Source organism: Ovis aries, chromosome 11 (genome assembly GCF_016772045.2).
Source record: "Ovis aries strain OAR_USU_Benz2616 breed Rambouillet chromosome 11, ARS-UI_Ramb_v3.0, whole genome shotgun sequence".
In the NCBI taxonomy this organism is placed as follows: Eukaryota; Metazoa; Chordata; class Mammalia; order Artiodactyla; family Bovidae; genus Ovis; species Ovis aries.
In genome coordinates, this window is record NC_056064.1 from 15589031 (window position 1) to 15732644 (window position 143614).

The 143614-nt window shown below is 45.1% G+C and overlaps 2 protein-coding genes, 3 long non-coding RNA genes and 1 other non-coding gene across 7 annotated transcripts; 2 read left to right on the forward strand and 4 right to left on the reverse strand.

Moving 5' to 3' along the window:
- Window positions 1-10687: 10687 nt before the first annotated feature.
- LOC101119832 (eotaxin) lies at window positions 10688-12833 on the reverse strand. The gene is made up of 3 exons (XM_004012470.6): window positions 12689-12833; window positions 11369-11480; window positions 10688-10981 (listed from the first exon to the last, which is right to left on the reverse strand). Exons 1-3 carry the CDS (start codon window positions 12762-12764, stop codon window positions 10876-10878), a joined length of 294 nt encoding a protein of 97 aa, XP_004012519.1. The 5' UTR covers window positions 12765-12833; the 3' UTR covers window positions 10688-10875.
- Window positions 12834-41824: 28991 nt separating this feature from the next.
- On the reverse strand, window positions 41825-43672 carry LOC101120093 (C-C motif chemokine 2). Its single transcript, XM_004012471.4, has 3 exons — window positions 43536-43672; window positions 42695-42809; window positions 41825-42344 (listed from the first exon to the last, which is right to left on the reverse strand). Exons 1-3 carry the CDS (start codon window positions 43609-43611, stop codon window positions 42239-42241), a joined length of 297 nt encoding a protein of 98 aa, XP_004012520.1. The 5' UTR covers window positions 43612-43672; the 3' UTR covers window positions 41825-42238.
- Window positions 43673-54151: 10479 nt separating this feature from the next.
- Window positions 54152-105256, reverse strand: LOC121820553 (uncharacterized). Of its 2 annotated transcripts, none has more exons than XR_009595319.1 (5): window positions 105034-105256; window positions 73589-73734; window positions 71567-71707; window positions 70143-70328; window positions 54152-57929 (listed from the first exon to the last, which is right to left on the reverse strand). It is a non-coding gene; the product is annotated as an uncharacterized LOC121820553 (long non-coding RNA). The 2 variants fall into 2 exon arrangements; XR_006061092.2 differs by having other exon boundaries at window positions 54152-68330.
- Window positions 56686-73938, forward strand: LOC121820554 (uncharacterized). The gene is made up of 2 exons (XR_006061093.2): window positions 56686-57211; window positions 67018-73938. It is a non-coding gene; the product is annotated as an uncharacterized LOC121820554 (long non-coding RNA).
- A 1906-nt stretch (window positions 105257-107162) lies between the features above and the next one.
- LOC114117035 (U6 spliceosomal RNA) lies at window positions 107163-107269 on the reverse strand. Its single transcript, XR_003590830.1, has one exon. It is a non-coding gene; the product is annotated as a U6 spliceosomal RNA (small nuclear RNA).
- Window positions 107270-121939: 14670 nt separating this feature from the next.
- LOC132657330 (uncharacterized) lies at window positions 121940-125725 on the forward strand. The gene is made up of 2 exons (XR_009595320.1): window positions 121940-122155; window positions 122843-125725. It is a non-coding gene; the product is annotated as an uncharacterized LOC132657330 (long non-coding RNA).
- Window positions 125726-143614: the final 17889 nt, after the last annotated feature.

Genomic DNA, 143614 nt, shown 5'->3' on the forward strand with positions numbered 1-143614 from the left:
GAACTATTTCCCTAAGCAGGCTCTGAGCCACTTCTGATGCTATTTCAGTTCGGGTGGGAAGGCCTCCACCCATCCCTAGAAAGTACATAACAAGACAAACAGATAACGAAGATGGCGATATGGTTTCAACTCAGTAAAATCCACTTTCAGATGTTCAAAAGGAAAAGTACCTTTTAATTGGATGCCTGGGGGTTTTGGTCTGCACCCTGGAGCGGCGTTAATCTGAGAGCAGGCATTGCAATTTTGGGACTCTGTTCTACATAGAGAGGAGAGGCGAGGAACCAGAAAATACCTTCGAATCAATTCCTCCAATCTGTCATGTCCTAGGTGAGTCATATGATGAGCTTGGTTCACCAGATGAGGGGCCATCTTTTCAGGCACTAGTAGCTTACCGCCTGGAAGCTCCTGCCATCTTTTCTCTGTTTTGGTGGCTCCCTCCGCTTCAGCTAGTTGGTTTCGAGCCTCAGTGTATGTCGGGGAGTCTAGGGCCAGCTCGGGTAGCTCAGCTAAGACAAATGTTCTCATGGAGATTTCCCCGGATTCCTTTCTGTCCTTGGCTGTCCATCTGGTGGTCTCATCAGCCAGCCTATTTCCTCGAGCCTGTGGGGTGTGTCCTTCTGGTGCCCACGGCAGTGCATGACTGCTACCTCCGTGGGGCTCCAGACAGCATCTAGTAGGGTCAGGATCTCCTCCTTACTCTTAATGTCCTTTCCATTGGCAGTTAGAAGGCCTCCCTCCCGGTGTAGGGCCCCATGTACGTGGAGCATAGCAACAGCATACCGGGAGTCAGAGTAGACATTCACTCTCTTACCCTTTGACAATTGCAGCGCCTGGACTAAGGCCCATAACTCAGTTCGTTGGGCTGACCAGTGCTGTGGTAAGGAGCCGGCCTTGATAACAGTCTCTCTGTGACTACAGCATAGCCTGACAGTCACTGTCCTAGAGTTACCAGGTTGGTGCCATCAGTATACAGAGTCCAGTCAGGATTTGAAATTGGCCTGTCTCGGAGATCTGGACAGCTAGCATAGACCTCCTCTAAGACTTCCTTATAATCGTGGGTAGGTCCACTTTCTCCCGTTGGGAGAAGCATTGTCGGGTTTAAACCCTTAGTTCAGTTCAGTCGCTCAGTCATGTCCGACTCTTTGTGTCCCCATGAATCGCAGCACGCCAGGCCTCCCTGTCCATCACCAAATCCCAGAGTTCACTCAGACTCACGTCCATCAAGTCAGTGATGCCATCCAGCCATCTCATCCTCTGTCATCCCCTTCTCCTCCTGCCCCCAGTCCCTCCCAGCATCAGAGTCTTTTCCAATGAGTCAACTCTTTGCATGAGGTGGCCAAAGTACTGGAGTTTCAGCTTTACCATCATTCCTTCCAAAGAAATCCCAGGGCTGATCTCCTTCAGAATGGACTGGTTGGATCTCCTTGCAGTCCAAGGGACTCTCAAGAGTCTTCTCCAACACCACAGTTCAAAAGCATCAATTCTTTGGCACTCAGGCTTCTTCACAGTCCAACTCTCACATCCATACATGACCACTGGAATAACCATAGCCTTGACTAGATGGACCTTAGTCGGCAAAGTAATGTCTCTGCTTTTCAATATGCTATCTAGGTTGGTCATAACTTTTCTTCCAAGGAGTAAGCGTCCTTTAATTTCATGGCTGCAGTCACCATCTGCAGTGAGTTTGGAGCCCCCCTAAATAAAGTCTGACACTGTTTCCACTGTTTCCCCATCTATTTCCCGTGAAGTGATGGGACCGGATGCCATGATCTTCGTTTTCTGAATGTTGAGCTTTAAGCCAACTTTTTCGCTTTCCTCTTTCACTTTCATCAAGAGGCTTTTCAGCTCCTCTTCACTTCCTGCCATAAGGGTGGTGTCATCTGCATATCTGAGGTTATTGATATTTCTCCTGGCAATCTTGATTCCAGCTTGTGTTTCTTCCAGTCCAGCGTTTCTCATGATGTAATCCGCATATAAGTGAAATAAGCAGGGTGACAATATACAGCCTTGACGTACTCCTTTTCCTATTTGGAACCAGTCTGTTGTTCCATGTCCAGTTCTAACTGTTGCTTCCTGGCCTGCATACAGATTTCTCAAGAGGCAGGTCAGGTGGTCTGGTATTCCCATCTCTCTCAGAATTTTCCACAGTTTATTGTGATCCACACAGTCAAAGGCTTTGGTATAGTCAATAAAGCAGAAATGTTTTTCTGGAACTGTCTTGCTTTTTCCATGATCCAGCAGATGTTGGCAATTTGATCTCTGGTTCCTCTGCCTTTTCGAAAACTAGCTTGAACATCAGGAAGTTCATGGTTCACGTATTGCTGAAGCATGGCTTGGAGAATTTTGAGCATTACTTTACTAGCATGTGAGATGAGTGCAATTGTGCTGTAGTTTGAGCATTCTTTGGCATTGCCTTTCTTTGGGATTGGAATGAAAACTGACCTTTTCCAGTCCTATGGCCACTGCTTAGTTTTCCAAATTTGTTGGCATATTGAGTACAGCGCTTTCACAGCATCATCTTTCAGGATTTGAAACAGCTCAATAGGAATTCCATCACCTCCACTAGCTTTGTTCATAGTGATGCTTTCTAAGGCCCAGTTGACTTCACATTCCAGGATGTCTGGCTCTAGATGAGTGATCACACCATCGTGATTATCCAGGTCATGAAGATCTTTTTGTACAGTTCTTCTGTGTATTCTTGCCATCTCTTCTTAATATCTTTTGTTTCTGTTAGGTCCATACCATTTCTGTCCTTTATCGAGCCCATCTTTGCATGCAATGTTCCCTTGGTATCTCTAATTTTCTTGAAGAGATCTCTAGTCTTTCCCATTCTGTTCTTTTCTTCTATTTCTTTGCATTGATCGCTGAAGAAGGCTTTCTTATCTCTTCTTGCTAGTCTTTGGAACTCTGCATTCAGATGCTTATATCTTTCCTTTTCTCCTTTGCTTTTCACCTCTCTTCTTTTCATAGCTATTTGTAAGGCTTCCCCAGACAGCCATTTTGCTTTTTTGCATTTTTTTTTTTCCTTGGGGATGGTCTTGATCCCTGTCTCCTGTACAATGCCACGAATCTCATTCCATGGTTCATCAGGCACTCTATCTATCAGATCTAGGCCCTTAAGTCTATTTCTCACTTCCACTGTATAGTCATAAGAGATTTGATTTATGTCATACCAGAATGGTCTAGCGGTTTCCCCTGCTTTCTTCAATTTCAGTCTGAATTTGGCAATAAGGAGTTCATGATCTGAGCCAGTCAGCTCCTGGTCTTGTTTTTGCTGACTGTATAGAGCTTCTCCATTTTTTGCTGCAGAGAATATAATCAATCTGATTTCTGTGTTGACCATCTGGTGATGTCCATGTGTAGAGTCTTCTCTTGTGTTGTTGGAAGGGGGTGTTTGCTACGACCAGTGCATTTTCTTGGCAAAACTCTCTTAGTCTTTGCCCTGCTTCATTCCGCATTCCGAGGCCAAATTTGCCTGTTGCCCCAGGTGTTTCTTGACTTCCTACTTTTGCGTTCCAGTCCCCTATAATGAAAAGGACATCTTTTTTTGGGTGTTAGTTCTAAAAAGTCTTGTAGGTCTTCATAGAACCGTTCAACTTTAGCTTCTTCAGCATTACTGGTTGGGGCATAGACTGGGATTACTGTGATATTGAATGGTTTGCCTTGGAAACGAACGGAGATCATTCTGTCATTTTTGAGATTGCATCCAAGTACTGCATTTCGGACTCTTTTGTTGACCATGATGGCTACTCCATTTCTTTTGAGGGATTCCTGCCCGCAGTAGTAGATATAATGGTCACCTGAGTTAAATTCACCCATTCCAGTCCATTTTAGTTCGCTGATTCCTAGAATGTCGACGTTCACTCTTGCCATCTCCTGTTTGACCACTTCCAATTTGCCTTGATTCATGGACCTGACATTCCAGGTTCCTATGCAATATTGCTCTTTACAGCATCGGATCTTGCTTCTATCACCAGTCACATCCACAGCTGGGTATTGTTTTTGCTTTGGCTCCATCCCTTCCGTATTTCTGGAGTTATTTCTCCACTGACCTCCAGTAGCATATTGGGCACCTACTGAACTGGGGAGTTCCTCTTTCAGTATCCTACCGTTTTGCCCTTTCATACTATTCATGGGGTTCTCAAAGCAAGAATACTGAAGTGGTTTGCTATTCCCTTCTCCAGTGGACCACATTCTGTCAGACCTCTCCACCATGACCCGCCTGTCTTGGGTTGCCCCACGGGCATGGCTTAGTTTCATTGAGTTAGACACGACTGTGGTCCTGGTGTGATTAGAATGACTAGTTTTCTGTGAGTATGGTTTCAGTGTGTCTGCCCTCTGATGCCCTCTTGCAACACCTACCATCTTACTTGGGTTCCTCTTACCTTGGGCACAAGGTATCTCTTCATGGCTGCTCCATCAAAGCACAGCCACTGCTCCTTACCTTGGATGAGGGGTATCTCCTCCTGACCTTCAGTGTGGGATGGCTCCTCTAGGCCCTTCTGCGCCTGCAGAGCCACCACTCCTTGGGTGTGGGGTTGCTCCTCCCAGTCTCCGCCCTGGCCTGGGGCGTGGGGTTGCTCCTCCCGGCCGCCATTGTCCCTGGCTTCGGCCCTGGGTTCCTCCTCTCGGCCAACGCCCCTGGCCTCGGATACGGGGTAGCTCCTCTTGGCTGCCGCCCCTGACCTCGGATACGGGGTAGCTCTCGGCTGCGCTTAGTGCGCCGGCCTGCCGCTGCCGCCTGCTGGCAAGGCTCAGCATGGAGGTTGGGGTTTTCACATAGCAGTCCCTGGTATTGAATAATCCAGGAATTTGACAGCCACTTGTGGGGGTCTCCTCGAAGGAGGGTGTTGACTTCATGTGGGACCTTTACAATCAGGTCCTGAATGAAAGTCAGCTTTGTGGCTTCACGTACCAGTAAGGCGACTGCAGCCACTGCCTGCAGATAGCTAGGACAGTGGTGGCAACGTTATCAAGTCGCTTTGAAAGGTAAACTATCTGCCTGTCCCACCTTCCTAAGGTTTGAGTCAAAACCCCCATGGCTGTTTTGTCTTTCTCGGTCACATATAAGGTGAATGGTTTGGTGAGGTCTGGCAAACCCAAGGCGGGGGCAGAGGTGATTGCTAGTCTTAGCTCCTCAAAGGCTTTCTGCTGTTTCTCAGTCCAACTTACTGGATTTTCTTCAGGCCCTGCCAGGAGCTCCTGCCAGGAGCTCCTGCCAGGAGCTCAGCTATTTAGGAATACCTTGGAATCCAAATCCTGCAGAATCCAGTGGCCCCTAGGAACTCCCTGACTTGCCGCCGAGTCTTAGGTGTGGGGAGCCTCAGAATTACTTCTTATCTAAATTGGTCTAGCAACCTTATGCCTTTCTTTAAGACAAACCCCAAATACCTTACCTCCTCCTTGCAGATTTGTGCCTTTTTCCTCGACACTCCATATCCCGCCTCTGCCAGCAATTGGAGGAGGGCTTGGGTCCCTTCCCAGCATTCCCCCCAGGTCTCAGCAGCCAGCAACAGGGCATCCACATATTGCAGGAGCCAACATCCATACCTTTCAGGCTGGAAAGCTTCCATGTCCGAGGCCATGGCTTCTCCAAAGATGGTTGGTGCGTTTTTTAATCCTTGCGGGAGGCAGGGCCAAGTGAGCTGCTGCTTATTGCCTCCGATTGGGTCCCCTGATTCAAAAGCAAAGATGGGTTGTGATACAGGTTCTAGGCATATACAGAAAAAGGCATCTTTGAGGTCCAAGCAAGTGTAGATCCTTGTTTTAGGTGGGAGGAGGCTAAGTAAGGTATAGGGGTTTGGGACAGTTGGGTGCAGAGTTACAGCAGCCTGACTGACCAATCTAGGATCCTGTATGGGCCTATAGTCCTGTCCTCCTTCCTTCTTTACCAGTAAGATTGGTGTGTTCCAGGCTGATTGGCAAAAATGCTTGCCTGTTTTAGCCTGCTGATGTGAGGCAGAATCCCGATTCGGGCTTCTGTGGTATTGACGCTTTCTCACTGGGGTGGTGCCAGGTTTGAGTTGTATTATTACAGGGGCTTGGTGTCTGGCCAGCCCAACGGGGTTATCTTCGGCCCAGACCTCAGGGAACAGCTGAGTTAGCCTTCTCTCCAACTCTGTTGCCTTGTCTTATGTATCTCCAGGGGGCTCATGTAACCTCTATTCGTCTTGAGGGGGCACAGAGAGGGAAATAAGTTGTTGTGCCCACCCAAAAAGTGGGCCTCTCTTCAGGAGAGAAAGTCACTTGTGCTCCCAGTTTGGAGAGTAAGTCTCTCCCCAGCATGGGTACTGGGCACTCAGGGATATACAGGAACTCATGAGTCACTTGGTGACCCCCTATCTGACATTTCCTGGGCTGGCAAAAAGACTTAGCCATTTCTTCTCCCCAAGCCCCAGTTACAGTGGCAGTCCTTTTAGACAGTGGCACCACGGGTTTAGTTACCACAGACAATTCTGTCCTGGTGTCCACCATAAAGTCAGTGTCTTGGTCCCCAGTTTTTAAAGTTACCATGGGCTCTCGGGGACCTGATGTCTTTGAGCCCCAGCATCCCTATTCAGTCGCTATGTTAGTGAGTTCTGCAACTGGGAGGGACTTGTTCCCCCTTCCTCCTTCTGGGCATTCATTCTTCCAATGACCGAACCCACGGTGGGTGCATTGATTTGGCTGTAATGGAGCCCGTGGCCTCTGTTGGGACCGGTTGGAGGGCTGTCCTGACCTCGAAGCTAGGGGGCGTTTCTTTGCTTTAGCGGTGGAAAAGTCTTCGGAAGACTTTCCAAATGCAGCAGCCAAAATTGTAAACCTCTGGTCTGTTCTCCTCTGCTTGTCTTTATACCTTTTTCCCGTATTTCTTTTGTACTTCCATGTCCCTATTCCAGAACACCTTATCGGCTGTTTCAATCAGCTGAGATATGGATAGAACTCCCTCGGTCTTTTGAAGGTTTCATTTTATGTCAGGACATGCTTGCGAGATAAATACCGAATTGATAACAATCTGGAAGCCCGTAGCTTCAGGATCTATGGGGGTATAGAGTCTGCAGGCCTCACAAAGTCTCTCGTAAAATTTGGAAGGTGACTCGTTTCCCTTCTGAACTGTTCTGGCCAGTTTAGATATGTCCATCGGCCTCCGGGCTCCCCTTTTAAGTCCTTGTATAATTGCCATCTGGTATCTGTCTAATTCGATTTTTCCTTCCTCTGTATTGTAGTCCCAATTAGGTCTGTCAGTGGGGAAGGCTTGCTCTATCCAGCTCTCTGGGTTAGCAGTGCTCTCAGGAAGCATCTCCTGTAACCATTTCCTTGCCTCAGTGTTGATCCTATATCTCTCTTCTGTACTAAAGAGAGATGCTAGTAATTGCATTATATCATCCCAGGTTGGTCGATGAGTGCAGAAAATAGTCTCCATTAGTCTAGTCATACCCTGGGCTTCCGCCGAGTAAGAGGAGGTGTGTTTTTGCCAGTTCAGTATATCGGTTGATGAAAAGGGCTGATAGTAACAGGTTACAGGAGCTTGGTGATAGTTACCGTCCTCCCCTATCATTGGGGGTTGCTGAGCTTCTCTGAGGGGTCTGCAAGGGTATTCTGTCCTCTGGCTCTTTGGCAGAGGAGAACCTTTGTTTAATTCCAGTGGTTCCTCCCCCTTTCCAGGAGTAGTTACTGGGAGTAGAGGGTAGAGTTTAGGGAACGTAGTGGCAGGCATCCCAGAGAAGGCAATGGCACCCCACTCCAGTCCTCTTGCCTGGAAAATCCCATGGACGGAGGACCCTGGTGGGCTGCAGTCCATGGGGTCGCTATGAGTCGGACACGACTGAGTGACTTCACTTTGACTTCTCACTTTCATGCACTGGAGAAGGAAATGGCAACACACTCCAGTGTTCTTGCCTGGAGAATCCCAGGGACGGGGGAGCCTGGTGGGCTGCCGTCTGTGGGGTCGCACAGAGTCGGACACAACTGAAGTGACTTAGCAGCAGCAGCAGCAGCCGTGGCAGCATCCAGGCTGGTAGAGTCTGGTGGGCTCATTGTCCCGCCAGCTGAGGCTGGAGCTTGCAGGGGGTGCGGCTCTACAACTTGTGGAGCTGTCCGGCCGTTGAGGAATCCGGGAGGCTTACTGGTCTCGGGCTGGTTCCTCCGGTTGGGCCTCCGGTGGCCGCAGTGTTACTAGCTGGCGGAACCATCATCCAATACAGTGGTGGTGGAAGCTTATCTCTTTTAGGGTCCTGTAAAATTTCTTCCTCATCCTTGGTTACCTTTTGGGCCAGCAAGATTTTTCTTTCCCCGCCATGAGCATAAAAACGGGCCCGTTTGGGGGGATCTTGGGCTATTCCCAGCCAAGAGTCTATGTATAGGAACTGGTCGGGGCGTCCGGGCTTTCCCGTAACTATAGCATAGACTGCCTTTATGAGATTTAAGTCCATACTGCCCTCTGGTGGCCAGCCAACTCCCATTGAAGGCCATTCGACTTCACAAAGGGTAGGGAGCCCGCCGGGCATCATTTTCCTCCCATAGTCTCCATCGAATCCTTTCTTAAAATTCTTAATCATATTCTCCAATACAGTGGCCTTAGATCCGCTTCCTCCCATTTTCTTACCTCTGGATTCCCACGTCCCAGGGCCTTCCTGAGAAGCCAGTTTACCTGTTTCCACTGGCAGGGGAGATGATGGGTGACACAGCAGATGGGTACCTCCTGGGGGAGGGCAGACTATGAGCACGCGGAAATCAATATCCTGTTTCTAAAACCCTGTGGTGCCTGCTCAGCACGTTTCCTAAGACAGCGTGGACACACCTACTGACTGGCTTTCTTAAACCCTAAGTTCCCTTTCTTTATCCCTGGCACGGCCGTCGACCTGAGTGCTGAGCAGCTATTGTTACCAACCTAAACCAGTTTCCTATGCGTCTCCCTTCTGGTCCCTCCCAGGGGGGTGATCAGGCCCCCTCTTCCACCCTGCCGGGTGGGCTCCTCCCAACCTGAGTGCTCAGTGCCCTTGCTGCCACTCACTACCAGCCAAAGTGAAGAAACCGGGCATGGAGAAGCCAAATTCTTCCAGAGGGGCGAGGTGCCTTCCCACCTCTAGCAGATTCAAGCTACAAAGCCTCAGGGTGGCCTCAAATGAGACCTGTCTCCTCAAAGCGAGGAGTTTCCCCGCCCACGCACCAAATATTATAGCCATTCCGGGAATATATAGCCAAATATACCCATTCCGGGAAACAAACTCACTCAGAAGGACAATGAAGATAGTGGAGTGCAGTTTATTACACCAGCGGGCCCAAGGCAGAGTCTCCTCTTAGCCAAGGACCCCGACCAGCATTTGTGAAAATCTCTTATACCCCATGTGTACGTGTCTGAACCCACCAACCCAATTTCCTTGAGGCTTACATAAAACAAAGGAAGGGTAAATACAATCACAATAACCCCATCATTCAAGTGTTATCGAGTGTTAGGTGTTCAAACAGTTAATAATCAATGAGCCTGCGGTTACACTCCGATAGATACAGAAAGAATTTATGATCTGTCTGGAGGCAGGGGTGATTAGAGTATGTTTTCTCTCAGGCGATGAGTAACCTGGATGTGATCTTCAAGATTCCCCTGTCCAGAGGGGGTCTTATCCTTGTATTGTAGTTTCCATAGGCACTAAGCGCAGCGGCCAGAGTCCGTTGGAGAGGTGGCCGAGCATGATCAGCATGAACAGGCCTAAGATGAGGTCCAGTCCCTATGAATTCCTTCTTCAATCAGAGGAATAAAGCAGGCATGGGGGGGATATCACAGGGTACAGTGGGTCACGGGAGAAAAATCTGGGGCAAGCATGGCACTGACCGGGAAAGAACGGTGCCGAGGGTCCTGCTAAATAAGAGACTGAAGTCCCTGGGGTCTGGGAAACCTCTCTGGGAGACTGGGAAGCAGAGGGATGGAAAGGTTTTTTCTGGTTGTCTCCATTTCACACCCCACCCCACCCCCTGCCCTGAATTGCATTCAAAACCAGCAGCACCAAAAGACCATGTCTCAGGAACACAATCCCCCCTCCATAACCACATCTCTCAGCCCTTCTCCTATCTTTCTCCCTCCCAAACCAACGTGGATTCTCCACAAGTACAACCACAGAATGTAATAAAAATGTATGTTTATAAATTCCTAAAATAACATGCATTTCTATTTCACATTATGAGTCTCATTTGGTTTGCGAGAGTGATGTCTTCTTTGTTTTAATTGTCAGAGATTATCATTGTAGAATATTGAGAAGTATAGAACAAAATGCAGTGATTGGAGGATGTTTGTTCTACGATACTGTGTTGGCCTCTGCCACACATCAACACGAATCAGCCACAGGTATGCACACGCCCCCTCTGTTCTGAACTCCCCTCCCATCTCCCACCCCATCATACCCCTCTAGGTTGTCACAGAACCCTGGGTTGAGTTTCCTGTTCTACACAGCAAATTCTCACTGGCTATCTATTTTGCATATGGTAAGGTACATGTTTCCATGCTATTCTCTCAGTTCATCCCACACTTTCCTTGAGCGACATCTTCTTAAAAATACAAAACACTGTCCTTTTGATGATCCTTGCCAGGACCCTTACAAGATTCCAGGGAAGTAAGGAGGAAAGAGACAACATCCTTTGCAGGGGATTGAATTGGGGTTCGCTGCAGGAAAGGGACCCAACCAAAGCTTTACATTTTAAAAATAGCAAAAATCCATGGTGGAGAACTTTTAAAATCTTTAATAACTTTAAATAAAACATACGTGTTTCATTATTAAATAAAAGCCATTACTTTTAGAATGAAGTTGTGATTATCTCAGAATACATCTTAGAAAGAACCGGAAAGTGAACCAAGACTTTTGAGGCTCTTTAAAAAGGTGGATACTTTTTTTAAAAGGTGAATATCTATGACTTTAAAGTTTGGAATTTTTGGTTCAGGTACTCCATGGCATTCTGGACCCACTTCTCCTGGGGATCAACACAGATTTTCTTGTTCTGTTTGGTGTTGAATCTGTGGGAGAGAAGAAAATATTAAGGATCCTCTTTGAAAAGTGTGCTTGTTTAATCCTAAACCTTCCAGCACCATCTGCCATGGGATAAAGGGCCTGCAGAGGGAGCAGGGGAGGGAAGAGAGGAAGGGTGGGATGCTGATGGGGAGTGGCTGCTCTTGATGGATCAGTGGAGCCATCCTCGCTCTTGACTCAAAGGAACTGGGATGATCTGAACAAACATCTACGTAGAGAGCTAAAGTGAAAATTTCCTGTTGTGAAAACTCATGGATTGGATTACAGAGATGAAGCTAAGTGCAGAGTTCCAGGTAGCTCTAGTGTTGCTTCAGGAACTCTCTCCCCCACAAATGAAGTTTGGGACTGGGAGAGGGTAAGCTTTGTCTACTTACATCACAGCTTTCTGAGGACATTTGCTGCCCGTGACTTTTCTGTAGCTCTGCAGTCGCTGAACGGAGATCTTCTTTCTGGACACATTAAAGCAGCAGATGGTTGGAATAGAAGCTGAATTGGGGGGAGAAGTGAACAGAAAGCATGAGCACTAATGATATGTAGATAATTTTTAAGCATGACTTTGTAAGGAAGGAAATTTAAGAGAAGGCAAAGAAATGCAAGAGATGGAGGCAGAATCTGTCTGCTCTGAGATCCTGTACCTCTCCCATTGATAAGTGTCCCCAGCTATGCAATAGAGACCCATTGTTACAGGCAAGGATTTGGAAAAAGCTTGGTCAATGCCATACATGCCAACTTTGTCCTTACAAAGAGTTATGTAGCTGTGTCAAAGTCATAATTCGATTCACGAGATAGTCTCCATTCTCTGATTTCTGGACACATAGTCGACTTGCATTTCTCTGCTACTCTTGGTTGATTAGAACCATTAACTTATTTTGACCAGAAAGTGAGGAGATAGTGACATGCCATTTCTAAGCTAGTTTCTGTAAGTACCAGTGCAAGACCTTTGAGATCTTTCTTTCCCTTCATTACACTAAGCAGTAATGTTCCCAATCCATCAATTGCCCCATCCATCCAGAATCCTGAGTATATGAAGTCAAAGCTCTAGCCAATACATTATGAATGTTCAGTATAGGTAAGAAAATTAACCTTTGTTGTGTTAAGCCACTGATAATTTCAGTTTGCTTGTTACCCCAGTGTGCATTGCCTTATTCAGACTGATGCATACAGTAAATCTAAGTCATCAGAGGGTGAAAACATGAGTTATATACAAACATATAGATATTTTTCCCAAACAGAATCAAAACACATCACCTTGAGAGATCCCCCTGGGACCTCATGCCCTTCCTCTAACCATTGATCCTAAAGGCTGTATTGGAGTCCAGTAAAAATCTGGGGTGTACAATCAAAAGATTGGTTTTTTTCTCTCCATCATGGACAAAAATCCCCTCTATGCCCCTAGTAAGAGAAGTCGTTCTCTCATGTGTCCCATCCTCAAACAAGCGAGGGCATCCAGATCATGGATGGATACAACATTGCTCTCAATATTCATGTCAGGAAGGAACAGGAAGACCAGTTCAATGGCCTGGGTTTCTAGTTCTGTCTCTTGCTCTGATTGTGAGGTTGAGGCTCTTCTTGTCTACTCACGAAACCCGTTTTCCCATCTTTAAAATGAGGGAGTTCTCAGCAAATCTCTGAAGATTCTTGATGATCTGACAGTGAAGGCAGTGGTCAGTTTTCCTGCAGAGAGAGGAGCTTACCTGGCTGAGCCAACACCTGGATGCTGCAGAGGGTGGCTGTGAACAGCAGACACAGGAGCACTGCAGAGACTTTCATGTCGAGGGGCGAGGTCGCCAGCTTCAGCCTGAGAGCTGCCGGTTCCTGAGTTTGTCTCAGCCTCTCTGCAGCTCTGGCTGCTCTGTGTGCCTTTTAAAGACAGCGCAGAGTCTGTGGGAGCATCCAGGGAAGCTTTTGCCTGGCCAAGGTCATGAATGAATCATAACGAAGGCAAGTCCTAAACTGCTGTTACAGATTCCAGCAAGTTAACAGGACAGAAGAGGTAAACTAGGGGGTGAGGACTCGACACATTTTTTTTTTTCATTTAACCCATATTTGTGGAATAACTGAGAACAGATGGTAATCTAGAGGGTCATTTTTACAAAGCTCTGCTTTCTCTGAAATGAACCTTATGCAGTGGAAAAAGAATCCAGGAGACCGAGGGCATGAAGAGACAAGGAGATTGAAGTACCTTCCCTGGTTCCTATGTTCATGTGGTGGTCTTTAGGATTTTGAAGGTTAGAAAGGGGCACTAAGATTTCTGCTAGGCTTCCATCCAAATGCAGGAGATCTCAGCAACTCTGAACATTTCCAGGTCTCTGGGAACCCATAAACTGTAGCACACGAGAATCTCACCCCCATAATTCAATCTAGCAGTCAGAGAATCTTAGTTCCCTGATAATTTAGTGTCATAGAACATCAGAACTGAATAGTTCCTATTCCTGTGCAGTCTTTACTCAGCTTTACTGAGGAATATTTGACAAATAAAGATTGTTATGTATTGAAGGTGTACAGTGTGATGGTTTGGCATTTATATGCATTCAGTTCAGTTCAGTTCAGTTCAGTCGCTCAGTCATGTCCGACTCTTTACGACCCCATGAATCGCAGCACGCCAGGCCTCCCTGTCCATCACTAACTCCCGGAGTTCACTCAGACTCACGTCCATCGAGTCAGTGATGCCATCCACCATCTCATCCTCAGTCGTCCCCTTCTCCTCCTGCCCCCAATCCCTCCCAGCATCAAAGCCTTTTCCAGTGAGTCAACTCTCCGCATGAGGTGGCCAAAGTACTGGAGTTTCAGCTTTAGCATCATTCTTTCCAAAGAAATCCCAGGGTTGATCTCCTTCAGAATGGACTGGTTGGATCTCCTTGCAGTCCGAGGGACTCTCAAGAGTCTTCTCCAACACCACAGTTCAAAAGCATCAATTCTTCGGCGCTCAGCCTTCTTTACAGTCCAACTCTCACATCTATACATGACCACTGGAAAAACCATAGCCTTGACTAGACAGACCCTAGTTGGCAAAGTAATGTCTCTGCTTTTGAATATGCTATCTAGGTTGGTCATAACTTTTCTTCCAAGGAGTAAGCATCTTTTAATTTCATGGCTGTAGTCACCATCTGCAGTGATTTTGGAGCCCCCCAAAATAAAGTCCGACACTGTTTCCCTGTTTCCCCATCTATTTCCCATGAAGTGATGGGATTGGATGCCATTAGGAAATGATTATTGCAAGCAAGCTAACTCATGCATCCATCACCTCTATCATCACACATAGTTACCTTTCTTGAGTGGTGAGAACACTTATGATCTACCCTCTTAGCAGATTTCAAGTATATTGTTGATGTTATTGCTCAGACTCTAGGTTGTGTCCAAGTCTTTGTAACCCCATGGACTGCAGCATGCCAGGCCTCTCTGTCCCTCACCATCTCCCAGAGTTTGCCCAAGTTCACGTCCATTGAATCGGTAATGCCATCCAACCATCTCATCCTCTGCTTCCCTCTTCTCCTTTTGCCTTCAGTCTTTCCCAGGATCAAGGTCTTTTCCTGTGAGTCAGCTGTTTGCATCTGGTGGCCAAAGTATTAGAGCTTCAGCTTCAGCATCAGTCCTCCCAATGCATATTCAAGGTTGATTTCTTTTAGGATTGACTGGTTTGATCTCCTTGCTGTCCAAGGGACTCTCAGGAATCTTCTTCAAAACCACATTATATTCATGCATATAATATAGTGTTATTAACTTGAGTCACCTTGCTGTGCCTTAGACCCCCAGAACTCATTCATCTTATAACTGAATGTTTGTACACTTTGACAACCACCACCCCAGAAACGCAAGTCAAAACCATAATGCGATATCACTCCATACCTGTTAGGATGGCTTTTGTTAAAAAGACAAGACACAGTAAGTGTTGTTGAGATGTGGAGAAAAGGGAGTCTCTGTGCATTCTTGGGGGGCATGGAAATTGGTGTGTACTCTATAGAAAACAGTATGGAGGTTCCTGTGCATTTCTAAACTGTTTACTTAGCTGCTAAAGCCTTTTCCAATTGAAATCAAATAGCCAAATCCTGTACCTCAAATATGCTGTCATGGATAGGTTCTGTTTGAAGCAGAATAGGCGACCCCCTCCCCTCACAGGGCTTCCCTGGTGGCTCAGTGGTAAAGAATCCACCTGCCAATGATCGGAGATGCAGGTTTGATCCCTGGATCAGGAAGATTCCCTGGAGAAGGAAATGACAACCCACTCCAGTTATTCTTGCCTGGAACATCTCATGGGCAGAGGATCCTGGCAGGCTACAGTCCATGGGTTTGCAAAAGAGTCAGACACATTTAGTGACTAAATGACAAAAATAATGTGCCATCCTACCCCAAGGATTCAAGGAACGCATTTGAAAAACCAGCCATCTAGTTCTTATTACTCCCTGAGCGCACATTGCAGACAAGGTGGCTGATGGCTAAAAACACCAAAGAGAAAAGGGAGACAAGAATCCATGTGTATCTTCTTCAGGCATAGCGTTATGCTCCCTAGTAGAAGATGGTGTAAGGAGAAGTCATCATTAGTAGGGTCTTTAATGAAGTCCTTAATTAGAGTCTTTAATGGGGTGAATACAGAATTGAATAGTGATATGGAGTCATTGCAAGGCTGTTTCCAGGCTTTTCCTTTACCCTCATGTATCAAATTTGTACAGTTACACAGAGAGGTATATTGAGAAGGACTCTGAGGACTTGCCTTGCTTTAGTAGATTGCAGTGATATGGCTGACTGGTCATGTCCATCATGGGCACAAGATTAAGAGAGTCCCCTTACTGGCCTGCATGGTCTCTAAGCTCCCATCTAAAGTAACTGGAGACCAATCATTTATAAAGAGACCAAGTAGAGACCAGGAAATTTGGATCTTCCTTGTTCTTTCCTGCTCAGCTCTGGAAGAGGTGGTCTGGTGTAGACTCTGAAATCAGGATCCTGATGGCTTTGCCACAGATGAGCTTCCCTGCTGGTTCAGCTGGAAATGAATCTGCCCAAGATGCGGGAAACCTGGGTTCCATCCCTTGGATGGGAAGATCCCCTGGAGAAGGGAAAGGCTACCTACTCCAGTATTCTGGCCTGGAGAATTCTATGGACTGTTTAGTCCATGGGGTTGCACAGTTGGACACAACTATTGCTTTCACTTTCTGCTACTAATTAGCTTTGATACCATGGACAACTTACTAGCCAATCTCTGCTATGTTAAAATGGAAATACTAACTATGCCTATCTTAGAGGATTGTTGTGTGAAATAAATGAACACACACACACAGGCTAAGTTGCTTCAGTAGTGTCTGACTCTGTGCAGCCCTATGGACTGCAATCCGCCAGGCTCCTCTGTCCTTGGGATTCTCCGGGCAAGAATATCTAAATGGGTTGCCATGCCCTCCTCCAGGGGATCTTCCCAAACCAGAGATCAAACCTGCATCTCTCATGTCTCCTTCATTGGCAGGCGAGTTCTTTATGACTAGTACCACTTGAGAAGCTATATATATATATATATGGCTTATACATATATAATGGCTATATATAATGTAATATAATAAAAATGAGGTGAAAGTCACTCAGTTATGTCCAACTCTTTGTGACCCCATGGACTGTAGCCCATGGAATTCTCCAGGCCAGAATACTGGAGTGGGTAGCCTTTCCCTTCTCCAGGGGATCTTCCCAACCCAGGGATTAAACCCAGGTCTCTCACATTGCAGGCAGATTCTCACAGCTGCAGGCAGCTGAGCCACCCCAGTGTAGTGATTACTGTGTTACTCAGTAAGTGGAAATGCGTATATTAAGAAATTGGTCAGAATTTGTTATCCAGTGGGTGCTAGAAAAGGGCCCTGAGGCTGGCCAGTTGGCTTCCTCCACGTCTTCTCCTCAATTTTCCCAACTGCTTCCACATAAAAGCATGTTACCCTAAGGGATGCCTGAGTTACACATGTGGAGGATGTGAGGTCTCCAAAGCTGTGTCAGTATAACAAACTGGGAACATTCCTGACCTCTAAGGTGTGTGGCGGATGCAGCTGAGCGATTATATGTCCTTAATAGGAATAATTTTAGAACTCTCCTGGGTGTTTCGAGGGCCCTATGAGCAAATGACTTTACATTTTTGTGTTTCCATCCAAAAGTTTGGATTGAATCTGAATCAGAAAAACCTCAGTGGAAATAAATAAACCAAAATCGCAAATCATTGGAGTTCAGCAGCTGTTCCGTCCAGCTGCCTGGCTGTCTCTTAGAAGTGGAGGCAGCTTCTTTGGCTGCTGTGTCTCTCTTCCTTGGAACTAGCACTCCTCAATGATTTGAGCTGGATCTGATTCTTGACCCTGGCCTGGAGCCTGATAGATGTGGGGCCTTGGTCAGGAATGATTCTGAGTGATGGGCAGGGCAGGGGATGCCCCCACCCCCGTCATTGGGAAATCTTAGCTTCCTGTGCGTGTGTGTTAGTTGCTCAGTCATGCCCAACTCTTTGTGATGCCATGGACTATAGCCCGCCAGGCTTCTCTGTCCATAGAATTCTCCAGGCAAGAATACAGGAGTGGATTGCCATTCTTGTCCTGAGTGTTTTCCAAAGAATGATGGATGAACAGTGGGCAAGGATCCTGGGAATCAGGGCTCCTTGTTTGTTTTGCAGTTCTGTTCCATAGTTCCTCTAATAATGCAAAGTTAGACACAGAATTGAGAGACATTGAGCATGTGTGCTAAGTCATTTCAGTCATGTCCGACTCTTTGTGAAACTATGGACTGTAGCCCACCAGGCTCCTAGAAGTTAACTTTCATTTTATTCCAATCCTCTCTTAAAAAAAAGAAAAAAAGAATATAGAGACCTAAGACTTGGAAACCAGTAACAAAATCCCTAAGGCAAGGTGCTGTGTTTTAGGCTGAACTGATTCTAGAACCTGTCTGGTGACAATTGCACCATTTCAAAGCCCTTGGACCCTGTTTTTCCCAAGTGCAAAGCAGGGTCTGCTGCCTCTCTTTCTTGGGGCTTCCCGGGTGGTACTAGTGGTAAAGATCCTGCCAGTGCAGGAGACATAAGAGACACAAACTTGATCCCTGGGTGAGGAAGCTCCCATGAAGGAAGGCATGGCAACTCACGCCAGTATTCTTTCCTAGATGATCCCATGGACAGAGGAGCCTGGTGGGCTACAGTCCATAGAGTTACAAAGAGTCAGACACAACTGAACCAACTTAGCATGCATGCACACACCTCTCTTTCTCAAGGATCACTGAGACCAAGGGTGCACTTTTGGAGGAAAATGTTAGTATAAAATGTTAGGAATATATGTTAGTATATAATGCCTAACATGTCTAAAAAATAGTAAGTTTTCAATAACAATGCACCTTCTGTAATCTATTCAAGCCGCCATATTATTTCACTTCATGTGGGTTGACTCATTGAGTCCTCCCAGCAAATATATGAGGTAGGTATTCAAATTAAGTTCATTTTAAAGAGGAGAAAACAGAGACTTATGGAATTCAAGTGACTTCCTTTACTGTGAAATTATTTATAAAAATTTTCCCTAAAAACAAAAAAGCCTTTTTTATAAAAACCTTATATATTGATTTGTATTTCTCTAATAATTAGTGATGTTGGACATCTTCTCATGTGCTTTTAAATCATGTGTATGCCTTCTTTGGAGAAATATCTATTTAGATCTTTTGCCCATGTTTTGATTGGGTCTTTTGTGTGTGTGTGCGTGTGTGTGTGTGTGTGTGTGTGTGTGTGTGTGTGTTTTAATTGAGCTGCATGAGCTCAGTATTTTGGAGATTAATCCCTTCTTGGTTACTTAATCTACAAATATTTTCTTCCATTCTAAGAGTTGTCTTTTCATTTTGCTTATGGTTTCTTTTGCTGTGCAAAAGATTTTAAGTTTAATTAGGCCCAATTTATTTATTTTTGTTTTTATTTTCATTATTCTAGGAGGTGAATTGAAAAAGATCTTGCTGTGACTTATGTCAGAGAGTGTTCTGCCCATGTTTTCTGCTAAAGGTTTTATAGTATCAGGCCTTAGAGTTACGTCTTTAATCCATTTTGAGTTTATTCTGTGTGTGATGTTAGGGTGTGCTTTAATTTCAGTCCTTTACATGTAACTGCCCAGTTTTCCCAGCACCATTTATCAAAGAGACTGTCTTTTCTCCATTGTATATTCTTGCCTACTTTATCATGGGTTAGGTGACCATAGGTGCATGGGTTTATCTCTGGACTTTCTGTCCTCTTCCATTGATCTATGTTTCCGGTTTTGTGCTGGAAGTACCATAGTGTTTTGATGACTGTGGCTTTGTAGATATAGTCGGAAGTCGGGGAGCCTAATTCTTCCAGTTCCATTTTTCTTTCTCAAGATTGCTTTAGCTCTTTGTGATCTTTTATGTTTCCATAAAAACTATAAATATTTTTTGTTGTATTTTTGTGAAAAATGCCAATGGTAATTTGATAAGGATTGCTTGAATCTGTAGATTGCTTTGGGTAGTATAGCTATTTTCACAATATTGATTTTTCTAATCCAAGAGCATGGTATATCTTTCCGTCTGTTTGTGTCATCTTTTATTTTTCTCATCAGTATCTTATAGTTTTCTTTTTCCTCTTTAGGTAGGTTTATTCCTAGGTATTTTATTCTTTTTGATGCCATGGTAAATGAGATTGTTTCCTTAGTGACCTCACACAGGTCAGAATGGCCATCATCAAAAAATCCACAAATAATAAATGCTGAGGAGGGTGTGGAGAAAAGGGAATCCTCTTCCACTGTTGGTGGGAATGTAAATGGTACAGCCACTATGGAGAACAGTATGATAGTCCTTAGAAAACTAAAAATCAAGCTATGAACCAGTGATCCCATTCCCAGACATATGATCTGGAGAAAACCATAATTTTAAATGATGCAGGCACCCCAGTATTCACTGCAGCACTATGTATAATAGCCAGGACGTGGAAGCAACTGAAATGTCCATCAATAGGGGAAGGATAAAAAGGATTGTTACAAATATACAATGGAATATTACTAAGCCATAAAAGGATGAAATAATACCATTTGCAGCAGCATAGGTAGACCTAGAGATTGTTGTACTGAGTGAAGTAAATCAGTCCAAGAAAGACAAATATCATATGATACCACTTATATGTGGAATCTAAAAAAAGGCTATAAATGAACTTATCTACAAAACAGAAATAGAGTTATTGATATAGAAAGTTAAATTATGGTTACTGAGAGGTAAGAAGGGAGAGGGATAAATTAGAAGATTGACATGTATACACTGCTATAAATAAAATAGATAACTAATAAAGTCCTACTGGACAGCACAGAGAACTAACTCTACTCAATATTCTGTAATGGCTTATACAGGAAAAGAATCTTAAAAAGAGTGGATATATGTGTGTATGTATATATGTATACGCATACACACACATAAGTATATATGTATGTGCATATACACGTGTATGTATATACAAGCTTCCCATGTGGCTCAGTGGGTAAAGAATCTACCAGCAATGCAGAAGACGCACGAGATGCAGGTTGAATTCTTGGGTTGGGAAGATCCCCTGGAGGAGGACATGGCAACGTACTTCAGTATTCTTGCCTGGAGAATCCCAAGGACAGAGGAGCCTGGTGGGCTACAGTCCATAGGGTTACAAAGAGTCAGACATGACTGAAGCCACTGAGCATGCACACAAGCAAATGCAAGTACTCCTGAAACTAACACAGTGTAAATTAACTATATCCCAATAAAATTATAATAAATAAATAAATAAAAATAAGTAAAGACCTTATATTTAAAAATTTTGCATCTGCAAGATTCATTTGCTGTGTTATCCCATATAATCTTTTTTGGAGCAATCAACTTTAATCTTTTGTGCAAAGGATAAATCTGAAGCAATAGAATGCTGAAAGTATTTCTTTGAGCCATTAGTCACAGTAAAGCTAGCCTATGTTTCAACAATAATAACCATGACAATCTCAGTAGCTTATCATGACAGATACTTATTTTCTGTTTGTGTCATAGCAATATTGGCTTGGGTCTCCTTGCCAAGAGTGCTCTTTTCTGAGGAGTGACTCTGAGATACAGCTGGTTTGAAAATTACAGCCACCATCTGGAACTGGAGCCTCCAATGTCACTGAAGCAAGGGGAGAGAGAGCAGATAGACTGTGTAGGATGTTTTAAAGAACCAGGCAAGGACACAGCTTGTATCACATCTGTATACATCATGTTGACTTTCACTTATTATATGGCTCTAGACTAAGTGCAAAGGAGGCTGAGAAATGAAGAGGAGCACATGAATTTTGGTGAGGGCTAATAGTTTCCATCATAGTTTGTCCTTTGCTTACTTTTTCTCAACATCAGTTAACACAATTAACCTACCCCTGAGGCAGACAACCCAAAGTCCTATGTAGTCACTGCATCCACCAAAATGTTCAGGACCTCTGGATTTCAGGTGGTCCTCTCTGCCAGGTGAGGATATGGAGCTATTGGGTTGACCAGATAGTTCATTTGGATTTTTCCACAACATGGCTCTAGTAGTGCTTGCTTGTCTTTAACTTCATTTGAAACAATCTTGCTAGATTATACTGTGACAGCTGTCTTATTGGCACACATTAAAAATATTTATCAAAATTGGTGAATTCTTGTGTAGCCATTTTAATATTGAAGATGGAAGGGAAAAAACATTTTTAGTATATTATGCTTTATTATTTCAAGAAAGAAAAGCACAACTAAAATGCACATAAAGATTAGTTCAATGTATGGAGAAGGCTACTTTTTAGTCACTAAATCATGTCTGACTCTTTTTTACCCCATGGACTGAAGCATGCCAGACTGCACTGCCCTTCACCATCTCCTGTGATTTGCTTAAATTCATATCCACTGAGTCAGTGATAACATCTAGCCATCTCATCCTCTGTCGCCCCCTTCTCCTCCTGGCCTCAATCTTCCCCAGAATCAGGGTATTTTCCAATGAGTCAGCTCTTCATTTCAGGTGGCCAAAATATTGGAACTTCAGCTTCAGCATCAGTCCTTCCAATGAATATTCAGAGCTGATTTTCTTTAGGATTGACTGGTTTGATTTCCTTGCTGTCCAAGGGACTCTCAAGAGTCTTCTCAACACCACAATTCAAAAGCATCAGTTCTTCCGTGCTCAACCTTCTTTATGTCCACCTCTCACATCCATACATGACTACTGGAAAAACCATAGCTTTGACTATAAGGACTCTTGTTAGCAAAGTGATGTCTCTGCTTTTTAATACACTGTCTAGGTTTATCGTAGCTTTCCTTCCAAGGAGCAAGCATCTTTTAATTTCATGGCTGCAGTCACTGTCTGTAATGATTTTGGAGCCCAAGAAAATAAAATCTGTCTCTGTTTCCACTTTTCCCCCATCTATTTGTCATGAAGTGGTGGGACCAGTTGCCATGATCTTAAGTTTTCGAATGTTGAGTTTTAAGCCAGCTTTTTCACGCTCCTCTTTCACCCTCTTCAAGAGGCTTTTTAGTTCCTCTTCACTTTTTGCCTTTAGAGTGGTATCATCTGTGTATCTGAGGTTGTTGCTATTTCTCCTGGCAATCTTGATTCCAGTTTGTGATTCACCCAGTCTGGCGTTTAGCATGATGTACTCTGAATAGAAGTTAAGCAAATAGGGTGACAGTATACAGCCTTGACGCACTTCTTTCCCAATTTTGAACCAGTCTGTTGTTCCATGTCCAGTTCTAACTGTTGCTTCTTGACCCACAAACAGGTTTTTCAGGAGACAGATAAGGTGGTCTAGTATTCCCAGCTGTGACTGATTGATTGAACATGTCAAGAGTTGTTTTTGAAGTTTCATGCTGGAGATTTCTTGCTGAACTATGCTCCATGATTGGGTATAACAGTTGAAGCTGGTAGTGTTCAAATCAAGACATTAATTGAAAACAAATGTTATACCACGTGGAAGATAGCTGACATACTCCAAATATCCAAATCAAGCACTGAAAATCATCTGCACCAGCTTAGCTATGTTCATTGCTTCGATGTTTGGGTTCCACATAAGTTCAGAAAACAACAACAACAACAACTTCTTGATTGTATTTCCAAGTGCAACTTTCTACTTAAACATTTTAAAAAAATTTCTGTTTTTAAAGCAAATTTTCATAGGCAATGAAAAGCGAATATTGTAAAATAGTGTGGAATGGAAGAGATCATGGGGCAGCTAAAATGAACCACCAATAATCACACCAAAGGCCTGACTTCACCCAAAGAAGGCGATGTTTATGTGATGGAACTGGAAGGGAGTTCTCTGTTAAGAGCTCCTTCTGGAAAACCAAACAATTAATTACAACACACCCCATTAGATCAGTGGAAAGCAGAGCTAGATGCAATGTATTTGGAATTAGTCAACACAAAATGCATAATCTTCCATCAGGATGACATGAAACCTAGTGTTTCTTTGATGATCAAGCAAAAACTGTTACGGCTTGGCTGGAAAGTTCATATGCTGCAACTTCAGGTTTTCATTATTTTCATCTTTACAAAATTCTCTTGATGGAAAAACTTTCAGTTCCCTGGAAGACTCTAAAAGGCACCTGGAACAGTTCTTTGTTCAAAAGAAATAAATAGCTTCGGGGAAAATGGCACAAAATAGTGGAACAAAATGGTGAATATGTTGTTCAATAAAATTCTTGGTGAAAATGAAAAGTGTGTCTTTTATTTTTACTTAAAAACTGGAGGAATGTTTCTGCCAACCCAGTACTTTTTTGTCTGTGGGGTCTCAAAGAGTTGGACATGAATGAGCAAGTGAACAACAACAATACTTTGTCCAGTGACCTGTGAACTAAAAAGACAAGCTCTTTGCCCCTGATGCAATGTATTGTGTTTGCAGGGGAAAGGCTGCTTGCCATCCACACCCTCTTTCATGGAGGGGAAGATGGTGGACGCCCATGGATATTGTTCTGTAGCAATTCTGCAGTCCTTCAGGCAGAGGTTAAAGGGACTCACCAAATCCCTCACTTGCTGAGGCTCCATTCTGCAATCTGGGGAGTCTCCTTTGTCTTTTTTGATTCTGGCTCCTGATTGCACTTGTAAGTACTCCCCTTGGCCACCTTTGAAGTGGGTGTTGTAGAGAGACATGATCTTCCAGGGGGCCCTGCAGCCTTTGATGACTGCTTGCTGCACTGTAGGGTTTGGAGTTTGTTTTCATTTTGATCTGCCAGTGACTTCTCTTTTTGTTTTTCCAGTCCACAATCATTCAGTCATGGTTTTTATGGTGATATAGTATAATTCTCTTGATTACTTAGTAGGCTGATACCTTCCCACTCAGTCAATTTCATATGCCAGTAACCACAGCCCAAGTTTCTTTCTAGATAAACTTATTAAATGGTTTTCTACTTTCCTCCCTCCCTGTCTCTTTCTCTCTCTTCCTCCCTCTCTCCTTGATTTTAATGGGGCTTGAAATGGCAAGGCTCCAGCTTCAATCTGATTTTTGCCCTAAGTCACTTCATCCAAATAAGAATTTTTTTTCCTGATTTTTATTACTGAAATCCTTTTACTTTCCTCTCCTAAATTCCTTCTTTTAATTTTTGGAACTCAGAACAGATGGCTTTCCCAATAATCTCAGATCTAAGATTTGGGTACTTAATTATATTGCATTTAAAATCAGTCCATTCTTTCCTGAGCTCATCCCTTTCTTGCAACATTTTAACAGGTGCAGACAAAAGCAACAAGTACATGACTAATGTATATTTTTCATACTCATTCTTAAAGCTACAGCTTCAACAGACAGAACCTCACAGTTTTGACTCTTTGTAACATGAACCTCCATCTTTTCAACACAAGATATTAGCTTCTTTGTTGTTGAATATCTAATCAGTACCACACACTTCAGGTTTCTAATGGCAAATCAGTGAGGTCGAGTGGAGAGGAGCGTCCTGCGGTTTTCAGGGTACTGATGGATGTTTCCAAGGGTCTACATTTAAAACCCATTTTATTGAAGTAATTAATGGAGTTAATGTCATGTTACATTAAACTGCAATACCAACTCTTAACGATAACCCTGTATGCAAGACAGCAAAAGAGACACAGATGTATAGAACAGTCTTTTGGACTCTGTGGGAGAGGGAGAGGGAGAGGGTGGGATGATTTGGGAGAATGGCATTGAAACATGTATAATATCATATAAGAAATGAATCGCCAGTTTAGGTTTGATGCAGGATACAGGATGCTTGGGGCTGGTGCACGGGGATGACCCAGAGGGATGGTATGGGGAGGGAGGTGGGAGGGGGGTTCAGGATTGGGAACACGTGTACACCTGTGGCGGATTCATGTTGATGTATGGCCAAACCAATACAATATTGTAAAGTAAAAAAATAAAATCTGAAAAAAAGAAAAGGTGTGATTCAAATAATTGTACAAAGCTCACATTCCTTAGAACTATAATAAAATTATCTCAGAACACATCTTGGGAAGAATCAGCTCAGTTCAGTCTCTCAGTTGTGTCTGACTCTTTGCAAACCCATGAACTGCCGCATGCCAGCTTTCCTGTCTATCATCATCTCCCAGAGCTTGTATAAACTCATGTCCATCAAGTTGGTGATACCATCAAACCATCCCATCCTCTGTCATCCCCTTCTCTTCCTGCCTTCAATCTTTCCCAAAATCAGTGTTTTTGTAATGAGTCAGCTTTTTGCATCAGGTGGCCAAAGTACTGGAGCTTCAGCTTTAGCATCAGTCCTTCCAATGAACATTCAGGACTGATTTCCTTTAGGATTGACTGGTTTGATCTCCTTGCAGTCCATGGGACTCTCAGGAGTCTTCTCCAATACAGCAGTACAAAAGCATCAATTCTTTGGTGTTCACCTTTCTTTATAGTCCAACTCTCATATCCATTCATGACTACTGGAAAAACCATAACTTTGACTAGATTAGACTATTCTTTGGGGAAGAATAGGAGCTATTAATTGTTTCTCAGATGCCAGCTTTGCTTCAGTGCAGGCATGAGTATCAAAGCTTAAGAGTTTGCATTTTCTTGTCCTGGCATCCTGGACACACTTTTGCTCGAGGTCAGCACAGGCCTCCTTGACCAATTTGGCCTTGAAGCTGTGGGGGATAGGAGGGCACAGTTAGATGGAGAACCTTGTGTGTTCAGCCTGGGAGTGTCGCTACCGTATAGGAAACATGCCTGGTCCAGTAGTCAGGGTGCTGGGGCTGCCCCAGCGATGGAAGAGGAAGAAGGGGCCTCAGGAGAAGCAGCTGCTTTTGCCAGCCCAGGGGAAGCCACCATGGCTCTGCATGAAGGAACTGAGAGCTGAGCCGATGGCTGGACAGGATCTGGGTAGAGGAAGTCCCTTTATTTTCTTGAATTCTGTTTTCCCATGGGAAAATTTCTAGGCTTGGGTTCAGATCAGATCAGAAACTCAGTCGTGTCCAACTCTTTGATACCCCATGAACTGTAGCCTGTCAGCCTCCTCTGTCCATGGAATTCTCCAGCGCAAGAATACGGGAACAGGTAGCCATCCCCATCTCAGGGGATCTTCTTGACCCTGGGTCAAACCTGGGTCTCCTGCATTGCAGGCAGATTTTTTTTACTGTCTGAGCCACTAAGGAAGGATTGGGTTAGAGATGGTTTGAAGCATCTCCAACTCAGTTTGATAAGAACCCTGTTCACTGCACAGGAGAAGAACTCAGGACCAAGGGCTGAGTGTGAGCAGTCATGGTCCACTCACATCACAGCTTCCCAGGGACACTGGCTGCTGGTAATTCTTTGGGTAGGTCTCCAGCTTCTGGATAGGGATCTTCTTATTGGTGAGTGTAGAGCAGCAGGCGGTTGAACAATTAATTCCTTCTGCAGTAAAACAACAAAAGAAAGGTGATTTAGGGTGTGATCTTTCTGCTTATAAAGTATAGAAAATCATAGAAGGAGAAGTCAAAGAAAAGGGAAATTGCTCATCCTAAATCCAGTGACTCTGCCCTTTCAGATGTTCCTAAACTTTTGGTCTCACTTGCATGGACTATAAAGTGGGAGAAAAACTGATGACAACTCTGGGCTGACATGCTTGGAGGAACAAATAGAACATTACAATTCTTCAGGGCCAGGGGCTCTCAGCTTTGGGTCGCCTATTAGACTCCAGCCAATCTCTGCTCCATCACGAGTTTTCTTGATACCCACTGCCTCTGCAGAAGCTGTATCTCTGAAGTTCAGATTCTGCTCTCCACCACTGCCCTCCAACATATCTGGAAGTATTCTGCACACTGACTGTTAGAGGTCCCCTCTTTGATATTTTGGTCCCCAAATACTGCTGAGAGGAGCCACAGTAGTATGAGCTCATGTTTCCCAAGCTGGTGTACGAATGCAGAATTACAAAGAAGAGCAAGGAGAGATGAGAAAGCCTTCCTCAGTGATCAATGCAAAGAAATAGAGGAAAACTGTACAGACTGAGAAAGACTAGAGATCTCTTCAAAAAAAATTAGAGATACCAAGGGGATATTTCATGCAAATATTCATGAGCACAATAAAGGACAGAAATGGTATGAACCTAACAGAATCAGAAGATATTAAGAAGAGGTGACAAGAATACACAGAAGAACTATACAAAAAAAGATCTTCACGACCCAGATAATCACAGTGGTGTGATCACTCACCTAGAGCCAGACATCCTGGAATGCAAAGTCAAGTGTCTTAAGAAACACCACTGTGGACAAAGCTAGAGGAGGTGATGGAATTCCAGTTGAGCTCTTTCAAATCCTAAAAGATGATGCTGTGAAAGTGCTGCACTCAAGATGCCAGCAAATTTGGAAAACTCAGCAGTGGTCACAGGACTGGAAAAGGTCAGTTTTCATTCCAATCCCAAAGAAAGGCAATGCCAAAGAATGCTCAAACTACCGCACAATTGCAGTCATCTCACATGCTAGCAAAGTAATGCTCGAAATTCTCCAAGCCAGGCTTCAATAGTACGTGAACTTACAGATGTTCAAGCTGGATTTAGAAAAGGCAGATGAACCAGAGATCAAATTGCCGACATCCGTTGGATTATAGAAAAAGCCAGAGTTCCAAAAAAACATCTATTTCTGCTTTATTGACTATACCAAAGCCTTTGACTATGTGGATCACGGCAAACTAGAAAATTCTGAAAGAGATGGGAATACCAGACCACCTGCCCTGCCTCCTGAGAAATCTGTATGCAGGTCAAGAAGCGACAGTTAGAACCAGACTTGGAACAACAGACTGGTTCCAAATTGGGAAAGGGGTAGAAAAAGGCTGCATATTTTCACCCTGCTTATTTAATTTATATGCAGAATACATCATGTGAAATGACAGGCTGGATGAAGCACAAGCTGGAATCAAGATTGCCAGGAGAAATATCATAACCTCAGATATGCAGATGACACCACCCCAATGGTGGAAAGCGAAGAAGAACTAAAGAGCCTCTTGATGAAAGTGGAAGAGGGGAGTGAAAAAGTTGGCTTAAAACTCAACATTCAGAAAACTAAGATCATGGCTTCTAGTCCCACCACTTCATGGCAAATAGATGGGGAAATGATGGAAACAGTGAGAGGCTTCATTTTGGGGGGCTCCAAAATCACTGCAGATGGTGACTGCAGCCATGAAATTAAAAGACGCTTACTCCTTGGAAGAAAAGCTATGACCAACCTAGACAGCATATTAAAAAGCAGAGACATTACTTTGCCAACAAAGGTCCGTCTAGTCAAAGCTATGGTTTTTCCAGTAGTCATGTATGGATGTGAGAGTTGGACTCTCACATAAAGAAAGCTGAGTGCTGAAGAATTGATGTTTTTGAACAGTGGTGCTGGAGAAGACTTGTGAGAGTCCCTTGGACTGCAAGGAGATCCAACCAGTCCATCCTAAAGGAAATCAGTCCTGAATATTCTTTGGAAGGACTGATGCTGGAGGTGAAACTCCAATACTTTGGCCACCTGATGCAAAGAGCTGACTCATTTGAAAAGACTCTGATGTTGGGAAAGATTGAAGGCAGGAGGAGAAGGGGATGACAGAGGATGAGATGGTTGGATGGCATCACTGACTGAGTGGATATGAAATTGAGTAAACTCTGGGAGTTGGTGATGGACAGGGAAGCCTGGCGTGCTGCAGTCCATGGGGTCGCAAAGAGTCGGACACGACTGAGTGACTGAACTGAACTGTACTGGGAGGAGCTGAATTTTATGTTCGCAGCTGGAATTCTCATCCAGGCTCTGTGTAGGAGCAGCTGTGCAATCAGGCTCACTCCTTTCCCATCTCAGACTTTTCCTGATCTTGTAAAAGCAGTTGTTAAAGTGAGACTGTGAGTACCCTTCTGCTCTGATGGCTCATCGTGCCCCAGAGAGGGGGTGGTGTGCTTCAGAAGGAAGAAGAGGGGTGTTTGCATGGCTGAGCAAGCACCTGGGTGCTGAAGGCAGCTGACCCAGAAGGGCTCTGTTGGAGGGTGAAGACTTGAGCTTCACCATGGCAGCTGCTGGTTTCTGAGTTGGTCTCAGCCTCTCTGTTCCTCTAATGGCTCTGCATGTCTTTTATAGAGAACAGATGAGAATAAGGAATCAGTTAGTAGTTGAGAGGCCCTAATCTTTGTGAATGAATCACTATATGGAGTAATAAATCTGCTGAGCCATCACCCTGTCCTGAGGAGGATGTTGAGAAATTAAAGAGAAAAGTGTGACTTGACGCTGGCCTGTTTTTATTCTCAGGTCAGGGGTGCTAGGGAAGGTGGGAGCTACGCCCAGTCAGACCACAAGATGTGACCTCTGGCTGATATTAAAGCTTCTGCTTTTTGGAAATAAAACACTTTCTGTAGAAAAAGGAAGGAAATAGGGGTACCAAGGTCAAGGAGATGCAAGGAATTTCCCCATTTTCCTTTTAGGCTCCCAGGTGCAAGGGAAGAGAACACAGGCCACATATCTAAGTGTAAGGCATGTTAAATAATTTGCAAGCATGCCTTAAGACCATTGTTTCAGCTATTAACCTTATATTGCTGAGTGTGATGTTCACTCTGGACATGTCATTTACAGTGTTTATTATGTTGAAGTATATTCCTTTAATATCCCATTTGTTGAGAGTTTTTATCATGAAAGGATTCTGTATTTCATCAAATGCTTTTTCTACATCTATTGAGAGAATTGTATGATTTTTAGCTTTCATTCTATTAACATGGTTCATCATATTTATTGATTTGTGTATGTTGAGTCACCCTTACATGGTTAAATCCCACTTGATAGTGGTATAAAATCCTTTTAACGTGCTCTTGAATTCAGCTTGGGATATTTTATTGAGAATTTTCGCATCTATATTTATCAGGAGCATGGGCTTGTTGTCTTTTTTTCTTGTAATATTTTTATCCAGCTTTGATATTAAAGTAATGCTGGCCTCATAAAATCAGTTTTAGCATGTTTCCTCCTTTTTGGTTTTTTGGAAGAGTTTACAAAACATTTTTGTAAATGCTTTAATAAACATTTTTTCCTTAAATGTTTGATCAAACATTTTTCCTTAAATGTTTGATAAAAATCATCAGGGAAACCGTCTAGCCCTGGACCTTTCTTTGTTAGAAGATTTTTGATTGCTGATTCAATCTCCTTACTTATTATTGGTCTGTTCAGATTTTCTGTTTCTTCATAATTTGTTTTTTTGTAGGTTGCATGTTTCTTGTTTACCCATTACTTTATGTTATTTAATTTGTTGGTGTAAATTGTTAATGTAGTCCCCTATAATCCTTCACATTTCTGCGGTATTGTTGTAATGTTTTCTTTTTAATTTTTGATTTTATTTATTTGAGCCTTCTGTTCCTCTTTATCTTAGTTAGTGTAGCAAACTGTCAAGTTTTGATTATCTTTAAAAAAAAACAGCTCTTAGTTTTGTTGATCTTTTCTGTTGTTTTTCTGGACTCAATTTAATTTATTTCTGTTCTGATCTTTGTTATTTCCTTCTTTCTGCTAGTTTTGGGCCGAGTTTGTTCCTCTTTTTTCTAGTTTCTTAAAGTGTACAGTTAGATTGTTTATTTGAGATCTTTTTTTTTTCTGTTGAAGACGTTAATCACTATAAACTTCCCTCTTAGAATATTTTGCTGCATCTTATAAGTTTTAGTTTCCATTTTCACTTGTTTCAAGATATCTTTTGACTTTCCTTTTGATTCTTCATTTACCCATTGTTTAGGAGGGTTTGTTTGATTTTCACATTTGTGAATTTTCCACTCTTTCCCCTGTTATTTATTTATGGCTTTATACCATTGTGTTCAGAAAAGATACTTGCCATGATTTCAATTTTCATACATTTATTGAGACTTATTTTGTTATCTATCATACGATCTATCTTGGAAGATGTTTTGTGTATGATTGAGAAGAATGTGTGTTCTTCTGTCGAGCGAAATGTTCTGTTTGCCTGTCAGGTGTATTTCACCTAAAGTATAGCTCAAGTCTAAAATTTTCTTATTGATCTTCTCTCTGGAAAACCTATCTATTGTTGAAAATGATGTATTTAAGTACCCTACTATTATTGTATTGTTGTCTATTTTTCCTTTTAGATCTATTAGTATTTGCTGAACATGAATATTTAATTGTTTCAGTGTTGGGTGCACATGAACTTATAATTGTTGCGTTCCCTTGATGAACTGACACCTTGGTCGTCATACAATGACCTTCCTTGTCTCTTCCAGTTTTTGGCTGAATGTCTATTTTGTCTTCCTTACCACCAGCGCCACCTGGGAGAGTATAGCTACTTCTATTCTTTTGATTTCCACTTGCATGAAATATCTGTTTCCATCCCTTCACTTTGAGCCTGTGTGTGACCTTAAAACTGAGGTAAATTTATTGTAGGAAGCATATAGTGAGGTCCTGTCTTTGCAATCCATTCAGTCACACTGTGCTTTTTGTGGAGAATTTAATCCATTCACATTGAGAGTAATAATTGGTAGGAAAAGACTTAAGCTGCCATCTTATTGTTTCTTGATTATTTTGTGGTTGCCTGGTTCCTTTCTCCCTCTCTCATTGCCTTTGTGAACTGGTACTTTTTCAAAGTGGTGAGTTTTGATTACCTTCTCTTTATCTTTTAGGTATCAGCTTTTATATAGTTTTTTGCTTTGTGGTTACCTTGAAGCTCACATAATACAACTCATAGATATAATAGTCTATTTGCACTGATAACAACTTTGGTTGCATACCAAAACTCTACTTACTTCAGTTCAGCCACTCAGTCATGCCCGACTCTTTGTGATCTCTCTGGACTGCAGCATGCCAGGCTTCCCTGTCTATCACCAACTTCCAGAGCTTATTCAGACTCACCTCCATTTCAGTTGGTGATGCCATCCAACCATTTCATCCTCCCTTGTCCCCTTCTCCTCCCACCTTCTTTCTTTCCCAGAATCAGAGTCTTTTCCAATCGGTCAGTTCTTTGCATCAGGTGGACAAAGTACTGGAGTTTCAGCTTCAGCATCAGTCCTTCCAATGAATATTAAGGACTGATCTCCTTTAGGATGAACTGGTTGGATCTTCTTGCAGTCCATGGGACTCTCAGGAGTCTTCTCCAACACCACAGTTCAAAAGCATCAATTCTTCAGCACTCAGCTTTCTTTACAGTCCATCTCTCATATCCATACATAACCACTGGAAAAACTGTAGCTTTGACTAGACGGACCTTTGTTGGCAAAGTAATGTCTCTGCTTTTTAATATGCTGTCTAGGTTGGTCATAGCTTTTCTTCCAAGGAGCAAGTGTCTTTTAATTTCATGGCTGTAGTCACCATCTGCAGTGATTTTGAAGCCCTCAAAAATGAAGCCTCTCACTGTTTCCATCATTTCCCCATTTATTTCCCATGAAGTGATTGGACCAGAAGCCATGATCTTAGTTTTCTGAATGTTGAGTTTTAAGCCAACTTTTTCACTCTCCTCTTTCACTTTCATCAAGAGGCTCTTTAGTTCCTCTTTGCTTTCTGCCATAAGGGTGGTATCATCTGCATATCTGAAGTTATTGATATTTCTCCCAGCAGTCTTGATTCCAGCTTGTGCTTCATCCAGCCTGTCATTTCACATGATGTGCTTTGCATATAAATTAAATAAGCAGGGTGACAATATACAGCCTTGATGCATTCCTTTCCCAATTTGGAACCAGTCTGTTGTTCCATGTCCAGTTCTAATTGTTGCTTCCTGACCTGCATACAGGTTTCTCAACAGGCAGGCCAGGTGGTCTGGTATTCCCATCTCTTGAAGAATTTTCCACAGTTTATTGTGATCCAAACAATCAAGGGCTTTGGCATAGTCAATAGAGCAGAAGTAGATGTTTTTTCTGGAATTCTCTTGCTTTTCGATGATCCAATGGATGTTGGCAATTTGATCTCTGGTTCCTCTGCCTTTTCTAAATCCAGTTTGAACATCTGGAATTTCACAGTTTACATACTGTTAAAGCTTGGTTTGGAGAATTTTGAGCATTACTTTACTAGCGTGTGAGATGAGTGCAACTGTATGGTAGTTTGAACATTCCTTGGCATTGCCTTTCTTTGGGATTGGGATGAAAACTGACCTTTTCCAGTCCTGTGGCCACTGCTGAGTTTTCCAAATTTGCTGGTATCTTGAGTGCAGCACTTTCACAGCATCATCTTTTAGGATTTGAAATAGCTCAACTGGAATTCCATCACCTCCACTAGCTTTGTTCATAGTGGTGTTTCCTAAGGCCCACTTGACTTTGCATTCCAGGATATCTGGCTCTAGATGAGTGGTCCCACCATCATGGTTATCTGGGTCATGGAGATCTTTTTTGTATATTTCTTCTGTGTATTCTTGCCACCTCTTCTTAATCTCTTCTGCTTCTGTTAGGTCCATACCATTTCTGTCCTTTATTGTACCCATGAATATTTGCATGAAATGTTCCCTTGGTATCTCTAATTTTCTTTTTTTTTTAATTTAAATTTATTTATTTTAATTGGAGGCTAATTACTTTACAAGATTGTATTGGTTTTGCCATACATCAACATGAATCCGTCATGGGTGTACACGTGTTCCCAATCCTGAACCCCCTCCCACCTCCCTCCCCGTACCATCCCTCTGGGTCATCCCAGTGCACCAGCCCCAAGCATCCTGTATCTTGCATCAAACCTGGACTGGTGATTCATTTCTTATATGATATTATACATGTTTCAATGCCATTCTTCCAAATCATCCCACCCTCTCCCTCTCCCACAGAGTCCAAAAGACTGTTCTATACACCTGTGTCTCTTTTGCTCTCTCGCATACAGGGTTATCATTACCGTCTTTCTAAATTCTATATATATGTGCATTAGTATACTGTATTGGTGTTTTTCTTTCTGGCTTACTTCACTCTGTATAATAGGCTCCAGTTTCATCCACTTCATTAGAACTGATTCAAATGTATTCTTTTTAATGGCTGAGTAATACTCCATTGTGTATATGTACCACAGCTTTCTTATCCATCCGTCTGCTAATGGACATCTACATTGCTTCCATGTCCTGGCTATTATAAACAGTGCTGTGATGAACACTGGGGTACATGTGTCTCTTTCAATTCTGGTTTCCTCAGTGTGTATGCCCAGCAGTGGAACTGCTGAGATTTCTAGTCTTTCCCATTCTATTGTTGTCCTCTATTTTTTACATTGATCACTGAGGAAGGCATTCTCATCTCTCCTTGCTATTCTTTGGAACTCTGCATTCCAATGGGTATATCTTTCCTTTTCTCCTTTGCCTTTAGTTTCTCTTTTTCTCAGCTATTTGTAAGTCCTCCTAAGACAACCATTTTGCCATTTTACATTTCTTTTTTCTTGGGGATGGTCTTGATTACTGCCTCTTGTACAATGTCATGAACCTCCATCCGTAGTTCTTCAGGTACTCTGTCTATCAGATCTAATCCCTTGAATCTATTTGTCACTTCCACTGTATAATCCTGAGGGATTTGATTTAGGTTGTACCTGAATGAGCCAGTGGTCTTCCCTACTTTCTTCAATTTAAGTCTGAATTTGGTAATAAGGAGTTCATGATCTGAGCCACAGTCAGCTCCTCATCTTGTTTTTGCTGACTTTACAGAGCTTCTCCGTCTACTCACTTAACCCCTGTCTATGTTTGTTATGCTATAATTAGCCTCTCTGTATGTAACAAATGATTGTGGGTAGATTTATTTTAATACTTTTGTTCTTTAACATTGGTATTAGAGTTAAGTCGTTAATATATAATTATACTATAGTACTAGAGTATTCTGAATTTGACTATACGATCACCTTTATGTGTTGTATATCTTCATATCACTAATTTGTGTCTTTCTGTTTCCATTTACCAGAACTCCTTTCAGCCATTCTTCTAAGGCAGTTCTGGTGGTAGTAGATTCCTTCAGTTGTTTATCCGGGGAAATCTTTCTCTTTCTTTATTTCTAAAGGACAACTTTTCCAGGGAGAGTGTTCCTGATTGGCAGTTTCGCTGTTGCTGTTGCTGTTGAGCACTTTGAGGATAACATCCCACTCTCCTGATTGTTAGTTTCGTTGTGAGAAATCTACTGACAGCTTTATGGGTGTTACTTTTTTAAATTGCAAGCTTTTTTTCTCTTGCGCCTTTAAAAATTCTCTCTTTGTCTTTGATTTTTGACAGTTTGATTAAAATATGTCTTGGAGAAGGTCTCTTTGAATTTGTTTGGGGACCTATGAACTTCATCAACTTGAATATCTAAATCTCTCTACAGATTTGGGAGGTTCGTAGCCACTATTTCTTTAAATAAGCTTTCTTTCCCACTCTCCCATCTCTTCTCCTTCTAGGACTTCAGTAACTCGCAGATTGTTTCTTTATTCTGTAGACCACAAAGTCATTCTTCAATCTGTTTCTTTTTCCTTCTCCTCTAACAATTTCAAAGGTCCTGTCTTCTATTTTACAAATTCTTCTTGGTCCTTTCTGCTGTTGATGGAACCTCTTGCATTTTTCATTTCATTCACTGTATCTCCAGCCCCAGAATTAAAAAAAAAAAAATTGTTTCTATCTCTTTGTTAAGCTTCTCATGTTGTGCATTTTTTGCATAATTTTGTTGAATTGTCTTTCTTCACATTCTTGTAGCTTATTGAGATGTCTTAAAAAGGGCATGTTAAATTCTTTTTTCAGGGAAATTCTAGATCTCCCCGTCTTTGGAGTCAGTTACTGGAAAATTATTGTGACCCTTTGACGCTGTCATGTTTCCTTGATTTTTCGTATTTCTTGAAGTCTTGTGTCACTTTCTTCAACGTTGGTTTTTTTTTTTTTCAGACTATTTATTTATCTGGCTACATTAGGTCTTAGTTGCCGCCCTTGGGACCTTCGATCTTCCCTGCAGCATTCAGGATCTTTAGTTCCCTGGCCAGGGATTGTACCTAGGCCCCCTGCTCTGCAAGCGCCGAGTCTTAGCCACTGGGCCACCAGGGAAGTCCCACTTTCTTTGAATCTGAAGAAGCAGTCACACTCTCAGGTCGTAACTGAATGACTTCAGGAGAGAAATACTTAGGGATTTTGACGCTGTCTCAGAACGTCTAAATATATGCTTGCTGCATGTTTTAAGCTCCCTCTTGTGGCAGAATCCTTCAACTTGCTTGCCTCCTCTCAAGCCTGCAACACACCAGGCCAAGTGCTGACAGCCTGGCTTGCTTTCTCAAGGGCAGAACTAAAGCCAAGGTAGGTCTCTGCCTGGCGCACAGATTCAGGCGGGTTTTCTGCGTGTGCTCACTAGGTGGCGCCCAGGCTCAGGCAGGTTTTTTGTTGAGTGTGCTCCCTAGGTGTCTGCCGAAGCTCACTCTAGTCATTTCCAGGGACCGTCATTGGGAACCAGCCACAGGTTGGGTATGGATGTGGGTAAGGCTCATGTGGTGATGTGAGCCTCTTAGAAGGATTTGCAGCTGAGATCTTTGGGGTCTGCAATGCAATCACTAGGATCTGCCTCCCTCTGATGCCGCCCCTAAATTCTTTTTTTAAAAATATTTTTTGATGTGGACCATTTTTTTAGTCTTTATTGAGTTTTTGTTACAATGTTGCTTCTGCTTTACTTTTTGCCTTTTTTCTGGCGGGAGGCATCTGAGCTCTTAGCTCCCTAACCAGGGATCGAACTTGCACCCCTTGCATTGCAAGGTCGAAGCCGTAACCACTGAACCACCAGGGAAGTCCCTCCCCCAAAGTTCTACCTGCTGCTTTCCCAATCTCTTCTTAACCCCTGGTCATGCAGTTCAGGACTCAGTACTCTGAGTGGAGCAAGAAAGAAGTGGGTCTCCATAGCAGTGTCCGCATAGCTGGGAAACTGGAGAAGTTCACTCTCACTTCCTCCCTCCCACCCCGCCAGTCACCAGCCTCCCAGGAGAAGTAATCACATCAGCCAAGAAGGTTTCTCTTGGCACTGAGTTGTGCCACTTTGGGGGAAGGGTGATGCACTTAATGTGAAACTGGTCCTCTTACTGTCTCCCATACATCCAAATTTGAATTTTTTGTTCCAACTGTGTGGTGTGCAAACCTGGACTTCTCCAGTACAAACTTGGCTTCCACAAAGGCTCTGTCATCTGTGGGTAATTGTCTAAGTCTCTGTTCTCCAAGGGCTTCAAACCACAAATGAGGTGCCAATTCACAGGCTACTGCAGATCTCAGTCAGGACCATGATCTGTATGCTTTTGACCTAGCATGGGTGAATGGGTGGGCAGGACTCCTCCCAGGTTGCTTGGCATATGGTGCTGGATCTCACAGCTCCAAAAAGGCCCTTTTATCCATGACTGGGTGCAAAACTCATTGATGGGGATATATGAGCAAGGACATCTTATTTGGCCACCTTCCTGACTTCAGTCTTCTTTCCATTACTTAAAAATTTTTGTGTGTGTGCTACACAGTTGCTAGTGTACTATTTAATTTCCTTTTTTCTTTTATTATATATTTTTGAGTTATTGTCTTAGTGGGCACAATGAAGATTACTGTTGTTACTGTCATCTGTAAGAACCTAGCTCAGGTTAACACCATCTTAATATCAATACTGGTCTTCCCTGGTGCTGCTGCTGCTGCTAAGTCGCTTCAGTCGTGTCCAACTCTGTGCGACCCCATAGATGGCAACCCACCATCTGCAGGGAGGCTCCGCTATCCCTGGGGTTCTCCAGGCAAGAACATTGGAGTGGGTTGCCATTTCCTTCTCTAATGCATGAAAGTGAAAAGTGAAAGTGAAGCCGCTCAGTCGTGTTCGACCCTTCACGACCCCATGGACTGCAGTCTATAAGGCTCCTCCATCTGTGGGATTTTCCAGGCAGGAGTGCTGGAGTGGGGTGCCATTGTCTTCTCTGCTACCCTGGTGGCTCAGTGGTAAGAACCCACCTGCCAAGGCAGTAGAATTTCATCCCTGGGTCGGGAAGATCCCCTGGGGAAGGAAATAGCAACCTGCTCCAGTGTTCTTGCCTGGGAAATTCCATGGACAGAGGAGCCCGGCGGGCTGCAATTCATGGGGTCGCAAAAAAGTTGGATGTGACTTAGCAACTAAACAACAATTTCAACAGTATATGTGAACTTTGACCTATAGAGCTCCATCCTTACCCCTGCTTAAAGTTGCTATGAATGGAGAAAGGGGGGTTGGAAGCTAAGGGATGCAGAAAACCTCTAGAAGTTAGAAAAGGTGCTGCAACTAAAGACCCCACCTGCGACAACCAAGACAGAGCTGCCTAATACGTAAATAAAAATAAATAAATAAATATTAGAAGTTGGAACAGGTACGATAGCCGATTGTCCCCTAGAGCCTCTAGAAGGAAGCCCCCTAGAAGCCCTCTGGGCCCACATTAAATGTCTGATCTCCAGCACTGTAAGATAATGCATTTGTGTTGTTTTAAGGCATTAAGTTTATGTTACTTTATTACAGCGGCAACAAAAAACAAATACAGATTTTGTTGCCTGGAAGTGGGGTGCTGCTATGCAATCGTGTGTGCTAAGTTGCTTCAGTCCTGTCCAATTCTTTGCAATCCTATGGACTATAGCCCACCAGGCTCCTCTGTCTAAGGGGATTCTCCAGGCAAGAATACTGGAGTGGGTTAATGTGTCCTCCAGGGGATCTTCCTGACTCAGGGATCAAACCCAAGTGTCTTACCCAAGTGCCTGCATTGGTAGGAAGGTTCTTTACCACTATGCCACCTGGGTAGCCAGGGGTGCTGCTAGAGCAAACACTGAAAAATGCAGCAGTGGCTTTAGAATGGGGCAATGAGAAGAGGTTGGAAGAATTTTGAGAATGATAAGAAAAGCCTAGGTTTCCTGGAACAGACCCCTTGGCTGCTACAGGATATGAATTCACTACACTTGGCATCCCCTCCTGAAACAGGGCCTCTTGCCAGAGCTTTGTGCTCAGAGATTCATCATGCAAGGAGCAAGGAATCCCATGCTTCGCTGGCACTGAAACAAATGGACCCAAGGTTTTCTGTAAGTGAACAGTTATGCCTTGAAGAGGAAATGTGAACAGATTATTTTGGGGACTTGAGCACATGCACGGCCCCTCCCTCAGCCTCCTGTTGTTTCAGACCCTTCGCTTTAAATTTGCCTGACATTAGAAGATTGGATGCTCAGTAAGCTAGATGCTGATGCCCCCTTTGTTTGCACTCACTGTGTTTTTGCCTCCTGGCATCCACTGGAAGTTGAGTGATCAAGGCTGAGGATTGGAGGAAGGAAGGAGGGGCAAGGGAGACTGTTGGACCTGGCACAAGAGTCAACGAGTGCCTTTAATAGGTCTGTTGACTGATATACTCCCAGGGCACTTGGGGAGCGTTCCTTGGAGCTTTGATGGAATCCCTCAGCCAGAATCAGGGTCTCCGGGACAGGCTCAGGAGTCTGAAAGCAGAATCCCCTCTTTCTATTCTGCTCTAGGTGGTAGAAATGAAAGCTTTCCAAAAGACATACTCCTGGATCCCGAAACCGAGGTTCTGCTGAGTTCCTACTTATAAGACATCGTTGCTGTTTTGTCGGCTAGTCACTAAGTCGTGTCTGACTCTTGCAACACCATGGACTGTGGCCCACCAGGCTCCTCTGTGCAGGGAATTGTCCAAGCAAGAGTGCTGGAGTGGGTTGCCATTTCCTTCTCCAAGGGATCTTCCCGGCCAGGGACTGAACCAGCATCTCCTGCACTGGCAGGCAGATTCTTTGCCACTGAGCCGCTGGGGAAGCAGTATATCATTATCCCCATTTTATTGATGGAGACTCAGAATATTCAACCTGCCCTAGGTGAGAGAGTCAGTGCCAGTTCTGGGGTTAAGACCCCAGTGTCCTCTGTCAGTGTTCTCCCTGCTGCCAAAGGCACCGCCTGATCTAACTTGATACACCACCCATCTCCCCACCAGAGTGGCCTGGGAATCTGCAATTTCACCATGCAGAGTTTATTCAATAGGGCAAGATATCTACTTTCTTTAGTGGAGGAGCTGTCTGTGTCTATGTGGGTCAAATGCCTCACAAGGAGATCAAATGCCATGCAAGAGAATAGACATCTTAGGTGGACACTCGGGAAGAAGAGGCTCATCCATCTAACTGGATGATTGCAGGCTCCTGGAGTTGGGACTGGGAGAGAGTGGTGGAGAGCAATGCATTCTGGTTTCAGACAAGCTGTCCCCTTAAAATGTGGGTTGAAGAAGGGACCCCCTCTTAAGCCACGATCCTTCTGCTCCATCTAAAACACCCAGCCTTTCACTCTATCCAGCTCATTCTTCCAGTGTTACCTCTTGGACTCCATATTCAGACCTTCACCATTTCTTGCCTGGACCACAGCAGAAACTTCTCTCTTGACCCTACTTGTCCAGGTCTGCGTGAAGCCCATAAGGTACATTTACTGAAACTCATCTCTGAACCTCTGAGCACAGGCATATCCTTTCTTACTGAACCAATCATTCCCAACATGTCCTTTTAACCTACGAAATTGGATGTTAACTTGCCACCTTGATATTTAAAACTGTCTTCTCAGGCTTTATTTCTCATGTTCCCCATCACCTGAAAGGCATGGACGTCAATCCCCATCTAATTGTTTTTCTTCCTCTTTGATGGACAAGCCAACATCACTTTTACCTCTAAGTATCTGCTCTCACTCTTTTCCTTTTTTTTCTATTTCTCCCCCCCCCCCTCACATAGCTTGTGGGATTTTAGTTTCCCCACCAGAGATTGAACCCAGGCCCTCAGCAGTGAGAGCATGGGCTCCTAATGACTGAACCACGAGGGAACTCCCTCTCTTTTTCTTCATGATCTGGAAATTTCTCTAGAAAAGTCTCATTCAATCATCGAAGATAAGTTCAAGTCATGCCTTCCTTTTTTTAAGATTTTTTGATGTGGACCATTTTTGAAGTCTGTATTGAATTTGTTACAACATTGCTTCTGCTTTTTATTTTTTTATTTTTATTTTTTGGCCTTGAGGTGTGTGGGCTATTAGCTCCCCAACTAAGGATTGAACTCGCAGCCCCTGGATTGGAAGACAGAGTTTGAGTCATATCTTCTTAATTAATCTTATCAACGGTCATTTCCCAATGTCTACCGTGTCTGTTTCACTCCAGGTTGGAGGATTAATAGGAGGGGGAGAAATTCAGGGAAAGTAACCGAGTTAGGGGGAAGTTGCAATAGACGGTGAGAAAGAGTGAGGGCAGGGGTCAAGGGTTGTGAGCACAACAATGGTGGTGAGCTGGCTGCTGCTAAACAGATGACCAGGGTCCCTGGGATCTGAGCAAATGGTGTTGGGAACTGGCGTGGTAATGATGAAATGCCGGACTGCGTCCTGCCTTAAAAATTCTTATGTAGGACCTCAGATGAGCCCCCCTGGTGAAAAAGACCACAGCCAGTTCACATTCGTATTCTTCCCAAACATGAGCCTCACACTTTGAAACCCTGCTCCTCCCCCGTCAACCAAGATTATACTCGGTTTTTTAAGTTTCCTTCAAGAAAATGCCAACAGTCAGGTTTTGTACAAAAATATATATATATATTTTCAACAGTTACACAATATATATTTCCACAATAGCAGTTTTAACAATGACTTAGAATGTAAAACCAAAAGTTCTTGCATTAATCATTCTTGCGAGGACACTTCCACCATTCCAGGGACAGAATTGAGATTCACAGAGGAAAGCAATTTGCCCAAATCTCCATGAAAACAAATGAACAACCAAAAACAAAAACAAAAAACACTAGTAGTCACGGAAGATAAACTGAAAGCATCAATAACTTAAATAATATTAACATTACTTGAGGCATCATGTTCACATCAATAAAGTTATACTCTTTAAAATTATAATAAGGTAATATCAGAGGGCAGTTAGGGGAAGCCAGAAGAACACAGATTGTCTTTAGACTCTTGGGTTGTGGAGTGAGGGCTCAAGGCTTCGGAGTTTGGTTTTTCTTGTTGAGATGGTTTATGGCGTCCTGGACCCATTTCAGGTTGGGGTCTGCACAAAACTCTTTGCCCAGGATGGTCTTGAAACTGCAGAGGAGAGAGAGGGGATCAGGTTAGATGGAGTTCCATTGACATCTCAGCCTACGAATGTAGCCCATTTGCCCCGAAGCTGCCATGGGAACTCAAGGAGGAAAGCAGGTGGAAGGAGGGAGCCCGTGGCAAGTTGATCATATAGATGTCCCAGCTGAAACCATCCTGACTTCAGGCTAAAGGAACTAGGATGGTCTGAATGAGCACACAGAGGGAGCGTGACGATGTGGGGCACTTTCAGATATTGGGTTAGATCATGCAACTCTCTGACGTTACGTTTGTGTGAGCCTTGCCCCTTGCACCCTGAGGAAGAACTGGACCATGCAGGGCTGGTGTGCTCAACTTACATCACAGCTTCTTTGGGACACTTGCTGGTGGTGACTCTTCTGTAGTTTGTCAGCCTCTGTATGGGGATCTTCTTATTGAATTTATAGCAGCAGGCAATTTGGGAGTTAATTGCATCTGGAAAGAGAACCACAAAGAAAAAGCACTTTAGAACGGACTAGGTTCTTTCCAATCTCAATCAAAAAAGAGAAGCAAGGAGAAGGCAAAGGGAGTCAGGTGTGCAGGGAGAACCCCTTAAATCCTAATATTTCAGCTTGTGCTTCAAAGCTACAGTATCAGATGGACTCAGTTTCCTAAGCCCTAAAATGGGCATGTAGCACTGAGGGAAGGGAGCTTTGTTAAAACTAGATAATTTGGGGAAATTCTGTTAGTAGGAGCAAATAATCCAAGCTATCAAAGTTAGCTAAGGGTCCCCTTTAGGTAAGAAGGAATGGATGCTTTGTTGTGAGTTTCCCTGATACCCACTGCCTCTGCAAAACTGAGTCTCTGGAGTCCAGATTTCAGATCTTCTCCTCTGGCCTCCATAGTATCTGGATATACCCTGCCAGAGAGCCCCTCTCCTTATGTCCCAGTCCTCAAATGCTGCTGAAATGAGCCAGGGCAGTAACTGCACTGGGCTCAGGTTTCCAGAGCCGGAATCCTGGAAGGAGCTGGATTTGAGGTCTACATCTGGAATTCTCATCCAGGCACCGTCCAAGAGCAGCTGTGTGATCAAGCTCACTCCTATGCCTCTCAGACTTTCCTGATCTTGTAGTGAGAGTGCAGGTACCCTTCTGCTCCGCTGGCCCATCATGACCCAGAGAGGGGGCGATGAGCTTCAGGGGGAAGGAGAAGGGGGCTCACCTGGCTGAGCGAGCACCTCGGTGCTGAAGGCAGCTACTGTGAGTAGCAGGCAGAGGAGAGCAGCGGAGAACTTCATGTTGCAGCGAGAGGATTCAAGCTTCAGCGTGGGAGCTGTTGGCCTCTGGATTGGCCCCTCTGCTCCTCCAGTGGCTTGGCCTGCCTTTTATTGAAATCACCCACCGAGAGGGTGGAGCCGTGGGAGTGAGACTGGCCCAGGGGCGGCATCCGGGGCGGCATCCTCCTTACTGAGTGCCGAAGCAGAATGCTAAAATGTGCTGAGCAAGTGAAGCAGCGGGACATTTCCAGGAAGTAGGAGAGGAAGGTGGGTCAGGACTGGGCAATTTTCCATTTGCAGCTGAGATCAAAAGGGTGAGGGGCAGGGTGCAGTTATATCCAGAGACCGCAGAGTAAACCAAACGGTTTATTCTTAAGATTCCCCTTTTTCTGAAGTGAAAACTCTGCAGAAAAGAAAGGAAGCCAGAGAAACAGAAGTCACAAGGATGCTGAAAGAAAGCATTCTCCCCCAAACTCCCTTCCCAGTCAGGCTGCCAAAAAACACTGAGCAGAGTTCCCTGTGCTATTGAGAAGGTCCTTGTTGGTTATCCATTTAATAAATATAGCAGTGGATCACTATATGCATAATAAGAAATGGGTTCTATTGAGCAAATGACTGGTCCACCCTCAAACAACAGCCCAGGGACCTTCAAGCCAAGGAGGAGTCCTGAAGTCTTGGCAGGCACCCAACAGCGTATTAAATCTGTTTGCTCTTTAATCTATAGGATGGAGGTACAAGGGAAGCTTAGTAGAACTATAGGGTTTTTTTTTTTAACTATAAAACTGAATTCTATTAATAGAACCATCAGATTTAACATGTGGAAGAAGCCATCTAGATCATGTTGATGTAATACTCACGCAGTACCTACCTCTGAACTGGGAATATTCAGTACTCCAACCCCATCCATTAGGTACTGTTCATTTCCATTTTATAGTCAGAAAGCCAAGGTACAGAGGAGTTAAGGAACCTGTTCAAGTTCCCCCAAACAAAGCCCAGTGTCTGTGCTGCCACGACTAGGACACACTTCGAGAAGAAGGGGCACATTCTCCAGCTGGCTGCCTGGCCATCTATCTGGATGCCCTCTGGCTTCAGTCTCTGCAGAATCAGCAGACATCTGAAAGGGAGTTGAGGACATTCCTTGCGGTTAAGTTATTACAGGAATCTGGAGCCCGTGGTTAGCACGGCAGTCAAACAAGACAAGACAAGAGGCGTGTCCTCGGCTATGGCAACTGTTATCCCAGCTTCTTTAGGATTCCCAAGGAGAAGGCGTGAGTCAAAGAACAGTCTTCCCGGAATTAGGACGGCTGCCTTCATGCTGCAGCTCCACCTTAGACTTCCTCAGAAACCCCAGAATCCATCATAACACCTAAAAGACCTTAGTGTTCATTTCATTGAACTCTTTTCTTTCACAAATATGACAGAATTCCTTGAGGCGTGCTGGTGGCTGAGCCAAGCCTCGGATTCAGGCCTCGACTCCCCCGATTCCACTGCCTCATGATTCTGAGCTTGCTTGGCTTTGCCCAGTGGGCATGGAAGGCCCTACTGATCCTTCTTTCTCAAAGAGTCTTTGAGACAATGTCTTTGCAACATATGGGACTTTGGGGAAGAACTGTCTGCCAATCACTGCATTTGTTTTTGTTTGTTTTTTATTATAAACTTTTTATTTTATTTTGGAGTATAGCTGATTAACAATGTGGTGATAGTTTCAGGTGGACAGCAAGGAGGCTCAGTCATACAGATACATAAATCCATTCTCCCCCAAACTCCCCTCCCATCCAGGTTGCCCCATAACAATGAGCAGAGTTTCCTGTGCTATTCAGAAGGTCTTTGTTGGTTATCCATTTAATAAATATAGCAGTGGATCACTGTATTCATAATAAGAAATGGGTTCTATTGAACAAATGACTGTGTCTGGTCCCTAGTTAATGGTCAGTAATGGCAAAGAGGAGTAGCTGACATCATTGAGTGTTTCCCAGGAGCCAGACCCTGTGCTGGGGTGACTCGCGACATTGTCTCATTGGTCCTCCAAAAACCCCAACTTGCTTTATGTTGAAATGGAAGTTAACTAGCTTTGTCTAGGATCTCACAGGTAGTAGCAGGTGGGGCTGAGATTCTCACCCAGGACACTTGGATACCAGAATCCATACTTCCTGGCACTGGGCTTAATGTTTCAGGATGGATATTGGTTTCCTAGAGAATCTAAGAGATGGTCTGGGAATACATGCCTGAAGTTACACATAGTCTCCCTTCCTGAAACTTGATTCGTTCAGTAAGAATGGACTGAGTCACTGGCACTGAGCCAAACAGAGATTTCAACCTAAGTTGGGGGCACCGTGGGAGGGAGTTAGAGTCAGACAGAAGGCAAATAGGGCTTCCAAGAGGAGTGGAAGCAAAGAAGTGCACAAGTTAATCTGTTTTTCTTTTTGTCCTGCCTTTTAGAATTACACCCAAGAATCTGGAATGGCCTCTCTGATTTTAATATACTCTCTAGGTTCATCATAACTTTCCTTGCAAGGAGCAAGTGTCTTCTAATTTCATGGATATAGTCACCATCCTCAGTGATTTTGGAGCCCAAGAAAATGAAATCTGTCACTGCTTCCGTATTTTCCCCTTCTATTTTCCATGAAGTGATGGGACTGGATGTCAGGATCTTCATTTTTGAATGTTGAGCTTCAAGCCAGCTTTTTTACTCTTCTTTTTCAGCCTCATCAAGAGGTTCTTTAGTTCCTCTTCACTTTCTGCCGTTAGAGTGTATAGTTAGCGTATCTGATATTGATATTGACTGATATTTCTTGTTGATATTTCTCCCGGAAATCTTGATTCCAGCTTGTGCTTCATCCAGCTCAGCATTTCGCATGATGTACTCTGCGTATAAGTTAAATAAGCAGGGTGACAATATACAACCTTAACATACCCCTTTTCCAATTTGGAACCTGTCTGTTGCTCCATGTCCAGTTCTAACTATTGCTTCTTGACCTGCATACAGGTTTCTCAGGAGACGGGTAAGGTGGTATTCCCACCTCCTTAAGAATTTTCCACAGTTTGTTGTGATCCACAGTCAAAGACTTTAGTGTAATCAATGAAGCAGAAGTAGACGCTTTTCTAGAACTCCTTTGCTTCGTCTATGATCCAATGGATGTTGGCAATTTGATCTCTGGCTCCTCTGCCTTGTCTAAATCCAGCTTGTAAATCTGAAAGTTCTCAGTTCACATACTGCTGAAGCTTAGGCTGACAAATTTTGAGCATAACCTCACTAGCATGTGAAATGAGTGCAATTGTGTGGTACATTGAACATTCTTGGGCACTGCACTTCTTTGGGATTGGAATGAAAACTGACCTTTTCCAGTCCTGTGGCCATGCTGAGTTTTCTAAATTTGCTGACATATTGAGTGAAGCACTTTAACAGCATCACCTTTTAGCATTTGAAATGGCTCAGCTGGAATTCCATCACCTCCACTAGCTTTGTTCATAGTAATGCTTCCTAAGGCCCACTTGACTTCACACTCCAGGATGTTTGGCTCTAGGTGAGTGACCATACCATTGTGGTTATCCTGGTCACTATAGACCTTTTTTGTATAGTGTATTCTTGCCACCTCTTCCTAATCTCCTCTGCTTCTGTTAGGTCCATACCATTTCTGTTCTTTATTGTGCCCATCCTCGCATGAATATTCCCTTGGTATCTGCAGTTTTCTTGGAGAGATCTCTAGTCTTTCCCATTCTATTGTTTTCCACTGTTTCCTTACATTGTTCTTTTAGGAAGGCCTTCTTATCTCTTTGCTATTCTCTGTAACCCTGCATTCAGTTAGGGGTCTCTTTCTCTCTTGTCTTTCTATTTGTTAAGCCGCCTCAGACAACCACTTTGCTTTCTTGCTTTTCTTTTCATTGGTGATGCTTTTGGTCACCCTTTCCTGTACAGTGTTATGAATTTCTGCCCGTAGTTCTTCAGGCACTCTGTCTAGCAGATCTAATCCTTTGAATCTATTCTTCAGCTACACTGTATAATCATAATGTATTTGATTCAGACCATACCCAGATAGCCTAGTGACTTTACCTACTTTCTTCAATTTAAGCCTGAATTTTGCAATAAGGAGCTTATGATGTAAGCCACAGTAAGCTCCAGGTCTTGTGTTTCTGACTATAGATCTTCTCCATCTTTGGCTGTAGAGAATATAATCAATTTGATTTTGGTATTGATCTTCTGTTGTCCATGTGTAGAGTCATTTCTTGGCTTGTTGGAAATGGATGTTTGCTATGGCCAATGTGTTCTCTTGACAAAATTCTCTTAGCCTTTGCCCTGCTTCATTTTGTACCCCAAGGCCAAACTTGCCTATTACTCCAAGTATCTCTTGACTTCCTAGTTTTCCATTCTAATCCCCTGTTATGAAAAGGACATCTTTTTCCTGGTGTTAGTTCTAAAAGGTCAGTCTTCCCTGGTAGCTCAGACAGTAAAGAATCTGCCTGTAATTCAGGAGACCTGGGCTCGATCCCTGGGTCTGGAAGACCCCTGGAAAAGAGAATGGAAACCCAATCCAGTATTCTTACCTGGAGAATTCCATGAACAGAGGAGCCTGGCTGGCTACAGTCCATAGGGTTGCAAAGAGTCAGACATGACTGAGCGACTAACACTAACACACACTAGAAGGTCTTATGCTGCTGCTGCTGCTGCTGCTGCTGCTAAGTCGCCTCAGTCGTGCCCGACTCTGTGCGACCCCATAGACAGCAGCCCACCAGGCTTCCCTGTCCCTGGGATTCTCCAGGCAAGAACACTGGAGTGGGTTGCCATTTCCTTCTCCAATGCATAAAAGTGAAAAGTGAAAGTGAAGTCGCTCAGTTGTGTCCGACCCTTAGTGACCCCATGGACTGCAGCCTACCAGGCTCCTCCATCCATGGGATAGGTCTTCATAAAACCAGTCAGCTTCAGTTTCTTTGGCATTAGGGGTTGGGGCATAGACTTGGATTTCTGTGATGTTGAATGGTTCGCCTTAGAAACCAAGGCTCTACTCCAATATAAAATAAAAAGTTTTTAGAAAGCTGAATTGGACTACGATAGCTCAATAAATAAATAAAGGTGTTGAGATCTTGAGACTGCTTTCTCCTGATTCTGCCAGGCTATTATCATGCCTTGTCCCCTAACCAAAGGCCCTGTAGACATTCTGTAGTAAATCTCCTCACTTTTGTGTAAGAAGATCAGATTCTTGCTACGGGCAGAGACAGGTCAAGCTGGCCTCTGTTTGCACATGGTCACTCAGAGAGGTTTTCTGAGTGTTTTTTTTTTCCCCCTGAGTTTTCAGACAGATTTCTGAGTATTTGAAGCTGTGTCACTGCTTCAGGAAGACATCACCATTTTTGGAAAGTGACTAGGTCACTGCAAGTGTCAGGCAGTAAGCAGGATCAAAGGTGAAATTATGAATCAGAAGAGAAAGTCTTCTGGAAGGTGGTGGCCATCTCCCTTTCACTTCTGCTCTGTCCAGAATAGCTGTTCTTCCCAGCCGGATGGTCAGTCACTGTGTGGGAGAAATGAGTGAAAATTTCCACTCTGAGATAGCTTTGGAAGTTCCCAGATTCCTTGGAAAAGAAGGCACTTGGCTGGAGCCTGCATTCCAGATGCTGGGCTTGAAGCCAGCCAGAGACGTCTCACGTGGGACTGTGCTGGGAACATCCCAGCGCAAGGTCTGGCTTGGCCCCCTGCTTGAGGGCATACAAGGGAAAGTCTGGGGAGCAGGGGGTGTGGGGAGGAGGCAGAGTCAAGGTTTTGCTGTTTTCCAGAATCCCCAGTTCCCCTGGGACCCCCTCCTCAACAACGCACAGATGAGGAATGGAAAAGTTCCTCATGGTGAATAATCCTTCCTTCCTTCCTCCCAGTGGGCTGACATCCCCACCTCCCACCCAGGATCCTCTGCGTGGACCTTGATCATAGGCTCAGACTCCCACTCAGGGTCAGGGGTAAAGGAAAGAGGAATAAAGAGTGAGCTTTCTAGAAATATCTGAAGCCAGCATCTAACCCTTGCCTGGTCCCTTCCCCAGTTTGCTTGCTTTCCCCTCTGCCCCTAGCAGGGGCACGCTTCCCTCTGCTTGCGATGCTCCTCCAGCTCAGGCCTTTGAGTGAGATGCACAGGAAGTTTTGTGCCCCTTACGTACTTTCTAGATACCTCCCCAGGCTTCTTTAGCTGCTCCACATTAGCTCTGAGCTTTAGGGAGATCAGTGCTTATTTTGCCAAGACCCCAACTCTGAGATCCCTTGCCTTTCAAGGATGAGAAATTCATTCTTTAATTCTTTGTTTAAATATTTATTTATTTGGCTATGCCAGGTCTTAGTTGTGGCATGTGGGATCTAGTTTCCTGACCAGGGATTGAACCCCGGGTTCCCTGCATTAGGAGCACTGAGTCTTAGCCACGGGACCCCATTCTTTATTCTTGCACAGAATGTCGGATAAAAACAGAACCTTACAGATCAGCTTCCTGTTTCACAGATGGAGAAACTGAGGCCAAGAAAGAGGCTGTGACAGGCCCAAAGTGACATGGCAAAGTTTGTGGGAATTTTTCCACATCTGGACTCTCAGTGTAGCACCACCTCTCAGATGCCGCACTGGCTCCTTGTTAGGACATGCAAACAGTTAGCATCTATTCTATGCAGAGCACCAGGTAGTGGGCTGGGGATGGAGGACGGGAAAAGTGAGCCCAACATGCAACTTGCTTTCCAGAAGGGATGACTGAGCCTCTACGGTAAGGTGGGCTGGGTATAAAAGTAAACCAAAGCAGCGTTCACCCCAAGGTTCAGCATCCAGACATTTCCTGTGTGCTTTGTGGACTGCCCCAGGTTCATACGCATGAAAGAACCAAGGACATTTGGGAGGGAGTTAGGAGGAGATAGCTTATGGGAAAAGAAAGGGAAAAATCCACCTGCAGTGACCCAACCCAGGGTGGCTGGGGGAGGGAGTGGGGTCTCAGGCAAGCCCTGAGGGTGGTTGGGGGTTTGTCACTTACACTGTCTTCAGGGTCAGCCCTCAGTTCAGTTCAGTTCAGTCACTCATTTGTGTCCGACCCTTTGTGACCCCGTGAACTGCAGCATGCCAGGCCTCCCTGTCCATCACCAACTCCCAGAGTCCATCCAAACCCATGTCCATTGATTTGGTGGTGCCATCCAACCATCTCATTCTCTGTCGTCCCCCTCTCTTGCTCTCAATCTTTCCCAGCATCAGGGTCTCTACAAATGAGTCCGCTCTTCACATCAGGTGGCCAAAGTATTGGAGTTGCAGCTTCAAAATCAGTCCTACCAATGAACACTCAGGTTCAATCTCCTTTAGGATGGACTGGTTGGATCTCCTTGCAGTCCAAGGGACTCTCAAGAGTCTTCTCCAACATCACATTTCAAAAGCACCAATTCTTTGGCTCTCAGCTTTCTTTATAGTCCAACTCTCACATCCATACATGACCACTAGAAAAACCATAGCCTTGACTAGATCGACCTTTGTTGGCAAAGTAATGTCTCTGCTTTTTAATATGCTGTCTAGGTTGATCATAACTTTCCTTCCAAGGAGTAAGCATCTTTTAATTTCATGGCTGCAATCACCATCTGCAGTAATTTGGGAGCCCAGAAAAATAAACTCAGCCACTGTTTCCATCATTTCCCCCATTTACTTGCCATGAAGTGATGGGACCAGATGCATTATCTTAGATTTCTGAATGTTGAGCTTTAAGTCAACTTTTTCACTCTCCTCTTTCACTTTCATCAGGAGGCTTTTTAGTTCCTCTTCACTTCCTGCCATAAGGGTGGTATCATCTGCATATCTGAGATTACTGATATTTCTCCTGGCAATCTTGATTCCAGCTTGTGCTTCCTCTAGCCAAACGTTTCTCATGGTGTACTCTGCATATAAGTTAAATAAGCAGGGTGACAATATACAGCCTTGACGTACCCCTTTTCCTATTTGGAACTAGTCTGTTGTTCCATGTCCAGTTCTAACTGTTGCTTCCTGACCCACATACAGGTTTCTCAAGAGGCAGGGCAGATGGTCCGATATGTTCATCTCTTGAAGAATTTTCCACAGTTTATTGTGATCCACAGAGTCAAAGGCTTTGGTATAGTCAATAAAGCAGAAATAGATGTTTTCCTGGAACTCTCTTGCTTTTTCGATGATCCAACAAATGTTGGCAATTTGATCTCTGGTTCCTCTGCCTTTTCTAAAACCATCTTGAATATCTGGAAGTTCATAGTTCATGTAGTGCTAAAGCCTGGCTTGGAGAATTTTGAGCATCACTTTACTAGCGTGTGAGTGCAATTGTGCGGTAGTTTGAGCATTCTTTGGCATTGCCTTTCTTTGGGATTGGAATGAAAACTGACCTTTTCCAGTCCTGTGGCCACTGCTGAGTTTTCCAAATTTGCTGGCATATTGAGTGCAGCACTTTCACAGCATCATCTCTTAGGATTTGAAAGAGCTCCACTGAAATTCCATCACCTCTACTAGCTTTGTTCGTAGTGATGCTTCCTAAGGCCCACTTGACTTCACATTCCAGAGTGTCTGGCTCCAGGTGAGTGATCACACTATCGTGATTATCTGGGTCATGAAGATCTTTTTTTGTACAGTTCTTCTGTGTATTCTTGCCACCTCTTCTTAATATCTTCTGCTTCTGTTAGGTCCATACCATTTCTGTCCTTTATTGAGCCCATCTTTGCATGAAATGTTCCCTTGATATCTCTAATTTTCTTGAAGAGATCTCTAGTCTTTCCCATTCTGTTCTTTTCCTCTATTTCTTTGCATTGATCGCTGAGGAAGGCTTTCTTATCTCTCCTTGCTATTCTTTGGAACTCTGCATTCAGATGCTTATATCTTTCCTTTTCTCCTTTGCTTTTCACTTCTCTTCTTTTCACAGCTATTTGTAAGGCCTCCTCAGACAGCCAGTTTGCTTTTTTGAATTTCTTTTTCTTGGGATGGTCTTGATTCCTGTCTCCTGTACAATGTCGCGAACCTCATTCCATAGTTCATCAGGCACTCTGTCTGTCAGATCTAGTCCCTTAAATCTATTTCTCACTTCCACGGTATAGTTATAAGGGATTTGATTGATCTGAATCTGGGACCTGAATGATCTACTGGTTTTCTCCACTTTCTTCAATTTAAGTCTGAATTTGGCAATAAGGAGTTCATGATCTGAGCACATTCAGCTCCTAGTCTTGTTTTTGCTGACTGTATAGAGCTTCTCCATCTTTGGCTGCAAAGAATATAATCAATCTGATTTTGGCGTTGACCATCTGGTGATGTCCATGTGTAGAGTCTTCCCTTGAGTTGTTGGAAGAGGGTGTTTGCTATGACCAGTGCTTTTTCTTGGCAGAACTCTATTAGCCTTTGCCCTGCTTCATTTTGTACTTCAAGGCCAAATTTGCCTGTTACCCCTGGTGTTTCTTGACTTCCCTTATAATGAAAAGAACATCTTTTTGGTGTGTTAGTTCTAAAAGGTCTTGTAGGTCTTCATAGAACCATTCAACTTCAGCTTCTTCAGTGTTACTGGTTGGGGCATAGGCTTGTATTACCGTGATATTGTACGGTTTGCCTTGGAAATGAACAGAGATCATTCTGTTGTTTTTGAGACTGCATCCAAGTACTCCATTTTGGACTCTTTTGTTGACTATGATGGCTACTCCATTTCTTCTAAGGGATTCCTGCCTGCAGTAGTAGATATAATGGTCATCTGAGTTAAATTCACCCATTCCAGTCCATTTTAGTTTGCTGATTCCTCGAATGTTGACATTCACTCTTGCCATCTCCTGTTTGACCTCTTTCAATTTGCCTTGATTCATGGACCTAACATTCCAGATTCCTATGCAATATTGCTCTTTACAGCATCAGATCTTGCTTCTATCTCCAGTCACATCCACAACTGGGCATTGTTTTTGCTTTGGCTCCATCCCTTCATTCTTTCTGGAGTTATCTCTCCACTGATCTCTAGTAGCATGTTGGGCACTTACCGACATGGGGAGTTCCTCTTTCAGTGTCCTATCATTTTGCCTTTTCACACTGTTCGTGGGGTTCTCAAAGCAAGAATCCTGAAGTGGTTTGCCATTCCCTTCTCCAGTGGACCTCATTCTGTCAGACCTCTCTACCATGACCCGTCCGTCTTGGGTGGCCCCACCCGGCATGGCTTAGTTCATTGAGTTAGACAAGGCTGTGGTCCGTGTGATCAGATTGGCTAGTTTTCTGTGATTATGGTTTCAGTGTGTCTGCCCTCTGATGCCCTCTCGCAACACCTACTGTCTTACTTGGGTTTCTTTTACCTTGGTCATGGGGTATCTCTTCACGGCTGTTCCAGCAAAGCACAGCCGCTGCTCCTTATCTTGGACGAGGGGGATCTCCTCACTGCTGCCCCTCCTGACCTTGGACGTGGGGTTGCTCCTCTCGGCCACTGCCCTCTTTTGAAATTGAAGTATAATTGATTCACGATGTTGTGTTAGTTTCTGCTGTACAGCAAAGTGATTCAGTTATACATGTGTATTATTTGGTTTTCTTTCCCGGTATGGTTTATCACAGAATGTTGAATCTAGTTCCCTGTACTATACAGTAGGACCTTGTTGTTTATCCAGTCTCTGCTTAATGGTTTTCATCTGCTAACCCCAAACTCCCAATCCATTCTTCCCTTACCCTCCAACGGTGGGCAAGCCTGGACAGAAGTGCAGGGTTTGTGGAGTAGAGTCTATGCTGGACAGACTGGGTGGTAAGAACAGGAGAAAAAGGCACAGTCAGGGGGGAAAAAAAAAAAAACGAAGAGAGAAATCGTAAGAGAAGAGAAGGGATAAAGAAGAGGGAAACTTGAATCATGGAACCATTAGAGCCAGATGGGGCCTTGCTGCTCTCTAGGTGTGTGGCCTTGCCCAAGTCACCTGACCTCTCCGGCCTCTTCTGCAGTGTAAGTAAGACAATGATTAGTAAGACAGTGTTTCTAACGTTGTCATGAGACTCGGATGAAATAATAATCCAACAGTGTTTTGCAAGCCAAGTGTAAAAAGCTGTGTCATTCTGAGGGCCTGAGCAAGCTACAGCCTCTAGACAGTCTCTGGGTACAAGCCCAGGCAGCCTCCAGTGCAGAGCATGTGGGATTTTAGTTCCCTGACCAGGGCTCAAACCTGCATCCCCTGCAGTGAAAGTGTGGATTCTTAACCACTGGACTGCAGGGGAAGTCCCCAAACCTCCACCCTTATTTCTTGCTATGAAAGTGGATTTGGCATCTATATCACATGGTCAGGTCTTGACTTCCCAGGCTCTTTTTCACTGCTGTTTTTTTGTCCACCTGTGGACAGAGAGAGCACTTCAGGGGCTGATGAAACTGAGGGTCAGAGAAGACTAGTCCCCCCGTTTAGTGAGGGTATCAGGTCCTCATCAGAAGTTCACATACTTTTTCTTTTTTCCTCTGAAGTTTATTTATTTATTATTTATTTTTGGCTGCCCTGGTCTTTGCTGCTGCGCACGGGTGTTCCCTAGTTTCTGAGAGCGGGGGCTACTCTTGACTGCGGTGCCCAGGCTTCTCATTGCAGAGCACAGCCTCTTCCCTTGCCGCAGGGCACAGGCCCTAGGACTGAGGGCTTCGGTAGCTGCAGTACACAGACTCAGAAGCTTAGTTGCCCCCGTGGCATGTGGGATCTTCCTGGACCAGGGTTCGAGCCCAGATCCCCTCCATTGGCAGGCAAATTCTTTAACCACTGTGCCACCAGGGAAGTCCCTGGAAGTTCACCTTCTGACAGGCCCTTTTCTGTCTCTAACCTCCTGTTGCCCCCAGACTCCTTCTCTGCTTCTAGAACTCTCCATGCTCCATCCTGCTTCAAGGCCCTTGCCCAGCACCTATATGGTGTCTTTCATATAGTGGGTTCTCAATAAATATTATTTGAACCAATGAACAAATCCATGAATCTCAAATCATTTCTCCCAGATACCTGAATTATGGGCTGAGTATCAGACAGGGAAATGAGAAGCAAGAATTTTGGTTTACCAAGTTCCCCACTTCTATTTGGGGAAGAGATAGTGGTAGGGCTAGGGGAACAGTGCCTGGGCTGCTACCAAGTGGTATCTTTCAGGGGCCCCATAAAACCCTCTTTGGGAATGAGCTGTTTCTCCCTTCTGGTTGCAAAACATTGCATGCCGAAAAAGAGAAACTTCAGTTGCCAAAAAAAAAAAAAAACAAAAACGCTCTTTCTTTGTTAATAGTTTCCCTGGCTCACTGGTGGAGCCCCAGGTTGCAAATCACTGACTACACTCAAAAGCTGTTCCTGCATTTACTGTAAATCAGAGGTCCCCAAGCTTAATGGCACGAGGAACAGCTTTTGTGCCATGGACGGGTTGGGGTGGGGGGAGGATGGTTTCAGGATGATTCAAGCTCATTACATTTATTGTGCACTTTACGTCTATTATTACTACATCAGCTCCTCCTCAGATCATCAGACATTAGATCCTAGAGGTTGGGGACCCCTGCTGTAAATTGGAGTCTGAGAAAAAGTCTGAATGCAGATGCTGAGGGTATCTGTCTGAGGGAGAGAGAAAAGTTGGAAGGTAATTGTTCTGCAAAGCACAGACAACTCTTCTGCCTTAGATTAGAGGACCTTAAAACAAAGCATTAGGAAATAACCCAGTTCTGTAGCTTAGTGATTGCTCAAAAATATAAGCAGGGTAGCAAGCAAACTTTACATTGTTTTCCTTGGAGCTGTTTATAGTGGGGTTTGAATGGCAGGCGTGCAGGAGGGCAGGCATTTTTGTCCTGTATCCCCAGCATCAGCACTCAGCAATAGGGATTTAACAAATATGTAATAATGAATGAATTAGGGGGAAATAATTAGAGCTAGAAGGTAGCATAGAGATCCCAGATTGAAAATCCCTGCTCTGCTTTAATTAAATCAGGGGGAAAAAAGTTTGCCAGGATTTTAGAGAATTTATAAATCATTGCAGGCAAGCTCTGTGTGTGTGTGTGTGTGTGTGTGTGTGTGTGTGTGTGTGTGTGTGTGTGGTGTGTTGTGGGAAGTGCCTGGTCATGGATCTTAACATTTTCCAGTGAGACTGCCAGCTATTTTTTCTCTGGAAGAAACATTTCTTTGTTTAGAGAATTTTTACTGAGGCACTCATTGTAAATAGGCACTTCTTGCCCTGGAGGAAGGAAGGAAAGAAGCTTTGGTGGCCGAAGAGAAAGGCTGCCCCTCCAAAGACCCCTGGTGATGCAGAGCCGGACACGGAGCAAATGGACCAAACAGACATTTGCATAAGGACTGAGAGACCTCCTAAGAGAAGAGGAATTGAGACCCTTTCTTTTGAGTTCAAAATTTTGAGACGCTTTGAGTCTGGAGAGGTTCCAAATGGATCGGTGACCCAAGTTCCAAACTCAGACTGAGAATTCAGGGGGTCAGGGCTGAGGTGGGGAGACCACCTGGACCATCCTCCCCGACGCTATGGATGCAGTAACCACGCTTTGGGGACAGTGATCAAATCTGTGAATTTAAACTGATGATGTTGCACCGTGGTCAAGAATAGAGGTGGCATCCTTAGAGCAAGGAGCTGGGAACCCCTCTGGGTGGTGGAGGATCAGCGGTCCACAGTTACCCCTTGGTGCAGGGATGAAATCAATGGCAAACAAGAGCCCTGGCCACTGATTGGTGAGTCAGATCACCCAGCTCTCACTTTGTGTAAAATTTAGCAGCTGGACTTATCAGCTGCCCTGAATAGGTCTCTACAGTTCTCGGGCGATATGGGGAGACTGGGAAGGGGCATCTAAGCGTGAACAATTACTTTTCCTCCCGATTTGGACAACTTGGGCTCTAGGGATTAACTGAACATAGTAAAAGAGACATGAACTGTTCTTGCCTTGAGATGATGAAAAAGACTATGTTAGTTCCAGACACACCTAGTTCATTACTGCTGACAGCTCACTGCTCCAGCCCACCACGTGCCCCTCTCTTTTCCCCACTCCCATGCAAGTAGGCTGCACTTATATTCCAAATTCATGACCTGCTTTTCCCTTGTATGGTTTTGGTTTCGTGGCAGTGGTAAACATTAATCTTAAATATCTGCTGAATGCCTTCTAGAACTTGTGTGCGGTTCATGCTGTGTGCTTTACGATTCATTCAACTGTGTGATTAGCAAGAGCACTGTAGGTGAGACAGGGATTATCATCCCCCTTCCACAGATGAGGCAACCGAGGCTTAGAAGCTGACTGGCTCGAAGACAAGGGGTCTGAGAAATAGGCGTGCTGGGATTAAACTTTACAGGGCTCCCCTCCAAGGTCGTTCTTTATGCTGCAACACTTCATCCTTCTCCGGGTTGTTTTCCCTTCCGGTCATCCTGTAGCTCACCTCTCGAGATCACCTCCATTCGCTCTAAGTGGAAGGCTTGGTGAGCAGGTGGAAGGGAAAGAAAAGGTTAGGGGATGGAAACCAGCTAACAGGGATGTTCTCTAACATGCCCTGGGTCCCTCTTCAAATGACTTCGCTGCCCGTTCATTTCAGGACCCCGCCCCATGACTACTCTCTGGACTCATCATCTCCCTGAACTTCTCCATTTCGTGGCCCTAAACTGAGTAATCCATTTCTTTGACCACAGTCTTCCACTTCCTTCCCCTTCAGCCACTCTGTATCACTCTGTCAGCTCCTCCTCGTCCCGTGGCCCCTTACCTGGCTTCCTTTCCTCCCCAGCCCAGCCTGGGGTTGGTCACACTCTCGCCAGCATACCAGGTCTCTCATTTCTACCACCCAGTGCCCAGACCCAGGTGATCCGGTCACATCCCCAATTCCCAGCCACTCCCAGGTGGTCAGGGTTTGCTGAAAATCTTGCTTTCCTCGATGGCTATGCCAGCAATGCTTTTATGTACGCCTAGTTATTTCTTCCTGCCATGCTCCACGATGGCTTTCAAATCTTCACCATTCTCTGACATCTCTTGCCGCAACCTCAGCGCTCTCAGGAGACACCCTCCTCAGTACAAGCATAGACTGTGACATGAGAATGCCCCCAGTGCCAGCCTCAGTGCCCCTATCAATACTCAATTCCCTCTTCATGTCATGGTACCTTTTCCCTCCTGCTTCAGAAGACAAGCTGGTCCCTCTGGTTGAGGATCACTGATCAATCCATATCCTTAATCTCCTGAAGCCTTTTCCAGAACTTGGCATCCTCCATTATTTCCATGCCTTTTTGATCTCCCTCTTTCTAATCTCTTCCTTCTTTCCAACCGACACACTCAAGTCTTCTTGATTGTTTAAAAAAAAAAACTTATTTCAAGTCCATCTTCCCTCAAATTCTTCCTTCCCTTTCTTTCTATTGATAGTAAAATGATTGAATGATTAGTCTCCACTTGTGGCCTCACATTCTCAGTGAATTCTACAACTAATTCCTCAAAAAAGATTTTTTTTTTTTTTTTTGCCACATCATATGGGATGCAGGATCTTAGCTCTCCAACCAGGGATCGAACCTGTGCCCCTGCAGTGGACGCAGAGTCTTCTATCAGGGAAGACCCTACAATTCATCCCTGAACTGTTGCCTTTTACTTTCTACATCTGTTACTCAACTGCACTTCTTAGAGTCTCAGCAGCAACCTCCTCACTTAAAGGAATTCTTCACCACTCTGATCCATTGTGAAATCACTGTCTATCACTCCCTCTTTCAGGAAATCCTGCCCTCCTTTCATGTCTGGGGCTCTGTTCATCTCGTGCCTCTCTCTGCTTCTTCTTTTTGGACACTGCTTTCACTGGCGTTTCCTCTCGTTCATCCCTAAGTCCTGTTCTTCTCTAAGGAGTCATAGGTCTATTCTCACTCTCCATGAGAGTTTGCAGCCTGCTGGTCCCTCTTCTTGTTCTGGGCTGGAGATTCGTTCTGTCTGTCTTATACCATGATTCAAAAGAATGGAATTAATTGCTAATGTTTAAAGCAGAACAGGTTTCTCATTTAACAAAAAAAAACTGGATATATGCTCTGTCTTGGTAAAATCAGAATTGGTAGCACTGAGCCTGCATCCTCACATGGCCACGATCCATGAGAGCAGAGAGGCAGCAGTGCCTTTGGATAAAGCCTATGTTCACAGATTCACCAAAGAGTCCCTTTCTCACCGTTCCACAATCTCTCTTTTATCTATTGCTCGCTTCCTTCACTCACTTATCCCATCTGCCTGGCTCCTGTTAGAATGGAATCTATCACCCGGGGTCTGGACTCTTTTTCCCATGGACTCCCAAATTTATGTTTCATAATCAAGCTAATTAGTCTTTAGATAAACTCTGGACTTATGTTTCTTCCCACCCACTTGGCATTTACCTGGATGCCGCTCAGCTTCAACAAATTCATCTTCGCATCCCTGCCTCTCTCCTTTCCCTTCCTCTCTTCTTTTTCCCTTTGCCTTTTTTCAACCAAGATGGAATAAGCCCCTGTGGCAGATGCAGAAGCCCTACCTTGGGGAGTCAGTTTGGTTGGCAGATGGGGGTAAAGGACCAGTGTTGAGGCTGTGTTTCTATAAGATGGACAGCCTTTTCCCTTAGTTTATTCATTTGAGATGGCTTCAGGCAGGGAGCCTACGGAGAATTTTTGAGAACGGGTTCAACAGTTCCCCAAACCATCCCTTGCTGCCATTTCTGTGTGTGAGCGACTACTCTCTTGAGAGCCATGCTGAGCAGAAGGCCTGCAGATCCATCCTGATCCACAGTCCCCAGAACCACCATATAGTCTCCAATCTGCTTCCCCTGCCAAGCTTTCCCATGCCCATGCAGCCAGGTGGCCAGGCCAGAGGGCAAAGACCATCCTTAGGTTTCCTTAGGTTTTTCCCTTTTCATATCATTTCACATCCAGTTGGTCACTAAGATCCACCTGTTGCGCTTCTTTTTAAAAGTCCTTTTAAAATTTTGCTCCTGAGATATAGTTGATTTACAACTTTGTACTGGGGGTCTAGATAGTGGTAGTGGTTAAGAATCTGCCTGCCAATGCAGGAGACACAAGAGACACGGGTTTGATCCCTGGGTCGAAAAGAAATGGCAACCCACTCCAGCATCCTGGAAAATTCCTAGCACAGAGGAGCCTGCTGGACTACAGTCCCTGGGGATGCAGAGTTGGACATGACTGTGTTAATTTCTGCTATACAGCAAAGAGGCTCCCTTATACAGATATAAACATTCTTTTAATATTCTTTTCCATTATGGGTTATCTCAGGGAATTGAACATAGTTTCCTGTGTTGTATAGTAAGACCTTGCTGTTTATCTATTCTATGTACATAGTTTGCGTCTGTTAAATCCCGAACTCCCAGTCAATCTGTCCCTCACTCCCTTCTCCCTTGGTAATCTCAAGTCTATGCTGTATGTCTGTGAGTCTCTTTCTGTTTCAAAAATAGGTTCATTTTGTCATATTTTAGGTTCCACATGTAAGTGATATCATATGCTATTTGTCTTTCTCTTTTTGACTTACTCCACCCAGTGTAATAATCTCCCATCCCGTCCCGTTGCTGCAAATGGCAAACTTTCATTCTTTTTTATGACTGCGTCATATTCCATTGCACGTCATCTGTTGCACTTCTGAAGCATCTCTTGCGTTCACCTTCTCTTGTCCCAAATAACCCTGCCTTCGTCTGAGTTCTATTAAAAGAGTTTAATGTGATTTCCTTCCAAGAGAATCTACCATCAAGTCCATCCTTTGTACTGATGTCAGAAGTATCTATCCCAAACTGCCAATCTGATTTGCTAAAAATATTTCAGCAGCTCTGCATGTCTACTTGATGGCGTAGAATGGCCACATCTCATGCGTCAATCCTTTCAAATACCCTGGGGTGTCAGTTCAGTTCAGTCGCTCAGTCACATTCAACTCTTTGCAACCCCATGGACTGCAGCACACCAGGCTTCCCTGTCCATCATCAACTCCCAGAGCACGCTCAAACTCATGTCCATCAAGTCGGTGATGCCATCCAACCTCTCATCCTCTGTTTTCCCCTTCTCCTCGTGCCTTCAGTCTTTCCCAGAATCAGGGTCTTTTCCAAAGAGTCAGCTTTTCGAACCAGGTGGCCAAAGTGTTGGAGCTTCAGCTTCAGCATCAGTACTTCCAATGAATATTCAGGACTGATTTCCTTTAGGATGGACTGGTTTGATCTCCTTACTGTCCAAGGGACTCTCAAGAGCCTTCTCCAACACCACAGTACAAAAGCATCAATTCTTTGGTGCTCAGCTTTCTTTACGATCCAACCCTCACATCCATACATAGAAAAAAAGAAAGTAAAGAAAGTCAAGTCGCTCAGTTGTGTCTGATTCTTTGCGACCCCATGGACTATAGCCTACCAGGATCCTCCGTCCATGGGATTTTCCAGGCAAGAATACTGGAGTGGGGTGCCATTTCCTTCTCCAGGGGATCTTCCCAACTCAGGGATCAAACCCAGGTCTCTTGCATTGTAGGCAGACGCTTTACTGTCTGAGCCACCAGGGAAGTCCATATATATCTACTGGAAAAATGATAATTTTGACTATACAGACCTTTGTTGGGTGTGGTGACACCAATTGGCTCATCTTTCCCAGAACATAGCCCTTGAATGTATTATTTCCTTTGCCTGTAAAGGTAGTTGCTCCATCTTCAAGAAGTCTTTCCAGATTCCTTAAGATGCACTATCCCTTTAAAACATTACACTTTCCTTTGTACAACTCTGGGTTGGGCCCTGTATATTAAAGGTTATTGATGTGTTTGTCTTCTGCACTGGGCTCTGAGCAAGGATAGGCAAGATCTACCTATTCCTCTTCGACTTTATCTTTAGCACTTAGAACAGAGCCCAGGATTCACTCACTTGTTCATTCATTCATTCAACAAGCAGTAATTAAATGCCTGGGTTTCCCTGGCGGCTCAGTGGTAAAGAATCTACCTGCCAATGAAGGAGATGAGGGCTCAATCCCTGGGTCAGGAAGATCCCCTGGAGTAGGAAATGGCAACTTACTCCAGTATTGTTGAGTGGAAAATTCCATGGACAGAAGAGCATGGCAGGCCACAGTCCATGTGGTCACAAAGAGGAGGACATGACTGAGCGATGAAGCATGGAACTAAGTGCCTAGTCTATGCTGGACAGGAACTCTACATTAGGCACATATTTGCTGAATGAATGGAGAGCCCAGGAATAGTAAGATCTCAGCTCAATGAAAGAGTCAAAATCCAAAAAAACCTAATCTGTGTTTTGACTACATTTTGATTTGGTCTGAGCTACACTGGGCATCCACCCAGTACACTCATCCCTGTCTACACCACCTCACCCCTGCCTCCCCTCTCCTTACCACCAACCACTGGCTCACTTTATTACCTTGGCTGAGTGTTTGGCTACTGTGGGCCCTCATGGACAGAAGGGAAATGATCAGTCTTTGAAATCCTTTGTAATTCAGAGTTTCATCTGTCCCTTTACTTCTTCACTTCTGAGGCAACTGCCGGAGGAGGATATATCTCAGTTCTGGAAATTCCCCATGGTTGCTGGGTTTCCTGCCCACAAGCCCCACAGTCGGATCATTTCACTTGATACTTGTAAGAATGAGCAGATCAGGAACCACCATGCCATTGTATAGGGAGGTCACACGACCTGTGAAGTCAAGTGCAAGAAGGTGGTGGAAGAGGGATTGGAAAGCAGGTCTTCTGCATCTAAAACCAGCCCAGCTTGGGACTCTCCAATAGTACTGCTTTGCCGGGCATCTTGGCAAGAAAGTATGTCTGGATACCCAAATTTGAAAGTAGCGTGGTCTACAGTAGGGTCTGCTCTCACATGTTGGCCAAAACCACATCCTCTTTACTCGCATTTCTCGGATATATTTTGCAATGTAATTCTTATCTTCACTGCTCTGGGCCAAACATCAAGACCGTGGTTCCCTTTCTGGTCATCAGCTTCCGCAGCTCGAATTTTCTTACAGTTGTTTTTCCAAGTTCTGCATTTTTCTTTCTCTCATCTCATTTTTCATGTCCTTCAGATGTGTCATCATCTCAAATGGCAGTTTCAGTGACGTCAGACATCCCATTTAGAAAGATGATGCTGACTTTTCCAGGAGCGATATCTGTTTTTAGACCTTCTAGGAAAAGTAAAGTCCTTTTCTTCCCCATTATTTGCATCTTGCTAAATAAGCAGCCGCCTTGTTGGGGGCTTCTGCATTTCTTAGCTGAGTCCTTGCAGAAATCAAAAGGCAACTCTGGCTCTAGATCCTCAACCTTTGCTAGTGACCTTTTCTTAAGTTGACCAGAGATCAGGGTTACTAACACCCTATCAGCTCAAGAGACCATCCCTGAATCAGTGGGTACAGCCACAGGGAAGAGGCGGATTGACACGAGCATTGCATGCCTACACTGAAAATGGTATGTTAGTTAGTGCTGGTTGCTCAGTTGTGTCCGACTCTTTGTGACCCCGTGGACTGTAGCCTGCCAGGCTCCTCTGTCCATGGAATTCTCCAGGCAAGAATACTGGAGTGGGTGGCTATTCCTTTCTCCAGGTCATCTTCCTGACCCAGGTCTCCTGCATTGTGGGCAATTTCTTTACCATCTAGGCCACCAGGGAAGCTGATGGGAAGGCACCACCATGCCACATTTTGCAGATTGAGGCTCCTGAAGCACTGAGAAAGCAGTGGCTTGCTCACATTGCAAACTAGTGATCAGGGTTTGGGCTGAAACTTAGGTCTCTGATAACTTTTTCTGGGAAGAAGTCTTTCCTTACCACAAGGCTCTTGGCGTCCCAGGGGCCTCTGGTGAATGACTTGCAAGCTCTTTAAGCATGGATTCCAGATAAATCACTTGCAGTCATTTCTACTTCATACCTTTAGACTTGAATAAGTTGCCTGGAGGGGGTCCTATCACGTGCTCACACACGGGCCACAGAAGCTCTTTGAAGACATGGTTTCAGCTCTTTGAAGCCTTGATGAAGGATGTGGAGGCAGGGGCTGTCAGTCATTCCCACGCCTGTCTCAAAGCTGCGGGGACACCTCTTTGTGCTCACAAAAGGGAGAACTCTGCAAGGCCACCAAAGGATCTGTTCGCAAAGATGAGCCATCTTCAAGTTACCCTTCCCATTCTGATTATTCTAATCAAAATTACGATCCCTTAGAGGTAGGCTGCGTTTTAGTTGATTAAGCTCATTTGCAGGGCTTCCCAGGTGGCTCAGTGGTAAAGAACCTGCCTGCCAGTGCAGGGGACATTAGAGATGCAGTTTGGATTCCTGGGTGGGGAAGATCCCTTGGAGAGGAAATGGTAACTCACTCTAGTATTCTTGTCTGGAAAATCCCAAGGGCAGAGGAGTTGGCAGGCTAGAGTCCATGGGGTTGCAAAGAGAAGGACACGACTGAGCAAGCGTGCAAGTTCTTTTGCACAATGGATCTCATTTCTGGCCTTTTGCCATCCTGCTCTAGAAAAGCTCCATTTTCTCATTTTACAGCTGCGAACTTGAGATTCAGAGAAGTTAAACACCTTAGCCAGGGCCATGTAGATAGAAAACAACAGAACCAAAGCTCTAAATCTGGGCTTTTTTGCTATGTTGCTCTCACATAGAAACTCATAATAATTAAGTTCATCATAATAAACACCTTCAAATTGTGGAATTGGAGAAGACTCCAGTTCCTTGGACAGTAAGGAGATCAAACCAGTCAATCCTAAAAGAAATCAACCCTGAATATTCATCGGAAGGACTGATGCTGAAGCTTCAATACTTTGGCCGTTTGATGCGAAGACCCAACTCACCAGAAAAGACCCTGATGCTGGGAAAGACAAAGGGCAAAAGGAAAAGGTGGCGGCAAACGATGAGATGGTTAGATAGCATCACGGACTCAATGGATATGAATCTGAGCAAATTCTGTGAGGTAGTGAAGGGCAGGGAAGCCTGATATGCTGCAGTCCAAGGGGTCACAGAGTCGGACGTGATCTGGAGACTGAATGTCAATAAACACCTTCAGCAACGCTGCCTCTTTAGTCCTCTGCAGCAGTCTTATAAATTCACCCGCACTGAAATTCAGTGATTAATTGACTGGTGCACAAATTCAGGCCACCTCCCACTGTCTGGCCTATCCCCCAATACTCAGGCCCAAGCCCCATGGAGAACTCCCCATCTAGGCCCCGGAAGCCCCATGGGCAGATGGCCAAGGTCAGGCCAATGACCAGGACCCAGCTTCCTGCCCAGAGCTCTCTCTCTCCACTGACTCCAGTTGGGCTTTTCTGAGAGAAGTTAGGGGCTTTCTCATCCTAACTGACTGAAGTGTCCTCTCACCCTCGTCTTTCTAAGGTGTCCACTGTCCCTAGCAGGAAAATAAGGCAAGAAGTGATACCATCGTTGATTAGATTAACAGTGACCTTGAGAGGGGCGAAGTGAAAGATTTTATTTATTCATTCATTCACTCACTCCCCACTCACTCATCCACCCTCACCACCACCACCTGCAACACTTTATCAAAGATCTATTCTGTGAGAGGGCTTCCCTGGTGGCGAAGTGACAGAATCAGCCTGCCAGTGCAGGAGACACATATTCAATCCCTGGGTCGGAAGATCCCCTGGAGTAGGACATGGCAATCGGTTCCAGTATTTTTCCCTGGACAGTCCAAGGAGAGCTGGACATGACTGAGCGACTGAGCATGTGCTCACACATTGTGTGCAAGGCATTATGCTAGCTGCTCAGGATGCCAGGAATTGACACATGAGTTCAAGGAGTTCAACTGAGGTTCAGCAGATTGAAGAGAAAACTAGAAGTCACCTTGGGCACTTCAATCTTCATTACACTCCAAGTCCAGCTCTTCCCTCGTCATCATCATCGACATTGTTCTTCTTTGGGTTCTTAAAATACTTTTCCTGGATACTGCAAGGCTCCCAGTTGGGCTCTCAACCCACAATCTCACACCTCTAATCCGTCCTCCACCCTGATGCCAAAAGCCTGAAATGCCCGTCCCATTGTGTCTCTTTCCTGCTGAGAATCCTTTCTGGTTCCCACCTGTCCTCAGGATAAACTCCAAGTCTCTCCATGTGCGCTCCTGGAGTTTGGGGACGGCTTGGCCCCTCCTTCTAGCTCCCTCTTGCTTTATTTCTCCTCTCTTACCTCCGGCACCATGATTATTACAGGGCCAGAAAGGCCAAGCATTTTGCAGGGACTGTGTCTTTCCTTTCTCTCCACCAAAGGCAGACTTCTGGGTCTTTGTATAAGCTGTTTCCTTTCCCTGGAGGACCTCACTCTTCTTTATTAACAAACCAACTTCTACTCATGAAACTCAGAAGGACCCTGAGGGACTCCTGGGCAGAGAAACATTTCCATGTCCCCCTGTTTCTTGTAGGGAATAGACTCCAGCCTCCATGACCTTCCCTGAGTTCCAAAGGGCAGATTTGAACAGTTGCCAATCAGGGAAGAGAAGGGATGCAGAGACAAGGGAGGAGCAGCCAAGAAACAATAGGGTGGCCTTGGGGTTGGGTTCTGGTTCCACTCCAAGGGATACACAGATAACAAAATCTTGGAACTCTTTACAGAACTGCGTCAGTCACTCACTTCTGACCCCTGTGACACTGTGGACTGTGGCCTGTCAGGCTCTTCTGTCCATGGGATTTCCCGGGCAAGAATATTGGAGTGGGTTGCCATTCCCTTCTCCAGAGGATCTTCCTGACCCAGAGACTGAACCCAGATCTCCTGCATTGCAGGCGGATTCTTTACCATCTGAGCCACCAGGGAAGAAATACCCACAACAAACTGAAGATACTAGCATTCTTCATTCCAGACTGAAGGGACTAGAGAAGCTCTTCAAGAGAACACCTGAAGCCAGATGAAAGGAGTAGAGGCTTCAACACACCCTGTTCCTTACCAGCAACCCTGCCTTTGAACCATTGCTATAAAACTCCTCACGAAATCCCTCCAGGCTGGGACTCACAGTTTTGAGGGGTATAAGTGCACTGTGCCCCCCTTTCCAGGCAAAGCAATAAAGCTATTCTTTTCTACTTTGCCCAAAACTCTGTCTTCAAGATTCCATTTAGTGTGGGTGTAACAGAGGCTGAGTTTTGGTCATCACTCATCCTGCAAAACCCAGCTCAGAGGCTCCTTCCTCCTGGAAGCCAAGGCTGGAAAAGAGGCCTTTCTTCTACATTTCTACAGCATCTCTGTTCATGCCGCACAAGGGTTCATGTACTCTATTGCACTATTGATCTCACCTGTCTCCCTCATTTATCTCTGAGATCCTGGATCCCCATTCACCTAGACCAAGAAGATGCTTAATCGTGTTCTGTTGAATGAGCACAGGAGACATTTCAAAGAAAGAAGCTATTTATCCTTTCTGCTCCAAAGCAGCTTGCAAAATGCAATCCACTTGGTCCACCCTTGTGGGTGGCTGGAGCTCAGAAGGCAGGAATGTGTCTGGGTCTGTTTTTCTGGAGAACAAATGGGTCTCTTTCAAGCCCACAGATGCTGCAGAAAGCAGGAGCAGCTTAGTCATTGTAACTGGGAAAGTCCACACGCTGTCCTGTAGTTTTGCCTCTAGTATAGGTCCTTGGGCAGGTTTCCAGAGAATAATAAACTGTTTGACCTTTCTCTCTTGCCAGTTGCCATTTCTCTCTGCTTTATGGTCAGAGATTCAGCCCAAAACCTTTCTGCTTCTCTTAACTCAGGGGCAAACTGGCAAAGCTGGAGCTTGGAAGAGCTTAGGACACAGGTGTTTTGCAGCACCTCAGAACTGGGACCCAGGCACCTGTCCATATTTAAGTCTCTTGGAATCCATGGGGAACCACTTAACCAACTGGCTTCCTTCATTGTTGTTCTGCCATGGATCCATCCTCAATGCAGAAAATTGCTGGTTCTAAAAAGAATGATTGCATCATTAGACCTACCATTTTTAAGACCCTTCAACAGGTAGGATGTTTCTGCTGGACAGCTTACATGTTAATTCATGAAGATGATTAGAACTTACATGGGACAGACACTGTTAGTGGCTCAGTCACGTCCGGCTCTTTGCAACTCCATGGACTATAGCCTCTGTCCATCGAACTCTCCAGGCAAGACTATTGGAGTGGGTTGCCATTTTCTTCCCAACCCAGGGATTGAACCCATGTCTCCTGCACTGCAGGCAGATTCTTTACTGTCTGAGCCACCAGGGACAGACACTGGGTCTACATGAGCTCCTTAAGCAGGCATGGTTCCTACCCTCACGAAGCTCAAGGCTACCTTTTTTTTGTTTGCTTGTTTTGTCTTTTTAATAATTTCATTATTGATTTATTTATTTGGCTGCACTGGGTCTTCATTGCTGCACAAGGGCTTTCTCTAGTGGCAACCTATTCTCTAGGTGCGGTGCACAGGCGTCTCACTGAAACAGCATCTCTTGATGTGAAACATAGGTTGTAGGGCTCACAGTTTTCAGTAGTTATGGCTCTAGAGCATGGGCTCAGTAGTTGTTGTGAAGGCTTAGCTGCCCTGCGGCATGTGGGATCTTAGTTTCCAGACTAGGGATCAAATCTGTGCCCCCTGCATTGGCAGGAGGATTCTTAACCACTGAAGTATGGTTGATTGACAATATTGTGTTAATTCCAGGTGTATGGCAAAATAATTGGGATATATATATATATATATATATTCTTTTTCAGATTCTTTTCTGTTACAGATTATCACAAGATACTGAAAATAGTTTCCTGTGCTATCCAGTAAGTCCTTGTTGTTTATTTAAATCTCACTTCTAATGGAGCTAAGAGGTAGTACCCGTCCCTGCCCTTCTGCAAATGAGAAAGTTGAGGTCTAGGGGTATAAAGTGACTTGCCCAAGGTCTTAAAATTAACAGAAATCAGAACTTAAGTCAGAGTTCAGGGCTCCTGACTTTGACTCTTGTGGTCTTTCTATGACATCATTTGAATGTGACACCTGTGACCTCACTGTCTGGCCTCCAGCACTGGTGTAGACCTGTCTTGGTGCAATGCTCTGACTCAGACAGGTCACATATGCATGAGAAGCAGCTGACCACTGTCACCCAGAGCTCGCCTCCACTCAGACCTGGTCTCGCCTGATTGATGAACTCAGAACTCTCTGGGCAACCTGTAATGCCAGATACTTTGCCTGCCAACCCCATCTTCTCTCTTCCCAACCTCACCTCCCAGAGCTCTGACTTGGCACTGGATGGGACGCTCTGCTCAGCAAATTTGGGTCTTTCAGTCTTTTTTTTTTTGAACGTATCTACTTGCTGAATGACTGAATAGACAGGGGGAAATAGGTGGCATTCATCCTAAGGGTAAATGAAACTCACCCTCAGAGCTGAGACTGGAGGGCATGTTGAGAAAGTCTGGGATCCAGACACTTTCCGCATCACCTGGTCTGAAGGGTCTAGAATTCTCACTGCTACACTGTGTGTATCTTTCAGCTAAAGTACATCCCCAGTTCTGGCATTCTATCTTTGTGATTTTTCACGAGTCTTTGTAACACCATCTTTCATATACTTGGTGATTTTCTTTGAGATAACTCAATTTTTTAACTTAAATTCACTTTGAAAGGAAACATTTTATAACTGTTAGACATTTAAAGTCATCATTACTTGCTATCTATTGTTGTTATTCATGAATACAATTAGAACTTAACATGAGACAGACACTGGGTCTACATTAACTCATTAAGCAGGCATAATTCCTACCTTGGTGAAGTTGAGGTTTAATCTTTGTTCTGTTGTATGCTTGTCTGTTTTATAAGTTTGTTGGGGTTGTTCAGTCGCTCAGTTGTGTCCAACTCTTTGTGGCTCCATGGACTGCAGCCCACCAGGCTCCTCTGCCCATGGGACTCTCCAGGCAAGAGTACTGGAGTGGGTTGCCATTGCCCTCTCCTGAAATTAATGCATACACTCAATTATATTTCAATTTAAAAAGATAATAGAAAAGGGAAAGCTTTCCTTTTTAATTTAATTAATATATATGTAACAGAGTGATCTTCACTTATTAACACACCATGGGGCTCTGTGGAGCTGAGAGCTAACAAGGGAGACAGACACATTTTGCTGAGGGCAGCTCAAGGACAGCCAGATGGTATAAGCCATGCCAAGGCAAAAGGCCCAGACAGAGTTCTGGGGAAAGTGGGCTGAGGCCGAGTGTTCTTAGAGCGCCAAGGACATGATAGTGGGTGATGAGGAAGCCCCAAGAAAGAGCTGGCTCACTTCTATTCTACCCATCTGCGGCTCTGGGCAGATCCTGGGAGACTGGGGAAGAGGGAGTTGACTGCTGTCCCCAAGGAGAACTTGGGGACAGAGAAGCCTTGCTGGAGGCCCTCTTGGGGGCTCAGCAAAGGCCCTCACGTGAAGCTGGGGAAAGGCCCTGGGGCTGGAGGACTTCCTCTTAGGAGGGCAAGGCCGTTTCTATTTGCTGCCCATTTCACAAAAGAGAAGGGAAACTTCTCAGAAAACCAGATGAGATGTGCTAATGGTGGGCAGAGCAGATGATGAAAGTGCGTTGAGAAGTGAGTGGAGTACGGGGTCAGTGTCCAGGGTAGGGACCCCACCTGCCAGGCACAGAGGTGGGCACCTGGCAGGCCTCAGCTCCTTTAAACGTGGCAGTCTAATCATCCCTGGTTACCACATGGGGAGGTGGAGGCTCAAGAGAGCCTAACCATCGATGGAGAGGCAGAGCCGGGAGGCAGCCCCCATGGGTTAGGGGTGTAGACATGGGCTGTTTGCTCACATGGCCTGCGCCTCCTTGGTGGGTAAGACAGTCTGCTGCCTCCAGTGAGTCTGAGTTCACTCATTTGGGGAATGAGTCAACCTCATTCCCCAAACCTCCTGCTCCGTACTGTTTAATTCACTGTCACCATAATAGTGTTAAGAACAAAATTTACTAACAATGTGATATAAAGACTTAAACTAACACATTATGTGGAGCCCTATCTTTACAAAAAGAATTTGACTGCAGTGCAGGAGACCCCAGTTTGATCCCTGGGTCAGGAATATTCCCTGGAGAAGGAAATGGCAACCCACTCCAGTATTCTTGCTTGGAAAATCTCATGGACAGAGGAGCCTGGTGGGGGGTTGCAAAGGGTCAGGCACGGCTGAGCGATTAACGCTTACTTACTTACCATAATTCTGGGAGGTCACTCCTGGCCCCCTTTCAGGGATATGTAGACAAAGACTGCTGATGATTGGAGGTCATTTCTGCCTTCCTTTGATTCTAACAAGTGTCCAGACCATCAGAGTACCCGTGGTGGCTTCCTGTCTCCCTGGGGGGACAGGGGGAGGGGGCATGAGAGGGGGACTGTCGCAATCCTCCCCCCACCCCACCCCACCCCCGGCAGTGACCTGCCCTCGGTCCTGGGAGGACAGGCCTGTCAGTGGGGTTTTGTTTGCCTTATGGAGACAATCAACATAACTGGGAATTTCCCAATTTCAGAGTCTGGGAGGAAATTCCAGGCTTTCTTTTCTTGCTTGCTTGGTTTTTTTTTTTCCTGCTGCCTGTGGGGTTCCTGGGGGCCAGGCAAGGGGGTTCTCAGGGCCTCTGGAGCATCTGCCTGCAGTGCATGGAGCCAGAGGGGCCCGCAGGCAGGGGTGCAACTGTGTCTGCCTCCAGGCCCTTGGGAAACGGCCCCGGGGGAAGCTGGGCAGGGCTTGGGCAGAGGAATCAGACTGGCTGTGGTCGCCTGGCTCCAGAATCCTTGGTGATTCTTGAGGACAAGGCCTTCAGGGAGGCTGTTAGCCCCTCAGTCGCTCGCTCTGGGGGCTGGGGTGATGAGTGCGTGGATATGTCTGGCCCTGGTATTGCCTCACTTTGTCCCCTTGGGTCTTCCCCTGCAGGGAATCTAGTCATGGACATTCGTCATACATAACCTAAGAAGATCAAGTCCCACAGCACTGGTCCATGACCTTCCTAGGGGACATCCCTTGCTGGATTTTTCATCCTTCTAGTGGCAACCCCAACCCAGCCAGCAGTGTGCCATGTGCCCAAGGGGATCTGATTGTAGAACAAGAGCATGATGCTTTACTAAAATAGTACTGTTTGAACGTTAGCACCAGCTTGTTTACAGAGGAGGAAGCAGAGTTCCAGGGTGGGATGTGTGTGTGTGTGTGAAAGAGAGAGAGAAAGAACCAAAGTCTCATAGTTAGTAGGTGGTGGAGGTAGACTCTGATGCCATCCTAGCTGCGTGTCCAGTACACTGGGAAACAAGCTGCCAAAGTCTGAACAAGACATCTCTAAGTCAGCTGGGAAGCCATGGGGGAGAGCAGGAAGCTAGGGGAGCCTACGAGGCAAGAAGAGAACCGCAGGTCCTGGGAGCCAGCAGTCTCTGGACCAGTCTGAAGGGGAGGGCATCGTGCAGCCGGGGCAGCCCCTGTGTTGGGTAGCTGAATGGATTCCGGTTCAAGGAGGGGACACAGCACCCTCCTAGGACAGTGTGAGTCTGTCAGCACCAATCCAGCTGGAGGTCTTTCGGAGAGCAGGATCCCTATCCCATGGGCTGAGGGTGAATGAGTTAGACTCAGGTCCAGGGCTGGGTACAGGGCTGAGAGATGCAACGATACATAAGATAGCAAAGAAATGAATGCAATTTATTTTCTTGACTCCTCCCAATACCTGCATGAAATCCAGTTTGCATACTATGAAAGTGAAGCTGGCTCAGAAAGGGTATTTGTTACTGATACTGTACAAGTTTGCACAGTTTGGGAGGGGCAGATAGGTCCAGGGTCAGATACCTGAAGTATCTGCCTTAGGGCAACTGTTACCGTGTGTGTGTGTGTGTGTGTGTGTGTGTGTGTGTGTGTGTGTGTGTGTGTAGGTGACAATGAGAGAAAGAATAAGACAAATTCATTAGTACCTATTACCAAGGCAAGATGTGAATGGTCGCACAAGGGAAGTGCTGAGTTCTATGTGTTTGGTAGGGAAATCTATCCACGTGCAGTGGTCAATACAGAGAGCTGGATGAAGCATGCTAGGGAATTACACCCAGCGCAGGAGAAAGGAAGGTCATGGCACGTAAAACACCAAGAAGATCTGCCTGGGCATCTCTTTCCTCCCCTAAACCCTTCTCCAGACTGTCAGTAACCAGGTGGGACCAACCATTTTCTATGCTCTGAGTCCCTGGACCAGGGCTTGTAAACACTGAACTGACCTGAACCACACATGATCAGCAACAAGGCTTCAAGAGGAGAAAACACACCAGGAACAGTGCTTCATTGGCTTGAATTCAATCAGATGCATTTGAATCGAATCTTCCTTTAGTGAGTATCTACAAGATATCCACCACTGTACTGGCCTCTGGAAAGGGAGGTGAAATATTAGATAAAAGATGAAGAGAAGAGAGAAAAACAGACATGTGGAAGCTTTTGGATGCAAAGAGAAGAGAGCAGGACTAAAATGTAAATGTATTTACCTGTGTCTCAGGTGTGAGGCATGTTATGTAGGACATTTCATTTAATCCTTGTGATACCCATATTAAATGTACTGCTATTGTTAAAAATACTGTTCAGTTCAGTCGTGTCCAATTCTTTGCAACCCCATACTGTGATCAGTGACATATTTAAGGTGTGGTCCCAAGACTGCTTGAATGCATGTTCCACAGCTCCCTGCCCTGTCACCCTTCCTCCCAAGACACGCTATGGCCCTTAACGGACCCCTATACAGCCCAATGTCAATTCCATTTCAATGATGGGAACCTCAGAACCACAGGAGCACTGATAATAATTCTTTTAACACATTCAGTATTGGAGATGGAGACATACCTAGTGAAAGGAGTTAGACTCTACTGCTGGGAACAGAGGCTGGAAGAATAAGCGTAAAGTGCCCTATCTTATGCTTGTTTATTACACCCAACCTCAGAAATGTGGCTTCAGTTGGAATCCTGGATTTTTTTTCTCTTTTTGATTTTATAATATAAGCTCCAAGGCCACAGCAACCTTTCATCCAGTGCACATATCAATTTATTTACTTTTCCATTTTTTCCCAGTTGCTGGGTGTGGCTTGGTTGACTTAGTTCTAGATGCTTGAGACTACTTAAAATTATCAAGTCACAAGGAATAAATTTAACCTCAAACCAGATCATTGGGTCTGTAGGGCATAACCCCTTTTGACACTCATGAGTCATGCACTTAGCTGAAACTGGGGTGGCCTTTAGGGGGCCTTCAGCATTCATGTGATTTAGTTCCTATATCTTCTTACATATTGGAGATACCGGTAGCTCTTCATGATGTCTTCCCAGGTGGTGCTAGTAGTAAAGAACCCTCCTGCCAAAGCAGGTTAGATGTAAGAGATGCGGGTTTGATCCTGGGGTCAAGAAGATCCCCTGGAGGAGGAAACAGCAACCCACTCCAGTGTTCTTGGCTGGAGAATCCCATGGACAGAGGAGCCTGGCAGGCTGCAGTCCATAGGGTTGAGCAGAGTCAGACATGACTTAAACGAGTTGGGTTTTTATAAAAAGCCTGCAGAAAACTGATCTCTTGACACTGAGTGTTTCATTCACTCATGCACTCATTTGGCAAGTAGTTTACTGAGTGCCTGCTACGCCCTTGGCGTTACAGTGATGAGTAAGTCAGGGTCTGTGGATCCCCAACAACCTGTTGTATTCCCACATTATAGCAGCTGCAGAGAAATGGTGTAACATACAGCATCCAGATTTTCCAACTTCAGTTCTGAATTTTCAGACCTTGGAGACTGGTCCTGCTTTGCTGTGTTAGAGCGGTTTACCTTGGAATCTGTCAATTTCCTTTTGAGCCAGGAAGACCCACTGTACTCCATCTACCTGGGAACAGATAGGGGTTTAAGACAGATATGTGCTTGTGAGTCAGGAGCGGGGAATCATCCTTCTTGTGACTTTGAAGACAGATTCCTTTGGCGTCAGAATGGGAAGGGGGCCAGTTTCTTCCAGTCCAGAGCACCGGGTACAATAGATTTCCTGCCTCGGCTTTGAAAGTAACCTCAGGGCTGCCCCATCCACAGACTGTTCCGGCCAGTTGATGCTGAGACTTTAGGACCATCCCTTTCCCACCCCCTGTCCTCTCCTGGCCAGAGTCTGCTAGTCTCAGGAAGTTCTGGAAAAAGGGTGACTCACCAGAGTAGCCATTCACTCATAACTAAGAGAAACAGTGAGTAACTAACAGAAGAGTAGCCCCTTACAGGTTCCTTGAAGATGACAAGGAAGACAGATTTCTCATTAACAGTAACTGCTCTCCGCCCACAATCCTCAACCCCGCTGGCAGCCAGGCCAGCCAAAAACGCAGAGAGAAGGGGCCACTCTGCCTGGGGTGAGGGGCGCGGGTAGAGGTTCTAAGTGTGTGATGTGTGTGGAGGGTGGAGGGAACCACCACAATACCGTGGTCCTAGAGTCCCGCAGGAGGCAGAAACACAAGGGTCACTTGGAAGCCAGTCCTTTGGGTTGGCAGGTATTTGCTTCCAAGCATCTGTTGGCCACTGAAATACAACTTCCAGACCCCTATACACTTTCCTACTCTCTACAATCTGGGCTTGTTAGCATTCACTTTCACTTAACCCCCACCCCCACACCGCCCCAGGGCTTGGTCCCTGGCTCCAAAGTGACAGACAAGACGATAGACAAGAAAGTACAGACGACTTAGCTTTGCAGTTTTGATAGATTAGGTACTTACTTGATCTGCATCAAGGTCTGTGACTTCTGTTTTCAATCATCTTATTAGAGTACTATGAGACTGAACTCATTTTCCAGAAATAAGTTTTTACATCAGCAAGGAAAGACATGTTACCAGGACAGTCTCTAAAGGGTCATCTAAGGGAATTCCCTGGTGGCCCAGTGGTTAGGATTCCAGGCTCTCACTGGAAGCCCTGGTCAGGGACCTAAAATCCCACAAGTCAAAAAAAAAACAAAGGGCGGGCTGAGATTTCAATTTTCCAGGAGATGGGAAAGGATATGTGTGGGGGGTGGGGGTGGGGGGTTGGTGTCAACACGAGGGTCATGGATGATGTGAAAACATTATTGCTATTTGTTGCCTTTTATATAACTCTTTGGGCCACACGAATACATTTCGACCCTGTGTCTTGGACCTGACCCTTTTCTGAAATTCCAGTTTTTCCGAATCAGCTTCAGGCTTTCTAAAAGTGCAGATTTCTGGGCTCCTCCTATCGAGATCTGTTAGATCTTTGCATTCATCAGGGAAGGCGAGCTTTGCACCAAACGGCCCTGCAGCGTCAATGGCTGAATAGGATGAAGGTTGGTTTTTCATGCCACAGTACAGGTCACTGGGGAGAGTTCTCTATTTCACCTTGTCATTCTGGGACACTCGTTTAGTGGCTCTGCTGTTCCCTCCGATGTTAGGGTCCTTTGCTGAGTCCTTCTGCGTCCATTCCACAGATAAGGAAATGAAGCCGGGGGTGAGCCACAGCAAACAGGTCACTGCCTCACTTCTGCTCACATCCAATCAGCCAGAACTAGTCCTGTGGCCCCACACAGGGGTCTGGGAAATAGAATCCACCTGTGTGCCCAGAAAGGAAAGAGAACTTGGCGAGTTCTCAGTCACGACCTTGCGTGGGGATATAAGTCTGTGTTTACTGTGAGCATCGTCCATAACTCTAACAAAGATGGATGGAGCCCAGTTTGTTGAGACACGCCCATCACTTGTGTGGGTTATAGAAAGTGGGTACTAATCCACTTTCGGATCCTGGAGACTGACTTGTAGCGGCAGAAATGCAGACACAGAGAGCGAACACACGCTTGCGTCCCAGGGTTGTTGGGAGGGTGGGTTTTGACAGCAGCCATAGCAGCTGCCGCTCAGTCCCACACTTCTGTAGCTCATGGACTGAAAGGCCCCATGCATCTCTCTGGGACTCAGGTTCTTCCTCTGTAAAGTGAGGATGCGAACATATAACCGCCAATAAGCTGGCTGAAGTGCCTAATACCCAGACTGACATATAGTAGTTATGCAACATATGTCAAAATGTCTCTAACTGACCCTGGTCAAAAGGCACAAAATTATAAGATTGATAAGACTGGGACTTCCCTGTTGGTTCAGTGGTTAAGAATCTGCCTAGCAATCCAGAGGACACAGGTTCGATCCCTGGTCCAGGGAAGATCTCATGTGCCACAGAGCAACCAAGGCTGTGTCCCAGGAAAAGAACCCTGCCTACCGTGCAGGAGACACGGGAGATGGGGGTTCAGTCCCTGGGTCTGGAAATGGCAACCCACTCCAGTATTCTTACCTGGAAAATCCCATGGAAAGAGGAGCCTGGTGGGCTGCAGTCCCTCCCCTGGTGGGGTCACAGAGAGTTGCACATAGTTGAGTGGCCAAGCAACAGCAATCACAGCTGTTGAGCCCATACTCTAGAGCCTGTGCAGTGCAACAAGAGAAGCCACTGCAATGAGAAGCCCGCACACTGAAATGAAGGGTAGCCCCCACTCACCACAACTACAGAGAGCCTGCACGCAGCAGTGGACACTCAAGGCAGCCAACAAATAAGTAAATAATTATTAAAAGATTAAGATTGATGATTTATGGGGATGTAGGGGTAGGAATTCCAATTGAGGTACTGCAAATCCTAAAAGATGATGCTGTGAAAGTGCTGCACTCAAGATGCCAGCAAATTTGGAAAACTCAACAGTGGCCACAGGACTGGAAAAGGTCAGTTTTCATTCCAATCCCAAAGAAAGGCAATGCCAAAGAATGCTCAAACTACCGTACAATGGCACTCATCTCACACGCTGGCAAAGTAATGCTCAAAATTCTCCAACCCAGACTTCAACAGTATATGAACCATGAACTTCCAGATGTTCAAGCTGGATTCAGAAAAGGCAGAGAAACCAGAGATCAAATTGCCAACATTCGTTGGATCATCGAAAAAGGAAGAGAGTTCCAGAAAAAACATCTACTTCTGCTTTATTGACTATGCCAAAGCCTTTAACTATGTGGATCACAACATACTGTGGAAAATTCTTCAAGAGATGGAAATACCAGACCACCTGGCCTGCCTCCTGAGAAATCTGTATGCAGGTCAAGAAGCAACAGTTAGAACTGGACATGGAACAACAGACTGGTCCCAAATGGGGAAAGGGATACAAGGCTGTATTGTCACCCTGCTTATTTAACTTATATGCAGAGTACATCATGTGAAATGCTGGGCTTGTTGAAGCACAAGCTGGAATCAAGATTGCTGGGAGAAATACCAATAACCTCAGATAAGCAGATGACACCACCCTTATGGCAGAAAGTGAAGAGGAACTAAAGAGCTTCTTAATGAAAGTGAAAGAGGAGAGTGAAAAAGCTGGTTTAAAACTCAACAGTCAAAAAACAAAGATCATGGCATCCAGCCCCATCATTCCATGGCAAATAGATGGAGAAACAATGGAAACAGTGAGAGACTTTATTTTCTTGAGCTCAAAAATCACTGCAGATGGTGACTGCAGCCATGAAATTAAAAGAACACCTACTCCTTGGAAGAAAAGTTGTGACCAACCTAGATAGCATATTCAAAAGCAGAGACATTACTTTGCTGACAAATGTCCATCTAGTCAAAGCTATGGTTTTTCCAGTGGTCATGTATGGATGTGAGAGTTGGAGCATAAAGAAAGCTGAGCATTGAGGAACTGATCCTTTTGAACTGTGATGTTGGAGAAAACTCTTGAGAGTCCCTTGGACTGCAAGGAGATCCAACCAGGCCATCCTAAAGGAAATCAGTCCTGAATATTCATTGGAAGGACTGATGCTGTAGCTGAAACTCCAGTACTTTGTCCATCTGATGCAAAGAACTGACTCATTGGAAAAGACCCTGATGCTGGGAAAGACTGTAGGCAGGAGGAGAAGGGGATGGTTGGATGGCATCACCGACTCGATGGACATGAGTTTGAGCAAGCTCTGGGAGCTGGTGATGGACAAGGAAGCCTGGCATGCTGCAGTCCATGGGGTTGCGAAGAGTCGGACACGTCTGAGTGACTGAACTGAACTGAACTGAAGTGATGGGTATCATCAGCAATACTGTCTGGTATACTTGAAATTTGCTGAAAGAGTAGATCTTAAAAGTTCTCATCATGAGCAGAAAAATTATTTGTGACTATGTGAGGTGATGGATGTTAGCTAGATTTTGTGGTAATCATTTCACAATATATGCATATACAAAATCATTATTTTGTACAACTTAAACTATTACAAGGTTATATATCAATTGTTTATTAGTCATTCAGTCGTGTCTGACTCTTTGCAACACCATGGACTGTAGCCCACCAGGTTCCTCTGTCCATGGAATTCTTCAGGTAAGAATATTGGAGTTGCCATTTTGGAGAGCAATATTGGGTTGCCATTCCCTTCTCCAAGGGATCTTCCCTACTCAGGGATTGAACCCGAGTTTCCTGCATTACAGGCAGATTCTTTACCATCTGAGCAACCAGGGAAGCCACTATCTATCAATTATATCTCAATAAAACTGGGGAAAACGGAGTGAAATTTAGAATTTTGGAAAACTTGCATTCACTACCATGAGCTGTGGTAGTTTCCCAGGACTTAAAGGCTTTGCTGATGGGACTACGGGTGATAACCAGTGAGTATAATTGTCTACACAAAATGAAATATGTTAACATTTGGAATATCGGCATAACTTGCTAAAGTGATGCTTTTCAAATATCCATTTCTTTTTCTAATTCTGTTTGGTAGCTGTCCCAATCCAAGTTCAACATATCTGTGAAAGAAGGTTTAGTCTATTTTAAACTGTAGGTAAGATGTTACTTATTTTAATATAAAGTGTCGAATGAAAAATAAACAGTCAAACAACGTTGTAGACCCAGACAAGCAAATGCCGAAAAGATTGGTTTGGCCCCTAGAAGTCAGATTAGACCCGTGTTCCCTGGTGGGTTGCAGAGTAAAGAATCTGCCTGAAATACAGGAGACCCAGGTTTGATCCCTGGGTCAGGAAGATCCCCTGGAGAAGGGAATGGCAACCCACTCTAGTATTCTTGCCTGGAGAATCCCATGGACAGAGGAGCCTGGTGGGCTCCCATGGAGTCTCAAGGAGTCAGACACGACTGAGTGACTAACACTCACTCACGCCACATTAGGCATTTCTGGCTCTTCTGTCTTGTTTTAAATTGGTTCCATTCAGAACAGGGGCAGCTTTTGGAAGCCTGATCCTACCATAATTGTATGCTACTCTTCCAAAATGTGTAATTCTGGCCATCTGTCCACAAAGACAGCAAGATTGTTTTGTTAATTTAAAATGTATATTAATGTTTCTTAAAAGGGTCTGTGGTGATTGGGCAGATGTCCAAAGAGTGTTTGAATTTCTTGTATGTTCTGAATTTTTTTAAAGTAAAATACTTTCTTGAGTTTCTTGAATTTCTTTGTTTTTTTAAATTTAAAAAAATTGTTTTCCAGCCCAAGGAAATAGGAGAAAGTTTACTTAACTTTACTTGGCCTCAATTTTCTTATTATTACAGTGGAAATTGATAACAGTTTTTACATGAGGTTATTTTGAAGACTCAATGAGATTAATTCTTGTAACTTACTTAGCATTGTGCCTGACCCCTAATAAATACGCAACAAATGTTTTGTTATTGTTTTAGTATACCATCATCAACTTTACTGACAGGTAGCCAAGCCATCATTCATCTTACTTGCTATCTAAAGAAAGATCCCTTAGATTATGAACACAATATTAGCAGTAAAACAGCATTAAAAGAGAAGGATAATTGGGAATTCCTCTGTGGTCCAGTGGTTAAGACTCCACTCTCACATCGTAGAGGGCACAGGTTCAACCTCTGGTCAGGGAACTCAGATCCCAAATGCCCTGCAGTGACCCCTCCCAAATATAATAACAATTATTATTATAAAAATACAGCTTTCCAGCTCCACTGAAGACTTTTAAAAAAGAGAGAGAGAAGAACTTAAGAATAACAAACAAAATACTGCAAAGCTGTGTTTGAAAAAACAAAACAAAACTCTATTTTTATGAAAAGGACTGCTGCTGCTGCTAAGTTGCTGCAGTCGTGTCCAACTCTGTGCGACCCCAAAGACGGCAGCCCACCAGGCTCCCCCGTCCCTCGTAATCTCCAGGCAAGAACACTGGAGTGGGTTGCCATTTCCTTCTCCAATGCATGAAAGTGAAAAGTGAAAGCAAAGTCGCTCAGTCATATCCGACTCTTAGCAACCCCACGGACTGCAGCCTACGAGGCTCCTTGCCCACGGGATTTTCCAGGCAAGAGGACTGGAGTGAGGTGCCATTGCCTTCTCCATGAAAAGGACTAAGAAATCTCAAAAACTAAGATAGTAAATATTCAGTGTGCTCTGTAATTAGAACTCCTCTTTTATTCTACATCCTAAATATTCAGTAAATAGACTTTCCTGGTGGTCCAGTGGTTAAGAAACTCTGCGCTTCCATTACAGAGGGCATAGGATCAATGCCTGGTTGGAAAACTAAGATCCCACATGCCACACGATGAGGAAAAAAGAAAAAAAAGTTGAAAAACAACCCCAAAATACTCAATATCTATTATTTTGTGGTGTCAATTGCTAATTTGAATTAAACTTTCCATAGTTCTAATGTATTTTTCCATATGTATAATCGATCTTTTCCAGCTCTATAGAGATGTAACTGACAAACTGATAAGAAAAAATATGTTAAGTATACAGTTGAGGCCTGGATTTCTTTTTTTTTTTTAATTTTTATTTTTACTTTATTTTACTTTACAATACCATATTGGTTTTGCCATACATTGACATGAATCCACCACAGGTGTACATGAGTTCCCAAACATGGACCCCCCCTCCCACCTCCCACCCTGAGGACTGGATTTCTAAGGTTCCAGAAGGATGGGATCCATAGTCCAGAGATGGAGTAGCCCCTTGTTACTCAAACTGTGGCCCACAGACCAAGAAACTTTTTATTACCTAATAATAAATATTAGTTTATTAGTTATAAATGAATAATTACCTGTATTATTAAGAATGCAGAATCTCAGGCCCAAGCATAAATCTATTGACTCAGAATCCACCATTTAACAGGAACTGAAGACTGTCCTGCCATTTAATGAAGTGTAGCTTAGAGGTCATCTCCAACCTCTTTAGCCTGAGTATCTGCATTTGAAAGAGACATAGTGGCTCAGATCATAAAGAATCTGCCTCTAATGCAGGAGACCTGGGTTCGATCCCTGGGTCAGAAAGCCCCTGGAGGAGAAAACGGCAACCCACTCCAGTATTCTTGCCTGGAGTATCCCATGGACAGAGGAGCCTGGTGGGCTACAGTCCAAGAGGTTGCAAAGAGTCAGACACGACTGAGTGACTAACACTTTCTTTCAATGAAGGCAGAGTGTGAGGGCTGAGAGTCAGCTCAGAGGGCCTGGAAAGCAGGTGATAACAGTCATGCTGGGCAAGTGCAGGCCCCATGACCTAATGGACCTTTTCTGTGGTCCTTACCTCCTAATTAAGATCTCCATTTTGGAGCTCGCCTTCTCCTAGATCTCATAGCCAGGTGTTTGGACTGTGTCCTACCAGGACCTCTCATTAGAAAAGATATCTCTTCTGGGCATTTTAAAAATTGAAGCATAGTTGGTTTACGATGTTGTGTTAGTTTCAGCGGAGAAGGCAATGGCACCCCACTCCAGTGTTCTTGCCTGGAAAGTCCCAGGGACGGGGGAGCCTGGTGGGCTGCCGTCTATGGGGTCACACAGAGCCGGACACGACTGAAGCGACTTGGCAGCAGCAGCAGTTAGTTTCAGGTGTACAGCAAAACGGTCCATATACATGTGTGTGTGTGTTTAGTCACGCAGGCTCATCCGACTCTTTGCTGTCCTTCCGACTGTTCCCCACTAGACTCCTCTGTCCATGGGATTTTTCAGGCAAGAATACTGGAGTGGGTTGCCATTTCCTTCTCTAAGGGGTCTTCCCAACCCAGGAATCGAACCTGTGTCTCCTGCATTGTAGGCGGATGCTTTCACCTGCTGAGTCATTCAGGGAAGCCTATATATATATGTACATACAAGACTCTGATATATATAGGTTTTTTCCTTATAGGTTATTACAAAATATTGCCTATAATTCCCTGTGCTATACAGTAGGTCCTTCTTGGTTATCTATTTTGTATATATTAGCTCATAGATGCTAATCCCCAATTCCTGATTTATCCCTCTTCCCATTCCCTTTTGGCATAAGTTTGTTTTCAGTCTTTTGCATATTTTTGAGATTGAGAGTTGATCTTTTTTTTTCCTTTTTGGCCACTGTGGCCATGTGGGATGTTAGTTCCCTGACCAGAGATCAACTCACACCCCCTCCAGTGGAAGCATGGAGTCTTAACCACTGGATTTCTGGGGGAAGTCCCGAGATTGATGGGTAATCATGGATAGACATAGACTCCTAGAAGGTGAACATGGACTGAGTGTTGGAGCTTTTACAGCCTATTTGGTGATGCCAAAAGCTCCAGAGAAAAGTGTGGCTCAAAATTATGTTATTAGGTATGGGGGTGCAGGTTGTTATGGTGATGGTAAACAGCCTGGACAAATGTTGAAATAATGCGAGAAAAAACCCACAGCATATATTCTTTGAATCATGTCTGAGGAAGTCACAGCTGGCTCCCATGGGGCTGGCAGTCAGTGATAAGTCAGCAATTGCAATAGTAATAGATTTATGATCTCAGTTTCTCCCTCAAGGCATCTAAACTCTGATTTTTAAAATAAAACCAAACAATATAGTAAGCTTTTATTTGCACAGCGCTTTATGACTTCTGTAACACTTCTTAGGCATTCATTTATTTACCAAATATTTGCTTGAGAATATGCTATGTATCAGAAACTGGACCAGATATTGGGATGAAACTGGTGAATGGTGCAAAGATAGGGGCTGCTCTTTATGGGATTTACATTGACGGGGCTTTACACAATAGTGAGTCTGGCTGAATTCTGTTGCTCATTTACAGTCACTGTGATAAACACAATAAACCCAAAGAATCCTCATAACGATTCGTTAAAGTTGAGACTTTTATCATCTCCTCTACCCAGATAGGCTTGATGGGAATACCCAAAATTTGAAGTTCAGGTAACTTATCCGAAGAGATCTGGGGAGTTGTTAGTGGGCCAAGGAAGAAGCCAAGTTCTTGACGCTGAGACGCTCATCCATCAAGAGCTTGATCTGTACTTATTGTGACAATGGTAATGAAGCTGAGCCTTAAAGGCTGAGCAGGGTTTGGGAGACAGAGAACATTCCAGAAAGTAGAGCTAGAGTCTAAGCTGGAAAAGTTGATTAAAGGACAGTGCCCCTTGGGGAAGCGATCATTTCTGGAATTAAACGTTGAGACCTGCAAATGAGGACTGCTTGTGGAAAAGGGCGGACATTGTCCCTGATGGCCAGAGCAAGACTGGGAAAGTTCTCGGATGCCATTCCAGGCAGTTGAGTCCTTTATCTTTTAGGCAACAGGAAGTTCTCAATTCACAAGAGAGTGATGAGACCACAGTTCTTTTTAAGTGAGATCACTACCCCAGGAAGATGCAAGATGAATTAGGCATGCTTTGGGAGGGATGGTGAGCAGTCCAAAAAAAAAAAAGAGTTGGATAGAAAGCTGTTGCTGTACCCACTCCCAGCCTCTCCACCTTGTTGCATAATGAGTTCAGCACTGCTTCTCAAAGTTTAACACAACTCGAATCCCCAGGAAAATAATGTTAAAATGCAAATTCTGATTGAATAGGTCGGAGGTGGGGCATAAGATCTTGCATTTATCAAAAAATAATGTTATTTATTTATTTTTGATTGTTTTGGGTCTTTGTCGCTGCACAGGCTTTGCTCTTGTTGCCTCGAGTGGGGGATGCTCTCTGTTTGCGGTGCTCGGGCTTCTCAGTGTGGGGACTTCTCGTGTTGTGGAACACGGACTCTAGGTCTTGCAAGCTTCAATATTTGTGGTGCGTGGACTCAGGAGCTGCGCTTCCCGGGCCTGAGAGCCCTGATTCAATAATGGTGGCACGTGGGCTTAGTCGCTCTGTAGCATGTGGGATCTTCCCCGACCAGGGATCAAACCTGTGTCTCCTGCACTGGCAGGTGGATTCTTTACCTTAACCCTAACCCTAACCCTAACCCTGACCCTGAGCCACCTGGGAAGCCTGAAATCTTGCATTTCTAACAGGCTATCAGGTGATGTAGATGCTGCTTCTCTGGGGACCTCACTGCGCAGCAAGACGTACAGAACAACGACAATGAACAAGGGTACGCAGAGCCCCTACTGCGCACCAGCAACTTTGCTGAGCCCTTTGAACTACCAGTTCCTTCAGTTCCCTTAACCAAGAGACCAGACTCCTGGTAAAACATGGGTTTTACTGATAAAGGAAATGGATCTCAGAGGGGCTAGGTACCTTGTTCAGAGTCACACAGGCATTTTAACCCAGTCCCTCTGAAATTTTTCTGCCATAGAGAGAACACAGGATTCAGTCGAAAGCTCAGGAGCTTAATAAATTTAGATGCTTTCCTCAGAAACCGTCACTACACAGAGACCACGAGAAAAAGTCAATCATTACTCATATCCAGAAAGGAAGGAAGAAGCAGTTTTCTCTTTTTATCTTGTGACCAAAAGGGGTTCCTTTGAGGAACAAGCCTGCAAGATAGCAGGTGAGGATAGGGAAGTGCACGAGATGCCAGCCTATGAAGCAACCTTCTTGAAATGCTAACGTTTGAAGCCTCAGCATCTTGGTGCTGTGGGGCAGGGGTGAGAAGGAAGCAGCTAGTTGGGCCAGGGAGGGCAAAGAGCCGCTTGTTTCTCGCGTAAATGCTCGGGGTTGAGGACAGGGCCTGGCAGGAGGCCCAGGAATGTCTCATTTTCTATTGTGGGCGATGTCAGGGCGCAGAGAGCACTCCAGTCATGTTAAATGATACGCTATTGCGACATCCATGCCTGGGTTTTCCCGCTTTCTCTGGCCAGATCTGGAGAGCGAATCAAAGAATCACAGAAAGAGGCAGTGTTTAGAGTCCAGGCAGAAAAACCCCATGGAAGAAACAAGAGAGAGTGACTGAGGAGGGTTCTGACGGTCCCTCTATCCCCCTCCAGGAGAGGCTGGCTGGCTCCAAAATTCGTGCTGACCCCAGGGCAGGAAGCAACCCAAATGCCACAAGTCCATTGCGACCCCATGGACTGTAGCCCGCCAGGCTCTTCTGTCCATGGGATTTCCCAGGCAAGAATACTGCAGTGTGTTGCTGTTTCCTTCTCCAAGGGAACTTCCCGACCCAGGGATCAAACCCGGCTCCCCTGCATTGCAGGCAGATTCTTCACCATCTGAGTCTAGGGAAGCCCTAAGTGCCACAAGGCAGTGCTAGAGAATTGGCTTTGAGAACCAGTATTGTGGCAGTGGTGGTAAAGATCTCACCTGCCAACGCAGGCAAGGTAAGAAACACAGGTGGGATCCCTGGGTCAGGAAGATCCCCTGGAGTAGGAAATGACAATCCACTCCAGTATTCTTGCCTGGAAAAATTCCATGGACAGAAGAGCTTGGCCGACGATCGTCCTTGGGGCTGCAGAAAGTCAGACACGACTGAGTGGTAAATGAAAATGAAAAAGCTGGGGAGGCAGGACAGGCTGCTGTATGTGAACCACTAGCCACAGAATTATCTAGCACTTCTTTTTTCTTTTTTTTTATTGGAGTGTAGTTAGCTTATAATGTGTTAGTTCCTGCTGTCCAGCATAGTGAATCAGTTGTGTATACATATATCCACTGTTTTAAAGATTCCTTTCCGACATAGGCCCTTACAGAGTACTGAGCAGATTCCCTGTGCTGTGTGGTAGGTCCTTCTTAGTTGTCTATTTCATATGCAGTAGCGTGTGTGTGCCAATCAGTGTCCAGACCTCACCTTGGACCTGGTGAATTAAAATTTGGGGAGTGAGGGTGGAGCTTATTTTTAACAAATTTTCCAGTTGATTCCTACTTACTTTGAAGTTTGGAAAATACTCATAAACCCCATTAGCAAAATGAGGACCATGGACAATATAGGGAAAAGAATATAGCTTCTGCAGTCACATAAACCCAGATGTGTGCCCCAGCCCTATAGCTGTGTGATTTTTTTTTTGCCCATCCCTTAGCTTCATGGGCTTCCCTGGTAACTCAGACGGTAAAGCGTCTGCCTACAATGTGGGAGACCCGGGCTTGATCCCTGGGTCGGGAAGATCCCCTGGAGAAGGAAATGGCAACCCACTCCAGTATTCTTGCCTGGAAAATCCCAAGGACAGAGGAGCCTGGTAGGCTACAGTCCATGGGGTCGCAAAGAGTCAGACATGACTGGGTGACTTCACTTTCACTTGACTTCATGGACTCCCATCTGTTGATGGGTTTCTGATGTCCTCTGCTGAGGGCTGTTTTGAGGGTCACATGAGCTGGGGGTCTGCAAGTGCCTGCTACATACAAGGTGACCAATGCGTACTCGTGGACTTAAATTCAGCATCTCCCCATCTTGTGTCTTGTTGAAATAGCCTTGGTTGCTCATCTACCCAGGACATCTGCAGTTGGTGAGTGGAAGGCTATGGAGAGACTGGGGAGAACTCAGATGATATAGTCGGATTTATTCCCACCCTATTTGCCCATTAATAGGCTTTGAGGTAGATGTGAAAAATCAGGACCCCAACAGCCTGGGACATATGCTAACTCTAACAAGGCGTATTTTAACAGGGATGGGAAAGATACTGACCTTGTGCTTCACAGATTTAAGCGCAAACAACAGGACTTGGATAGTAGAAAGTAGTAGAAAAGTGAAGGTGCCTTGGACTGCACTACTAGAGGTATAGGCTTTGGAATGAGGGGTGAGAGACTCACTTTTCTTTCTCTGCTTGTCAGCAGAGCCTTTAGACCTTCCTACACTGTGAGTGTGAGGGATGGTAGGTCTTATCTTTTGAGGAGAGGAAAGAGGGTGATGGAAGGAGCCAAGACTGTATGTCTGGGTAGCAGTTTCAGTAGTAGAGAAACTCAGCATAAAGAAAAAGAAGCAAAGTAATTGCTGTCTATGATGGTCTGAAAGTATGAGCTAGGGGAATGAGAGAGTGAACTGAACAAATAGATTTAGGAAGAGTGGGTGGAAAGGGCCAAGACACAGACTTCAGTCCCTCATACGGAAGAACTTAAGCAGTAACTGCTGCTACTGAGCCCTTCCACCAAGTATGCTGAATTGCTTAGTTATCTGTCCTCCAACAGCCTTGCCAAGAGGGCATTCCTGTCTCCATATTTCAGATGAGCAAACAGGTTCAGATAGAGGAAGTGACTTGGCAAAGTCACACAGATCAGAAGGGTGAGGTCAAGAACTAAACCTCTAGACGCTGAAGACGCTGCCCTGCTGAGCTGGGCTGTTAATCTGACAAGCAGAGGAGCCTGGAGATGGAATGCGTTGCCCTGAAAGGTAGTGAGTCCCCCGTCACTGAAGGTGACCATCTGTCAAGGATGGGACTTGACAGATGGAAGGGACTCAATAAAGACAGTTCAGTTGATCCTAGAAATAAAGGCCTTAGACTCTGGAATCCTATGCCACTTTAAGATCCCTTGTGCTGTTTCACAGACCTACTATAGCTCAAGTGCTTGTCATGGGGTCAGGTATCTGTAGTGAGGGTCTGACAGATGATGGCTTTTAAAATGGGCTGGAGGATTTCCCTGGTGGTCCAGCGGTTGAGAATTCACCTTTCAATGCAGGGGATGCGGGTTTGATCCCTAGTTGGGGAAACGGGATCCCACAGGCCATGCATGGGGCAGCTAAGCCCATGAGCCACAACTCAAGAGCCAGCCTACTGCAATAAAGATGCCGCGTGGAGCAACCAAGACCTAACACAGCCAAATAAATAAGTAAATATTAAAATAAAATGGGCTGGAGTCACTAGCGATCTCCTTGAAGTTTCCCTCATCCTTAATTCTGTAATTCCCTTCCCAATTATGCAAAGGTAATTGTCCCCTGCTTATCATACATGGCCCAAGCCTTCCTTCCTCCATTCTTTAGATTCCTTAGAATCAGTTTTGACTTTAACTACCTTCTTCCAGGTACCTGCCACTGACGAGGAGTTTCATTCTCAAACTTGGTAGGGAGGGCTTCTATGCTAGTTTAAACCAGGATTCCCAGTGAGCATGGAAGAATACCACCCATGGAAGTTGCAGGAAACAGTATGGCTTCGGGTTTGAATCTAGTGCCTCACACTGCTTGATGAACATCTTGTGTAAACCACTTAACCAAATGGGGCTCAGTGTTCAGATGACTGAGAGGGATTATCAATACCTCATAAAACTATGCAGAATCTAGAAGGTCATACATATGCTTAGAACTGTGCATGTGCTCGGGAAAGACCTCAGAAGACCCTAAACGCTCACCTCTGCCTAATCTTCAGGCACTGAGCAAACAGGAAGTAAAAGAATCAGGAAATATAAAGTAGGTATATTTGAAATTTGCCAGTCTGAGGAACAGAATGAAAAAAAGAAAAAAATAAACAAAACTTTGAGACTTGTGGGGCTTTCCTGGTGGTTCAGCTGGTAAGGAATCCTCCTGCAACATGGGAGACCTGAGTTCGATCCCTGAGTTGGGAAGATCCTCTGGAGAAGGGAATGGCTACCCACTCCAGTGTTCTGGCCTGGAGAATTCCATGGACTGTATAGTCCCTGGGGTCTCAAACAGTTGGTCAAAAAGTGAAGAAACTTTTCCCTTTGAAAGTTATGGGACAGAAAAGAATGTATCAACATATGCTTAATGGGACTTTCAAAGAGAGAGAGAAGAAATATTTGAATAAACAATGGCCTGAAAACCCCCAAATTTGATGAAAATCATTAATCTACATGTCCAATAATCTCAACAAACTGCAGATAAATTTAATGAGGTACTGCAGATAAATTTAAAGGTACTCTTAACCAATCTATCAAAATCCAAAGACAATAAGATAATTTGAAAACAGCAAGATGGACTTTAATTCATCACATATTAAAGATCCTCAGTAGGATTAACAGTTGATTTGTCATCAAAAACTACATAGGCCAGAAGTAGTGGTATGATTTATTCAAAGAGCTGAAATAAAAACTATCAACCAGTTCTACACTGGACAAAACTACCCTTCAAAAGTGGAAGAGAAATTAAGACATTCTCAGATAAATAAAAGCTGAGAGGTATTGCTGCTAGCAAATCTATCTTACAAGAAATACTAAGGAGGGTCTCTTGGGCTGAAATAAGACACTGAACAGAAACTAGAATTCACACGGCAAAATAAAGAGCCCCAGCAAAAGTAACTGCATGGGTCAATAGAAAAGACAATAGGTATTTGTGTGTTTGTTTGTTTTTCAATTTTTCGTATTATTGTGTTTTGTTTGTAATTTTCATTTCTATTTTCCTCCTGTATGATCTAAAAGACAAACTATTCAAAGTGATTGACAATAAATTAGTGTTGATAAATATATAATGTATGTAGATGTGATTTTTGTGACAATAATAGGAAAAAGGGGGAAAAAGAATGAAGCTACATAGAAACCATATTTTGCATACTACTGAACTTAATATTAATCCAAACTTTGTTGTAAATTAAAATGTTCATTTCAATGTTCAACATGTACTAAGAAAATAAAATTTTAAAAGGATAGTGAAAGAGAAGACAAAGAAATTTGAATGGTGCACTAAAAAATATCCTTTTAACAGAAGAGAAAGTATATTGGAGCCGTGGCTCAGACAGTAAAGAATCTGCCTGCAATGCAGGTGGCCTGGGTTCAATCCCTGGGTCAGGAAGATCCCCTGGAGAAGGGAATGGCAACCCACTCCAGTATTCTTGCCTGGGGAATCGCATGAACAGAAGAGCCTGGCAGAAAATAAATGTTTAAAAGAATAGTGAAAAGAAAAAAAAAAAAAGACAAGAAAGGTGCACTAGAAAATATCCACTTAAAAGAAAGTGTGGAGGGATAGAATAAAAAAGATATAAAACATATATAAAACAAATAACAACATGGCATATTTAAATCCTGTCTCATCAGTAATTACATTAAATGCAGATGGATTGAACACTGTAAAAGGCTGAGTTTGGCAGGACGGATTAGAAGAGTATGACCTTCAAAGATGTAAAAAGACACATATAACAATTCAATGAGCTCATTAAAACAAGCTCAACACCATTAGTCATTAGAGAAATGCAAATCAAAACCAAAATGATCCATCATTTTGGACACACAAGGATGGCCATAATCAAAAAGGCGGATGACTGCCAGCGTTGATGAGAATACGGAGAAACCGGAACCTTCATATATTGCTGCTAAAATGGTGCAGCTACTATTGAAAACAGTTTGCCAGTTTCTCAAAAATCAGACATAGAGTTAACATATTACCCTGCAGTTTTCTACTCAGGGAAACTAACCAAGAGAATTGAAAACATATGTTTCAAAACAGAAACTTGTACACAAATGTTGATAGATTCATTACTCACATTAGCCAGAAAGTAGAAACAAACCAAATGTCCATCCACTGAGGAAACAAAATGTAGTCTATCCATTCAATAGTTATTATTTAGCCATAAAAAGGAATAAAGTACTGATAGCTGTTACAGCATAGATAAATCTGGAAAATATTATGCTGAGTGAAAGAAGCCCATTACAAAATGCCCCAGATTGCATGTGAAATGTCCAGAAGGGAAAAATTAATAGAGACAGAAAATAGATCAGTGGTTGCCAAGAGCTGGGAACAGAGAGTGTATGTATTATTGAATGTGGAGTGATTTTTTGGAGGGACAAAAACATTTCAGAATTAAATAATGGTAATTGTTGAGCAACTTTATAAATATACTAAAACCATTGAACTGTACAGTTTTATTCACACTAATGTGTGAATAAAATCTCAGTGTTTAAAAAAGCTATGGGATAATACATGTACACCCCTGAATATCCTTTGGCATATAAGTGGTATTCAGTGAATATTTCTTTTCTTTTCTTCTTCCTGTTCATCTCCCAGTGTGGTTTTTTAAAGAAGTCAGCCTGGTCTGCTCACCGCTGAGAACCTCTGCTTATTGGCCTGAAAGTCAAGTTTATAGTCTCGATTTCCTGAAAGCCTAATGTCTCCTTGGCCTCAGGCTCACTTTCATGATTTACAGGCAAATCTCAGATCATCAGAGCTGGAAATCACTCAAAAATTCTGCGAACATTCTCCACCCTTCAGTTAGCAAATATGAGGCTTATTGGCACTCAGAGAAAGTGAACGTCGGTTCCCAAAGGAAAAAAAAAATGTACTGAAAACAAAGAGAAACCATTCTCCAGCTTATCAGGTGACAGCGGAAGCCTGTGATTCCATGTGGCGAAGTATTTTCAGGGCCCAGCTGTTGTTCAGTCGCTCAGTCATGTCTGACTGTTTTTCGACCCCATAGGCTGCAGCACACCAGGCTTCCCTGTCCTCCACCATCTCCCAGAGTTTGCTCAAACTCATGTCATTGAGTCAATGATGACATCCAACCATCTCATCCTCTGTTGTCCCCTTCTCCTCCTGCCTTCAATCTTTCCCAGCATCAGGGTCTTTTCTAATGAGTCAGCTCTTCACATCAGGTGGCGAAAGTGTTGGAGCTTCAGCTTCAGCATCAGTCCTTCCAATGAATATTCAGGGTTTATTTCCTTTAGGATGGACTGGTTGGGTCTCCTTGCAGTCCAAGGGACTCTCAAGGGTCTTCTCCAACAGCACAGTTAGAAAGCATCAATTCTTTGGTGCTCAGGCTTCTTTATCATCCAACTCTCACATCCATATGACTATCGGAAAAACCATAGCTTTGACTATACAGACCTTTGTTGGCAAAGTAACGTCTTTGCTCTTTAATACACTGTTAGCAGTGCTGTTAGTGGTCTCGGATCTCTAGGCCTCCACAGTAAGGGAAGCGTTGGAAATAAAGATCTCAGTGTTTGATGTTAGAAAGCAGAAAGGGAACTTCCTTGGTCAGCGGTGCTGACTTTTCTTTACTAGAGAAGCATTTCTGTTTCCATTAGTGGCTGTGAGAATGGGGTAGGGCACACGCAACTGAAGGCAGAGATGGAGGCAGGGGATCAGCTCAGAGGAGGAACCCTGAAACATGGGGCAGGTGGAGTCTAAGATGAAAACTGACCCAAGAATGGAACCTGAGACTTTTTTCAGTCATCCCAAAGTGTTTCCTAATTTTTTTTTTTTAAATCTACTTTGACCCAACAATTTTTTTTAAATTGGAATGCAATTGCTTTACAATGTTGGGTCCATTTATGCTGTATAATGCAGCGCAGTGAATAAGCTATATGTATACATATATCCCCTCCTTCTTGAACCTCCCTCCCACCCCCACCCCTATCCCACCCCTCAAGGTCATCACAGAACACCAAGCTGATCTCCCTGTTATACAGCAGCTTCCCACCAGCTATCACACAGTAGCGTATGTAGGTTAACGCTACTCTATCAATTTGTCCCTCCGTCTTCTTCTCTCTCTGTGCCCAGACATAGAGAAGGGAGCCTGAGATTGGATGCTCAGTTGTTTGCTGTCCACAGTGGTATTTCAGACTGAGAAGTGAAAAAAATGCACAAGGAGAAAGTTACACCTTGGGCATCATAATCCTTGGAGGCAGTTACCCTTCTATCTCTGTGGGGGATGGGAGTTATAGCACATTGTCCAGAGAAGGTAACCCCGGCAGCCTGCTGAACATAGCCCTGCTGGGTGCTGGAATCTTCTGAAATTTCGGTGGCTCCATGGGCTGAGTCAAGGTGAGGGACACAGGAGAAGGAGGAATGTGGGGTGGAAGGGAAAGGGTATATATGCAGGGACTCAGGAGCCTGGGACGTGTAGTTGAATGAGCCCATTCTGGAATGTCAGTTCATCCAGGACCTTCTGGATGAATCTGACCAGGGGAGCCGAGATTGCAGAGTGGTAAGAGGGTAGGACAGGGAGGGTCCAGAGTCAAGGGCAAGGTAACGTGAGGGAGATAGAGTAAGGATAGGGGCAGGGAGACACTCACTGTTGGACTTGGGAGGTGCTGAATGTCAGGGGTCACCACAAAGCTGACAGTGCCCGGTGCCAGGCGTGAGGGAGGCTTACTGCCAAGGATAGACTTGTGCTCAGGACTGGGAAGATGCAGGTCAGTGATGGGAGGTGGATTTCTTTTTGGGGAGGGCCATGCCACGTGACATGTGGGATCTTCCCCAACCAGGGGTTGAGCCCATGCCCCTTGCATCAGAAGCGCAGTCTAAACCACTGGACCACCGGGGAAGTCCCAGGCCAGGGATGGAAAGGAATGGAGGGGAGGCGTGGGTGCTGGAGTGTGTGTGTGCGCGCTGAGTAGCTCGGTTTTGTCTGACCCTTTGTGATCCCATGGACTGTCACCCACCAGGCTCCCCTGTCCATGGGATTTCCCAGGCAAGAATACTGGAATGGATTGCCATTTCCTTTTCCAAGGGATCTCCCGGACCCAGGGTCGAACCTGAATCTGTTGTGTCTCCTGCATTGCAGTGAATTCTGAACTGCTGAGCCAACTGGGCACTGGAGAGGAGAGCTGTATCCCAGGATGAAAGTTGGAGGTCCAGTTTCTGGGGGAGCTCAGTGACAAGGACAGAGAAGGCCAGTGTTGGCTCTAGACTGATCCTCTGTAGAGGACTCAGAACTCTTGAGACCTGGCCACAAACTCCCTCCTGACTCTCCTCTGCCTACCCTGGGCTCAACTCTCCTCATGTACTAGCTGCCTCCCTGCCCTCATTCATCAGGCTGTTTGTCAGGACTCAGGATGGGAGTCTGGGCTACAGCCAGGCAGGGACATACTGGCGTGGACACGATGCCCCAGGGCAGGGGCAGCCCGGGCTGCCTCAGACCCCTGACGTCTACTGTCCCACACCAGGGCCGAGGCTGGTGGCTTCAGGGGGCTGGCCAGGCTGGAACAGTGGACGGGCCCCACCAGGCTCTAATGCAGTAGCATCCTTCTATTCCCAGTGGTCCAGTGACACCCCCACCTGTGAAGGAGCTTGTCAAGAAGGCCTACAAGAGGAGAAAGCAGGCCAAGTTCTAATGCCAGGTTTCCAAGGCCCTGAGATAGGAAATGTGCCCAAAGCCACTTAGCAGAGCCATGGCAAGGCCTCTACCAGGACCCAGGATCCTGGCTCCAGCTCACCATCTTTCCCAGGAGCATCTCATGCCTTCCAAGCAGTAAATCTCATGCTTTCAAATCCTGCCAGGGGATCAATAGGCTCTGCCATTCATTAACCAGGTGACCTTGAAAAGTCAGTGAACTTCCTCAAATTTGTTTTCCTGTGTGCCATACAGGCAAAGGCGATTGGCGTGTCACCAGCCTTATTGACTCAACAGGAGGTCACTTTCTCAGCTCTTGTCCTGCACACACGTTATGAAGGATCTGAGTCTCCTGAAATAGTCCCCCAGTCACAATGCAGCCAAGTGGGGACTCTCATGAGGCGTCACCCATGTGCACATCTTCCACTGGTGCCAGGCTCTGCCTCTGCCCTGAGAAGCCTGGCAGCACTCCTCTGGGGACCTTGGTGCCCATGCTCCTGGCATCCTGGATTCCGTCATGTGCACTTGTATCTGGGGGAGAGTGTTCATCCCCACCCATACCCCCCACCAGGTGTGTGAAGCTTGCCTGGAGGAGTGGTGTCCAGGCAACAAGGCTAACCCTCCACGCCTTTGAAGAATTTTCAGGAAAATAACTTCTTTAGCTTTCAGTTAGTGCTCTCCAAAGGTCAAGAGCTTTCCAGGCAACAAGGCTAACCCTCCACACCTTGAAGAATTTTCAGGAAAATCACTCCTTTAGCTTTCAGTTAGTGCTCTCCAAGGGTCAAGAGCTTTCTCTGAATGACAAATGCCAGGCTCTGCTAAGTGCCGCGGGGACAGGGCTGCTCACCAGACCTTCCGTCTGCTCCTCGGCCTCTCCTAGCTCTTCTTGCATTTGGTGATACCACATGACTAGTTCTGACTAGGCAATGTGATGTCACTTCCCACTGGAAGCTCAGGAGACTTGCACTTTCTTGACTTTATTTAGGAACTGGTGACATCCCAGATGGCAGGTCCATGAGTGAATATGTGGGATAGAGTCCTCCCCCAGGGTTGGACTTTGTATGAGTAAGAAATAAACTTTCAGGTGTCAAGTCACTGAGATTTTGGGCTTGCTTGTTACACAGCACTGTTGAGGCCTGATAGAGGCCATGACTAAAATGGGCTGGACCAAGCATTCCAGAAACAGCTGAGACACTGCCCGGGTGGAATCAAAATTAATTACCCACGACGGGAGGACTCAGCCTGTCAGCATGCTCCCCGTAGCCTGGTCTGTGCCAGTCGGGACGAGGATAGATATCTCTTAAGAAAGCCCGCGCGTGTGAAAATCTAGCCAATTAGTAGATGCAAAGAAACACTTGTAACCAATCCAACCTTACCAATTCCCTGTCTTTGTCCTAAACCTATAAATACTACTGTAATCCAGGGCTCGGGGCTCTGACTCTATTCCACTGTGTTGGATGCAGCCAGGGCCCTGGCTCAAGCTAGCAATAAATTCCCTTTTTGCCTTTGCATTGCCGTGGATGTCTTGTTCTCTCAGTTCTGGGGATCGGGACCTTGGACATAACATTTGGGGGCTCGTCCGGGATCCCTTGACTGAGAAGAGCAACACCTTCCAGGCATAAGGGAAGCCTCACTAGGAGGAAGTATATCTGGACGCTGGCATCAGGTCAGGGGGCGAAAGAGTCGCCTGGCCAGCATAAGTCCGAGGCCCAGCATTTGAGCTGGAAGGCAGCTGGTTCTGTGAGCCGTTCTGTAAAGGAACGGGGGAAAACGTTTCTCCCGATCCTGAGTCTGGTGGGCAGTGGATGCCCTTCGGTAAGGTAACTTTGGGGAACAGGACAACAGCAACCCGGGATAAACCTAGTTCAGTGTTTTCGGCCGATATCTGTTCGTCTCTGTGTGCCGGCACCGTGCTTGCTTTTTGTGTGCTTATTGTGGGTGTTGCCGTCATGGGTCAGAGTTATTCTACGTCACTATCCGTAATGACTGACCATTTTTCCGATTTTAAGTCCAAGGCTCAGAATCTATCAATGCTAGTAAAGAAGAGCAAGCTAAAAATTTTATGCTCATCTGAGTGGCCGACATTTCAGGTCGGCTGGCCACCAGAGGGAACTTTCGGCCTGTCGGTCATGCGGGCTGTTAAAGAAAAAATAATGGCTCCTGACCCTCAGGGCCATCCAGACCAAGCTCCCTACATCCTGGTCTGGGAAAATCTAGTAGAAGACCCTCCCGTCTGGCTGAAACCCTTTATTCACAATCCCCCCAGAGCTTCTGTTCCACAGGTCCTGGTCGTGGAGACCTCTAAGGAAGAAGACCATGAGGCACAGGAGAGCCGGAAGAAACCAATACTCCAGGAATCTTCTCTATACCCTAACCTGATTGATTTAGACACTGAAATCTCGCCTCCCCCATATATCCCGCCACCCTTGCTCCCGCAGGTACCTCAGGTGTCGTCGGGAGAACAAAGGGGGAACTCAGAACCTTCAGCTCTGCAGCAGGAGGTGGGGCCAGCCCAGGGAACTCGCTGAAGGACCCGAGGGGGCGGAAACTCTTCTGACTACGGGAGCCGAGAGGCCCCTTCCTCCACCGTTCGAGCGCTTCCTGTCCGGGTCGGGCTTGCAAATCCGGTCGGGGAACGGAATTATCAATATTGGCCTTTCTCTACCAGTGACTTATATACCTGGAAAGCTCAAAACCCCTCTTTTCCTGAAAAACCCCAAGGCCTTATTGATCTTTTAGACACTATCCTGTATACTCACAATCCTACTTGGGATGATTGTCAGCAGCTGTTACAGGTGCTTTTCACCACGGAGGAATGGGAGAAAATTCTGTCAGAGGCACAGAAACATGTTCCCGGAGCGGATGGGAGACCAACCATGCAGCCTTACCTAGTGGAAGAAGAGTTTCCTTCCATGCAGCTGAACTGGGACTTTGAACGGGCAGAAGGTAGGGAGCGTCTCCGAGTGTACCGCCAGACTCTCATGGCCGGCCTTAGGGCAGCCGCCAGGAAACCCAAGAATTTATAAAAGATGAATCTGATAAGACAGGAGCAGAACGAGAGCCCGGCAGCCTTCTTAGAGAGGTTAATGGAAGCCTTTAGGCAGTATATGCCCATGGACCCCCAGGCTGATGTGTCACGCGCAGCAGTTCTGTTAGCTTTTGTGAACCAGGCAGCTCCAGATATCAGGAGAAAGTTACAGAAGATAGAAGGGCTGGGGGAATTGTCAATATAGGATCTGGTGAGGGCAGCTGAGAAAGTGTTTAATAACAGAGAGACCCCTGAGGAGAGGGAGGAACGGATCAGACGGGAGGAAAGGGAATATAGGGCTGAAGAAAACTGGAGAAATCAGAAAGAGCTGGCTCAGATCCTTTTGGCGGGGACGAGAACAGGGCTTCGGGAACTAAAGACACCCGGTCGGGAGGAAAGGAAAAACCAGCTAGACCTGCCCTAAAGAGAGACCAATGCCCTTACTGCAAAGAGCAGGGACACTGGAAAAATGAGTGCCCCAAAAGAGATCTGAAGAGAAAGACTGTAAGAAAGGAGGAATCTTCCTCAGGGACCCACGTCTTATATGCAGGGGAAGATAGTGATTAGGGGGGTCAGGGCCCGGCACCTCTCCCCGAGTCCTGGGTAACTATTAATGTGGAGGGGAAACCGATCAGCTTCATGGTGGATACGGGAGCCCAATACTCAGTTCTCAATCAAAAATTTGGGCCGATGTCCAAAAAGACTAGCTTGGTCCAGGGAGCCACCGGGACAAAGAGATATTACTGCACTACTAAACAAAAAGTGGACTTGGGAGCCCAACAGGTGTCCCACTCATTTCTGGTGATCCCAGAATGTCCAGCCCCTTTATTAGGAAAAGACCTATTGGCCAAAGTCAATGTGCAAATTCACTTTGACTCTGGGGGAATATCAGTCACAGACGGGCTTGGACAACCAATTCATGTTTTATCCCTGGCACTGAGAGATGAATAGAGACTATATTCACCAAAGCCCCCTGCAGCTGTGGATCCTGCTATGCGACAGTGGGTTCAGAAATACCCTCTGGCCTGGGCAGAGATAGCGGGAGTAGGACTGGCTAAACAAAGACCTCCCATTGTTGTTGAATTAAAAGCAAATGCTACTCCTGTGAGGGTGAAACAGTATCCCATGAGCCAGGAGGCCTGGCAAGGAGTTATGCCACACATCCAATTCCTCCTAAAGGCAGGAATTCTCAAAAAGTGCCGGTCCCCATGGAATACTCCCTTGTTGCCTGTGAAAAAGCCCAGGGGAACAGACTTTAGACCAGTCCAAGATCTTCGTGAAGTCAACAAATGGGTGAGTGACATTCATCCCACTGTCCCTAACCCATATACCCTCCTGAGCAGCTTGCCACCAGACTATGTCTGGTATACAATTTTAGACTTGAAAGATGCCTTTTTCAGCTTGCCTCTGGCCCCCCAGAGCCAGGAAATCTTCGCATTTGAATGGGCTGACGAGGACGGCCAAACTGTGGGCAGCTGACCTGGACTCACCTCCTACAAGTGTTCAAAAACTCGCCGACTTTGTTCAGTGAGGCTCTGGGTGAAGATCTCTGTGAGTATCGAACCAGCCACCCCGAAGTCATTCTGTTACAGTATGTGGATGACCTCATGCTGACCGCTACGACTAAGGAGGTATGCCTAAAGGCCACAGGCGATCTCCTCCAGACTTTGGGGACACTGGGGTACTGGAAAAGTGCGAAGAAGGCCCAAATTGCTAGACAGGAAGTCATTTATTTGGGATATAAAATAAAACAGGGGCAGAGATGGTTGACTCAGGCTATGAAAGAGACTATTCTATGGATCCCCGAGCCAGCGACTCCCCGGCAGGTGAGGGAGTTTTTAGGGACGGTTGGGTAAGGCAGGCTATGGATTATGGGGTTTGCTGAAAAGGCCCGACCTCTATATGAAGGAAGCAGAGAAAATAGAGACTGGACTTGGACTGAGCCAATGAGGTGGGCATTTCAGGAACTTCAACAGGCGTTACTGGAAGCCCCAGCCCTTGCACTTCTGGACCCGGCTAAGACGTTTCAACTGTTTGTGGCTGAAAAGCAGGGAGTAGGGAAGGGAGTCCTGATGCAGCAATGGGGACCGTGGAGACGGCCTGTGGCATATCTCTCTAAACAACAGGACCCAGTGGCTACGGGATGGCCGCCCTGTCTCCGTATCATTACGGCTGCTGCTCTCCTTGTCCATGATGCTGACAAGCTGACTTATGGACAGCGTCTCCTGGGCTACACTCCTCATGCCATAGAGGGAATCGTCAAACAGCCACCGGGTAAATGGATTTCTAATGCTCGCTTAACCCATTACCAGGCCCTGCTGCTGGATGCTCCCCGGATACACTTTCAAACACCTTGTTTTCTAAACCCTGCCACTCTGCTGCCCATCCCAGAGGAGGACGGGCCCCTCCATGACTGTGTTGAAGTGTTAGTTGAGGTAACCGTCATATGGAAAGACCTCAGCAACTTGCCATTAGAAAACAGTGAGCTGATATGGTTCACAGATGGGTGCAGTTATATAAAGGATGGACAGAGAAAAGCGGGGGAAGCCACAGTAGATGGCACTGGGAGGGTCATCTGGGCTGAGGCCTTGCCCCCTGGAACATCCGCCCAAAAAGCAGAACTGATAGCTGTGATACAAGCGCTAGAGAGGGCAAGAGGAAGAAGAGCCACGATTTATACTGACAGCCGATATGCATTCGGCACTGTGCACGTTCAAGGCCCCATATATAAAGAGCGGGGGCTTCTGATGGCAGAGGGGAAAGAGATTAAAAATTTGCCTGAGATTCGCAGACTCCTGGCAGTGGTCCACTTGCCCCAGGCGGTATCCATAGTGCATGTCCCAGGACACCAGAAAGGAGAGGATGCCTGGGCCCAAGGGAACTGTGCTGCCGATGCAGCAGCCCGTGAGGCAGCTGCTGGAGACCACGAAGCCCATGTACTGACTGTGGGATTGCCCCCGCCAGGGATGGGAACACTTCCCCCAAGCCCCATATACTCCCCCTGATTTATGCTGGGTGCTAGATAATACCACCGGTATCGGGACCAAGATGACAACCTGTTGCTCCCTGCTGACCTGGGCAAACATCTCTGTACCCATTTACATCAAACCACCCATTTGGGAGAGAAAAAGACTTTGACACTCCTACAATCGGCACAGCTGCGGTTTCCCTAACAGAAGAAAACCATCCAGGATATAGTCCGCACCTGCAAGGCCTGCCAGATGATGAGACCGGGAAAAGGACAGCACGCAGGTGTAAGATATCGGGGGAAAGGCCAGGACATCATTGGGAGATAGATTTCACTGAGGTAAGACCAGGCAAGTATGGGTATCGTTACCTGCTAGTTTTGGTTGATACGTTTTCCGGGTGGGTAGAAGCTTACCCCACTAAAAAGGAGACAGCGATAGTAGTAGCTAAGAAGCTCCTAGAAGAGATTATACCTAGGTTTGGGCTGCGGGTATCTATCGGCTCTGACAATGGACCTGCATTTGTGAGTAAAATTGTTCAGGGACTGGCCTCAGCCCTGGGGACCAAATGGAAGTTACGTTGCGAGTACAGTCCCCAGAGCTCAGCACAGGTAGAAAGAGTGAATCGGACCCTAAAAGAAACTTTAACAAAACTGGCAATTGAGACTGGCAGGGACTGGGTGACCCTCCTTCCCTTCGCGCTTTTTTGGGCGCGGAATACCCCCTATAAACTAGGTCTGACTCCCTTTGAAATTGTATATGGAAGTCCACATCCCATTTGTCCAGTGTCTGAAGGAAAGAGTAAACCACCTCTTTCGTTACGTGCCTTCCAACAGGAGATGCTAGCTTTGAGTAAGGTTCATAAACATATCTAGTCACTGATATGCAAAATTTATGAGAGCCAGAATGAAGGGACAATCCCGTCCCATGATATAGGACCAGGGGATTGGGTTTGGGTCAAGAGACATCAGTCAAAGACCTTGGAACCAAGATGGAAGGGCCCTTATGTTGTTCTCCTTACCACCCCTACTGCCCTGAAGGTGGACGGAATTGGACCCTGGATACACTGTAGCCACACACGGCGGGCCACCCCCGAAGAACAAGAGAGGGCCCAAAGAGAATGGAAGCCAATACTGCATCCCTCCAATCCCTTAAAACTGAAACTCGCCCAACAGCTGGTCTCGGACGGATCAACCTGACTCTTCTGATAATAGTCACCTTCCTGGACCCTGGGACTGTCAGCGCTAACCCTCATCAACCAATGAACCTGACCTGGATGATTCTGAGCGCAACTACGGGAGAAGTAATTAACTCTACCTCGGCCATTCATCCCCAAAACACCTGGTGGCTGGACTTGGAGTTCGACCTCTGTCTTTTGGCCACGGGAGCATGGGACATCGGCGACTGGGAGGTAAAGATACCTGGCAAGCCTGAATGTGGGGCTGGCATTAATAGGTGTAATACTCGACCCCCCACTAACTCAGGGCCTGGGTGCAGCCACTTCATCCAACGGACAAGCTTGCGGAAAACACCCTTCTATGTATGCCCCGGAGGAAGACGGGACCAGGCGACCGTCAATAAATGCGGGGGGGCTAATGAGTTTTATTGCGCCAGTTGGGGATGTGAGTCAATGGGGACAGTCCATTGGGAGCCCCCTATTCGTGGGGACTTGATTACCTTGGGTCGCATTCCGGGGCCCGCTGGGCTAACTGGGGGACATAGAAGGGGGTCCCTCATAACTGGGCCTTGTATGAATTTTCTTTGCAACCTGGTAAGGCTCAAATTCTCAACTGAAGGGAAGAGGTTCCCCGGTTGGGAAGCCGGACAATCCTGGGGCCTTCGGTTATATCAGTCAGGATATAACAGTGGATTGCTATTCACTGTCAGGTTAAAAGTAGGACCCATACAGATCGGTCCAACTCGGGGCATAGGGCCCAATTCAGTCCTAGTGCCACGAGAGGCTACCCACGCTCCCATTCGGCCTGCACACACCCCCGCCCGAGCACCCACCCAAACGCCTCCCGGGCCCTACATTACTAATACAAGCAACTCCCCTCCAGTTAGCCGTATGGGACCTAGCAGTAAAGATGAGCAGGACCCATTATTTAATATGATAATCAACTCCTATCAGGTTCTAAATTCCATACACCCGGATCTGACTAGCAGTTGCTGGTTATGTTATGACATCAAACCCCCTTATTATGAAGGTATAGCTGTCCCAGAAAGTTACAGTCCAACCAAAAACCACGCAGCTTGCCGATGGCAGCAGAAAGGAAACGCCAGATTAACCCTCCAACAAGTAACCAGGCGGGGCCTTTGCATAGGAAATGTCCCCCAAACCTATCAACATCTCTGCAAGTCTATAAATTCTACAGTGTCAAACAAGTACCTGGTGCCTCCCCAGGACAATTGGTGGGCCTGCTCCACAGGCTTAGCCCCTTGTGTTCACAGGCAGGTGTTAAATAATTCCAAAGATTTCTGTGTATTGGTACTATTAGTCCCCCAACTGTTCTATCACTCCAATAATAAAATCCTCCCAAAACTAGAAGCTTCACACCGATCTAAGAGAGAGCCAGTCTCAGCCTTAACCCTCACAGTCCTACTGGGGTCAGGGGCAGCCGGGGCATGAACTAGGATATCCTTTTTAATAATGCAGAATCAACACTATTCTAGCCTAAGAGCAGCCATTGATCCTGATATCAAAAGATTAGAAAGCTCAATCAGCCACCTTGAAAAGTCCCTTACTTCACTATCAGAAGTGGTTTTGCAGAACAGGAGGGGCCTAGATTTGATCTTCCTGCAACAAGGCGGATTATGTGCGGCCTTAGGAGAGGAATGTTGCTTCTATGCAGACCACACTGGGGTGGTAAGAGAGTCTATGGCAAAAGTGAGAGAAGGATTAGCACTGAGCAAGAGAGAGCGAGAAGCCCAGCAGGGATGGTTCGAGTCCTGGTTCCATCAATCTCCTTGGCTAACAACACTAATTTCTACCTTGCTCGGACCACTCATTATACTCCTACTCATTCTTACCTTCGGCCCATGTATTTCAAACAGATTAATAACCTTTGTAAGAGAACGTGTCAGTACAGTTCAGGTAATGGTATTAAGACAACAATACAGGCAGTGAACGGAGAGGAGGATTCCTCTCCATGATCAAAGGGCAAGGGGGAAATGTTGAGGCCTGATAGAGGACATGACTAAAATAGGCTGGAGCAAGCATCCCGGAAACAGCTGAGACACTGCCCCGGCGGAATCAAAATTAATTACCCACGACGGGAGGACTCAGCCTGTCAGCATGCTCCCCGTAGCCTGGTCTGTGCCATTCGGGACGAGGATAGATATCTCCTAAGAAAGCCCGTGCATGTGAAAATCTAGCCAATTAGTAGATGCAAAGAAACCCTTGTAACCAATCCAACCTTGCCAATTCCCTGTCTTTGTCCTAAACCTATAAATACTACTGTAATCCAGGGCTCGGGGCTCTGACTCTATTCCACTGTGTTAGATGCAGCCAGGGCTCTGGCTCGAGCTAGAAATAAATTCCCTTTTTTGCGTTTGCATTGCCGTGGATGTCTTGTTCTCTCAGTTCTGGGGATCGGGACCTTGGGCATAACAAGCACAGCCAAGCACCAAAATAATCTTTGCCTCTCCTAACCAAGATGTCCTTACCTGATTCAGCTCAACAGGACAGGTTTCTTCTTCCTTTCACCTGTGATCTCTTCAAGAGATGGCTCAGTTCCACAGCGGGAAGGCTCCTTGTAAGGATCCTCTGCGAATCCGTGACCGGTTCTCGCACTTGTCAAAGCCTCACTTAGAGCCACCATCACCATTACCACATCACCAGCGCCCCTCTCTTCTGTCCCTGTTGCAAAGGTCTCTTCTCTAAACAACTGACTCCACCCTGGATTCCAACCTTCCAGCCTCTGAACGCTAAACAGCGTAGATCTGTGTATTTGGCAGGTTTCCCTGCATTCTCATGAGGTACAAAGGTTGCTTTGTCATTGACCTCATTTCCGAACTCCGCTCATGATGGCCTGACACCTGCTATTTCTCTCCCACATATACACTCCCTTCTCCTCCTGCAGTGGTTCCATGCCCATCACAGCATTTGGCCAGCCTCACAGGATGCTTGCTGCCTGCCAGCTGTTATACCATAGGCGGTTGCTCCTTCAGACAGGATTCTGCCTGCTTCTGATGAAATCCCTTTAGGGCTTGGCCCAATCAGATTCACAAACTAAATCTGTAGTTTGCATCGCCAGGCACACCCAAAGGGCTGGAGGGAAAATTTCCACGTCCTTTAGACGTACTTCCTCCCCACCCTACCCCTAAGCCTTCAGGTGTACCTGGACTTCAGGTGTGGCAGGAAGGGGTCCATCTCCTCCATTTCAAGGAAAATGCTCAGTTGCTTCAATTGTGTCTGACTCTCTGGGGCCCCACAGACTGTAGCTCGCCAGGGTCCTGTGTCCATCGGAGCATCCTGGCTAGAATAGTGGAGTGGGTTGCCGTTTCCTCCTCCAGAGGATCTTCCCCACTCTGGGATTGAACCTGGGTCTCCTGTGGCTCCTGCCTTGGCAGGCAGGTTCTTTACCTCTGAGCCACCTGGGAAACCCACCCTTTCAGGGGACATGCTTAGTCTTGGTAATGTTGGTGTTATTTCTCTGATGGAGCCTGTCTCCCTGGCTTCCATGGGGCTGGAAAAATAGTCTCCACCAAGTACCCATTACTAAAGGCTCCAGCCACAATCCAGGCATGAGACCCTCCATACTTCTCCAGTTCTGGGTCTGTATCTCTGTTTCGTGTCTCTCAGTCTGTTGATACTCTGAGCTAGGAGCGCCTGCAGGCACACCCCTGGGTTGTACTCCTCCTGGGAGCACCACTGAGTCTTCCCCAGTTGAAGCCAGTGTCGAGGCTGGACCAGCCATTGTGACTCTTACTGTGCACCTTGGCCGCAACCATCAGGGAACTTTGAAGAGACAAGGTTTGCTATTCACGGTCCTGGAGGGTGCACGGCACTGCAGTGGCCACACACCAAGGCCCCAGAGAGCGAGCTCAGACCTGGGGTTCTGCCTCTATCCGGGTGAGGGTGAGGTGCCTGGGATTCCATGGGTTCACTCTTTTTGGGTAAACTTAAAACGCAAAAGAAATACATGAAGCAGGGAAGGGAAAATTGGGGTCACTCAAGTGGCCAGTGAGCTAGGTTACCCGGAGCTTTCTGAAAGGGGAACTCCACGGGTGGAGTGGCCTGACCCTTTATCTGATTTTGTAGCCCGCAACGTGCTTGTCAGAGATGGGTGTCTTTGAAGTGGATGCCTCGGCAATCAAAAGTTTGATGTCGGCCTCTGCCATTACAACCCAAAGCTGGGAATTCCCTGGTGGTCCTGCGGTTGGGACTCGATGCTTTTGATGCCTTCACCGCTGTGGCTTGGGTTCAGTCTCTGGTTGGGGAACCAACATCCCACAAGCCGAGTGGCATGGCGAAACAAGCAAGCAATCAAAAGCAATCATAAGCTAACTTACGTGACAATTCCCAACTCTTTGTTTAGAGGCATTGGGTGTCCTGAATACTCAGGCATCTTCCTGAGCAAAGTCCTAAATACTTTTCTCCACACTCCACCTTGCCGGATATGCCAGATGAGGTGATTGTCTCAGACTTAGTCAGTCTGGATTTCTCTAGGTCATCGGTATAACAGTGACATAGCATAGGGGTTAGAAAGTGGGCTCGGGGGGTGGGCTGTGCGGGTTCAAATCTGAGCTCTGTTCATTTCTGTTTGTATGTTTTTAATTTTTGCTTGTTTGTTTAAGCTATGGAGCACTTCGCCAGTTTGCATGTCATCCTTGCGCAGGGGCCATGCTCATCTTCTCCGTATTGTTTCGATTTTAGCACGTGTGTTGCTGAAGCGAGGACCAAGCTCTGCTGGTTTTAAGCCAGGTCACCTTGGGGGGAGATTCCTCCACCTTGCTTTAGTCATCTGTGGAACAGAGAGGCTAATGATACAAATCTCTCAGGGCTCTTGGGAGGATGACATGTCATAATATATGCTAAGTGCTTAGCACCTGCCACAGAGGAAATGTTCAAAGTTCCCTCTGCGTGCCCCTGCAGGCCCTTCGATTTCACTCTCATTCTTTCTGCAGCTTAACAGGCTGCCTCATGTTAATCTTCTTTAAGAGCTGTCTTTATCTTGCCACTCCTTTCCTGCCCACCTACCCTAGCCCTGAGCCTTCATAAGACATCACTGCATAAAGCACACTTCGAGGCTCTCCTCTGGGTCCTCAGAAACCTCCACAATCTGTCCCCAACCCACTCTTCCAGCTTTATTCCCTTTCATTCCCTTCCAGGACCTTTCAACCAGTCTAGCCGACCTCCCTATTCCCATTAAGGCTCCCCACTCAGCGCAAGACCACATGCTGACCTCTTCCCCACTTCAAGTCTTACTCACCCTTGAAGGCTCAAGTGGAAGACTCTCCTCCTCCAGGAAGTCTTCCCTGACTAGACAAAAGTTTGGTGCCATTCACATGCTAATTAGTCACCCACAGAATTATCTCGCTATAGTTTTGTTTTTGCCTGCTTTTGCATATGATCTTCCCCACAAGATGAGAACTCTTTGCAGGCAGGCACTGTGTTTCCATAGTTTGTGTTTGGCATTTACCAGCATGAAAGGAAAATCAAAAGAGAGTCAGTATTGCCAAGTGAGGGCTTCCCAGGTGGCTCGGTGGTAACGAATCACTTGCCGTCACAGGAGATGTGGGTTTGATCCCTGGCCTGAGAATATTCCCTGCAGAAGGGAATGGCAACCCACAGCAGTATTCTTGCCTGGAAAAACCCATGGACCAAGGAACCCAGTGGGCTACAGTTCGTGGTGTCACAAAGAGCAGGATACGACTTAGCAACTAAACAACAACAATATTGCTAAGTGAGCTCCCCAAAGTGGAGCTGGACAGGAGGCCTTTAAGAAAGTGTGACCTTCCAGGGGGAAAGAGATGGTGGAGGGATAAACTGGGAGATCGGGGTTGACAAATACACACCATCTATAAAACATAACTAATAAAGACCTACTGTATAGCGCAGGGAACACTACTCAGTGCTCTACAATGACCTATATGGGAAAACAACCTAAAAAAGAGTGGATATATGTGTGACTGATTCACTTTGCTGCATGCCTGAAATTAATGCAACATTGTAAATAAGTATGCGCCAATAAAAAAGAAGTAATGTGACATGCATATTTCAGCTTGGATGGAATCTGACCTTTCGACCTGATGAAGTCATCCAGAACACCTGTCAGAGATTCAAGATGCTTTTTGAACTCCTTATGCTGAAACAACCTATGATTTCTTAAGAAAAAGTATTTCCTGAGTCACTTGGGAGTCTATGATGATTCCACCAGGAAACTTTTAATAACCTCATGGCAACTTTTACGTCTCCTGCATTGCAATTCTTAGGACTCCAAATAAACTCTCTCTCTCTCTTTTTTTATTTTTAAAAGATTTTGGTTGTGCTGTGAGGCATGTGGGATCTTACTTTCCCAACCAGGTTCAAATGCATGTTCCCTGCAAAGTCCCCTGGTCAGAGTCTTAACCCCTGGACTGCCAGGGAAGTCCCATAAACTCTTTTCTTATTTGCAGTCTTCTGCATTACTTTTTTGGTGGATGGTAAGGGCAGGAAGGTCCCCTGGAGGAGGGCATGGTGACACATTCCAGTATTCTTGCTTGGAGAACCCCCATGGAAAGAGGATCCTGGCGGGCTACAGTCCATGGGGTTGCAAAGGGTCAGACGTGACTGAGCGACTGAGCACAGCACAGTGCAAGGGCTTCCCACACGGCGCTGGTGGTAAACCCGCACCAGTGCAGGAGACAGAAGACATGCGAGCTTGATCCCCGGGTTGGGAAGATCCCCTGCAGGAGGGCATGGCAGCTCACTCCAAGATTCTTGCCTGGAAAATCCCATGGACAGAGCAGCCTGGTGGGCTACAGTCCATGGGGTCGCAAAGAGTCAGATCTGATTGAAGTGACTTAGTACACACACACAAGTTACTCATTAAAGGTGGGCTGGCTAAACAGACAGTCATAGGTCTTAGAAGAATTCTAAGAACTGGGGACCCCTTGAATGCCACTGGGCCCCCCAGGGGATGCAGTGGACGAAGAAGCCATCCAATTCTTCACCACTCCTGGGAGAAATGGACTGAGACTCTCACTACAGCGAGGAGCCTCCTCCACTCCCCACAGAGCTTGTTAAAGCGGTCATTTAGCGCACAGTTCAGTAGCCAAGGATCTGGGGTCCAGATCCAAACGCAGGGTTCCCAGTGCCAGCTCCAGCCTTTACCAAGGGTGTGACCTTTGAAAGTGTGTCAATTTCTCAGCGCCTCTGTTTCACTACCTAGCTTTAAAATGGGAATAAAAACCGTCCCTACCTCACTCACATGTGAATATAGATGAGTTAATGCATGTAATGTGGTTACCATGCTGCTCCAATGAGCACTCAGTAAATAGGAGCTTTTCCTGCAGGATCCTACACTGAGCATTTTGGCCTACAGATATGGACAGTGTTCTATGTAAAGAAAGGCTCCGCTCGTAACTCAGTGGGCAAAGACTCTGTCTGCCATGCAGGAGACACAGGTTCGATTTCTGGGTCAGGAAGATCCCCTGGAGAAGGAAATGACAACCCACGCCAGTATCCTTGCCAGGAGAATCCCATGGAGGATGCCTGGCGGGCTACAGTCCATGGGGTAGCAAGAGTCAGACACGACTTAGCAACTAAACCACCACCAGGTGGAAAGAAAGGCCAAGCTCAAGCCCCATCTTCAGCACTTCCAGCTCAGTACTTAGGAACATATTCTCCCTGCCTGAGCTTCTGTTTGATTATCTTTCAAATAAAATAATCATTCCCATGATATACAGTTGAAGTAGTTATGAAATATTGCTTATTAAGGGTAAAGAACAACACCTGGCATAAATGGGGCTCATGGGTGTGTTTCCTTCATCTTTCATTTAAGTGTCCCCCTTCTGTATGACAGATTGACTGGGCAGAGATAATGGCAATTGGAAGGAAGAAATAAAGAGGGAACACGCAGGACACAGAGGGTCCAGGAAATTGATCCTGGTGTCTTGAGAGGTTGGTGGGAGCCTGCTGCCATCTGCTGGATTGAGCAGGGATGGCATCCAAGTGCTCTCGAATGCCACCTTGCGTTAAAAGAGGTGACGACATAGAACAGAAGGTTGCCATTAAATATTATTAAGCCTTATTAAAATCACTTTAGTTTGTTTGAAGAACAAAATATGCTACCAGAGTATATGTTTGTACTATCATTTAACTGGAAAGTTAACGCAATCTTTAAAAATCAGGTTCAATTTGTAGTAGTCTTGGGAAAAAATAGTTTATGGAGATTCTGTTAGAGGAACAGAAACCATAGTATCCTAAGTTTTCTAAACTTTATTTTGAACCATCACTTCAATTAGTTAAAACTTACAGGGTAAAAATAACGACACACAAAAATGATCTTAGAAAGGCATATTCAGAATTCCTGATGCAGAAAATGTGATTATTTTTTTGTTTAATGACTGGAAATCTTTATTCCTTCAGAAAATAGTAACATTATTTATCGAATGTCACCACCTGTTTGGTGATTTACTAGATAACCACTCAAGGTATTTTATTAAGTAAGCACTCAAGTTATTTTTACTTAACATAAGTAAAAAGAATCTAGTCTTTTGACCACGTTGATTTTGAACGGTGGCATCTTTACCAAGTACAGTGAACGTCTGTTATAGGGAGAACAGTTTGGGAGACAATAAAGGTTTTGATTATAAGTCATCTATATGATTAAAAACCATTGCAAACACTGCATGGCGTTACTTATATAAAATCAGAAAGAAAACACTCTTATCAAGCTCCAAAATTTGTATATACTTTTAGGTCATAAGAGTTAATAGTTTTATTTATAACTTTGCCGATTATGTTATTTATGTATGAAACAAGGCAGGAAAATATATTGAGAAGGAGTTCTGTTTACAGAGGACTTTAATGTATTACATTTCTTAAATGTAAACATGTATTTTCAATGCATACTTGAGTAATACTTAAGGAAACCAAACAAAGTAATAATACAGTTGCATTGTTGTGCATGTTGTCAGTGTCAGAAATAAAACCATTTTGGTGCAAAAAAAAAAAAAAAAAAGAGGTGCCAGCACAGACGGTGCCTGCCTCTGGACTCTGTTTCATGGGTATATTTGACTATACCAGTGTCTCACCGTCTTGATTGTTGTAGTTTTACACTAAATCCTGGAATCAGGTACTGAAAGTATCTACCTTTCATAATTATTTTGACTGTTATAGACGCTTTGCCTTTTCAAAGAAATCACATCAGTTCAGTCGCTCAGTCGTGTCCGACTCTTTGCAACCTCATGAATCGCAGCTTGCCAGGCCTCCCTGTCCATCACCAACTCCCGGAGTTCACCCAAACTCTTGTCCATTGAGTCAGTGATGCCATCCAGCCATCTCATCCTCTGTCGTCCCCTCTTCCTCCTGCCCTCAATCCCTCCCAGCATTAGAGTCTTTTCCAATCAGTCAACTCTTCGCATGAGGTGGCCAAAGTACTGGAGTTTCAGCTTCAGCATCATTCCTTCCAAAGAAATCCCAGGGCTGATCTCCATCAGAACGGACTGGTTGGATCTCCTTGCAGTCCAAGGGACTCTCAAGAGTCTTCTCCAACAGCACAGTTCAAAAGCATCAATTCTTCAGCGCTCAGCCTTCTTCACAGTCCAACTCTTACATCCATACATGACCACCACCGGAAAAACTATAGTAGACGGACTTTGGTGGCAAAGTAATGTCTCTGCTTTTGAATATGCTATCTAGGTTGGTCATAACTTTCCTTCCAAGGAGTAAGTGTCTTTTAATTTCATGGCTGCAATCACCATCTGCAGTGATTTTGGAGCGCCCCAAAATAAAGTCTGACACTGTTTCCCCATCTATTTCCCGTGAAGTGATGGGACCAGATGCCATGATCTTCATTTTATGAATGTTGAGCTTTAAATCAACTTTTTCACTCTCCTCTTTCACTTTCATCAAGAGGCTTTTTAGTCCCTATTCACTTTCTGCCATAAAGGTGTCATCTACATACCTGAGGTTACTGATATTTCTCCTGGCAATCTTGATTCCAGCTTGTGCTTCTTCCAGCCCAGCATTTCTCATGATGTACTCTTCATATAGGTTAAATAAGCAGGGTTACAATATACAGGCTTGACACACTCCTTTCCCTGTTTGGAACCAGTCTGTTATTCCATGTCCAGTTCTAACTGTTGCTTCCTGACCTGCATATAGGTTTCTCAAGAGGCAGGTCAGGTGGTCTGGTATTCCCATCTCTTGAAGAATTTTCCACAGTTTATTGTGATCTACACAGTCAAAGGCTTTGGCATAGTCAATAAAGCAGAAATAGATGTTTTTCTGGAACTCTCTTGCTTTTAAAACGATCCAGTGGATGTTGGCAATTTGATCTCTGGTTCCTCTGCCTTTTCTAAAACCAGCTTGAACATCTGGAAGTTCACACATACACATACATCAATTTCTATTTTTTTAAAAAGTGAAAAGTGAAAATGAAAGTCACTCAGTCGTGTCTGACTCTTTGCGATCCCATGAACTGTATAGTCCATGGCGTTCTCAGGCCAGAATACTGGAGTGGGTAGCCTTTCCCTTCTCCAGGGTATCTTCCTGACCCAGGAATTGAACCAAGGTCTCCTACATTGCAGGCGGAGTCTTTACCAACTGAGCTATCAGGGATGACCTTTTTAAAAAAAAAAAAAAAAAAGCCAGCTGTAATTTTGATTGCAATGCATTGAATTTGTAGATACTTTTGGACAGAATCGGTGTTTAAGATTCTATTCCACAGACAGGGGGTAGCTCTCCATTTATGTAAGTTTTCTTTAGTTTTGCACTTTCTTGTAGTTTTCAGTGTCAAGGTCTTGCACGTATTTTCTAAAATATGTCTCTAGGTATTTTATGCCTTGAGATGCTATTATAAATGATATTCTTCTAATTTCATCTTCTATTTGTTTGTACCTAGTATACAGAATTATAATTTTTATATATTGATCTTATATCTTGGATCCTTGCTAAATGCACTTATTTTTATTTTTTAGAGATTCCTTAGGACTTACATATTTAAAATTTTTTTAATCTGTGAATAAAGATAGCTTCGTTTCTTCCTTTCCAATTTGTATATTTTTAAATGAATTTATCTTGCTTTATTTTTCTAGCTAGGATACCCAATGCAGTATCTTGAAAAGGGTAAATATCCTTGCTCTGGTCCTAGTCTATAATGGAAAGTATTTATCTTGTTACTATTATGTATTTTGATATTTGTAGATTTTTAAATTATCATTATCCTTTATCAGATTGAGAAATTCCATTTTATTCCGAGTTTATGGATATTTATTTATTTTTAATCATAAACTGGTATTTAATTCGTCAAATGATTTTCCCATATACTTTGAGGTGATCATCACTTACACTTTTTCTCTTTTTTTAATATGGGGAATTAGTTTATTTTTAAATGTTGAAACTCCCTTGCTTTGCTAGGATAAATCTCACTTTGTTGTGATATACTATCCTTTTTTAATATGTGGTTCAGTTCAGTTCAGTTCAATCACTCAGTCGTGTCCGACTGTTTGCGACCCCATGAATCGCAGCACGCCAGGCCTCCCTGTCCATCACCAACTCCCAGAGTTCACTCAAACTCATGTGCATTGAGTCAGTGATGCCATCCAGCCATCTCATCCTCGGTCATCCCCTCCTCCTCCTGCCCCCAATCCCTCCCAGCATCAGAGTCTTTTCCAATGAGTCAACTCTTCGCATGAGGTGGCCAAAGTGTTGGAGTTTCAGCTTCAGCATCATTCCCTCCAAAGAAATCCCAGGGCTGATGTCCTTTAGGATGGACTGGTTGGCTCTCCTTGCAGTCCAAGGGACTCTCAAGAGTCTTCTCCAACATCACAGTTCAAAAGCATCAATTCTTCGGCCCTCAGCCTTCGTCACAGTCCAACTCTCACATCCATACATGACCACTGGAAAAACAGTTCTATTTGCCTTTTATTTTTAATAAATTTTTGGCTGCACCAAGCAACATGTAAGATCTTAGTTTCCCGACCAAGGACTGAACCCATGCCTCCTGGGTTGGAAGGCAGAGTCTTAACTGCTGGAACACCGGGGAAGTCCCAATTTGCCTTTCTCTTTGTGAGAATTTTTGTGTTTATGTTCATGGATAATTTTGGTCTAGAATTTTCATGGCTTATAGTACTCTTAACCGGCGTTGGTGCTAAGGTTTTGCTGAGCTCACGAAATGAAGCAGGAGTTGTTTCTCCTTATTTTCTGAAATTATTTGAGAAATACTGTTATAGAAACTTGAGACAATTAAACTCCCTTGGTTTTTGTTCTCTCATCTGTACAGTGAAACTGGTACTGTCTACCTAGCCTGGCGTGATGTAGAACAGATGAAGCGATATCTGAAACTGCCGCATAATGCACCTAGTAGGACCTCAACACAGGATAGGTGTTTTATCAATAAGTATGATTATTATCACATCAGTAGGAGGACCAGAAATTAGCACATGGTGATTCTTGAGGTCCTTCCCGTGAAATGCCAGTTCTTTTCTCTCAAAGAACTTACTGTTGACCCATTAGGTCACATTTGTGGAGCTTTAAAAATTGATTTTTAGCTGTTATCTCATCTCATGCCGCGGGGGCCTCCAAAGGTGGCTCTTCCTGATCTCATTTCTCCCTTTAACTGATTGGGAAACTTGCGTTTAGGACAACTTGCCTGAAGCAGCACTGTAACGAGAGAGGAATAAACGTGACCACTGTTGAATCTGCTCCTTTAACTCTTGCGCTCTGTTGCCTCGAGGCCTGCATTCTTTGTAAAAGAATGTTGCCTGTAGCCTGAAATACACCGAGAGTCTGCTCTCAAGGCGCTGATCTTTAAAGGTATCAGGCTTTTCCATGAAGAAGTTGTAAACGGGAGAATAACTTCTTGTTGGAGGTTTGCAGGAACGTTGTGAACCAGACAGGGCTAGGTGGATAGCAGTAAGAAGGATTCTGGCACTAGGAAGCTTGCAAGGACCAGCCACGTTCCCTCCCCTTTTGGTATAAAAGAAGCCTGAAGTCTAACTCAGGTCAGATAGTTCTTTTGGTCTGCTGGCTTTCTGAATAAAGTTGCTATTCTTTGCTCCAATGCCTTGCCCTGCAGGGCATGCTGGGTCTTAGTTACTGGACCAGGGATCAAACCCGCACACCATGCAGTGGCTGCTGCTGCTGCTAAGTCGCTTCAGTCATGTCCGACTCTGTGCGGCCCCATAGACAGCAGCCCACCAGGCTCCCCCATCCCTGGGATTCTCCAGGCAAGAACACTGGAGTGGGTTGCCATTTCCTTCTCCAATGCATAAAGGTGAAAAGTAAAAGTGAAATTGAAGTCACTCAGTCGCATCTGACCCTCAGCAATCCCATGGACTGCAGCCTTCCAGGCTCCTCCATCCATGGGATTTTCCAGGCAAGAGTACTGGAAGCAGAGTCTTATTAACTGATGGATCTCCAAGTACTCCCTCCCCGTCACTCATTCCAAAGCCAGTGTTATAGAAAAGGGAGCCAGAGCACCAGAGAGGTGCTCTCCTGCTTCCTGGCCAAGAGGACCACCCTCACGCTGGGAGATCCCTTTAGAAGGCACCTTTAAAGATTTCCAACATGAAGAGCCAGGTCACCCAGTCAGCTGCATTCTCTGTCCAGATGTGTGACCTTTTAAGCACGTTTGTAACCTCTCTGTGTCTCAGACTCCTTATCTGGAAAAAGATGAGAAGCATAATAATACCAGTCATTATTTATTGGGTCCCTAAAATGGCACCTCACTCCAGTGTTCTTGCCTGGAGAATCCCAGGGACGGGGGAGTCTGGTGGGCTGCCGTCTACGGGGGTCTCACAGAGTCGGGCACGACTGAAGCGACTTAGCAGCAGCAGCAGCAGCAGGGGTCAGAGTGGGCTTCCTGGGTGGTGCAGCGGTAAAGAATCTTCCAGCCAATGCAGGAGAGGGAGACACAGGAGAAGCGGGTTTGATCCCTGGGTCGGGAAGATTCCCCTGGAGAAGGAAATGGCAACCGACTCCAGTATTCTTACCTGGAGAATCCCATGGACAGAGGAGCCTGGGTGTTCTACAGTCTGTGGGGTCATAAGGAGTCAGACACGACTGAACATGCAGTCTAGGGGCCAGGGCATTACTGCATAGTTATTTGTCTGTTGCTCTTTAGTCTATGTCCAGTTGCATCCGACTCTTTTGCGACCCCATGGACTGTAGCCTGCCAGGCTCCTCTGTCCATGGGATTCTCCAGGCGAGAATACTGAAGTGGGTTGCCATTTCCTACTCCATGAGATCTTCCTGACCCAGGGACTGAACCCGCATCTCCTGAGTCTCCTGGATTGGCAGGCAGGTTCTTTACCACTGAGCCACCGGGGAAGTACACTTGATTTATTTTGTCTTCTTAAAAACAGTGAAAGATGAACATATGAGCCATAGGTGAGAAGACTGTGGCTAAAGAAATCAAATAATTTACCTAAGGTCATGAGAGATCCAGATTCAGAATTTGCAGTCCAGGTGAAACTGACCCTCCTTTTCAGGTTAAAGTTGATCAAATTGTGCACTTTTTAAAATGTGCAGGTTGTTGTAATCAGTTATACCTCAATAAAATTTTTTTAAGAAGCAGCATCCAGAGCTAGATATAAAAGTTGAAGACAGGAACAACAACAGCAACAAAATAATTACATTCACAGGAATATACGTATGCCAAAAGTCATCCAGCTATACGCTTTGGATTTGAAAGTTTTATTGTATATAAAATATGCCAGAATAACATATGGCTGCATATTTTTTTAACGAAAGTAATTAGATGTAACGTCGTAATTTTTAAATTTCACCTGGATCTCCTCCTGACAGCAAAATAACACTAGACTCTGTCTAAAATAAATCATTCTCTCGACTCCTACATGCCTTTTAAAAATTGCATTTTCTTATTATAAAAGCAATACATGCTCATCGTAGGAAAATTAGAAAAATACAGATGAGCAAAAAATATAATGATGAAAGATAGCCTTGGTTCCACATTCTTAGAAAATTTAGATGAGCAAAAGATATAAAGATGAAAGACAGCCTCTGTTCCACATTCAATTATAACAAGTCTTTAGACACCAGTGTATTTCTTTCCGCTACTTTTCAGGGTCTGTATGTTTATTTAGATGTATATATAATTATGGGCTTCCCTGGTGGCTCAGATGGTGAAGAATCTGCCTGCACTGCAGGACACCCAGGTTCAATCCTTGGGCTGAGAAGATCCGCCGCTTAAGGAAATGGCAACCCACTCCAGGATTCTTGCCTGGAGAATCCCATAGACAGAGGAGCCTGGTGGGTTATAGTCCACACGGTCACAAAGAGTTGAACAGGAGTCATGTATCTAATTTATATGGTATATGGGGGAGTTTCAGAAAATGGGATCTTACTTGAAAAATTCTTTTGTAATTTACTTTTAACACGTAGGGGTAATCCATGACAGGCTTGGAGTAGCAATGAATGGTCATTGGAAGTAAGAGTTTTAAATTTAGCTCCATGAAGTGATGGAGTTCTTTGGCATGTCTCAGGTCCTGGGGGTCTGGAAGAAGATGAGGGCAAGAAGGGGACCATGCAGTTAAGGTCTGAATTTGCCACTCCTACTCAACAGAGATGCCCCCCTTTGTTTGGTGATACAGTCTTCCCTCAGTATCCACAAGAGATTGGTTTCAAACCCGCTCACATGTGCATGACCAAATCCACAGACGCTCAAGTTCCTTATGTGGATGTGGGACTCGCAAAGGCAGGGTACAGGGTAACTGTACTAATTTCCCACATAAGACTTCATCTGAAAAGGCATTCCCTAACCAAAATCAATTTTAAAGAAGGAAATCACGGCCGTAACATCATTCTTATGACTGCTTCATTTCTTTTCGAAACAAAAATAGCTTCATTGGTTTATAATTATAAAAGGGACACCTGCACATTTTCAAAAATTCAAGCCATTCAAAAATGTAAGAATTAAAAACGAAAAATCAGCCATTAATCTCATTACTTTTTACAAACATCTTGGAGTGTATGTGTGTATCAAAATATACTGTACATATCCTATGTCTTTTTCCCTTAACGCAGACTATTTTCCCATGTCCTTTATTGGCCTCTAAAAGTATGATATGTATACCTATAGCTGATTCATGTTGCTATTTGGCAGAAAACCACAAAATTCTGTAAAACAACTATCCTTCAATTAAAAAATAAATTTTAAAAAGTATGATTCTTGAGTGTTTATGATTTGGGTTCTATTATTATTTATAGGTTTTTTGATAGAAAAAAAAGTGCTTGCAAGTTAAACTGAAAGGCATAAGGAGAATTAGGCCTCTATTTTTTTAACGTGTAATTTTAAAAAAATGTTCGTTTATTTATTTATGTGGCTGCACCAGGCCTTAGTTGCAACATGTAGGATCTTCGGTTTTCACTCTGTTGGGTAAGATGCGGTATTCAAGCTCTTAGTTTCATTAAAACTTTCAAATAAGTCCGACTACCTGACAATGTATGCCCTCTAGCTTTGTTCTCCTCTAAGATTGTCTCAGAGAAACAGTGGGTCCTTTCTTCTTTCATACGCATTTTGGTGTCAGATTACCAATTACTACACAAAAACCTGCTGGGACTTTGTTTGCGATTGCTGGTGTCTGTTTTTGATCTCCCAAATGAATTCATTCTGTCAAGATTAAAACAAACAAAAAAAAACAACCCTTTGAAGTTTTGAATTTTATTAATCCCATAACTTAATTTTCGATATATTGAATTCTTTTTTGATTATTTCATGGCTATGAATATTGATTTCCCTCCCATTTCGGGAGAAGCTGTCACATAATTCTTTTGTTTTCTGTATAATTTTAGGATCAACTGTGGCCACATAACATCTAATGTGTGTTTCTTGAATAAACCTCGTAAACTTGCTTTTCTTGAATATTCTGGGGTGGATGTTCTTTAGCTTCTGACAATTCACTTGAATAAATCATTCCAGTATTTATTAATTCACCTAGCAAAGCTACCAGCATAGTCTAGTCTTAAATAGTATTGACACACTCTCTGAGTTATGCTATCTGTTCAGGATTTAGGCATCTTCCTCTTCCCTGGGAAGCTCTCAGTCCAGTAAAGACAATAAAGACAAAACCAAAAATCCTTTTCCCCCTGCCATGTCCCGAAACTTGTGGGATCTTAGTTCCACAGCTAGGGAGTGAACCCGGGCCACCACACTCAAAGCGCCAAGTCCTAAGCACTGGGCCACCAGAGAATTCCCCAAACCAACTACGGAAAGTGTTGTCTCTTTGGTGTTAGACTTTCAGAGCTACAGGAGTGATTAACTCTAGCTGAGAAAGCACAGTGACGTGGACATATCCTAGTGAAGCTGGTGACTGAGCTGGGCCTTGAGGCATGAATAGGAGTGCTCTGGGCAGCAGAGTCCAGGAGTGGCAGAGATGTTAGGGAGCATTCTGGGTGTGAGGGGGAAAGATGAGAGAGCACGGGATGCATCCCATGTCTGAGAAGCATGAGTGGTCCAGTGCAGTTGAGGCATAAGGGAATGGATTGAGAGGAGGGTAAATGTGGATATGTAGGGTAGGACAGACTGTGACTGGCCTTCTAATACATGCCAACTTTTTTTTTATCTTTGTTGTTTAAGATGGCTAATACCAGAGTGTCATGATCACATTGGTGTTTGAAAAATACTGCTCTACTAGCATTGAGGAAGGTGACTTGTATGTACCTTGAGTCCTTGGGAAGCTACCACATTCACCCAGGGAAGAGTTAATAAGACTTTGGATAAAGGTACTGGATATCAGATGGTGATTGCAGTTATTCCAAAGATAAAATCAGTGTGATGTGGTGATTGATGGGGTGCACACAGATGGGAGGGAGGCCCATCCTGGACATCTGGATGAAGGCCATGGGATATCACTGGGCTGAGCTCAAACCATCCACTCAGATTATTGGGTTGAATAGAGTGGCTCTTCTGGAAGGATGCCAGGCTGTACCTCTGATTGACAGCTGAGTGAAAGTCTCAGAAAACTGCCTGGGGGACTGTTTCATTCTCTTCCTCAGAATAACCATGTTTTGCCATGTGATTTCATTTTACAGGCTTTGTAGGTTCTTTTGTGCTCTATCTGTATCATTAATGCTCCTCTCCTGGGAAGAGGGAAGACAGGTTATTTCAAAAACTAAAAAAAAAAAAAAAAACAAAAAAACTCCAGCCAAAAACATCTCCCTCCTCCTGCTGCTCTGAAACTAGCTTAGATGGTCAGATCAGATCAGCAAGGAATCGTAAATCATTTAGTACAAACTGCTCATTTGGTAGATGAGGAAGCCCAGTCCAGGAAAGGAAAGGTGATTCATTAGTCAGTAAGTGGAATCCCTGGGTCTGGGAGGAGACAGAAGATCAGACATGTCTGGGGTCTGCAGACTGTTATTTTGCTTTTTCTGAGCCCCAGTTTACTAGACTACAAGGTGGAGTTGTTGCAAAAATTGAATTTAAAATGTGCACATTCTGAGAGTGAAGACACTTTTAAATGCTCAGTGCTGGTCGGTGACGATGAACATAAAGATAGTGGTGCTGACGACGGTGCTGTTGGTAGCGCTGGCAACGACGATGGTAACGGTGATGATGTCATTGAAGAAGCATGGACTTTGACATCACCTCCCCTGAGCGAAAGTGTCTGTGATAGTTGTTTGACTTTGTTAAGATGATGTAACCTCTTGACTAGCAATTTAACCATACGTAGAACAGAGAAAGTCATCTCTAACTTGCGCCATTTCGAGAACGTAATAAAATGATTATTGTTGTTGCTGCTTAATCACCGAGTTGTATCTGTATCCGATTCTTTTGTGACCCCAGGGACCGTAGTCCACCAGGCTCCTCTGTCCATGGGATTCTCCAGCCAAGAATACTGGCGTGGGTTGCTGTTTCCCCCTCCAGGGGATCCTTCTGACCCAGGGATCAAATCTGCATCTCTTGTGTCTCCTGCATTGGCAGGCAGATTCCTTACCACTAGCACCACCTGGGAAGCCTTTTTCTCTAACAGTAAACTTAGCTTTTATTAACCTTATACTGTAAAGTATCCATTAGCTGCAAATCTGGAAAAGTGCATAGCCTTTCTCTTAAGGTCCCATTTAGTCTCTCTCGTTCCTACAGATGGGAATTCACTATCTCTAGTGTCTCTTCATCTGTGCTGTAGCATGCGGACCACCCTGACCCTGGGCCCTCCCCCTCTTCATTCAGAGCTTCCCTGGGTATTAACTCCAGGACAAGGACACCTACTCTTGCCAACATCTTCATCCCATCCGAGATCTGCAGCAGTAGGTGTGGTTCCCCTCCAGGTTCCCTCATATCCACCGACACAGTATTTGGTGGATGGAGTTAATAATTTGTTGTTTAGAGGTTTTTGATGGCTTTCTTGCTTCAGCCATTTAAACACTACTGTATCTTTTTTGGTTGTTTTTGGGTGGGGCTCCAGGAATGAGAATGGACAAAAATCTTCTGAACCTCTTCTTATGGAACCAGGTTCGTTGTCTTCATGGGATGGGGGAGAACGAATGTGCTACTTGACATCTTTTGTGAAAGCAACAAGTCATTGGCTCTCATGTGGATGGACCAGCTTGACAGCCCATGGAGGCTGAACGTGCCTGCAAAGGGGTCAGGGACTGTCACCTGAGGAGCACGGAAAGGTCAGTGACCAGTGACTGAATGTCCCTACGGTTGATAGAATTACATCACAGAACCAGCAGGGACCAGCCTGGGTGCTCCATCTTTCCAGAAACTGTGATACCCCATCTGTTTGCTTTTATGTCTTGATAACCCTGAAGCTGGAGAAGGCAATGGCACCCCACTCCAGCACTCTTGCCTGGAAAATCCCATGGATGGAGGAGCCTGGTGGGCTGCAGTCTGTGGGGTCGCTAAGAGTCGGACACGACTGAGCGACTTCACTTTCACTTTTCACTTTCATGCATTGGAGAAGGAAATGGCAACTCATTCCAGTATGCTTGCCTGGAGAATCCCAGGGACGGGGGAGCCTGGTGGGCTACCGTCTATGGGGTCGCACAGAGTCAGACACGACTGAAGCGACTTAGCAGCACCAGCATCCCTGAAGTCATGCCTTCCAAATGATAGACAAAGCATACTGTTTTAATTAAAGTGAATAGGTCTGAGGATTTCAAAAGAGAAAATTTAAGACATCCAAGAGGGTTACAATAATCAAAGCAGGAAAGCTTACACTGGAGAGAATGAGGGTCCCCAGTAACTCATTCCAGGTTCCTGAATTTATGCAATGAAAACAGCACTGAGGGCAGGGGGCGGAGGAAGGGAGAACAGATCCAGGAGGGTTATAAACTTGTTTTTCAATTTTTTATTTATAGGAAAAAAGAAAATAAAGGAAGGAAAGAGTAAACAGTGAAATTCACTTCTTTATTTTGGTTCCAGATGGATCCCATTAGACACGGTATGTCATTCCAAGTGCACCTGAATATAGCTGGGGCTCTAGATAACGCAGTCCTCCCCTTCTGACCTTTATGACCACTGCAAACATTCTGTATGTGAGAGATAAATAATGCATGCTCTCAGCCGAGAAAGGGAAGTAGACCGGAGGAAACACTGAAGGAGAGGAAGCCACATTCCTCTCTCTAGTGTATTTTTACTCCTGATCTGCTGCCACCTCCAGCCCCACCTCCAGCCCCACCTCCTGCCCTCTCCTACCTCCCAATCAAGACCCCAAAGCCTGGAAGCAGAGGGCTTAGAGCACAGGTGTGTGTGTGTGGGGGTGAGGTGGGGTGTGTGTCAAACTTGCATTTAAAATACTTACAGCTCTGATCTATCAATTGTGTTATCCTGAGCAACTCCTCTCTCCTCCCTCTGTCTTGATCTTCTCTATAACATGAGGAGGCATACCCATCTCCAAATGCTCTGTATCAAAAGCATTGCAAAGATCATAAAAGATGTAGACAAAACTTTTTCAGCTGCATCCTGGGGAACAAAGCGAAGAAAGAAGGTTTATTCTGGTCAAGTGTGGGCCTCAGACAGAAGAAGAAGAGCAGCAGGGGAGGGGTCACCTTCCTAGTGAGCCTAGAATGACCCTGAAGGTGTCCTTGAGGGTCTAGAAACCCGATCTTGGCTGTCCATCTTTCAGGCAGGCTGTTGTGGTGGCCAAGCAAACCAAATGTCTCTACAATATCCTTGGAATGAAAAGCCTGGGTTTCATACCACGTTTAGAAGTTAGATTTCTCTGTTTCTTGCAGTCAATAGAAACAGATGGAGGAACTAGAACAAATAATTTCACCATTTGTATTGACATATAAAAAACCTCAAGTAGCCAAAGCAATCTTGAGAAAGAAGAATGGACCTGGAGGAATCAACCTGCCTGACTTCAGGCTCTACTACAAAGCCACAGTCATCAAGACAGTATGGTACTAGCACAAAGACAGAAATATAGATCAATGGCACAAAATAGAAAGCCCAGAGATAAATCCATGCACCTATGGACACCTTATCTTTGACAAAGGAGGCAAGAATATACAATGGAAAAAGGACAATCTCTTTAACAAGTGGTGCTGGGAAAACTGGTCAACTACTTGTAAAAGAATGAAACTAGAACACTTTCTAACACCATACACAAAAATAAACTCAAAATGGATTAAAGATCTAAACGTAAGACCAGAAACTATAAAGCTCCTAGAAGAAAACATAGGCAAAGCACTCCCCAGCATACATCACAGCAGGATCCTCTATGATCCACCTCCCAGAATATTGGAAATAAAAGCAAAAATAAACAAATGGGACCTAATTAAAATTAAAAGCTTCTGCACAACAAAGGAAACTATAAACAAGGTGAAAAGACAGCCTTCAGAATGGGAGAAAATAATAGCAAATGAAGCAACGGACAAATAATCTCAAAAATATGCAAGTAACCCCTGCAGCCCAATTCCAGGAAAATAAACGACCCAATCAAAAAGTGGGCCAAAGAACTAAATAGACATTTCTCCAAAGAAGACATACAGATGGCTAACAAATGCATGAAAAGATGCTCAACATCACTCATTATCAGAGAAACGCAAATCAAAACCACAATGAGGTACCATTTCTCGCCAGCCAGAATGGCTGCTATCCAAAAGTCTATAGGCAATAAATGCTGGAGAGGGTGTGGAGAAAAGGGAACCCTTTTATACTGTTGGTGGGAACGCAAACTAGTACAGCCACTATGGAGAACAGTGTGGAGATTCCTTAAAAAACTGGAAATAGAACTGCCTTATGACCCAGCAATCCCACTGCTGGGCATACACACCGAGGAAACCAGAATTGAAAGACACGTGTACCCCAGTGTTCATCGCAGCACTGTTTATAATAGCCAGGACATGGAAGCAACCTAGATGTCCATCAGCAGATGAATGGATAAGAAAGCCATGGTACATATACACAATGGAGTATTACTCAGCCATTGAAAAGAATACATTTGAATCAGTTCTAATGAGGTGGATGAAACTGGAGCCTATTATACAGAGAGAAGTAAGCCGGAAAGAAAAACACCAATACAGTATGCTGCTGCTGCTGTTGCTAAGTTGCTTCAGTCGTGTCCAACTCTGTGCGACCCCATAGATATCAGCTCACCAGGCTCCCCCATCCCTGGGATTCTCCAGGCAAGAACACTGGAGTGGGTTTTTATTTCCTTCTCCAGTGCATGAAAGTGAAAAGTGAAAGTGAAGTCACTCAGTCGTGACTGACTCTTAGCGACCCCATGGACTGCAGCCTACCAGGCTCCTCCGTCCATGGGATTTTCCAGGCAAGAGTACTGACTAGAGTGCGGTGCCATTGCCTTCTCCGCAATACAGTATACTAATGCATAAATATGGAATTTAGAAATACAGTATACTAATGCATAAATATGGAATTTAGGAAGATGGTAATGATAACCCATACAGCAAGACAGCAAAAGAGACACAGATGTATAGAACAGTCTTTTGGACTCTGTGGGAGAGGGCGAGGGTGGGATGATATGGGAGAATGGATTGAAACATGTAAATTATCGTATGTGAAACAAATCGCCAGTCCAGGTTCGATGCATGAGACAGGGTGCTCAGGGCTGGTGCACTGGGATGACCCAAAGGGATGGGATGGGGAAGGAGGTGGGAGGGGGTTCAGGATGGGAACACATGTACACCATGGTGGATTCATGCCAATGTATGGCAAAACCAATACAATATTGTAAAGTTAAATAAATAAATAAAACTGAAAAAAAAAAGAGAGAGACAGATGAAGGGACAGAGTGGAATTCTTATCTCAAACTAAATTCAACTTGAAATATTTTGCAAGGATAATTTGTATGTTTACCTGCACATTTATTTCTTAGTCAAGCCTCAATTTTTTTTTTCCTTTTAAACTTTTTATTTTGTACTGGGGTATAGCTGATTAACAGTGTTGCGACAGCTTCAGATGAACAGTGAAGGGACCATCCACACACAAGTATCCACTGTCCCTCAAACCCCCGCTTCCATCCAGGCTGCCACAGAATGCTGAGCAGACCTCCCTGTGTTGTGCGTCCTTGTTGGTTATCCATTTTAAATGCAGCAGTGTGTCCATGTCCTTCCCGAAGTCCCTAAATACGACCCCTGGCATATCCATCCATTCGTTTTCTGAGTCTGCAAGCCTCTTTGTTTTACTAGCTCACGTGCGCCATTCCCTGTCAGAGTCTGCGCACAGGGGGTGTCACACAATGTTTCCCCTTCTCTGTCTGATTTACTTCACCCAGAATGACACTCTCCAGGCTCACCCATGTTGCTGCAGATGGTTTTATTTCATTCTTTTTCATGCAAGCCTCTATTTTGCTGAAATGTAGGGACATCGGATCTCTCTCAGTTGGTGTTGAAATAAGCCCCAGAGGGCTTGAACCCTTAGGCCTTTGGATTAGAAAATGAAGTGGGAAAGGAAATGATTGTAGAGAAAAAAATATCGTTTGGGTACTTAGCATCTGTGAGAGGGAGCCGGCGGTCGCAGCAAAAAGGAAGTTTGGGGACTGTTTGCTCATTTTCACACTGCCTTTGCCTCCCCAATTACACACCTAATTAAGATTTGGACGTTTAGGCAAACTGTTTGAATGTATGATAAGGGAGTCTGGGATTAGCTTGCAGTGTGGAAAGAGGATCGTCTAGTCTTTAGAAAAACTTGGAAAGAAGCGTCCTTGAAATACGTCTTTTAGAGCCTAAGGCTCAGAAATGAGAACCTAATGCCCTCTGGATGGGAGGAAAGTGGGGAATTTGTCATCAGTGTCATCATTTGCAATGACTCTTCTCTCTTTCTTCCCATCTTCTTCTCTGTGATTTTCCATTTCCCTCCTAGGCTTTCCTGCTAAATGCGGTGCTGTGCTCAGGGGTGTCCGACTCTTTGTGACCCCATGAACAATAGCCTACTAGGTTCCTGTGTCCCTGAAATTTCCCAGGCAAGAATACTGAAGTGGGTTGCGATTTCCTCCTCCAGAGGCTCTTCCTGACTCAGGGATCAAAGCTGCGACTCTTGTGTCTCCTACATTGGCAGGTGGGTTCTTTACCACTGCACCACCTGGGAAGTCCAGATTCTCCCCCACCCTCCCTGTAAAACTAGTTCCCAGGGCCTTGACTCCCTCAAATGTTGATAAATCCAGGTAGAAAGGGGATGAAGTCTGCCTGATAAATAAGACCATCGCTCCACAAATGGGACTATCTTGATTTATCTGGGTGTTGGGGGCCACCACAGCTGCTTTTTAGATCTGCGGGTAAGACCCCTGTTCCTGCCCTGAGCACTGGTGCTCCTATGTCAGTTTTGTATAATCATGGGGGAACTCCCTTTCTTGTTTCCGGCCCAGTTTTACCAGCTATTTCAGAATGACTATTTCATGAAATGTATCAAGCTGAAAAGGGAACTGGCTCCCTCTGTGTAGCGGACTTGGAACAGATCCGGGTGAAAGTACGGCAACTCAGGGGCCAGTCTGAGGATACTGAAGACTTCAGGACGTGTTGCTGTTATCCGGAAAGGTATCTTGGACTCTAGATGAAGAGGGTCATAGGTTGGGGATTGCTTGGAGAAGCTGTTGCGATAGCTTCTTCCATGCCTACTTCCTACTAGATACATTCTTGCCGCTTCCGTGGCAACTGGAAGCTCCTTAGGTTTTACTGAACCATTGTTTGGGGAGGTACGGGAGGACAGTGGATATAGTAGGTAGATGCTGAGATGCCTATATTTTCCTGTTTTATCCTTACCTCCTGCTCCGGCAGGGCTATCCCCTAAAGCAGGTGTAGGAATGTAAGGGTACTTATTTTGGAGGCTCGAGACCCCAGATACCAATCCAGAGAGTCACAAACATGCCTAAAGTGAGTGGAGGTCGTGCATCTCAGCTTCCTGGTGTGACCTTGTCTACCCCATGCTCCTCTCCTCCTTCCCATCTTTCTTCTTCCTCCTCTTCCTCAGTAGCTGTGGTGCATGGGCTTAGCCGCTCCATGCATGTGGAATCCTCCCAGACCAGGGATCGAACCCCTGTCCCCTGCACTGACAGGTGGATTCCTATTCCACTGTGCTACCAGGGAAATCCAGAACTTCAGCTTCTTCATCAGTAAGTGGAGAGGATAGTAGCTCCCCCTTCTTAGAGCTGTGGTGAGAATCAAACAGATTAACATACGTATGGCACTAAGAACAGTGCAGGCTACGTAGATGAGTCCATGCAAGATCTGGCTGGCCTTCCATCCCATGCTGCTAGGACAGTCTCATTCTATGCCTACGGTCCCAGCACTGTTATGAACAGTTGCCCTCTTTCCATTTCAAAAGTACTCAGGTTTTGGATGCTAGATATGGTTACCCTGAATACAGTCTCAGCTATTTTACTAAGAGGCATGTAGGTGCTCAGTTGCCGTATCTGACTCTTTGCAACCCCATGGACTGTAGCCCACTACACTGCTATATCTGTGGAATTCTCCAGGCAGGAATCCTGGAGTGGGTTACCATTTCCTACTCCAGGGATTTTCCTGACCCAGGGATCGAATCCGCACCTCTTGCACTGAACTCTGAACCACCAGGAAAGCCCTTTACTAGAAGGCAGTGATCCATTATTTTGAGGATGTATAGGATTGGATGTCACAGGCTAGGAAGTAAGGCAGGTAAGAGCATTTATCAATGCAATGAGTCAATTTCGAGTAAACTACTCTTATCTTTGGAGACCAAGAAAACCCTGTAACACTGAAGTTTTTCTTTTCCCCAACCCCTCCCACATTTGTGGTGAAAGGTATAAAGAACCAGTAGGGATGCAGCCTCACGTAATGCATATATATGTGTGTGTGTGTGTGTGTGTGTGTGTGTGTGTGTGTGTGTGTGTGTGTGTATGTGTATGTATATATAAAGCACGTTTTGAGAGCCCAATGGGAGTTGCTTTTTGCTCTGCTACCACCCAGGTAACTGAGGTCAGGGTACTAGGACCACTAAGGGCAGCCAGCAGGACCATGAGTTCCTGGACAAAAGAAAAAATAACTTGAGATGCCCAAACTTCCTGCCAGGTGGAAGGGAAGGACTGGGGTCAGTCTTGGCAGAACATTTCCTAGGGACCATACGGGTTTTGTGTTGCCACAGTGGCAGGCTGAGAGCTCTGCTGGAGGCCTGGTCCCTGGGCTCCAATTCCTCAAAGGTCCCAGAGGTCCTTGTGTCCCTCCGATCATTCCTGTGTATCTGTATCATCTATTCATCCATCCATACACCGTCCATCTAGCCGTCCATCTATTACCTCATCTATTCTATCTATCCATCTACCCGTCTGTCTATCTATCTATCTATTATCCATCCATCTATCCACCTACCTGTCCATCTAGTCATCCATCTGTCTGTCTGTCTACAGGTATTCATTGCTCTATTGCTCTTTGCTTGTTTATTTATGCCTCAGCCCACAGCGTGTGGGATCTCAGCCCCTGACCGGGGACGGAACCCACGCCGCCCTGCAGTGGAACCACTCTTAACCCCGGCCCGAGCAGGAAAGTCTCATTTTCTCTATGCCTTACTGTGTTTCACAGATAATTGTGTGTGTTGTGTTTTTTCCAAGTTGAAATTTTGTGGCAACCCCATGTCGAGCAAATCTGTTGGCTCCATTTTTCCAAAAGCATTGCTCACGTCATGCCTCTGTGTCACATTTTAGAATTAATAATTCTCACAATATTTCAAACCCTCCACCAACCAAAAAAGTGATGACTTGCTGAAGAGTCAGAGGATGGGTAGCATTTTCAGCAATAAAATACTTTTAATTAGGATATTTGCATTGTTCTTCCTAAACGTCATGCAATTGCATATTTAATAGACAGACTACAATATAGTGTCAACGGAACTCGTACATGCACTGGGAAACCAAAAGGTTTGTGTGACTCAGCTTTAAATGCCATATTCACTTTATTGGGGTGGTCTGGAATATAACCCAAAATATTTCTGAGGAATGTCTGTATTTATTTATTTATCTATCTATCCATTGTTCACTTTAGTCACAACCTGAAAGTGTTACATTTTATTTCATGGGAATTTTTAGGACTTCAAGCCCAGGAGACAGCCTCTCACGTCCCTGAGAGCTGCTCCAAGGAGGAGGGAAGTTAGGGAATTTTGTGCATTTTTTTTTGTATGGGGCTTTTCTATGTATGGGAAGATGTGAGAGTCTGGGCTCACTGAACTCCTGCCTTTCGTATGCAGCTCAGGTATCTGGGGCCAGTATCCTGTGCTTTTTCCATCCTGAGCTCCCTTAGGCTCACTGTAGAGAGTGGCTGCAACCTGATGGCTGTTAGACCACAGGTATTCTTCTCCTTCCTGAGTGTCCTTAGGGCTCACCAGTTCATGGTGGAGGGCTGGGATCGCTGAAGACAGTGACATCCTGTTTACTGATATGGCAGGAAATCCTCCATTTCTCACCCCATCCGTCTATTCATCTATCTCCCTGTCTTAGCCATCATCATTAGAAATACTGCCTGTCATTCTATTAATAACAGATTGGATCTTCAAATCAAAGTCCTATTCTTCCACTCACTAACTGCTTAACTTTGGGCAAATTCCTTAACACCTCTGTACCTCGGTTTCCTCATCTGTAAAACAAGGATGATACTACATCTACTCTGTACGTGTGAGTTAGAATAACGAGTGCTGCTGTTTGCGTATTATTTTCTTGTGTGTCAGGAGAGGGTTCTGACTTTTCATCTCATCCCTTGAGTTGTCTTAATATAATTGTAAATTAAAAGCTACTTCTTCACATGTTGTTTGGAAGAATACCCTGATCTGTTTCAGCCCGAATAACACTGTATTCATCCTTTTTTTTTTTTTTTTTCCATGCAGATGGGCAGGCCAGGAAAACAGAACTCAGTAAAGAAAGGTTTGGGTTGGCCTCTGTGCCTGTTTAGCTCTTGGAAAAAGTGGTCATTGCACAGATTTTAGAATTCGACCATGGTATGCATTCTGAATCCTCTGATTTTAACCATGTGATTTTGGGTAAAATATATAACCTCTCTGAGTCTCAGTTTACTGATATATAAAATACACCAATTTGCATGGTTGGTGTTGGGGTGAATGGAGGCCAACAGTTCTGGCAGGGTTTCTGGCATACAGCAGGTATTCCATAAGTGCTGATTTCTTGTCTCCTCCTGAAATGAGACTGTAAGGTCCTTGGAGGGAGGGAGTCTGTGTTTGTCCATTGTCCTATCTCCCAGCGCCCAGCACCGTGCTGACAACAGAGCAATCAGGACACAGTGAGCAAATTCAGAACGAATAGATTTTCATGCATTACATGCCCCCTTTGACATAAATATATTAACTTCTTGCTTACTGCATCATGGCTAATCACCGCTAGAGATGAAAGCTTTGGGGACCTAACGATTTTTGAAAACTATATTCAAGGTTAAATTATGAGTCAAGCCATGACTCGAATCTGCTGGAAGCAATTTCCTCCAGCTTCCACAGTTGCTCAGCCTTATCTGCTTCATTTATTCCAAGCCCTGCACCCCTCCCTCTCACACTCTCCCAGATTTGGAGGGTGCCCCTTGCTGGAGGTAGCCTGGAAGGGAAGCAAAGACAGAGAATACAGTTTAAGGCTGAAGTGCCTCAGGGCTGGGGCTTCAGAGGGAATTAACTAGAAGGTCGGTGGGGGTGTCCTTGGCATCCGATCCCTTCACTTCCTAAATTCTACATTTACTCAGCCTCAGTGCATGAAGGATGGGAAGGGACACTGATTTGGAAATTGGCCCTTCTTTCACATCTATCCACGCCTATGTGGCTCATGAGCCTCATCCTGCTGCGATTCTGTGAATTCAGGGCTGACTCTTGGTGGGGTGGCAGTGGTGCGGATGCGGATGACAGTGGAGGTGGTCTGGCTAATACTCTTGCACTGCTTAAGGTGGTCTCTCCCTGCACAGGCCTCAGCGCCCATCTTCGTATTATGCTTCTCAGGCACCTAGGATCGCTCTGTCTCCTTTAAGGCACTCCTGAATGGGATGGGGTTTGGTTAATCAAACAGAGCAGTTCTGGAGTGGCCTGGAGGTTAACCGATGTCTTCCCTGGATTGTAAGCTCTTCAAGGGCAGTGGTTTGTTTTATGCTGTTTTGAGTTTTTAAAAACTAAGACTGGGCACCTGGTCATATACAGCTGCACTCGTGTAAGGAAAAAACCTGTAGCCCTTCCCTGTGGAAGAGAATCCAGCAGCAAGCGTGGAGCAGACCTTGCCTGATGGGAGGCACTCACGTTCCTTTGGGAAGTTGGTAACAGGCCTGTGAGTGTGTTGTTTGGGGGAAGGTACTGTCGGAGGACATTTTGGAAAGGTGGCGGAAGCTGTCTCTCTCCTTGTGATGTAGGGGGCTGGGACGTGTGGATGGGTCTGCAAAGGGATCCTGCAGGCCCACACGCTAGAGAGGGGCAGAGATGGTCACCGTGATCTCAGAGCCATGTGATGAAGGAGAACAGCAGGGTGCAGAGCAGGGACCCTCACCAAGCTCCCAAGCTGGAAGGAAGGGCCATGTGGACTGGTCAGGGACGCCTGGCTGGAGATGCTTGAGTCTGGAAGTCTTTTAGTGCCCTACACCCCTGACGCAATGTACCAACCTAAGGACAACAGCTCAGCATACGTGCTTGTAAACTGATAGAACTATAGCCTTGGCCTAAGTGTAGGTCCCCATTTCAGCCTGGGGCAATGAAATAAGCCAGCATGGGCAGCCTCCTCGCAGCCAAGGCAAGTGAGTGTCTCTGGATCTCCATAAGACGATTCCTCAGCAGTGACCTCTTATGGTGATGAGATGAAATTGCCCTTGCAGTCTGAAAGCTGCACATTCCGCAAACAGATACAGGTTTTGTTCAGTTCAGTTGCTCAGTCGTATCCGACTCTTCGTGACCATGGACTGCAGCACGCCAGGCTCCCCTGTCCTTCATAGTGTCTTGGAGTTTGCACAAATTCATGTCCACTGAGTCCGTGATGCTATCTGTCATCCCCTTCTCCGGCCTTCATTCTTTCCCAGCATCAGTCTTTTCTAAGAGTCTGCTCTTTGCATCAGGTGGCCAAAGTATTGGAGCTTCAATTTTAGCATCAGCCCTTCCAATGAGTTTTCAGGCTTGATTTCCTTTTGAATTGACTGGTTTGATCTCCCTGCAGTCCAAGAGACTCTCAAGAATCTTCTTCAACACCACAATTTGAAAGCATCAGTTCTTCAGTGCTCAGCCTTCCCTGTGACCCAACTCTCATATGTATACATGACTACCAGAAAAAGGAAAGACCATAACTTTGACTACACAGACCTCTGTCAGTAAAATGGTGTTTCTGCTTTTTTAATATGCTGTCTAGGTTTGTTATAGCTTTCCTCCCAAGAAGTAAACATGTTAATTTCATGGTTTCAGTCACTGTCCACAATGATTTGGGAGACCAAGGAAAGAAAATATGTCACCATTTCCACTTTTTCTCCTTCTGTTTGCCATGAAGTGATGGGAGCAGATGCCATGATCTTAGTTTTTGAATGTTGAGTTTCAAGTCAGCATTTTCACTCTCCTCTTTCACCTTCATTGACAGTTCCTCTTCATTTTCTGCCATCAGAGTGGTGTCATCTGCTTATCTGAGGTTACTGATATTTCTCCCAGCAATCTTGATTCCAGCTTGTGCTTCATCCAGTCCAGCATATCACATGATGTACTCAGCATATAAGTTAAATAAGCAGGGTAACAATATACAGCCTTGATGTACTCCTTTTCCCAATTTGGAACCACTCCATTGTTCCATGTTTGGCGCTAACTGTTGCTTCCTGACCCACATACAGGTTTCTCAGGATGCAGGTCAGGTGGTCTGGCATTCCCATCTCTTAAAGAATTTTCCAATTTGTCATGATCCACGCAGTCAAAGGCTTTAGCATAGTCAATGAAGCAGCAGTAGATGCTTTTCAGGAATTCTCTTTCTTTCTCTATAATCCAATGAATGTTGGCATTATAATATCTGGTTCCTCTGCCTTTTCTTTATTTAGTTTGCACATATGGAGGTTCTGAGTTCATGTACTATTGAAGCCTTGCTTGAATGATTTTGAGCATTACTTTGCTAGCATGTGAGATGAGCACTGCTGTACAGCAGTTTGAACATTCTTTGGCACTGTCTTCTTTGGGATTGGAATGAAAACTGACCTTTTTCAGTCCTGTGATCACTGCTGAGTTTTTCAAATTTGCTGACATATTGAGTGCAGCACTTTACCAGCATCATCTTTCAGAACTGTAAATAGCTCAGCTGGTATTCCATCACCTCCACTAGCTTTGTTCATAGTAATGCTTCCTAAAGCCCACTTGATTTTGAACTCCAGGATGTCTGGCTCTATGTGAGTGATCACACCATCATGGTATTCTGGGTCATTAAGACCTTTTTTGTATAGCTCTTCTCTGTATTCTTGCCAGCTCTTCTTAATCTCTTCTGCTTATTCTATTAGATCCTTACCACTCTGTCCTTTATTGCCCTTTATTCATCCACCCTTGAATGAAACATTCCCTTGATATCCACTGTTTTCTTGAAGATCTCTCTAGTCTTTCCCATTCTATTGTTTTCCTCTATTTCTTTGCTCTGTTCATTTAAGAAGGCCTTCTTATCTCTCTTTGCTATTCTCTGTAACCCTGCATTTAGTTGGATATATCTTTCCCTTTCTCCCTTGGCTTTTGCTTCTCTTCTTTCCTCAACTATTTGTAAAGCCTTTTCAGACAACCACTTTGCCTCCTTGCATTTCTTTTTCTCGGTGATGGTTTTGGTCACTGCCTCCTCTACCACGTTACGAACCTCCATCCATATTTCTTCAGGCACTTTGTCTATCCGATCTAATCCCTTGAATCTATTTGATACCTGCACTGTATAATCATAAGGGATTTGCTTTAGGTCATACCTAAATAGTGTAGTGTTTTCCCTACTGTTTTCAATTAAAGTGTGAATTTTGTAATAAGGAGCTCATGATCTAAGGTGAAGTCTGCTCCTGGTCTTGTTTTTGCTGACTGTATAGAGCTTCTTTATGTTTGACTGCAAATAATATAATCAGTCTGATTTGGGTATTGACCATCTGGTGATGTCCATGTGTAGAGTCGTCTCTTGTGTTGTTGGAAGAGGGTGTTTGCTATGATCAGTGCGTTCTCTTGGCAAAACTCTATTAGCCTTTGTCCTGCTTCATTCTGTACTCCAAGGCCAAGCTTATCTATTATTCCAGGTATCACTTGATTTCCTACTTTTGTATTTCCAATCCCCTGTGATGAAAAGGACATATCTTTTTTGGTGTTAGTTCTAGAAGGTGTCATAGATCTTCATAGAACTGGTCAACTTCAGCTTCTTTGACATTAGTGGTTGGATTACTGTGCTGTTGAATGGTTTGCCTTGGAAACAAACTGAGATCATTCTGTTGTTTTTGAGACTGCACCCAAGGACTGCATTTTGGACTCTTCTATTGACTGTGAGGGCTACTCCATTTCTTCTAAGGGATTCTTCCCCACAGCTGTATATATAACGGTCATCTGGACTAAATTTGCCCATTCCTGTCCACTTTAGTTCACTGATTCCTGAGATGTCAATGTTCACTCTTGCCTTCTCATGTCTGACCACGTCCAATTTACCTTGATTCACGGACTTAACATTCCAGGTTCTTATGCATTATTGTTCTTATAACATCAGACTTTACTTTCACCACCAGACACATCTGCAGCTGAGAGTCATTTCCGCTTTCACCCTGCTGCTTCGTTTTCCTGGAGCTATTCATAATTGCCCTCCACTCTTCCCCAGGAGCACACTGGGCATTTTGCGACCCGGAGGGCTCATCTTCTGGTGTCATATCATTTTTGCTTTTCATATTGTTCATGGGGTTCTTGAGGCAAGAATCCTGGAGTGGTTTGCCATTCCCTCCTCCGGTGGACCTTGTTTTGTCAGAACTCCTCACTCTGACCCATCAGCTTGGGTGGCCCTGCACAGCATGTCTCACGTCTTCATTTACACAAGCCCCATTACCGTGACAGGCTGTGATTCATGAAGGGGATCTTGCCTGGACCTCTGGAGTTCTTGATTACGTGGTGGGAATAGGGAATGAGTGGAGAAGGAAATGGCAACCCACTCCAGTATATTTGCCTGGGAAATCCCAAGGACAGAGGAGGGCTGTCCAGAGCCTGGAGGGCTACAGTCCATGGGGTTGCCAAGAGTCAGATGCGACTTAGCAACTGAACACACACGCACACAGTGATAATAATGGTGCTGAAAACCCCTAGCGAAACTATCACCAGCAGAATCCGTAAGAGGAGAGGACGGCAGGAGGAATGAAAGAGAGAGAGCAAATCAAAAGGTATATGGATTGAAAGCTAGGGAAAAAAAACATAGGCAGGGATGTGGGAAGAGAACCTTTGGGGGAAAATGGATGCGCTTAGATTATTTAACTAGAAGAAACAGTTAAGTGCATCTGGGTGATTTTGCAACGAGTCCTACCCAAATCACATGAGATTAATTATTTTGACCCCCATTTCCTGCTATCACACTTGACTGAGGGCATCCCAGGCTGGCAAGGACACTACTGCCCTCAATAACAAGTCTCCGGCAAGTAATGACCTCTCTGGAGTATAAGTCAAGTTCCTGGAGTGCAGCTGTAACTCCAGAAGCAAACTGGCTTGGCAGTAATGGCTTCGACATAATTGCTAGTGGTTTCTCGTCTCTGTTGGCAAGAGACGCAAGGAGTGAAATTGCAAAGCCTTTTCCCCTCTGTTCTTTCTTTCTTTCTTGTTTTTCAGGGCCTGTTGTCCATCTTGCAACATCAGAGAATATGTGACTGTTGGGAACTCATTTTTGCAAAAGCACTAGGTAGACCCTGATGCCTAGAAAGAGTGAAAGCAGGAGGAGAAGGGGGTGAGAGAGGATGAGATGGTTGGATGGCATCACAGACTCAACAGACATGAGTTTGAGCAAACTCCAGGAGATGGTGAAGGACAAGGAAGCCGGGTGGTCCCTGGGGTTGCAAAGAGTCAGACGTGACTTAGCAGCTGAACAACGGCTAGATAGACTGGCGGGTAGGGACTGTGATGCTGTGTGTACATTGTACCTAAGAGCCTCGAACATGGCAGTTTAAGTCAGTGGATATTTGAAGAAAAGGGTGACTGTGAAGCTCTGTTTCTTTGAGGCCAAGCTTTTTTTTTTTTTTTTTCTAAATAGTTTTGAGCCCCTTTAGCATATCAAGCTTTCTACTAGCCCTTGAGGATCAAATGCACACTAGGACATGATCTGTACCCCCACAGAGCTTATAGTCAACAGGGCAATTCTGCTGTTTGACAGAGAAAGGGAAACTTGTTATAACAAGGGAGTCAGACACTATCGACTTGACTTTTATAACTTTTTTAAAGAAATTCTCCCTCCTCTGGTTGGATACCTTTGTTCACACGGAAGACTCCAGGAACCAGGGCCTCTTTTGGAAAATCAAGAAGCACAGTAATTTAAATTTCATTGATTCATTCAACAAATATTGATTGAGTCTTGATCACCTTAGGAGCTGGATTTGGTGTTAGGAAACTGGTGTGAATTAGGCAGTCCCCAATCCTTATCTTCTGGGAGCTTGTATGTAAGCTGGGAGGCAGACAATACAAGAGAGAAGTAAGTACTAGAAGAAATATCAGGATTTTACACTGATCAGTGCAAAGCATTGAGAGGAATTTAGCTATTTTATTCAGAGATGAGGAAGTCAATAAATTTCCATGTTTCTTTCATTTCCTGTTCAGACACACAGATCCCTCCAAGCCTCTCTGTTTCTCCAACCACATTTCACACCCTTTGAGAGAAATTCTGACATAGGTACACTCACCCCCCATTTCTTAATGCTCAGGATTCTATCAAAACCATGAGTAAATAAATTAACTTCTATGCTTCTCAGGTGCCTCGGCCGTCAGATAAGCATCATAATACCTGCAGTTTGTCAAGATAAAAATGGATGTGAAAACAGCTGAAGCCGAGTGAGCATTTGATCCCTGTTTCTTTTGTAAGCAAAAGAAGATTCTTTCTGAGACTCTTGAGGCTTAAGTAGACAAAGATTTAGAGTGCAGGTCCTTGTCAGTGATGTTCTCGAAGAGGATGAGAAGCTCAAAATCGCAGCACCTTTAGGGTGGGGAGACCTACAAGCAATACATTGTTTAGTCGCTCAGTCGTGTCTGACTCTTCGCAACCCTGTGGACTCCAGCCCACCAGGCTCTTCTGTGCATGGGATTTCTCAGGCAAGAATACTGGAGTGGGTTGTCATTTCCTTCTCCGGGGTGTCTTCCTGACCCAGGGATTGAACTCATGTCTCTTGCATTGCAGGAGGATTCTTTACTGCTGAACCACCAGGGAAACTGCACAATAGGGTATAAACGACCCTAGCAGAGTGTCCCCACCCAGCCAGGGGAGATGGCCCTGAGTCCGGTTCTGAGAGCTTTCTCCTTGTTCATGGGACTCATCTGGACCCTCGTTCATGAATACTGGTGTCGCCCTGCTTGACTGGTCTCATGTTTAAGCACTGATTCCTCACTGCACGCTTCCCGTTTTGCATGCTGTGCGGACAGGATGAGTGGCATGGGGTTAAAGAAAGGTCACAAGTTCCCAGTGTGTGGCTCCGTGTCACCAGGGTCTCCTTTTGACAACAGTAGTAATACTAGCGATGGCGTTAAGAACGGCAGCTATGGCGGCTGAGCTTTCCTTAGACATTTGCTAGTGCTCACACATTTCAACTCGTCAGATCTTCCCATCTGCTTTAGGAGGTGGGTACTCAGATTTAGCCCCCTTTTACAGATGAGCAAACCAAGGTTTAGACAAATTAAAGAGCTAGTGAGGAGTGGATCTGGGACTTATTGCATAGCCGTTTCTCACCAGCGCCTGAGCCCTGGACCACAGTGCTCCATGGCCTCACAAGACACATGGGCAGCAGCAGGATTCACTGATCCTGGACTCTCATGGAAGCTCATCCCGCCAGCAGTGGGACCACAGCAATTTACTTCACTCCTTTAAGCCTCAGTCTCCCCGTCTGTAAAATGGGCAGAATAACCTCACAGGATGAAATGAGGCATTAGCTCCCAGTACATGGAAATGTCAGCTTCCCTCCATGGAAATTCAATCTGTACAGAGAACTTAGTGGAACATTTGAATGCCACACTCCCCAGTATCCCACAGTCCAGAGCCTTCTCTGCCTTGTGCACAGACCACCTGCCCTGCCCACTCCTTAGGAACAATCATTAATTTACAAATTGGCCCCTGGACTTGGAGGGCAGGGAGAGACCAAGGGAAGAGGCAGCCCCTCCGGATTGGTCAGTGGCGGTTTCACAAGCAAAGCAACTTACAGAGGAGGCTTGTCTTGGATGCAGCAAGATGAGTAGATCTCTATACCCGCCCACCAGAACCTTAGAAGTTTATATAGAAGCCTTAACTGGGCTCAGTCACGTACACCATCCAGATGGTCTCAGCAACACATTGCTGTCTCATGCCCGTGTCCTTGAAAACGGCTCCTATGGTGGGAGCAGTGGGCAAAACACACATTCCAAGGACGGCGGAGGGGTAAGGAGCCTCTCATTGCCTGGGGCCAGCTCAGGGGTCAACCCTGTCACATTTTGTCAATTACCTCCTCCAACAACAGTGCAAAGATGTCTCTTACTTGTCGGTGCCCTCCCTCAAGGCTTTATCAAAGTGCTTGTACCAAATTAGCAGGCAATAAATTCTTGCTAATTAAAGGCATAATCAGACATGGAAAAAGGAGGCATAGATGCATGTGTACGTTTAAACATATTTCTATTGGGATATAACTGCCTTACAATGTTGTGCTAGTTTCTGTTGTCCCAATGAAGGGAATCAGCTATATGTACACATACATTCCTTCCCTCTTGGACCCCCTCACACTCCCCCTATCCCACCCCCTAGGTCCTCACAGAGCGCAGAACAGAGCTTCCTGTGCCATACAGCAGCTTCCCACCAGCTGTCACTTTTACACGTGGAAGTGTGTGTATGTCAGCCCTAATCTCTCGATTCATCCTGCCCTCCCCTTCCCTCACTGTGTGTCTACATGCCCATTCGCTACACCTGCCTCTGTATTCCTGCCTTGGAAATTAAGGCCATCTGTACTATTTTTCTAGATTCCACATATATGCATGAATAGACCATATTTGTTTTTCTTTTTCTGACATCCTTCACTCTGTATGACAGACTCTAGGTCCATCCATATCTCTATACAAGATTCTATTTTGTTTCTTTTAGTGGCTGTGTAATAGTATACTTTGTATTTGTTTAAACAGAGTTGACGGAGAAGGCAATGGCAACCCACTCCAGTACTCTTGCCTGGAAAACCCCATGGACAGAGGAGCCTGGTAGGCTGCAGTCCATGGGGTTGCTAAGAGTCAGGCACGACTGAGCGACTTCACCTTCACTTTTCACTTTCATGCATTGGAGAAGGAAATGGCAACCCACTCCAGTGTTCTTGCCTGGAGAATCCCAGGGATGGGGGAGCCTGGTGGGCTGCCGTCTATGGGGTCGCACAGAGTCGGACATGACTGAAGCGACTTAGCAGCAGCAGCAGCAAACAGAGATGAAGGGAAAAGACGATTACGTCTCCCTTACTCTCTCTCTCTACAATAAGCTTTTGAAAACTCAGCCTCTCTGGCAGCTCCTCTGTGGCCCTTTGGACGACACACACAAGGACACACAAGGTCTGAAAGGACCTCCCAGTGTAGCCTTCTGGCCAAGTCCTGTATCTTCCTCCAGACTCCATCTCCTGCTCATCATTTCTCACACTTCTCTCCGGCCTTCACTGACTTCATTTTCCCCAGAGCCAGCGATTCTTAGATTCTTACCGTGACCAGTCGCCATGGCACTGTCACATGGCTTCACGTGTCAGGGGAGGGAGCTTGGTTAGAGTAACAGCAGAGTGGAAAGGCTGTGAAATCTGGCACCAGCAGACTGGGCTTTGATCTCGACCCTCCTCCTATCTTCTCAGCATCCTTCACCTCTCTGAGCCTCAGTTTCTTCTTTTGTACTGTGGAAACAATGCCCCCGTTCTGCTTACAGAAATCAGATAGGAAAACGCCTGCCTAAGAGCTTCACATCATCTGTGGTACAGAGAGAAGACGTTACCAGTGCCTCACCTGTGAGATGAAAAGTTCCCTGGGAGCAGGGCTATGCTTTCTACGTCCTGTTTATTCCCTTGAAGCGCTGCCCGCAGGCTTGGACACGTTCAAACCTGTGTAATGAATCTGTAGTGGGACGCATGTAGATGCAGGGAGAAAGATGAACGTGATTACAAACATAAACGTGTTGCTCCCTTTCCTTCCGTCCTCTTTACCTCTTTCTTATTCCCAGTTCATTGCTTTGATTTCGTGCTGTTTTATGAAAGAGCTAGGGAGTAAATAAATGGAATGAAAATGAATACAGGAGATACAGAAAAGTCATCAAATGCAAGTAAGTACCCGAGTGAAGTGCACCGAGATGCACGCAGTGAAACCCTTTTGAAAAGAGCAGATGGATGGATAGAGTGGGGAGAGGGATGGAAGGGGGTTGGGTTCAGATCTAAGAAGGTAGGTGGGTTGATGAGTCGGGGAAGCTGTGAAATAAGAAAATGATCACGGTATGATAAGATACCACCACCGCCAACGACTGGTTCCCGAAGATCAGAAGCAGTTGTAACCACAAGGGGGAGAGGAAGTTCCACTCAGCAGCAGGACCTGCTTCTTTGGCCCTCTGTTTCTTTGGCTGGCCTTCTGCAAGCTCACCAGCTCACCTAAGGCCAGAGTGGTGTTAATAAAGTTTTTGTTGAAGGCCTGTCTGTGGCTTGTTGATTTCAGGGCATTTTTTTTCCTGCTTCTTTGTCCTGATGCAAAAACAAACAGCGATGGTTTCTATCTATGACTTCCTTCCCAAGGGAAAGAGGAGCAGAGGAAGACTCAGAGAGGAGGATGAATAAAGACAAAAACAGGAAATCGATCAGACCTAGAGGAGAAAAACATAAAGAGGGTGGACGGGAGCGAGGTGGAGTGCAGCAGGCTTCCACCCCCTAAGCATAAGGGAGATGACGTGAAGTCAAAGCAGACATCAGGACCTTGGTGCCCTGGGTACCTGCTTCTATCCGTGGGGTAGATGTGAGCCAGGCCTGCTTCATTCATATGAGAGAGAACTTCTGTGTCATTAAAAAATTTTATTGGAGTATAATGTTGTATTAGTTTCTGCTGTACAATGAAGTGAATCAGCTATTTGTATACATATATCCCCTTCCTCTCGGACCTTCTTCCCCAGTGTGTGTGTGTGTGTGTGTGTGTGTGTGTGCGTCTTCAAATAGGATGAAAATGAGCATTGTCTGGGAGTTTCCCTCAGCCTACCTGGAGGGGTAGGCTGTAGGTGTCTAAGGAATCACAGGTTGTTTAGTTCTAAGCTGAGCCCAACTCTTTGCAGCCCCATGGACTGTAGCCCACCAGGCTCCTCTGTCCATGGGATTTTCTCAGGCAAGAATACTGGAGTGGGTTGCCATGTCCTCCTCCATGGGATCTTCCTGATCTGGGAATCGAACCCATGTCTCCTGCATTGCAGAGAGATTCTTTACCACTAAGCCACCTGGGAAGCCTGAGAAGTGTCTCATGGAAAGCAAACTAAATAAGAGGAAGTAGCCACTGACTCTGGAGAAGGCAGTGGTACCCCACTCCAGTGCTCTCGCCTGGAAAATCCCATGGACGGAGGAGCCTGGTGGGCTGCAGTCCATGGGGTCTCTAAGAGTCGGACACGATTGAGTGACTTCACTTTCACTTTTCACTTTCATGCACTGGAGAAGGAAATGGCACCCCCTCCAGTGTTCTTGCCTGGAGAATCCCAGGGATGGGGGAGCCTGGTGGGCTGCCGTCTATGGGGTCGCACAGAGTCAGACACGACTGAAGCGACTTAGTAGTTAAGCAGCAGCAGCAGCCACTGACTCTGTAGAAGGGGGCAGGGACTCATTAGAAACTAATTTTTGGTTATCCAAAAATTGATTGAGGGTAAGGAAGAGCTCGGAGACCCTCGTGTGATTATCTCCCTTATTTCATGCTGGCAAACAGTTATTAAATACCACTTGTTTAGCAATTTCTTCCTGATATCATTATCCTATCTGATGAGGAAAGAGGAGAGGAGTTTCTATGGGAAGTGTCAAGATCAGTTGTCCATGCAAAGTCAGGAGAAGTCAAATGGAACAACCTCTTAACTGGGCAGGTAACTAGCATGCAGTTCATACCTGGCCTCAGCTTTCACCAGGACCCACATTTCTGTGGGCTTCCCAGGTGGTGCTAGTGGTAAAGGACCCCCCTGCCAATGCGGGAGACATAAGGGTCACAGGTTCGACTTTTACATCTGGAAGATCCCAAGGAGGGCATGGCAACCCACTTCAGTATTCTTTCTTGGAGGATCCCCATGGACAGAGGAGCCTGGAGGGTTATCGCCCGTAGGGTCGCAAAGAGTCAAACAGGATTGAAGCGACTTAGCACATGTTTTGTGCTAAGACAATGAAGTTAAGGAGACCTTATTCAAAAGCCCTTGAAGTTAGAATTTTCTGGTCAAATAACCCCAGCTGAGATTCTCTGAGTGCATAGCTTCCTGCTGAACGCAGGGACCCTGGTTCTACCGAGGTCTTTCCTGGATGCTGGGGTCACAGTGAACAGGCTTGAGGGGCAGGAGC

Bases quoted from the DNA above. Each gene is read 5' to 3' on its own strand.
- LOC101120093 (XM_004012471.4), bottom strand. From the start codon at position 43,611: ATGAAGTTCTCCGCTGCTCTCCTCTGCCTGCTACTCACAGTAGCTGCC. The intron at 42,810-43,535 runs GTGAGCCCCCTT...TTCTCTTTCCAG, and splicing joins CGAGGTGCTCGCTCAGCCAG to ATGCAATTAACTCCCAAATT. The intron at 42,345-42,694 runs GTAAGTTGAGCA...TCTCCTCTGCAG, and splicing joins TGTCCCAAAGAAGCTGTGAT to TTTCAAGACCATCCTGGGCA.
- LOC101119832 (XM_004012470.6), bottom strand. From the start codon at position 12,764: ATGAAAGTCTCTGCAGTGCTCCTGTGTCTGCTGTTCACAGCCACCCTC. The intron at 11,481-12,688 runs GTAAGCTCCTCT...CCCCCAATTCAG, and splicing joins CCAGGTGTTGGCTCAGCCAG to CTTCTATTCCAACCATCTGC. The intron at 10,982-11,368 runs GTAAGTAGACAA...TCTCTCCCACAG, and splicing joins TGTCCTCAGAAAGCTGTGAT to ATTCAACACCAAACAGAACA.